Here is a 144179-nt window from a genome sequence, read left to right on the forward strand (position 1 = left end):
GCTGAGGTACAGAAAGCCTTCTTTGCCTCAGTCTTTACCAGCAACACTGACATGGAGTCCCAGGTCCCAGAGACCAACAGGATAATCTGGAGGAAGGAAGATGCGCCATTGGTGGAAGAGCATTATGTCAAGGAGTACTTAAGAAAGCTGAACACATAAGTTCACAGACTGTACACACAAGTACTGAGGGAGCTGGCAGGTATCATCTCAAGGCCACTCTCAATACTATTTGATCAGTCATGGTGATTCAGAGAAGTGTTTGAAGACTGGAGGAAAGCAAATGTCACTCCTGTCTTCAAGGACAGGAATGATGACCCGGTGAACTACAGGTTGGTCAACCTCACCTTGATGGTGATGGAGAAGCTAATCCTGTAAAACATTTCTAGGCACATTAAGGACAAGAATATCATCAGGAGTAGTGACCATGGATTCAACAAGGGGAAGTCATGCTTGACCAACTTGATAAACTACTACGATGAAATGACTGGCCTGGTAGATAAAGGGAAAGCAGTGGATATTGTCTGCCTGGACCTCAGTAAGGCTTTTGACAGTGTTTCCTAGAGAATCCTCATAGACAAGCTGTTGATGTATTGACTGGATGAGCACACAGTAAGGTGGATTGAAAACTGGCTGAATGACCAGGCACAGAGGATGTTTAACATCTTTGTTAATGGCCTGGTTGATAAGGCAGAGTGTACCCTCAGCAAATTTGTAGACACCACCAAACTGGGAGGAATGACTGATATGCCAGAGCGTCATCCTGCCATCCAGAGGGACCTCAGTAGGCTGCAGAAATGCCCTGCACCTGGGGAGGAACAACTCCATGAACCAGTATATGATGGGGACCACCCAGCTGGAAAGCAGCTTAACAGAAAATGACAGAGGGATGCTGGTGGACACCAAGTTCAACATAAGCCAGCAATGTGTCCTTGCCACAAAGAAGGCTAATAGTATCTTGGGGTACATTAGGCAAAGTACTGCCAGCAGGTCGAGGGAGGTGATCCTTACACCCTACTCAGCACTTGTGAGGCCACAGCTGGAGTGCTCTGTCCAGTCTTGGGCTTCCCAGTACAAGAGAGACATGAGCATACTGGAGAGAGTCCAGTGAAGGGCCTCAAAGATGTTTAAGGGACTGGAACATCTCTCACATGGGGAAATCCTGAAAGAGCTGAGACTGTCCAGCCTCAAGAAGAGAAGGCTCAGGGTTGAGCTTGTCAATATTTATAAATACCTGAAGAGAGTGTGCAAAAAGGACAGAGTCAGACTCTTGTCAGTGGTGTGCAGTGACAGGACAACAAGCAATGAGCACAAGCAAACACAGGAGGTTTCATCTAAACTTCAGGAAACACTTTTTTACAGTGAGGGTGACCAAGCACCAGCACAGCTTGCCCAGAGAGGTTGTGGACTCTCCATTCTTGGAGTTATTCAAAAGCCATCTGGACATGGTCCTGAGCAACTGGCTGTAGGTGGCCCTGTCTGAGCAGGGGGCATTGACAAGATGACCTTCAGAGGTCCCTTCCAACCTCAACCATCTGTGATTCTGTGTGAAATACTGAAAGGCAAAAATTAATGAACATACAATAACTGTTAGCTGGGGAACAGAGGATTAAGTCTCTCTCTCTTAAAAGACTGCAGTTTTCTCAGCTATTTTAGTTACTCAGAATGACTCCAGCAATCCCTAAAAACACAGTATGGCTCCAACAGTTTCCGGAAGATTGCCAATATTTGAAATTATACTGTTCCTGCATTGCTGAAATATTGCTATGTTCAGCCTTTCAAGAAATTTTCTGGATGAAGTAAAAGACAAGGATTATCAAGTTATGTATGAAGGCCCTTAGAAATTTACTTGGATGTGAGAACAACTTACTGCATGTGCAGAGTTGGTTTTACCTAACAGTTATTCACCCATCAGTTCATCTGCATTGGAGTTAAAGTTTGCACTTCTAATAATAGCATTCACAAATCTGGATGATCTAGTAAACAGATCATCACAGGACCATCACTGTCCAGGAGCCAGAACAATAAAAATACAGCCAGAATCTTCAGGTAAGGGCAGGTGAAAGTATTTTTCACACACACACATAAGGATATATCAAGTTGAAGAAAGGGAAATCTAGGAACACCACCAGAATACTTCCTGATGTTGCACTGATGCTACTGAGTGGTTCATTAGAAAGAACACTAAGACATTCCAGTTTAAACTAAGTATTGTGGTTATAAGGGATTGTTTGTGCATTTCTTGACTGTATTTGAGCTACAATAATCATCTTTTGAGCCATTTAGAAACTGCAGAAGTTTCTGAAAAAATAAAAAAATTCATAAGGGAACATTTCCATTGCCAAAGAAGAATAATGTATATGTGGGACTGGGACAATTCCTACAGGTCACTAGAAACACACTGTGTAACTGTAGTCCCGCTTCTTCAAATGAAAAGACCAAGGGATGAAGGCTCAACTCCCAGTGGATGTACACATTTGATTCACACTAAAATAATACTTAGGCCTTAAGCTGATTAACTTCAGGCATCAGGATTAGAGGGAAAACCATTTTCACAGTCCACCCATTATGGAGAAATGAAGGTGCACATGAAGTTGTCCACCCATTTCCATTGGCGTCACTGAAATATTTATATTTGGGTTTTCTTGGTCATTTTTGTGTGTCTATACCTATTGAATTACTACCAGGGCACCACAAGGTCAGTGGTTCCTGTGGGCCAGGGCTACCCATGGGGTCCGTCAGGGCCTGGCAGCCCGGGACTGTCCCACTGCCCCAGCCCCAAGCAGAGCAGCAGGGGCTGCCAGGGCAGACCAAGCCCTGGCCATTGGGCACCTCTGTGGGGATGGCAGGCCAGGATGTGAGCTTATGGATAGGCCTGGCTCAGCAGGGCCCATGGCTGGGAAGGGCAGGTCCTGGGCCATGGGTGGGGTAGAGGTAGATCCCAGGGGAAGGGTCAGGGACAGTCAGGGCTGGCTGTGCATAAAACTGACAAAGTTAAATGTCACGGCTAGTAAATGAGCTCACCAGTAATGCCCCAGACATACACTTCTGCAGTGCTAAGAAAAAACAGGTCAGGATCCATAAAAGCACATTCAGTGCACATTAAAGGCTCCCGCAATAGCTTTACTATCCCTAGATTCCCAAACAACATTTGTAGCGCTGCAGCCGTTCCAACAGCAAACTGGACTCAGGACAGTAGGTCCTTCATGCTCATGGGGCGAGGTGCAAAATCAGCATGTCACGCTCATCACAGCCTTGCCATGACAGAGATCTCTTCCTCTGGTGCTGCCTCTGCAGACACAGTAAATCATTTTCCCCAGCTACTGTTTGTGAGAATGAAGCCAAGGGAAAACTTTAAATTGTTACAGGGGTGACAATTCCTGGCAAAGATGAGTTATAGTACAGTAAAAAGAGCCAAGGAACTGGTTTATGTGCCATTCTGAACAGTGATGGATATTCTGCACTAAGTTGCATTTAGGAGCTACAGGGAAAGAAAGCATTTGCCATTTTCTGCTCTTACTCCTTCGTTTGAAAGTCTCTCCAAATTGAAACTTATATATAACATGCATAAGGCAGGTACAGCACCTATGTTGTACTGTATAGGAAATCTTACTTTGCATGCATATTTCTTCCATTAGAATTAGTTGAATATTGATTTTTTTCTACATTAGCATTTCTTATTTTCAGACTGATTTAAAGCTTCAGAAATATTCAAGCTTGTAGCAAAAGAGGACTTGCACAGCTTACTAATGCATTACATTTGCACTAGTAGAGGGGCTCTGGAGACACAAAACAACAGCATACCTATCTTTACCAGACAGTTTTGTGGGCTGGATGTCCCTTTATAGTAGATCTGGCTGTTACAATTCGCTTTCTTAAGCCCGTAGCCTACTTTACTGATGCTTATCATGACAAATTATGCTCACTTAGACCTAGAAGACCCCTTCCCAGTTCTTGCTCTAGAACTGTTTGTCATCAGTTTGACAGTATAGCCTTAATTAAAGTCAGACAGTAAGAATGGCACCCAAACAGAATTAGGTATGAATGGACATGATGAAAGAAAATGCAAAAAACTATGAACTATGAACTATTTCTCCCATCTGGCAGGTAGGAAGCTAAAGTGCAGTGATTCAGTGGCTTTATTCTCAACCATATTTTCTACCAAGCACCTCCTCTCTTGAGCACCATCCAAATCAAGTATTCTAACAACCAGCATAACTTTATTCCTCTGTAGCAAGGCATCTTCTCCTATTTTGATTTACTGTAGAATTATAAAATGCAGTTAAATCTTGGTTACTTGAAATTCAATGATGCAAAATCATTCCTTATTGGAAACAGATTTCTGTTGCCTGAATACATCAGTGAATTACTAAATCCTTGTTTACCTGAAGTTATGAAAATACCTAAGGTTACTCATAATTCTAACATAAGAAACACCTAGCAAAATTTAGAATATCAATAATAAAAATAACTAGCAAATTTTCTCCCTAATCCTCTGAAGCAAAGTCATGGGACTTTGTTACAGGTAACTCCACACTTTGTCACCCACCCACCCATTCTTTGATATGACAGGTGAAAAACTAATGGCTCATATTTAAAAACTTCTTTCTGGCTGGTGCCACCCACCTTACTTTGCACTCAACATCAAGGAGAGGAGTGAGTGGACTTTAAAATTTATCCAGCAGGAAGTGTAAAATGTGAAGAAAAGTCTTCTAGAGACTTCAACTTCTTAAAGTAATTTACTTGTCCTTGAACAAACTGACTGTAAACCCTCACTTGGAGATTACATTACACAGATAAATTACCTTACATCACATGCACCCAGGTTTTTTGTCTGGTATGTGTTTGTGTATTGGTTTTTCTTTTTTAATAAAATCAATCACTTCTATCTGATTTCAGAAAATTGTAGCAACCCACCTGTGCTGTGAAACAGCTGTACAGTCACACAGAGAGGAAGAAAAATGATCAGACAATGTTTTAAGCTACATGCTGGCTCACTTAATTACTATTGATATAAAGAAAAACACGTTAGTTTTGTCACGAAAATCACAACTTTCTCAAGAAATGTTCTATGCTCTTTCATGAGCCTTAAAGAGAAAAGTACAACTGAAAACAAGGCCATAGTAACAATTATTCCCACAAACACCTGTCAGATTTTTGGATGCAAACATGGATTTAAATTTTGCAGCATGAGGTTATTTCCAGTTTTAAAGATTATTTCCTTTTGGGACTCTTTTAAATTTTACGCCTCATCATCTGTAAGTTAGAGCATTGGTTGTTGGTTTTCTTTACCATGTTGCCTTAATTTTAAAGCAGATTAAGTTCATTTCTTTAATTGATCTACTTTAATCAAACCCTTCCTAAATTTACAGCTGTGGAGTCACTGAAAGAAGATTAAAGAGAAAGGCTGTTGGTGGGTTTGTGTGTTGGGATTTTTTTAAAATTTCACTTTCTTGATATTCTGATACAACTGCCCTCCCTTAGGTAGTTGCCTTACAAATATCAGAAAACGAATATTCTTTTTTCTTTTCCTTCAAGGTCTCAAGAAATTGAATCAGCAAGTCCCAAATAGTTAATAACTTTTTGATATCTCTTTCAATCATTTTAAAAAACCCTTACTTGTATCTGACAGCTTTGCCACTGCTATCAAAGAAGGCAGACCTGAGTAACAATTTTTTTTATATATATAAAAAAAAAATTATCCAAAGATAAATTTTACTTTCTATTTCTTTCGTAGTCTGTTGAACACACTTTAACCAGTTGGGTAGGAAACCCCTAGAGATTATTATTTCATTCCCTAACCTCTAGGAAAATATCTTTACTTATCTTTATATTTGTAACATCAGTAAGATTCTTTTGTGAATATGGAATGACCAGTATGACAAAAACACATAGAACAGAGTAGTTTTTGCGACCAAAAGTGCCTGAAACTTCCTCACTCAGTAAGGAGCCATTAGCAACAATAACAACAGTATCGCTCTCAACTAATATTGTAATATTTAAGCATCTTCTCCGAATTAGTCATCTAGACTAACAATATATATAAACTATTCAATGGGGAGAAACAGGCACTCCCAGAACTTGATTCATTTAATTTTTTTCAGATGTCTTTATTTTGGTTTGATGAATCACGCTTTGGAGATATTTATAAAGGCAGACTTTCACACGAGTCTAGACAAGCAGACCCCTTGTTTTCAGAGGATTAGGAGCAGTTGACATGGACTTTACCTTGCTGATTTGAGCAACTCCTTGAAATTTTTCTCATGCATCCAGAATCATTATAGAGCTGAACATTATATGTAAAGGCAGATTGACAGGGTGTGTTTTTCTTTCTCTGTAACAAGTAACATTTTCATCTGCTGAATTTCCTCTCACAGCAGTGACCGAGAACAGAGTTTATATCACCAGTCCCTCTTGTTGACTTCTGTCTGAAATTTTTGTTATGACATTATTTCTAAATGTCTACAAATGTAGGGACCTTACCATGATAGCATAAGCAGTCACTTCAAGCTTAAAATTTTTTAATTTCTGGGATTTTAGGGGTAATTGACAATTACAAAAAGGAAAGTCACAGAATGGTAGACGTTGGAAGGGACCTCTAGAATTCATCACCAACCCCTGTGCTTGAGCAGGGACACCTAGAGCAGGGGCCACAGGAACACGTCTAGGCAGGTTTTGAATACTTCCAGGGAAGGAGACTCCACAGCCTCTCTGGGCAGCCTGTTCCACTGCTCTGTCACCCTCACAGGAAAGAAGTTTTCTCTCATACTGAGGTGGAACTTCCTGTGTTCCAACTTGTGCCCATTGCCCCTTGTCCTGGCATTGGGCACCACTGAAAAGAGTGTGGCCCCATACTCTTGACACCCACCCTTTAGATATTTACAAGCATTGGTAAGATCCCCCCTTAGCTTTCTCTTCTCCAGGCTAAACAAACCCAGGTGTCTCAGCCTTTCCTCATAAGGGAGATGCTCCAGTCCCCTGGTCATCTTTGTAGCTCTCTGCCAGACTCTTTCCAGTAGTTCCCTGTCTTTCTTGAACTGGGGAGCCCAGAACTGGACGCAGCACTCCAGATGTGGCCTCAAGAGGGTGGAGCAGAGGGGGATGATAACCTCCCTCCTCTTGCTGGCCACACTCCTTTTAATGCATGTCAGGATACCGTTGGCCTTCTTGGCCACAAGGGCATATTGCTGGCTCATGGTTAGCTTGGTGTTCACCAGCACTCCCAGGTCCTTCTCAGTGGACCTGCTTTGCAACTGGTCAAAATGCTAAAGATCAGTCTTTAGGGACCAAATAAGTGGTCAACCAAATCATGACACATGCAAAAAATATCAATTTAAGCCTGCTGCTGTTGTTGGCATTATCTCATAAATTTGTGTTTTCATAGATAAAATATTTTTTTTTCTACTGGGGAAGAAATAAAGGAGAGGAAAAACACAAAACAAGGAAGAGAAAGCTAACAGTGGTGTGACACATTATGGCCTCTGCAAGTGGTTATGGTGAAAGAACAGAGATCAGAATCATAACTTTAGGAACCAGAAAGGTGGAATTGTAAAGGTCATTAGAGGTTGCTTAGGGTGAGAAAAAAACCTTGAGAAATAATCAAAGTAGAAAGAAACAGCTGGAGATGGCAAAAAGATGACAATCTTAACATAAAACCATATGTGGGTTCTTTAGAAACGAGTTGGTGGCTGTTACCAAGGCCGGGAGTGAACAAGCAGTAGCAATGGATTTGTGAAGAAAGTAGAAAACATTGAGCTTAGACATTTTATGTGTGGTGAGTCAGAAGAATTTAGCGACAGTCAGAATGTGGGAATGCCCGACTCGATTACTGGCTTCAATAAACCTAGTACAATTGCTGGGGATTGCAGGACTGCACCCATAATCATAGGTTTCGCCATCAGGATTATAGTCTAGAAACTGCTTCTCCAAATTAGCTTGCATTTATGTGGTCGTGTTTGTTTTGGCACTGCAATATGCATGCAGTGTACTACATATTGCTGCCTTTAAGTCTTTTTAACAAATACATTATTCGTGGCTTTTCTGAAACATAATTCTAATTGAGTCTAATTCTTTGTTAAACTGCACACTTCTTTACTACAAGCATATCTAGCTATGAGACTTATCCATGCTATAATTGTGTTGACAAGTTGTAAAAGACAAAGAAATTCTCATTCTGAAATATTTGATTTATACCTTTTATTCCTCTAGGCCTTTCAATCAGCCAATATAAGATTTGTTGTCTATTTTGTAGCTCTTGCATTTCATATTGATGCTCTGAGATGTGTAAAGTTGTTGCATTTTAGAATTCTTACTAAACTAAATTGTATTTCTTGTTGTTTTATTGTAACTTGTGATAAGAATAATATTGGACATTCTACTTATAGCTAATGACCAAAAAAGAAAACAAGTTAAAACCATATATTTAGTACACAACCTGGAGTTCATCTTTAGTCTAAGTCTAATCTGTAGATTAGACCATGTAAATGATGGTACAAATGCTATTAGAGAAGTAAAATATGTATTCAAAACCTGCTAGTATGTTTTTATTTTGTTTCCCCCCAACCATTCTGTTATAAAACATGTTGTTATGGGGTTGTTGGGGTTTTTCTTGTTTTGGTTTGGTTTGGGTTTGTTTTTTTTTTTTAATGGCTAAACTGCATATAACAGCTCATTCCCAGGTAGAATAGTTCTTATTTGTTCTGCTTTCCCATATCTTCACCTTTTCTCCTTCCTTCTCCTGAGATCCTTCTCCTTCCCTGCCTTTGCTCATCACCTTGGAATCTTGTTCTGGTCAATGTTATACTATTTCATTTAGCTAAAATGACTCCCTGGGAAACCAGGTGAGAAGCAGAAATGGAAGCAGCAGATGAAATCCAACCAGAGAGAGCAAGAGTAGGTGATAGCAACAGAAGTGGGACCAGATCATTTTAGTCAAGGTTTGACCAGTTTTGCTTCAGTTGTAGTGTGAGACCATGGCCAGACTGTCCTTGCTGCCTTCTTCCTTGTTTTATAGTGTAAATCCTCAGGACCTTCTGCAACAATATCTTATTGTGCATGAATAATCAAATATTTAGAAAACTGGAATACATGTAACCAAGACATCATTTGGCCAGGGGAGATCTGGTAAAGGACGTCATGTTTCAGTTAATGTTAATTAATATATTCCAAATTATTTATGCAAGCGTTTACACTGAGAGACCGCTAGACGAGAATATCAGTAATGCTGTAATCGGGAATTTAGGAGACTTAGTTACAAGTCACTTCTTTTGTACCATCGAAGGTAAGTGCCTTAACCACAGATATCTCCTTTTTTAAAGATGACAGAAGATTGCAGGTTTGCCCTATTAGAGGAGGAGAATGTAATAAAAATATCAGAAACATTTAGTGAAACAGAAAAAAAGCACCCTATCTTTCTCTATTAGTAACACCGACACTACTCATAGTTTATGCCTCGACATCCCAGGTCTTGTGGGTAAAGTTTTCAAGAGCATTCATACATTCATAAACTAAGACTTAAGCACTGTAAAAATATAAACCCTAAGAGCTGACTGAAAGGGTCTTTAAGTTGTTAATGTTATTTTCAATAACTTTAGAAAGACTGGAATAATTTCAGAAACTGGAAGAAATTTAGTGTTGCGCCAGTAGTTAAAAGGGATAAACAAGATGACCTAAATATATCCTGTCAGCCTGATCTTGACCCTAAGCAAAATAGTAGAACAGCTGATGAAAGATTACATCGATAAATAATAAAATATTATTAGTGCCACTGAAACTAGTCTTCAGGAAAATAGACTCTGACAAATTAACATGATATTTTTTTTCTGGTGGGGTTACAGCTTGAGTTGACAAAGGTAGCAATATTAGTGTATATAATCAAAGCTCAGTCAAACCTTTGACAGTGTATCCCAGGACATTTTTGTTAAAAATATAGGATGCTACAAAGTTAACACAATGAACAGTGCATATATAATCCATTAACTAAGTGACAGATGTCAGAGGAATCATTATCAAGCAGGTGTGCTTTTAGTGTGATCCCATAGGTAATACATTGGTAATATATTTTAACGAGTTTTTATCAATGGCCTGGAAGATAACATAAAAATGTCATTAACAAAGTTTTGCAGTTATCAGGAAGTGTTAGAGCTTGGCAAGTAATAAAGAAGAAATGTTACTAACAAAGGGCAATCTTGATTGCTTGATAAGCTAGCAGCTTGCAAGCAGTATGTATGCGTTTTGATTTGGATAAGCAAAAAATATATATAAAGAGAGATTAAAGAACAAAGGACATAAATGATACTAACAGGAGAGGAGACACTAACACGGGAAACTAATTCTGGGAAGATCCATGGTGGTGATCCTGCTCTGAACTGATCTGAGCTTCACATGCAATCCTGTGTTTCAAAAGCCTAACAAGACCCTTGAATTTAGTAACAAGGGAGTACTAAGCAAGTGCAAAGAGTCAATAACACTTATGTATTTGGCCCAAAGTAAACATTACTGGAATACTCAAGTCAATTCCTATGCCTGCAGTTCAAGAAGGATTGATATTTGGAAAGAGTTCAGAGAAGATTTGTGAGAATAATTAGATTAAAAAGAAAACATGACTCATAGCAAAAAAAATCCAGGCACCCAAATCACTTTATCAAAGATAAAATGAAGGTATGAGGTGATCTTAGCGGACCAAGCTTCCTATTTGAGGAAAAAAACAAAATAAAAAGGGGTTATTCTAAAGGTCATGATCTAGCTACAGTAATATCTAATTCAGGCTAGCCTGATGTCCTGTGTCACAGGTCAAGGTAGTTAACAACACTGGTCCTTTTTGAACATGTAATCTGACTCATGCACAACTACTTATTTCAAACCAAGCAGAATTACAAGTTGGATTTGAATAATGTGATGTAAGGTTATATATGGTTATGTTGTTGAGACAGACTTCTGTAAGGTATTGTATCTTAAAAGATTTGCCTTGACTGACATAGGACCTACCAAGCAGGAATGAAAACTGAACAATTTGTTAGACTATAGGAATAATGAGGCTTAGTAATGGATGACATACCTCAAATATATAGTGCAAATGACTAACTTTTTTAGGAAGCAAAAGACTGTGAAAGAGATACAGTGTTTTTTTCAGTTTTTGATCAAACTGACTTTTTTTTCTAGTTAAGGTCCAATACTTAATTCTTTAAGATAATTAGGAGTGAGAAAAGCAGTTCAGTTAAAGTATTAAATGAATCACCTCTGTCCCAGATTCTAACCAAACATGGATGACCATGTGAAGAATGAGGTCAGGGCAAATGCTCCCATAGTTTAAAGGGAACATATAATTCATATTCTGAGCTCTGCTCTGGAAAAGTAGAGTAAAAACAACAGTCACAGCTGCTGCCAGAACTACAAGTGTGGCTGCATGCAGATATACAGAGGCAGCTTTAGAGAGAAATGCAGCATCACTTCTGCAGCAACAGACAAACAGCTAGTCATATTACCTAATAAGCTGCAATCACTTTGCCAAAGAGGACACATGCCGATGTTCAAAATGTTGCAGTGGACAAAAGGGAACAACAGCAGAAAGGACAGTATCACCATCAACTTGCTCAGTTACAGGTCATTGCTTAACAACTTATCTGTCTTTGCATGCTTTGCTTTATGGTTAGGCAAGCTAAACTCAGTTCTTTCAGCTGCCTGACCTGTATGAGTGGAGAACCAGACAGAGATGTCTGCAGAGGGAAGCGCCACAACCATGAAGAGTTGATGACGGCTCTCGTTCAGGTGGGGAGAGGCAAAAGGAAGAAGCAGCTGATAAGCATTCAAACTTTTGAATTCCTCTCTGGCCTGGAAACAAGACTGGAAATAACTTAAGCAGGATTTCTTAAAAGATTTCCAGAAGCACTTGGTTTTGGCTGGGTCAGTAGTACAGCAAGAATAGCCTTTCTGGTATATTTTGGTATTGCTGTTTCCTGTGTCAGGCACAAACACATCATTGGGTCTTCTCTTCTCTTCTCTTCTCTTCTCTTCTCTTCTCTTCTCTTCTCTTCTCTTCTCTTCTCTTCTCTTCTCTTCTCTTCTCTTCTCTTCTCTTCTCTTCTCTTCTCTTCTCTTCTCTTCTCTTCTCTTCTCTTCTCTTCTCTTCTCTTCTCTCTTTCTCTTTCTCTTCTTGCTTTTCTGCCTTCTTCTCCTCTCTCTCTCTCTGCTTTCAACATTTCCAAACAGTTAGGGCTGTGGTTCAGCTAGAGGTTAGGACAAAAGCTTGGATCAATCCCACTGAGTTGGTTGAAATAGTCACCAAACGCCCTACATGCTTCCTAAAGAAGACTGCTACACACCAAAGCCCAGGACTTTACAAAGAAATAAGAACATTTGGTACAGAAAGGAAATGGGAAGATAACGAATATTATCATTCAGGAAAATATATTTCTCTTTCTCCTTACAACTACTGTATATACAGAGATGCTTATGTATACATATGTGTACATACTCGCAGCCAGATTCTATCCTCAGCTATGCATACACTGTTCCTATTGAAGCACGGAAGCCACACACATGCATCTGAGGGCAAAATGCGGACCCAACAGCTGGATGTTTTAATGTAGCCACATTAATTACAGAGCTTAATGACCACTACATACAACTGCAACTCTGACCGCACTGAGCAGATCAGCCTTGCAGTGCCGTTCCCAGCTCCTGGACTGCAGACAATGGTGTCTGAGAAAAGAGAAACAACACAGTTTTGAAAATTCTCACCTGTTCATTCTTCCCTTGCACACTAGCATTGGTGCCATCCTTCCTTCGCCAAGGACTGATTGTTACATACATGGCCACACACAAAGCCTGCCTGGCAGCCAAAGAGCTCATAAACCAAGCACTGTAATCTACTCTGCTGGCAGTACTTAGTGTTATGGATGCAACTGGGATAGTAGTGTTGCTGACTTGGCAAAACTTTCTTTAGCTGCTTCTGTTAATGTTTCAAGGTTTGGCTGCCACAAGGCCTTCCCAGCTGCCTTCTTTCACTGGCTTCAAAGGCTCAAGTGAATTGAGTACACATAGGCTAGTTCTACTTTGTTCTGGTATGTTCATACACACAGACATAACTGCATTTATTGAGCTTAAAGTGGTCTGTCCATACACATCTTTATCAACAGTCAAGCAAATGAAAATCAATTTCCAACTCATGATAATAAAAATTATTTAAAATTATAAAAATTATGTGATACAATTAAGTACTGGTGAAAAGGATATAATGAAATAAACATGACATAAAATGAATACAAAAAGTACTCTGTATTTCTGGGTGTTGTACAAGGCCTTAGGAAACACTCACCTGAAAAAAGGCAGTGGTTTTTTGGCATAGAAAAGAATCTGACATCATACATTGGATTCTAGCCCCACCTTTCATGTCTTTGACAAAAAACATGCACCTTGGCCTGAAAGTTTAGTGGAAGTACAGCAGGTTGAATTTTGCTCTCTGTGATTCATTAACTACTTGTTTACCTCTCCCTTTGTTTTAATGCAGAAGAAAATGAAAAAAAAAAGAAAAGGTTGATTCTTTGGGTGCATCCCCTTCTTAAAAATAAAGGAAATACAAATTACTCTTTCCCCAAGAGCTAGCACCACTGCACAACAGCTGAAGAGTTACTCTCTAACAGTATGTCACCGATTTTGCTTTTTCTGCCCAATGCTGAATACACCTTTGGAAGGTGGAAGATATGGTGAAAGTGCCTTTAGCATACAAATAATTAGCTTGGCTGATTTCTTTACAGATACAGTTAGGAGTCAGAAAGACTGACTACATTTTACCCACTGGAAATCCTACCCTACAAGGCCAGAAGCGAATAATGCTGCTAACATCAAGAGGAATGAGACAACAAGGGAAAGCACTGTTACCACAAAAATGTACTACATCAGGGGACATCTGCAGTTAATAACAGCTTTTGGGGGTAGTTAGTTCAATTGTGGACTAGTTGATTTTCATTTTCTTCCCTGAAAGTGTTTTATTTATTTATATTTTAAATATTGTTCCTTCTGCATCAAAGATTTGCAAGCTTTTTTGATTTATTGACCTAAGAAATACCAAGTGAATGCACAGACTCCACTACAGGAGACTCTGTGGCCCCAGGTTGCAACTGTAAATTAAAAATAAATTATAGTCTCATAATCTGCTTTAAAATTAAAAAAAAAAATACATACCAGAAACAGTGGTATTCCAGTAAGGAAAGAAGCTGTGTTTTTTTACAGCAAGGAACAATACCCAGTGCAATTAAAGTAACAAAGAGAATAATAAAAGAATGGAGGATAGCTCTGAAGTACTTGCAGCTGAGATATTTCCATTTGCTTGATGTAGACCTTTTATTCCAGATGCTCACTTAGCTCTCACCCTTAGTCTCTGCTCTTTCATGTGTGAGATTCACTCATTCACTCCTGTTCTCTATGCTGTTAATGGAAACTGTCATGCCTTGAACCCATCTCCGCGTAGCTAAGGTTCTCTATTTTCTTTTGCCCCCTTAATATAGCACTCAGCCAGTGATGAGTACACCTAGATTCTTCATCTCGTCACTCCTCCCTCACTGTTCTTTAGACCAGGTATTTCTGCTTGTTGATTTGAAAATACAACAAAAAGAAAAAGAAAAAAACCAAGCAGTCTGCCAGGCAAATGGATTTTACAAACCGCCGTCTTCTTTGCTGATATTAAATATAATATAGATTTATTTAAATAGTGTTACATTTTAAAGATGTAGTTCCTAAAAATTTCTCAGGCATGTCACAGCACAGATTCATTAAATACGTGTTCCTCAAAATTATAATTTTCAGGTTATAAGGACCTTTGTTCTGAGGTTGTAATCTTTAGCATTAAAAGCCTGATAATGAAGTAATGATTTAGCTCTGCAAAAATAACAAGAAGAAATAGTTGCTAGCATTGTAATAAAACATTTTAAAATATTTAAATGATGGCTTTTTTTAAGAAAATGGTATTTTGAAACAATGTATGCAGATAAACTGAATATATATAGAAATACCAAGAAAATTAACTTTAAAAAGAATACCATCAAGCTTTTTAATTTTGTTAGAGGAAGCCAGGTTAAAAATAGCAAAATATTTACGGTTAAATTCTTTTGCTTGCCTTTTTACCTTACTTTTCTCCATGGAATATGCTTCTGTTGCAGTGATTTCACATGTATATAAACATCCTCTGCTGTAGTTTGGATAAGTCTGCTAAAGACATGGCTACATGCGAGCAGGGCAAAGCCATGTAGAAGTGCACATGTTAACTTTAAATGAACCACCTTAGAGTCTTGGGACAAGAGAGTTTCTTTAGCGAGATCAAATGCTGGGATCAAAGTGGGGAAAACCCCACATCACTCTTATCCAGTACATAGAGTAGCTCATTTAGGACCAGTCCCTATAGTGTAGTTTAGCACTGCCTACTCCGAATTTACATTCAGTGGATGTAAGGCTTCAACGAACAACCCTTGAAGGATAACTTCCTATGGCTTGGTCCAAGTCTGCTCTGTTTAATTTTGATTCCGAATGTGTGGAATTTGGACTGCATCAAATATCTTGATGCAGAAGACAGCACATGTCACTTTTAATAGGACAAAAGGGAGGATACAGCCTGCCTTGCAACCTGGTCAAGAAGCTGAAGGAGCAGATGGCAGAGAGATTTGCTGCACTGACTATCTGCTCTAATCTTACTCTCCAATAGTGATGGGTTCATATTATACCACTTTATGATTTCACTACCTCAACTGCTCCTTTTATCTAGAAATTCTGCAGCTAGGCAGACGTTAGGGATTTTCAGTTCAATATTTTTAATATTGTTATTTAAATTAAGTGAAATTTAATTCAGCAATTGAGATAGTCGGGAACAATACAACCAACCCCCTGACATTTTTGAGCAATTGCCAATGTTCTCACCACCTGTTTAGTCACAGATGCAAGTCTGTGTCTAAGATATACCCACAAGTCTACATACATACATACATAAACTATTAATCTTAACTCCAAAAGAAAAATAGTATTTTTCTTTTAAATAATTTTTGTGTGTATGTTGCTACATTTATTCGTAATCTTCATTGATTCACGTACATAAGTATTGATGATCGTACTCAAGCATATGATTAAATCTTGTAGCCATATTGAGGCATGCTGGTCAATTTTTGATTCTCATTCACCATAGAATTGTTAAGGATCCTGAATACACAGGATCCTGTGCACCCCTTTCATCATGAAGCATGCCATGTTTCGGAATACAACTCTATCAAAATACCAAAAAATAGTGCAAGACTTCAACTTCCATAAAATTGCAAGTGAGATTCATCTCAGTGAATATTTAAGCACTGATGCAGCAGGCAGGTTTATCTCAGTTACTCAGCTAGATTCTTTTTATTGTTGTTGGAGAGAAAAAGGCACTACTAAATCACATTTTATCTGACTTACTTTAAATCTGCGAATCAGGATGAGATGAAGTGCTTTCTAGGAGTAGCTGTTTCTTATAGCAGTCTGCGAAAGATGGGAATACCCTGTTAAGTACAGATTTCTACAGAACAGATATGTACGCTAGAGACAATTTGAAAGCTACCGTTCTTGCCTCTGACGTTAAAGGAGTCTTTTGAAATACAGCCCTTCAGAGAGAGCTATACTAGGCTCTTATGTACATACTTTAGGTTGTTAAGTTTAATTACCGATTTTCCCTGTGATTTCCTTCAATTCATCAGACTTACCTCTTGGCCATTTTTTTTCCCCTTGAATAATGCAGATCACGTCCCTCTCTCCTCATGAAAAAAAACCACAGTTATATCTTCATGTGCAAGGACTAAAGGACAGAGAACTAAATATAGTGAATTCCGTGTAGCAGACATGTTCTACTAATATATGTGGGATAAAAAGCAAGATCAATAGATGAATGAACTTCCTGTATCCATTACCCTTCTTCAGGTATAATCTGTTGCTAGTGTAGCATTGACTTGTGATAAGAGTGTCTGCTGCCCAAGTAAGATAGGAGCTGAAAAAGAAAATAAATGAATTTGATTTATGTTCTCAAGGCCAATTGCCAGCCCAAAACATATTATGCCAGTACCCACTGGTATGTGAAATGGCTAATGTTAATTCAACAGAAACCCAGTCCAGAGACCTTTGCCTGTATCTTTTCCAAGCTGCACTTACTAAACCATTCAGATCAAAATAAATAGGAAAATAGATCATAAAGGAATTACAATCCCAAAGGTAGTTGACTGAGGCTCAGACGCTCTTGGCAGCACTACAAATGATGTGCATATGATCAGCAAAAAGCATGGAAAAGATGCAAAGGATAATGACATATTTGGCTATCGTGTTTGTTTTTCTTCTATTTTGTTCATTATATACAAAATTAGAGGTGGAAGCAACAGCCAGAAAACAACAGCTCAATACAAAGTAAAACATAAAGCCTATCTAAATAGCTGGCTGAAATCAACCAGGAACCATAAGAAAAGCAGCAGCAACACAGAATAGAGGCCTGGGTAGGGAAAAAACTCAAAGACCCAACCAACAAATGAACAAACAACAAAGCAAAACAAAGTAAAGCAAATCAAACACTCATCTTTCCATGGCTGTCATAAGGGATGAAAAGATTGAGAAAATAAGTTTTAAAAAAAATCGGTCATACTCAGTGTTTAATTCTTGCATCAGCTTCAAGACAAATTCCTACCAGAATTCTCTGGGAGAATACTGCAGCTTCCCTGGGGTCCTGCTGGTTTCCACCCTCACTTGACTGCTCAGCCACCCTTGCTGTATCATCATCACCTGCCAAACGTGTCGGTAGGCCCTGCTGAGAAGCTGGAGCCAGGTACATGGGATAAGAACAGATGAACCTGGGGCAAGTGTGGGATGTGAATTCCACCTGCTGTGTCATGACTGCTAGATCGTGGCTCTTGATGAAGGTTACAAGACAGCACATCACAGAACCTGAATGCTATATAGCACAATTAGGCAATGGAGATAGCTAGAGATAGGTAGTAAGATGTTGCTTATCTCATTTACTCTACATTACAGTGGATTCAAAGTCCCATAAAATAACCTACAATAGCATCATATAAATTACTGTAGCCTGAAAGAGCAAAGATTCAGCATTTCAGATTACTACAGATACACTGAGACTTACAGAAAGGGTTTCACCTCAACCCTTGCACTACAGCTGCCGCTTTGATTAACAGAAGCTGTCTTCCACTATCAGTCCTATATAAAACTGATGAAAGCATATACGTAATCATTTATGCAGGGTGGAAAATTTACTGGTCCAACTGGGGAGGAGGTCTATCTTTAGTTACTGTGAACGCTCATGAACACCCAGTTGTGGTGCTGATCGCCCCTGGGAGAGGTGGGAAGTCCTGGCCTCTCACTGAGCACTGCTGTGGACAGCTGATCTTGGGGAAGGACTTGTAAGGAAAGCAGCTTTTCCTCAAAATGATTTGAAGGATGAAAATTTTCTCTCTTCAAGTCTCTTCCTCCTATTCATATACCAGTTTGAGTAATCACCCCCAAAACAAGGCTAGCCATAGTAAGCATTTTCAGCACTCTTCTAACCAGAAATTTTTAAGTTGTTGGGAAGAAATAATTTTCTTCCTTAAAAGTAAAACTAACACGAATTCTACAAAATTACTTTCTATTTTTAGAGAAAATATCTTTACAAAGTGGAAAAAATATAAAACCTCAGAGTTTCTGACAAAAAAACTATCTAAAGTTAGTTAAAAAATATTCTATGCCAAACAAAATTTTAAAGGAAATATTTCCACCAGTTCCAACTTACGGTTTTTGTGATCATTTTACACCTTTCTTTACAAGAATGTTTTGTACTCCTTAAATTCACCCAACCTTTTCTGCGGGCTCTGAAGGAGGATTTATTGAGTACAGCCTCATACAGAAAGGTTGATGTCAGTAAGCTTTTCTGGTTTGTGTTTTGATTCTAAGGAGATATCTTGGTAGCTGTGCTTGTGATAGTGTCCCTGAAAACTGCCTTTTGCATCAATGAATTAATAAAAAGCCAAACTCAAACAACGTTTTGCCTTGTTGTGAACCCTTGCAAAATAACAGCCTCAGGAGCTATCAGTCAGATGAGACTGGGAAATATACAGCAGGGTAAGCACCTTGAGGTACCTTTCGCTATCCACCCTCCCACTTTGTCTTCTGATTTTCTCTATTTCAAAGCTTCTCTGTGAGTGCCAATCAACAGGTTAAACAGAGAGTGAAAACAGTGCAGTCATGTTATTCTTAATTCCTGTTGCATTTTAAAGGATTGGGTTTTATCCATCTTCTGTTCATTCATTCAGCTGGACTAGGTGCCTCTGAAATTTCATGCACATCCCTCTGGATCCAATTCCAGCCTGACCCAATGGGGGGGGGGGGGGGGTAAAAAGAGAGATTTGGGTTCTTTATGGCTCTGGCTTTCCACATGACCTTGGACAAGTCAGTGTACAGTTGTCTGATTTAGTTTCCCCACCACTGTAATTTTTAAAGGCTACTTTCCTTTCTCTGGTGTGTTGATATCGCAAATTGAAATTACATTAGTGCCAGAAAACCTGTCACAGGAGTTTGGCAAACTAACAGAAATGGATGAGAGACTGAATCCCTATAAAAATCCCTTAAAATAGCACTGGGGGCTATTCCAGTTTAGGGAAGATTGCACTGCTAGTGTTCGTGACTTCCCTGTTATGCATGTAAGGAGGGAAAATTGCTCTCTAGAACTGACAAAGTCACAAGCTGTAAATTCACTACATAAACAGATGAAATGTTAAAGCATGCTTCTCCTTTCTCAGTATGGATTGCGCTTGTAGCTTTCTTTTATCAGCTCAGCACTCGCCACACACACACAGAATTAAGGTGATTTTTAAAGACTTATAGGTTAAAACCATAAATAAACTGTAGTCAATCAATAGTTGTAATGTATCCCATCTTTTTCTTTTATCAGCCAAGTGTGAAACACAGGCACAGCCACTGAACATTGGTTTAATTGAATCACTGTTGCTTAAATGCTCTCAAGAGGTGATAAATTAAAAAGTATTATGCATGAAAGAAATAGGTTTCTGCAAGCTGGAGAGGCAATATGTCAGGAACCTAGTAACAAATTGTTGGTTATCCATTAACACCAAGTTGCTACCAATAAAAATTGTCTGTGAGTGTTTTAACAAGGAAGGAAGAATAAACAGAAGATTCTATCACAGACATGATTTTGTTTTGCTCTTGTCAAATTAGTGCCAAGTTAACTGGAAAGCTTGTCAAATTTTATCTTGGAAGACAATTATTTCAGTGAATCCAATTAATTTTCTCTTGAATAAGTCTTCCCCAGAAGATTGCTGGTTAGATTTTATGGCTGTTTGCCAAATTTTGAGACCATGACCTTTTGTTTTCTGCAAATTTTATTAAAAAAAAAAGTCAGCTTTTGAAAGGATTGGAATTCAAAATTCAAACTACTTTATTTGTTTACCCAAATCATATGATACTGGTTATGTAAAGTGAATGGATATGGTAAAAGGTTTACAGGCTTACCTCCAAAAATCTTTTTTATATTTTAATGCTTTTTTTTTTTTTCTAAAAGCTTTTGGGCTAAATCCTGACCTGTCTAAAGCTAATTGATTTCAGCAAGGGCAAGATGTCATATTGAATGTCTTGTAAGTAATTTAGAAAGGCAATGGAAAGAAAAAAAAGAGGAAAAGTACTTAGAAAATAACCAAAAAAGGATGTTATCAGGCAAATTTAACAATATTCCCCATTTATGATCTCATACTGCCTTTTCCTCATGTACTGGTTTTTGCTGGAATAGAGTTATTTTTCTCATAGTAGCTTTTAAGTTGCTGTGTTTTAGATTTGTGATGACAACAGTGTTGGTAACACCAGTATGTTTTAGTTACTGCTGAGCAGCGCTTACACAGAGTCAAGGCCTTTTCTGCTTCTCACCCCACCCCACCAGTGAGCGGGCTGGGGGTCCATAAGAAGCTGGGAGAGGACACAGCCGGGGCAGCTGACCCCAGCTGAACCAAGGGATATTCCATGACGTCATGCTCAGCGTAAAAAGCTGGGAGAAGAAGGGGGGATTTTAGGAGGTATGGCATTTGTCTTCCCAAGTAACTGTTACACAGGGCAGAGAGAGCCCTGCTTTCCTGGAGATGGCTGAACACTTGCCCGCTGCTGAGAGGTAGTGAATGAATGCCTTGTTTTGCTTTGCTTGTGCACGCAGCTTTTGCTTTGCCTATTAAACTGTCTTTATCTCAACCCATGAGTTTTCTCACTTTTATCCTTCTGATTCTCTCCCCCATCCCACTGAGGGGAGGGAGCAAGAGGCTGTGGTGCTTAGCTGCCTACTGGGGTTAAACCACAACACCCTCCTGAAATATGAAGCATTAAGACTTTCAGTATATTTGGCCAACAGTCAGGGCAAAGTATGAGAAGGAATTGAGTGCTTATGGAACTGAATGGAAAACCATCCCATGAGCTAACTGTGCTATACTGATATTCTGTAGAAATATTGTACAGGGCAGAACAGGACCCCGGTGGAAAAACTCCATCCCTTGAGTCAGAAATTGATTAACTCCTCAGATTCCAGCTCAAGCCAGCTTAGACTACTTCAGCTGCAGTCTTATCTGGACTCATTCTTAGCAAACTTCATTATTATAAACACCTCCCCCAACCTCCTTTCATCTTTGCTGACATTCTGGGTTCTGTTGGTGGTTTTTTCCCTCTCTACTTTTTCCCCTAGAGTTTTTTCTCATCCATCTCCCCCACTTTTCTCATTTCACGTGTGAGTAAAAGGCTTTGCTATGGAAGCAAAGATCATAGCCACAGCTTTATTAAACATAAAGTGTAATAAAGTATTTTCTTCAGAGGCCTGTTGAATAAGTAAGTGGAAACTAACAGATACAAACACAACCCAAATAGTCCCAAACTGATAGATGCTCAGAGCTATTCCTCCTTCTCCCCTGTCTGCACATGGAGACTGATGCTGTTATAGCTTTTAACACAGATCATGCTGTGGATTCATCCAGCCAAAGATCTAAATTGCACTTGCGGGATGCCAGGACTTGTTTTGCATCACGCAGAGCCATCCACCCAAGGGACCAATGCCTGGCTCCCGATCAAGTGACACAGGGTGGGTTGTGTGCCTGCTGCTCAGAACAACCTCTGCTACAAAACCCTGGCAGCAGCCCTATGGAATAGCTGTAAGCCTGGGTTGCCTCCAGGCTGCATTTGACAACTCTGTGAATTTAAGGCATTACTTCTGGGGCTTTTAAAAATTTATTTCTTTCTTTCTTTCTTTCCAAATATAATGTCCTGAAATGATGTAAGGACTGTGTTACAGCCTGTCAAGCCAATGGTTGTACACCATGATACCAAGGGCATGTGTTGCAAGCCCCGGACCTTGGTTTGAAGGCACGTGAGAAGGTTCTGCAGGGAAGAATGGTGGCCCTACTCTTTCCCCAGCTGACCACTGGAAACAGACTCAGAGTCATCCATAGAAACACATCTGAATTTCATCCCAGAGAAACTGGTTGATTCATTCCCAAAAAAACAGATCAGGCCTGGACAGGAAAACCGAGATGTTAAACAGTGAAGATATTCTCATAACCCTGCAGGCTTCCAGCCCAGAAATCTCATTTTGCTGTGCAAGTTTACCAAAGCTAAGAGTGAATCTTTCTGATATATGAAAGACAGGCTTTTGATGTATCGGAACATCAGAGATTTCTCTTTCATCAAACAAACTGATAATGATGATGTTTCTGAAAACTTGAAGACACTGGTTGGGAAGCACCTTAAAATTTCACTAAAGGAAACTAAATTTGAAAGATTCAAACTTCAGAAAAAAGCAAAGAAAGTAAAATAAAAAATTACTTTTTTTCAATCTGCAGCTATTTCAAAAGGTCATAAATTTTTTTCAGGATTTATTGATAGGGAACAATATTTTTTTGTGGAAAAAAAATTTCTTAATCTCTCTTCCCATTCTGTATCTTAAGAAACACCTTAACTTTTGTTTATTTATCTAGGTGGTAGTATAAAATTATTAGTTTCTAAATTAGTTTCTAGCAGCAAAAATTTTCCCATTCAAACTTACAAAATAAATACCTACATAGTAGAACATTTTATAACAAAACAGTAAATTAAATACAATATTTCTTCATGTTCTTTGGGCTCACCTCTCAGGATTCATAATCACAGTGAATATATTAGGCCTTTGGGGAATGTGTGATTAAAACTGTGCCTGTTTTCACATTTGCGTGCTTAAACAAAGAGTTTATAGTTATAGCTCCATCCAGTTTAATAATGAGATCCTGTTAGCTGTTAGAACCTCATACATAAGTACAACACTTCTCACTGTATGTTAGCGATAAAGTAGTCTCTCTCCATCATGTGTGAGAAGAGAAATGCAAAGCAAAAGCCCACAAGTGATTCTTGTTAACTCAAGATATTTCCCTAGGTCTCTGTCCCAAGAATGCTTTCTTGTCATTAGAGAAACACAGGCACTTCCAAAGGGCCATCTGGACCGTGGGCTCAGCCACCCTCTGCAAGGCAAGGATGGCAATGCTTCCCTTACAGCACTCTTGTCAAGTGTTTCAGGACCAATAGGATGAATTTTCAAAAGACTTAAATTTCCTTTCTCCATTTGTACAATTTCTTGTATCTCTAGGTGGTTCTGTGCTCAGCTGATGAGGGGTTTGAACAACCTTTTCAATTAAGGAAGTATTAACAGGAAACTATGCATTCTGTTGTGAGAAAACGAATTCCTTTTAGGTGATGCTGGCTGCTCAATATGTAAGGACAAAACCCTTCACCAAACACACAAAAGCAAAAACCAAACACCTATTGAGCTAACAAAGAGTAATCCCCCAGTTGCAGAGCAATGCCAGGTGCCCTCTTTGTGAAATCATGATGAGCGTGAGGAAGACAGAAGAAAGAAGCACCTGGGACACAAAGGTGGACCTGAGGGCTGAAATAACGTGGAACTTGCAAATGCTCCGCAGAAAGCTGTGAAGCTGCCTCTGCTTACTGAAGGAATGGCCCTCTTAAGGAATAACCTGCTTTCCCCTGCTTGGCCTTAGCTTCATGTCACAACACAGACAGAGACAGAGAGGCATTTAATAAATACCTGAGCGTGGCAGCGTGGCAACCATTTCCACCTAAGGTTTGTAATTCAGGTGATTATAAACTCAGAAGACAGACCATGTTTCCTTCATATGCATGTCAGTTGAAAGAAGGAGGGAGATAAACATGAAAAACAAGACCACAAGGTTTTGAAGAGACTTTAACTCTGTGAAAATACATTGAGGAAAAATCTTTTCTGCCACACGCAGCTAAGATTCAGATTGATGCATCTCTCAGGCCTTATGTGGTAGGTGCTAGCTTCAGGGCATTTTCAACCATCTACCACTTGTTTTGGGATTCCTTTCACCCAGCTTTCCCACCTAGCAGTTACGTATTCACTCCCTGTGGTCCTGGAGGTTCCTTGTGAAGGGAGAAAGACTGATCAGCCAAATCTCCTCCTGGAAATGCTGGTTCTACGAAGGGCCCAGGGAAGTACCAGTGTTTTTTTCTCACTATTGTCTCTGAGGAAAGGCTGGATGGGTACACAGATGCCTTACTTTTAGGCAACAGAAGCACCATGAGGTAAATTCCAACAATATGCAAGTTTAAGGTAAAAAGTGTCACCCAGTCATACGCTGCCCATACAGAAAGAAAGGTTCCTGTACCCCTGTATAGCCTGCAGCCGAAATGCTTCATTGCATTCTTGAATTCAGATGCAGAAGCTATTGCAGCAACAGTGTTGGACATGGTGGTGGTCTGAATATGGCTTTATTTGCTTCGTTAGTTACTTTCTGGGGAAAGTTTATGTTCTGCTTTTTTCCCTTCACTGCCACCTTCTTTATATATCAGTTCAGGTTTAAGGCTAGAATGTCAAATTGGTACAGTGTAATTAAAATTAATCACGTGTTTTAACTAACATTCAGTGAGAACAGAATGGAGATCAGACAAGCTAAAGTGTCATAGTATGTTCTTGCTTTTCATTAAAGTTCAAGTTTCTGAGAAATGACAGATTTTGAATGATGATCAAATTGATTTATTTCCATTAGACATAAGTGCCAATTAATTGCTGGCTGCATTAATGAGAAATTATATCATTTTAATAGCAAGATTTAAACCCAGTGTTCCATTGCACCGTTACCAGCCTCTCCAGTAGTCCTATACTTAACTGCTAGAAAACTAATGAAATCTTAACGTAAATAGGAATGTTACCATTGACTTCCAACAAGGCCAACTTTCCCCCAGTGTAACATGACCTGACTCTGAACAAGCCATGGGTGAAGGGATTTCTTTTTGTGCTTCTGTTCAACATATATCAATTTTTTCCTTACTCCAACTACATCAGTTCTTGTAGATCTGCAGAATTTGTTAAAGCTGTGTTATAGGTTTGGTGGACTCCACAGGGGGCTTTAATCAGACATAAGTGATACACCCAAATTAATTTATTATGTTCTTCTACTAAGGGGGTTTCCATATTTAACTCAATGTTCAAAATAAAGCTAATTTTTCAAATTATTGCCATTGTTGACTTCCAGTGATGTTTGGTTGAATTTATAAATTTAGAAGAAAGAGATGCCAAAAAAGGATACTAAGTCGATTAAGGAAAAGGCAAGTCATATTTAAAGGGAATACAGTAATTTGGCTTCTTTAGCCCAGCAAAAGAAAGGCTGAGAAGGAATATTCTTGGTCTTTATAAAAACATTGGAGTCTAAATGTTGGATACAGTTCCATCTACCTTCAGCTACTGATAAATGTTATTCCAAAGAGTTAATGCCTGTCCTGAGTGAACCTAGGCTGAAAATCAGACAGAGATTCCTACACCTGTGTGAGCAAGAAGGCCTTTCTAAATGGGTTGAAGGAGGAAAACCCAGATGGCTTCTACGGAGGAGCATTTTCTGCAATAATTATTTGTCACAGTATTGGTAAAATGAATCAAATTCTGACTATCTCTAGTCCTCATGTCCTCCATTCCAGTTATGAGAATTTAAAGTTAGCAGGAAAGGGTACCATGTTAATGATCTCAGCTTCAGCATCAGATGCACCACAGCTTACAATTAAAAATCTGTTTCCTTGTTTGCAGTTTTTATAAACCCATTTGGGCTTTCTGAAGTCAGCTGAACTGTGCTCATTTTTCTTGTTTCCAATGAGGAACAAACATTGTTGTGGCACAGGATTCACTCACCTAACTCTACATGACCAGAAGTTACGATTTAATCGGTTGTCTAAGGCTGTCAGCAGAGGTATGGGCAGCCCTGGACAGCAATGCAGCTCCCCCTCAGATGGGTTTCCAAGACAAGCAGGGAGAAGCATCTCCTGAGATGCTGATTGCTTATCCGCTGAGTCCAGGGGAAACCAAGACTGTTACCAGAAGCTAGAGGCCCAACTTCCCGTCAGCTAAAATGAAGCGGGAAGAACTCAGGCCCTTACTACCACCTGCACAAGTTAAAACCTCCCCCAAAGTCATCAGACTGCACAGCGTGGGCTCTTCACAGTGCACATGAAGATCTGAGTGTCTTTCAGGTGTGTGGGTTGGGTGGTGCTAATAAAAGACAATGAAAGTATTTTTCATAATGATCTATGGCAGAGCAGCTTGATTTAACTGTGTTCAAAAGATCTCAAAATGTGCAGGGTAGACCCTCCTTGTGGCAGTAGGACAAATGTCCAACTTTCTGTTCTCCTTCTGCCCAGCCCAACCTCCAGCCTACAGGGACAGGTGGAGGAAGGAGCCAGTCAGACTCTTTCTGCTGTTTTGTTTGGACTTTCTCAGGGCTTTTTGGTAGCTGATCATCCCTGTTCCTCCCAGTCCATGCATAGATATATAGCCCACTCCTTATAGTCCTAACACACACTTCTCCCTGGTCACTCTCTTTCTCTTTTCCTATATTTTCTGCCTTCCACATTTACTGAGTCTTCCTACAATAAGCTCCTGAAAAAAACCAAACAAGCCACCACACAATGCCACATCCATATTTTAGCCCTTGCCTTCTCTGTGCAAGCTGGAGGTCCAAGGCAGGAGCCTCAGCAAGTGGGAGCTAGTCTAGTGTGTCTTCTCAGCACTGAGACAAAAGAGGGACCAGGAATAGCAGCAGTAACAAAGAGCAACAGCTTTAGCACTTAAGGGAAATTATACTACTTTTGGTCACTTTTTGGACCAATCGGTTTTAAGTTATACAGGACCTGGTTTTTAAGTATGCCATTTTGCAACATGCAGGGTAATAATAATTTTTAAAAGTAGGATGATTTTGAAGTCTGCTGAGAGTAGGATTATGAATTTTCCCTTAAATCAAATCCTTTGATGGATGAGAGGACCTAGCTATGCGTGCTCTGTTTGGGAAATGCTGGCATAAATACTGATAACCATAAAAGAGTAGATAGCAGAAAAAATTAGAATACTTACTGTGTAGTCTTCCAATTAAGTTAGCTGATTTATTCTGCAAATTTTAAAGTCTAATAATCCTTGTCAGTTGACAATGCTGTTGCATATTAGTGAGTAGACTGTGTCTGAAATAAATTTAAGAAGTTAAAATATGATATACATACATTACCATATTTAAGAAATCACTTGTTTCCAAGCAGCTAAAGACAGAAAGTGCATGAAGACATTGTTCAAGCCAAATACTCATTTTTATCTTTAGCAATACCTAATTTTAAAGTCCGCAACAGTGAAAATAAACATTCTTTTAACACCACTTTCATGTGCAGCTCAATGTTAGTCACAGTATCTGTGGATTATAAATATTATTATGTACCATAACTTGGTATTTTGTTCTAAATCATGTTTCTCTAGTGATGATTGAAATAATAGCTAAGAAAGAGGTTCTTAGACTGAACTTATTATTTGGTTGTTAGGCAGTAATTATACCTAGCACTGATCATAAGAAGAGGTGATATTCATAAAATCAGTATTCCCAGAGCCCAGCTTTCCTCTCACATAGTTCAGCAGAACCAGTTCCTCAAACTCTGTCTGAGATACATCCAAATGTTTAGCCATCAGCTATTGTGTAAGAACTCCTGAGCAGTTCTACACTCATGAATTCAAAGGCAGCAGCCAGAAGCTATTTATTTTGGGGGGAAGGATGGTTTAACTCCTTGCCAGGCTCAGCATGTGTTCAGGTGAAGGCCATTTCCTGCAGGGGAGGCAGAAGGATCAGCGTGGCCAGGCTGGCTGGTTGGGGGCTGCCTCGTCAGCATGGACCACCCAATCGGATTAGCTGTATTGCTAAACATGACCTTACCTTTAGGTGGCCTAAGGACAAAAAGGAAAAAGGAAATATCCAAACACCTTGCTTCTCAGAATTGATCCTGCGAGGGAACAGGAAAGCAAAGGTTGTTGGGACAATGCACGTTCCTGTCCTTGCCCGGCGCTGTGACCACCAGCATAGTGCTCCAGCCCACTGCTGTTTTCTCTTAAAGGTAATGAAGGGCAGCTCAGCTCAGCCCTCTGAGAAGTAGAAGCTCATGGTAGGTAACAGAAACAGCTCTTTCATCATTATCTGAAGTGCTACAGTGAGGCCTGGCATGGCTCACCAGGGCCAGCTCGTACCCACAGCAGCAACAGCCTATTTGCTTCAATTTGTGCACATGTTCTTTCTCTAAAACTTTGTTAGCAAGATTATTTTGATTTTAATGAAGGGATTTCTTTTTTTGAATTTGCTTCAACTAGCTGAATTAAACTGTGGAAGTAGCGAACCACCTAGGGAACTCTTTAGGAACAATAAGTACATGTAAGCCTCTACTCTCCACCCTCTATGTACATGTGTGCACGTGCACACACATTCGCACGCGCACGCGCACACTATTTATGACTTTGTTTCCACCTGTGCTGACATGGCTGGGAATTTACAACAGCATTGAAAAAGTTACAAGCAGTGCCTCAGAAATTCCACATTTTACTGAACTGCGTTATTATGGCGCATTTGTCAGGCAGCCAAATGCTATGTCAGCCCTGTAATTGATTTACAGCAACATCTGTAAGAATATTTGAGGAAGACGAGGAAACCGATGTCCATTTTTGAATCCAGTGTTTCAAAGAAACTAATGGCAGTGGGATATTCACAAACAGAAAACACAGAAATAAACATGTTTAAAGGGATATATGATAAATATTACAAAAAGGAGGGAAGAAAAAAAAGTGCATTACTTTTCAGACAGAATAACCACAGCCTTTCCAGACATGTTTTAACTTAGCTATATAAAACACCTGGCCCTAAAAAAGCAGACCTTTTTTATTTTTTTTTTCTCCTGAGGAAAATATGAAGCTTAAACAGGAAGCCCGCATAGGCTCAAAACTCCTTTGTGAAAGACCTCATTAAAAAAAAAAAAAACAAAAACAAAAAGAAAAACCCCACTGAATTTATATAATAGTTACTTTGTAATTGCTATGAACTATATGAACAAATCCCTACTTTTCCATTTAAGAATGTTTTGTGAGGAGAGAAGAGGTCCAACACTACTGAAGAGCTGGAAAGGTTTGGATGGAGGAAAGAGGTAGGAATGCCATTCCCAGATCACTCTCCTCAGCCTCCACACCTGCAATAACTTGCTTTTCTGTTTGCTTATCGAACATCAACTTTGCAAGACAGCAAGCTGCTGAAGAAAGCAGGGAAGACAGCTGATATATTTGGGAATGCTGAATATGATTGCCATCATCCTGCAACATGGTGCTGCTCAGTATTTGCTTTAAAAAAAAACAAACAAAAAAGTTGATCAAACATTAGAGACTATAAGAAGTTTCCTCAGCTGCCTTGCTTGAAAGATGACTGTGTGATGCAGCCTTTTATTTGTATTTCTGTTCAACGGGGGGATGATTTGGGCAGTGCTCACACAGCTTTTGAATCTGAGGTACTGTTTGAGATCTGCTGGAGGAAAGCACGCCCGGGGTGGTAGTAACCCCTGTCACGGCGGCTCCCCTGGCCGCAGCACACACGGCAGCACCTCTGCAGAGTCCACTCGGTGCTTGTTCCAAAGCAAAACCACCTCGCGTTATGCAGAAAGTGCAGGGACCAGCTTCCTACAATTGTCAATGTGTACAGAGACCAGAACATTTCTAATCTTACAGCAAAATATTAAGCCTGACTCTTTACGACTATAGAAACTTGTTGAGTCAGAACAACTAAGAAGAAATCAGGAAGAGAAACATGCTCTGGCAGCAACGGCACTCGATACGCAGAGACCTCACAAGCTTAATTTAGATGGATTTGGGAAGAAGGATGTGCAGAACAAGCAGCAGTTCTGCCCACGCCAGTCTCCACACCTGGTCTTTGTTGCCCTGATAACCCAAAGGGTTCCGCACTCTGTGTTCTGGTTCTGAATAGAAAAAGTGAGACTTTAAAAATAAAAATGAGAATAATTTTGCAACAACAAGTAATTTCAAAGTGAAAAATCAAAGCATTTCCATTTTCTCAAAATTTTTTTGATGTTCTGATTTAAGCAATTTAGTAAAACAAATTCAGTGGCTCAGCGTCACGGAGCTTCTTTTTTATTTCACCTTCTCTTTTTTGTTTTAAACCTACTTTGAGTGCAAACACTATTTCAGATCAAACTGCTAGAGTGTGCTGCTAAGTGAAATAACACAGTTGTTACAAGCTACAGAGCAATAAACAAATGTTTTCAAAATGAGGCACTTAAGAACCTCAGTTTACATTAGAGCATAATTTTGTTCATTAAGTTAATACAGCTTTCTGATTAATCATATTTTCCATCATCGCCATCACTTTGCTACTTTGCTTACTGTGTGGTCACAGTTACATGAAACTTAATTCATCCTAAGTACTATTTTACACATAGGTTTTTGTCCCCTGGCCAAAATCTGAGAACAGATTAACTTTTCCCTGCTTACAGCAAATACCTATGAGGCTGCTGCGAGCACCCCTGACACCTTCCCTTCTTTAGCTTACATGGAAGGCTGTGTAAGCTAATTATGATGGGGGCCTTGTTTCCCCTTTCCTGAGGGAAGGTTAATAGAGAAAGAAGTTTATGCTAATAAAGCGTACGATCAGCATGTGGCAGAAGCCAGGCTCTGGGCAGTTTGGTGCTGTAGCACTGATGCTTTCTAATGCTGTTGGTGTACACACCCGCAGCGGGCAGCAGTGCAAGTACAGTTTATTTTAAGCCAAGCGTAGTTTCAGTTGTAAGACCTGGCTTGTTTACATGCATCTTCTACCACTTACTCAGATAGTAGCTTCTTCATTGCTATGCTAGTGAGCCACAGCTATTAAAAACGACTGAACAAAAGCCTCATCTGTTACAATTATTATACGGTACCAGTGGATCAAATATTCATTGTGTGTGAGCTCTCTGGTTTTTTACTATGCCAGTCAATAGCCTACAATAACTTTCTACGTGCAAAAAGGCAAGTCATGAGCAAAGTCAAGGAACTCCTGATGCCAAATTAAGGACCGAGTTTTTCTGGTTATTTTTAAGAGTTTAGAATCACAATGACATTGAAAAACAGTTTCAAAAACTCCTCTAACATTTCTAAGGAAAATGTATGATCTTCTCAGAGGCAATTCTGGAGGGCTCTTTGTCAGCAATAATTCTGCCATTTGTGGACTGAGCATCAGACAAGTATCTCGCCGTGTATCTCCAGTCTGAATGTACCCTACATCCTGCAGAAAATGGCACAGCTACCCCATCAAGGGCTGATAGAGTGGTAGCTTACTGAACTCCAGAATTGGGCCCACGTGAACCTCATGAGGTTCAACAAAGCCAAGTGCAAGGAGCTGCACCTGGGTAGGGGCAACCCCCAGTATCAATACAGGCTGTGGGATGAAGGGGTTGAGAACAGCCCTGCAGAGCAGGACTTGGGGATGCTGGTGGATGAAAAGCTGGACATGAGCCAACAACGTGTGCTTGCAGCCCAGACAGCCAACCGTATCCTGGGCTGCATCAAAAGAAGCGTGGCCAGCAGGTTGAGGGAGGTGATTCTGCCCTACTCTGTTCTGGTGAGACCCGACCTGGAGTGCTGTGTCCAGCTCTGGAGCCTCAGCACATGGAACCGTTGGAGCGAGTCCAGAGGAGGCCACAATAATGATCCAAGGGCTGGAGCACCTCTGCTGTGAAGACAGGCTGAGAGGGTTGGGGTTGTTCAGCCTGGAGTTGTTCAGCTTGGAGAAGGCTGCAGGGAGACCTCATTGCAGCCTTTCAGTACTTAAAGGAGGCTTATAAGAAAGATGGAGACAGACCTTCTAGTAGAGCCTGTAGCAATAGGACATGGGGTAATGGTTTAAACTAAAAGAGGATAGATTCAGACTAGATATAAGGAAGAAATGTTTTACAATGAGGGTGGTGAAACACTGGCACAGGTTGCCCAGAGCAGTGGCAGATGTCCCATCCCTGGGAACATTCAAGGTCAGGTTGGACGGGGCTCTGAGCAACCTGATCTAGTTGAAGATGTCCCTGCTCACTGCAGGGGGGTTGGACTAGATGACCTTTAAAGGTCCCTCCAACCCAAACTATTCCATGATTTATGAACTGTGTTACAAGGGAGTAAATGTTAAAACCTGCAGAAATTGTTCCCTTGGAGCAGGAGGATTATTCAAAACCACTTTATGATATGACAGGAACTCCTGCCTTTCTCCCTTACATTCACTTCACAGTATTTCTGTAGCTCTGACTACTTGCCTTACACATGGTTTGCCAGCATGGCAGAAGCAGGACAGAATTATATATTGCTGTCAAGGACGGGCACATCAAAGAAAATCAGCATGAAACCCCGCCATTTGTTGATGAACAGAGGGCAGAGCCCTGAATTCTCCGTTACAGCAATACAAAATGGAAGACAGCAGCATAAACAAAACCTAAAGACATCAATATAATTTCCTTCATTAAGAGTATTTTTCAGTAGATTTCTAAAATAAGTAGACTGGACACCAGGATCAGTGCCACAGGTAGTGTCTTTAACTGAATAGGAAGTGATGTGGTTTTGCATCATTTTGCCTCAGAAGAAGCTGAAGCCTCACTGTTCAAGAAGGTATTATTTTAAATGGCTGTATAACCAATACCTGAATTTTTATTATCCAGCAGTGGACTGAAATAATGTCTCGGCTTCTCCATGCACATCTACAAAGGAAGTGCTGACCACAAGTAGGATGCGCATTGCTAAGGCAAATGAGGATGTCTTTAGACCACGCTGCATACAAGTCTTGCAAAGTAAAGGCATCGTAGCATACAAAATCTCAATGCCTGTCTTATATTCAGGGGATCTTATTACCCCAGTCAACCAAGTAAAACCTTCATTTCCAGTGCCATCAGATTTGAAATTTCCAGGGTTTAAAATTAGTCACAACTCCTTTCAGGTCATACAGGTGCTCAGATTGGAAACTCCTGTATTGCATTTATTGGTGAACAGCCCATGGCCAACAGTTAGGCTGAACGGGTATAACAAGAAAGCACTTATTGATGGCTGAGGAAAAGGGATCATGCTGAAGTGCTATCAGTAGTCCACATTCTAGAGTAATTTATGGTTCTGTTCTCTGTTGTGTGGGAAATAAAATCCTGGATTCAAGTCACAAAGCCTAAATTTGTTCTACGAGCAGTAGACTTAAATTACTACCAACTTCACTCTCAGGTCGTGTTGTCCCATGGCATTCCTGAGTCACACTGATCACAGGCATTCTGACACAGTGGACCCCATGGACCACACGACTCTGGGAAACTATGCATTGCACCAGCAATATTTAGTCTTGAACACAAACACAGAATAACAAACGGATCTTGTTTCTCATCTACCAGAAAAGGAGATTTTACATGCGGTAAGACATAACTCCCCAAATGACATGCTCTTTGGTACATAGCTGCTTTTGGTATTTTACAGAACAAATGGTAAGTGGAATTAAATTTAAAAAAAAAAAAAAAAAAGTATTGTGAAGGCCACGGGAATGCATGTATTGTATTATAAATATTTTATATCTGTCTCCTCAATTATACATTTACTGCATATTCATACCAAGAGCTTCCTAAAGCTATGGCTGGCTTGTCTCCCCACGCTTCCCCTCCTCTCCTCCAGCACCCAACCACTACTGACTTACTGCCTTCAACTACACTGTGCTCTCTGAACCAAATGCATTTGTCCTAGCCTGCAACCACAGTGACAGGACAAGCAAAGGAGTAGTGTGGGTTACCAAAGAGGACTCCTAAAGGACACAGGAGCAGCAGTACTGAACTACGAGAGAAAAAGCTGCATGGGAAACAGGAGAGGGCTCTGGTGCCTTTCGGTAAGTGATCGGATATGGACAGATATTGTTTCATTGGAACAACTGAACCCTTATACTTCGGCACAACCACTGTGAGAAGCACTTCTCACCACATGTGAGTGAAAGACACTATGGCTTTTATCCCCTGCTGTAACACTTCCCTAAAATATAATAAAGGAAAGTATCTGGTAAGCTCTTCAGCTGAGTAAAACTAGATGCACGACAACTACATCTAGCTATACGTTGGTTTCCTCCCTTCGCTAAACAGGCTGAGGCTCTCCCCTCCCCTTTACTTTCTTAATACAAGAATTTCACATGGTTGGTAAACTAACGTTCGACTAGCCAGACACCTTCTCCATGACAATACCGCAATACAGACAGTTGGGAAAAAAGGGCGAAGACTTCAGCGAGGCAAAACAATTCTCTGAGACATGTTACATCTGCAACAAGAAGTCTTGCAAGTAGCAAGTAAAATTTCTGCTTACATTTACACTTGAAAAGAAATACAATCCCCAGTTATTGTCCTGGCTTTTAAGGCTGGCAGAACACAAGTGTTTGCAGGATAATCCTTCACAAGCTTAAATGGATCTTGAATCTTAAGTCTTAGTTTTAAGCTCCTTTGAAGCAGTTCAGGGGATAAGACCTAAGTGTTCAAGAGATTCCCCAAGACTGAAATAAAAAATACTTGGTGACAATAATGCGTCCTCAGTTGGAAAAGGAGCAATATTCTTCAGCAAAAAGGTTGGGCCTAACTCTTTGCCACTGTGGCACTGTCAAGAATTTAAGAAAAAATAATTCTCAGTTAAAGCATTTGGTGCTGAAATACTGTAGCATTCCTTAAGGTTTTATGTTTAAAACAGTAACATACAGCCTTCAGTTAAGAAACTACACAGGTATCCCCCAGCGTCATCTCAGATGCACTGTTTAGGTTATTCAGCTATGAAATTATTGCTCCAGTGAGATTCTGGTAAACAGGTAGCTCCATTTATCTAAAATTATTAAAATTATTATTCATGGCCTGCAGAGACTATACCTCATTGTTTGCATGAGTTACTTGGGTAAAACATTTTGTTGTGTAAAGCATTAAGAGGACGCTGCCTTTAAAGAACATTTTACAGCTTTTCAGTGAGCCCATGACAAGATTCCAGTTACTGCTGGTCCTAAAACTGCAAAAAGTCTGTTCTGTCATTCAGCAACACCTGTTTCTCATTCTAAGACTCTGAGATGCAGTGCAAGCTTTATTCAGTCTTGGCCACAATTTATTTCACCATCACATCAAGTTATGATTTAGCTTTCAGCGGTGTAAACACCAAACTACCAGCTCCCCAACGCCTGGATCTTCAGAGGAGAGGAAAAAGAAAAGAAATTAAAAAAAAAAAAAAAGAAAGAATTAAGGAAACACTTGCACACCTTTAAAATATGTTTGGTTACATCTTTGGTCTTAAAAGAGCTATTAAGACATTACAAGTATCTTGCAATTTACAGATTGCCACTGATTTAAGCACAAACAACTCAATAAACATGAAAACTCATGCTGGCAAAAAGAGGACGGGTAAGCTTTCATTCCTATTTCTGGGCATTGAAGACATCAAATAAAATCCTAGCCATTCTTATTTTTAGGATGCTAAATGAAACTTACGGGAAGCATCTAAAATTCAGCCATTGACCCTGAAAGTTTATTTGGGTACAAAGACCTGTGTCCTTGGAAGATTAGGATCTTTATACACTCCAACAGTGAGTCCAAAAAAATGTATTTAAGGAAAATGAAAATAGAATAAAATGACATTGTCACCGTTCCCAGCCTTCCCCTGCTACAGAAAAAAAATTTAAAGCCTGTTTTTCATGATGGACCTTTAACATGGAGCCTTAAGCATAAACATTAATACTGGAACAGAAGCTGTACTTACTGTTCTTAACTTTTTTTTTTTTTGGTATGTTAAAAAGCAATGCCTGGTTATAGACACGAGATATCCTGGCCCCCATCTCTCCTCCCCATAAAAATGCTAGAGTCAGTGGCAGGGGGAAGAAAAAGGAGAGTTATTCAGTGAATCAAATTTAAGATTTCTTGCCTTATTGACTTATAGCATGTGCTTAACTCAGGAAAAATTAATCTCTTTCAAAATGCACTTAATTATAATCGAATACCCATATCAATGTCTGTCACCACATCAGCACATCTGGCAACAATGAAGACATATTAACAATAAGAGTCAGAAAATCTGGCAATATGATCAACTAAAGCACGCAAAATCCATTCTCTACACTTAGACCACCAGTGACTAAGGATGGATTAACTTCCTGTCTCTAATACTGGCGCCTAAATTAAAGGGAAATTGCATCGCAATCTGGGTACCAGGTTTCTGGCTAGAAACAACAAAAAGCCCTTAGCTCAGCTACACCAGGCAGTGAAACCTTTGCTCTAGGTTTAGCCGCGATGTCTGTGATGGCCTACCCTAACAGCTGCTTTTAATTTAGTTTAAAAGAAGTGATTTGGCAACCATGTAAGTTTGCACCTTCAAAGTAGACAGATGTAAAAAGCCAATGTCCTGTAACATTAACCATTCTGGAGTCTCGCTGTTTTAATGCAGTGATGACAGCAGGATTCACAGCTTTTGCAAATAGTAGGCATCTGTACACAGAAAAACAAAACAGAGTGTTTTCACTTAGTTTTAATTACCATTTTATAGTAAGCAATCCTCTTTCTCTGACTTTGTATAGTTAAAGGCACTGGGTTCATTACTGCCAATTCAATCCAGCAAGAATTTACAATTGCTCAACTTGACTGAGCAACTGAATAAAGCACAGCTCTCATCTATAACCAGAAAAGGGCTGCTGAATAACGAACAGAAGCATGAGTTAAACCAAAGAAAACATTATCTTGTACTTGGATTACCTTCTCGTATTGAGCATGGAAGTGGCTGCAGAGGCAAAAAAAGAGGGAGAAAGGGTATGGGAAAGCAAGGACTCGGGCATGCACTGCATATTTGGCAGATGCTTAACACTAAGCCACTTAGCAAAGAGTGATGCTACCAGGCAGACATCCAGTGCCTTTTTTCTCCTTTTACTAAATAGCCTGATATAGATTTGTGCATCTACTGTGCATATCCCTCCACCAGATGCGCGCTCGCTCTTTGCACACAGGCAGGGGCAGGCTGTTGGTACTACAGCCTTCCGTGCATGATAACTGAGAACGTGTGCACGCACAGCTGACAGTAGGAATTCACAAAGTGGACGATTTGCATGCTTACTTTGGTAGAAAGAGCTTCAACCCACCTCAGCAGCCACCAGTAGTTGTGGCAGGACCATACCTGCTGTTAGAAGCTGAATGTATTTAACACAGTAAATCCAGAGATACAAGTTTTAGTCAAATAAAGGTGCAGACATGCAACAGAAGGCACCTGCATATGCAACACTGCTACCCACAAACACAATTCACTCTCTTCATTCTTCATACACTAATGTGGGTCAGAGACCACATGGCAGCATATTTTATTAAAAGTAATGTGCAAATAAGATGCATGATACCTGCAAAGAGCATGGAGTTTCCATTTGTAAAAGGGTACAAGTAACAGTACAAAATTAGAATGCTTACTACTCATTTCAATAAAATGAAGTCTGACATAGAAATACATATGCTGTATTATTTACACCATTAATTTACAAAAGATATTATTTGCATAAAACAAAGCTATAAAATAATTAGAAATATAGTATTTTTATAAGGAATGTTTTCCCTGTATAAAAACGTAGAGCATTTTGGCAATTATGCTTTATTTGAATAAAAATGCATTTATTTGTTCTGAATTCATAGCATCACGTGGTTTCCTTCTTCCCTTCTTCCTTTCCTTATTCCCTTTTTAAATAGAATTCCACACTGAGGTAGTAGTATGTCAAAGTATTTCTTTGGTTCCAGAAATCAATGGCAGGTCCAAAAGGAGCTATGTATCCAAATCACAGGATTGGAAAGTAGAAGTCCTAAAGTTTTCAAAGGGCTGTTTATAAGTATAAATGCTATTTTCTCCTCTGGAAACTGTCCTTTCCTTTCCATCTTCATCTGCCTCTGCATCGAAGTCCAGTGAGGCATGAGGATTATCATGGGAGGTTTTTGGTTGGCAATTTGCTGGCTGTCTACAACTTGAAAAAGAGTCCAGCTGAGGCCTCCATAAAGGCTTTCCAAATGTTCCTGAAAGACAGTAAATGAGTAAGTAAATACAGAAATACTGACGCTAACAGTTTTGTGCCTCACTAAGGGCTGCATGTTAGACTGCAAGCCAAGGATCGACATAAGCAGAAGTTCACCAAAGTGAGATTTTACTGAACTGTTATTTTACCCCTTAAAAGAAAACATCCATGTGATTGCAAGCAAGGGTCAAGATTCTGCCACCTGAGACATTAAGAACATTTCCAAAGTCAATGTATAGCCACACACAACTTCATTACTTTTGTTTTCATGGCTACTCCCATCTCCCATTCCTTGGGGAGGGTGGTGAGGGCAGAGGTGGGCGCACAGACCAAATGGCAAACATAATCACAAGTCACTTTCTGATGCAAAGGTCACAACAGTCTCTGTTTTGTTCTTCAGTGAACAAATGGCACATGAAATCTGCCATGCAGTCACAGAATCACAGAATGGTAGGGGTTGGAAGGGGCGTCTGGAGATCATCTTGTCCAACCCCTCTACTTGAGCAGGAACACCCAGAGCAGGGGGCACAGGAACACGTCCAGGTGGGTTTTGAATGTCTCTAGGGCAGGAAACTCCACCACCTCTCTGGGCAGCCTGTGCCACTGCTCTGCCACCCTCACAGGAAAGTTCAGCAAAAAGAAAAAAACAATTTAAACCCCAACATGTATAGGGTTATGTAACATTCCCCCACTGTGCAATCAGAATGCTAAAACTATCTTTTTCTGGCTAGCATCTCCCATTAATAATAAAGGTACTGCCAGCCAAATTCTCCGTTCACACCTGTTCGTCTCTGCCCACAACTGGCTACAACAAACAAAGCCCAAAGAGAGTTTGGCATTTCAGTTGAATCTTTATTAATAAACTATCTGGATTCACTATCTAGAAAATAATTAGTGTGCCTGTCCCTCTTCACCATTGGGAAGATGTTAGTATCAACACCTCTGAAAGAAGAGCCTTATTTTTTTTCACTGAGGAAAGATATGGCTGTTGCAAGTCAGAGTGTCTGTAAGTGACACTCAAAAGACTTATTTTCAGAGGACCATGTGCCACAGGATGATTTTGAAGAACCCAGTTTTTATTAAGAACTTAACATTATAATCATTAATAAATTTTGCACCCGAAAAGCCACACTTCTAGTTTTCCTTACTTGCTAGAAGCAAAGTTTTCAGGTAAAACTCTACCTAAGAAGTTATCAAAAATGGATTTGGACAATGTCCATATTTGCACCAGTGGTTTGCAGAGCAATTTTGCTCCTAAGACAATATGAAAGGACATCCCTCACAGCACCAAAGCTACAAATGAATTCTGTCTTTTTAAAAAACAAAAAATCCAAGCTGTGAACATTTTGGCTCATGCATCAGCAGTGATGTTAGTGCAAGCTGTTGTTGTCTTTGTGATTGTAAAGGCAAAAGGGGCGTTGAATCTGGAGAAAAAAATGCTGAAGAAGTGAATCCACAACTAAAGACAATAAATCCATCAAGGCTTCTTCCACAGCCACCACCTCCAAGATCTAACCATAGGCTCCTTGAGTGGGGAGTGCCAATGATTATGAAGCCTCCAAGGCAATGATGATGCAACTTGGGTGGGGTAGTAGCTCAGAGAACTGACAAAAAAATAAAAGCAGCTCTGCACAGATATTTAGGACAGAAGGGGGAATATGAGCCCTCAAGGCTGCATTAACTCCTGGGTATACCCACATACAGTAGAACTACTTTCTGCAGGAGACGTGGTAACGCCCTATCTGCACGGTCCCACCACAGCAATAGTGGCAGGCAGCCAGGAGAACGTGTGCAGTCCCAGGGCCTCTGCCAGATGTCATGGCATGCGATGTTTTACAGTCCAAACATCTGGCTTTAGAAGGGGGAAAAATTCAGGGCTTGTACGTCCCTCCCCACCTCCTGAGAACAAAGAGCCCAGTGATGCACATTTCCCCAGGTCCCCTTGCAGAGCCAGCAGACCAAGGCCCTGATCAACCATGCTGACACACCAGCTGGGAGACAATCCATGGTACCAGGGCTGCACTGGGTGCTGAGGTATCATGGGGATGAAAGCAGTATGTGGTTTAACACACATATAAACCCAAACAAACAAACCAACACCCAAAATTTAGGGAGCTTCAAAGGTAAAGCAATGATCTTCTCCTTCCCCCCACCTCTTCCTGCAATCTGGATGAAAATTGTAAACTCTGAATTAAGCTTCAGGAACTGTTTTGTCATACACACCCTGAGAAAAGACGACAAAGGAGGGATAGAGAGGGTATTTTCCCACAGTGCCTTACTTGGAAGGGTAAATAGTTTTGGCTCACTGTGTTATACAATATATCCTCATACACTGAAGTTCAAGTCTCCCCACCTGCCCTGAGCCTTTCTGCCAGCTACATTAACGTAAGAGTCACACCACTGATGAGATTTTTGTGTAAGCGTGACCTATTAAGATCTCCTGATAATCTAAATATGCTCATTACAGAGTTTTACTATAGACACTTTTCTGTTCCTGAACTTCAAACATCTGGAACGTTGTATCTAATGGTCCTTAGAAGCAGGGTTTCCTGAGAAGCAGAAGAGGGCTCACAGGTGCACCCAGATGTGAATCACCTCACTGGACTACCACATCTGACCTGAGGACTCCTCCGATGTATGTCAGTTCTGCTTCTGACTAAGCCCCAAGCTGCTTCCTTTGTAATACAGGATAAGGCCCACCTCCCGGGTAACTCCTGGTAGGATCCAGAGGGCACCCTGACTCCTACTGAGTCAGAGCGCATGACTCCAACTGTCCTCGTGCACTGCAGTGGGGAGAGCGCGAGCCTACGGGTACAGGTCATCTGTGCAAGCCTTTAAAAAGATACTGCAGTACTGCAAGTTACTCAGGGAGGCAGAGGGGGAAGAAAACAAGAAGACAAGAACACATGCAAAACATTAAGGATAACTCTCAGACTGCCTTTCCTCAGCTACATCTTGTCCCTCCTCTCCTCCTTTCTGAAGTATTTATATTCCATATGCTGTATTCTCTCACTAGATTCACAGACATCTGCAAAAATCCCACACAAAACCGCACAAAATTAGTTTTTTCATGACATTAGCTATATAAGCATCTAAACGCTACCGCAGAATTACCTATTGTAGGAATGGGAAAGAAAAAGCTGAGAAATCAGTTTTGCTTAGTATTGGAAGTAGGAAACGAGACAGCAAGGATACCAGCAGCTTGAATAAAAACCAACAGGTAGAACATACCCATGAAAGTGCTGTTACTGACAATAGATGAGGGTTCCAAACTTGTGTTTAAATCAGATGTGTCCAAGTTTAGACTTTTGCTTTTTAGTCCAGTTCCTTCATTTTGAGTATAAATGGAGTTAGTCAATTTGCTACTTGTAGCCTGCATACCAGTAATGCTAACACACTGGTCAAAGGGGTCCTCCAGTGGAGGTGAGTATTGATAGCATTCCTTTTTCTTTAAATATCCAGACTCATAAGGGTCCAGGCATGCTGTTCTTTGGTCAGGGCTGCAATCTGAAGGAAATGAAAAATTGTTTTTAGAGATTCATCATAGCACAAGATAAAATCAGGACTAAAACTCCCCCCGCAACTTACTTGCACTGTATGCTTCAAAGGCTTCAGAGCCATATGTGTTTCCTTTTAAATACAAAGTCCCCGAAGTCCCCAGATAGTGGCACAGGAACGGATCTGCAGCACCCTCCAAGTCTGTTTCACTGCCGTTATCTAGATGGCAAATGCCTTAAAAGTAAAATGGACGTGTCAGCGTATGGTCTTTTCTTAAGCTTCAGCTTATGGTTTCTTGAGCAGGTTTTGTTCTTTTAAGAACCCTGTCTGTTCAACTAAATTTCAGTGTATTTAGAGCTTGCTTAAGTTTAACCTAACCTTTTGATGAGAACTCTAATTCTAGCAAGTGTTCAATTAATTAGCTTGACAGAGAATGTGTCACACTTTGCATCATTACACAGTCCCTGGATAACAGAACAAACCCAATCACAGGGATCAGAACAAGGGACTTCCTTCCTCTAAAGCACTGGAAGCCAGGCTTGTGCTCTGTCACGTAGCCACCTCTCAGAGCAGAGTACTATTGAGAGAGTCCTGTGTGGAAGAATGTGGGGGAGTCACTGGCTGCTTCAGCAGCTCTACTGACTTTCAGCTTAACGGTTCCAGAAAGCTGTGGACGTGGTCTGTAGTTCTTGCTCCACAGGCTTGGAGTGAGAGGCTACTCCTCTCACTACCCTACAACTGCACAACTATCTCACCACTGCTCCATTCCCACCTGCCCCAACCCTGACTGTATCTTGACCCCAACCCCTTCCGAGCCAGGCGCCTTTTCCTCCCTAACCCAGGTATGTTCTGGATTCTCAGGGGACAGATGTATAAACATGAAGTACTGCAGCTTTTAACTTGCAGTCACCTTAAATCCTTTATTGACTCTGACCCTAATGACTTTTCTAACAGGAAAGTTTAACCTGTTATATTATACTAAAGCTACATTGGTATTACCACCCATGGCTACCTTCCATTAAAAGCATCCCTTTCAAGCTGTAACAGAGGAAGACATGCTGTTGCAATTCCTTTTGGATACTTGTTTTGGAAATGCAATCATTGGCATAAATTTACCCTTGAGACTAGAGAAAAACTTCATGATTTAAGCAAAGCTGTAACGTCATTTGGATGGACAGAACCAAGTTTCTGTTATCTCATTGAAGCAATCCCAAGCAATAAATTTCACATCCTCTCTTAAACTTCAGTGAAGACATTTCTTTAGTGTGATTTCTATTAGTTAGAAAGACAGTAGCCAAACTGCAGCTACTCAAGTAGCACGGAAAATCTGCTTAACGTTTTACACCTACCATTACTGTCCCTCTGCTGCAAGAAATACCCTCCCACAGAAGATGTGAGGAACTGATGATGGCTGCCATTTTCAGACGAACCATATCCATCCTGCCTTTCAGCCAGCGTCCCCTGGGATGACAGGTAACTTGGAATGTCAGCAGGCAAATTTGTTTCATCTGTGGGGAAGCAAAACACACACAAAAGCCATCAGCATACTTCAGAGTTTGTAGAAGCATTTTTAAACTTGTCAGCAAAGTGCTGAAGGTAACAAGGAACTCTGACTCTGAGTCAAAGCACACAAATGTTCCTACAATAAGGTCATTGCAAAGCAACCACAAACATTTTTTTTTCCTTTCCAAGGCAAATCTTCAGTTTACACACCTGTATTTGTGATGCTGCAATCTTCATTCCTCCTTCTGGTGTGGTAGATGATGACCACCCACACCAACGAAGTGCCCACCACACAGCAAACCACAGCTATGATCACAATGCCAACTGTGGCCCATCCATCATCATCAAGTGATGGGGCAATGTTTTGAGGAGAATCACAGGTGGGAGTAGGAATTACATTAAGACGGATGTTGCCTCGTTCTGTTCCAAGCGTATTAGACATTTCACAAGTGTATTTCCCAGCATCATCTACATCTGTATCCACAATAATTAGTAACTGATTGCCTGCAGCAAAAAAATGTCTTTCCGTTACCACGAGAGGGCTGTCATCCTTAGTCCAGTTCAGTCGGGGTGGAGGGCTACCACCAGCAATACACTGCAAGACTGCAGTTTCACCTTTTGTTACGGTTCGATCCAGCAAAGGCCGCAAAAATGATGGTGTTTCTGAAAAGAAAGCATAAGCCTTATATTCTAAATGACCTTGCAAGAATGGGAACATGTCCCTTTCCTTTGCAAGAATGGGAGCATGTCCCCTTCCTTCATAGCTCAAGAGGAAAAGCTAAATTAAATGCATCAGTAAGGCCTAATGAAGCTTGCTCTCATTCTCAGAAAAAAACACATTCAAGGAATTTGAACTTAGAACCTATAGTTTACTTGTCAACTGATCAGACGTAGACGCTTGATTACCTTCGCAGGTAAAAAGACCACATCATACATGCTCAAGATTGCAGAGAACTAGATTTAAAATGGTTAACAAAATATCAGGAAATTAAATGCTAAACAAATTCTCCTGTCTCTAAACAAAAATAACAGCCCCCTTTTTTGTCCCCCTGCATATGAGACATTGTGTACACACTGAGAAATGTAACTAACTTTTATTATTTTGCATCATAATAGTGATGGTATGGTGGAGCACATATTTCTAATCTATGTGCCAATACAAATTATTTCAGAGTATTTCTATACAGCACTTTCATAACAATGTTATTTTTGATCAGCTGACAATTTTAAAAGTGTTCAGCAATAGTTTTGTTCAAGGAGATTATGCCACTGAGGATTGCCAATGTCTTACCTAGTACTGTTAAGGTTGCATTAGCTGAAATGCTTCCAGCAGTGTTTTGAGCTGTACAGCTATAAACGCCTGTGTCCTCTATCTTTACATCAACAATAAAGAATACGTCATCTTCAGGCATGACGTGCATGCGCCTCTTGCGTGCCGCAGGAAAATCTGTTCCACCATCTTTCTGCCAAGCAATCTGTGGGACAGGATGCCCAACTGCAGCACATTCCAAACGTGCCATTGCCCCGGCACGAATGGTTAAGTCCATGGGGATCTTTGTAAATGAAGGCAGCACTAAAGAAAAGTTAGTGATACCAAAATGAATAAATGAAACATACTTTTCCTTTTTTGTATAGCATATTCTTAACACCCTTCTTGGACCTGAAAGTTTTCAGAAGCATACAACCTAAATTTATCAGTAGCCAGCGAACAGAAAGGGAGGGAGCTGTGAAGTATGAGATAATCTAGACCAAAATGCCCTAGTGAGACCACATTTGGAGTACTGTGTCCAGTTTTGGGCCTCCCCGTTTAAGAAGGACGTGGAACTGCTTGAGCAAGTCCAGCAGAGAGATACCAAGATGATCAGGGGACTGGAGCATCTCCCTTATGAGGAAAGGCTGAGACACCTGGGTTTGTTGGGCCTGGAGAAGAGAAGACTGAGGGGGGGATCTTATCAATGCTTGTAAATATCTAAAGGGTGGGTGTCAAGAAGATTGGGCACCACTGAAAAGAGTCTGGCCCCATGACAGGACAAGGGACAATGGGCACAACTTGGAACAGGGGAAGTTCCAGACAAACATGAGAAAAAACTTCTTTCCTGTGAGGGTGCCAGAGCAGTGGAACAGGCTGCCCAGGGAGGTTGTGGGGTTTCCTTCCCTGGAGACATTCAAACCATGCCTGGATGCGTCCCTGTGCCCCTGCTCTAGGTGTCCCTGCTCAAGCAGGGGGTTGGAGGAGATGATCTCCAGAGGTCCCTTCCAACCCCTACCAGTCTGATTCTGTGAAAATCTCATTTCTGCTAACAGCCTCCTACATGACCTTTCCATAGTACCTTGAAACAAAGTATAAACTTACCTCCTGTAAAGAAAAGATTAATGTTTTCTAATCTTGTTATATAGTTTTTGTCAGATTTACTATGAATTGGGTCTGTTATTTTTTTCCTATACTATGGTTCAGCACAATGGGGCCAGATGTAAAATTGAATGGTGATCTTGTAACTAAATACATTTTAAGAAATAATCTCAGCTTATTAAGGGATCTTCTAAAAGACACAGATCATGAAAATAGAAAAAACTATGTTTACATATCCTGATTAAAATCATTCTGCTTCAAGTCCTCAAGCAAAAAGTAACATACTTACTGTTTACTGTAAGTTTGGCTTTGACAGAGTAGGATGAACCAAAATGATTTGAAATAACACACTGGTATTTCCCTTCATTGCTGAATTCAACATTGCGTAGTCGAAGGATGGTAGTGTACTCCATCACTTCACCGCCCTGTGCCCGGAGGTGTGCATAATTCTCCATTTCAGCATCTTGCAGTAATTCATTGTCTTTCTTCCATGCAAAAGTCATCGGGGAATCACTGCTGCTGGCTGCCGAACATACAAAACTCAAATTGGAGCCTTTGATTGCTGACTGGGTTTCTGGCTGGACAGTGATCTGTGGTTTAGGAAAATCATCTGCACAGAAGGGAGAAGGGAGAAAAAGGAAAAGGAAAAGTAACACAGAGGAAGAGAAAACAATACACATTATATATATATGTATGTGTGAGGCCTTTTTAGAAAGAGCTTGTAAGCCTTGTTTTATAGGTTTGAGAGAAGAGTCAGATAAGTATTTATAAAATGGATACACAATGCTTTAATTTTAAATTTTGTTAGCCTTAGGTCATTTGAAGATGTCGTATTTATGAGTTTATTGTGCCAAGTCATCTCTTATTGAAGAGAAAGCACATTTAAAAGCAGACTGTGTGTTCAGTTTATTCAACAGCAGCACTAAAGAGGAGAGAACTACTTCCTGACATCCGTAAGAACTATTCTGAATGTCAGTCATGAAGCCTACCCTTAATATTCACAACACCTCAGGCTGCTGTGAGTTTTTCTTTATTGAAAGCACAGTTGTTCTGCCATCAGAAACTGCAAGTTAACGTCAAAGGTTTTCCCCAAACCCACAAAAAACAACCAGGTACAAAAGTCACTATTTCAGCGTTTTGTGGCTGTTTGGTCCATCTTACAAACAGAGCAGTGCTGAAAATCCCTTAAGCAGGGCAGCACAGAAGAATTTTAAGAGACTAGTTTCTGGAGGTCCCTAATACTATTGGAAACTTACCTTAAAAGTGCTATTTTGTGAGTTTACAGAATTAGTTGCCCTCTGAACTATTTACTGTCAATTGTGTGTACATTGCTTGTGCAAAGGGAGTGTGCAACAAAACATTTCGTCTCCCAGAAGCAAAAGCTTTAGCATATTCCCACCTTTCAAAATGTCTCCTACCTCCTGACGAAGACACAAGCCCAAACTTCACAGGCACTGCAGGAAAAGCACTAGGCCTCAGCTACTCTTTACTGCAGGCCCTGCCTGCACTGCAGTCAGGTTTTACCTATAGCCCCTTTGCCCCCTTACATCTCGTCTGTTCGGGAACAACACACCAGACCCAAAGCTTAATTTCCTTGAAGAACCTCCACGCCACATGTTACAAAAGAAAATGATACGTGCAGACAGCCTGAACTTGAGCTGCCCGCAGAACACGTGCAAGTCTGGACCACACTCCAGCGACAGGGCAACACAGATCCCCCGACCTCGGACCGTAAGTATGGGCCTTAAGAACCTCCTGGGCCATTTGGTTTTCATGCTTCATATCCAGGCTTTAAGTCCTCCATGACAAACTATAGCATTTCCAAATTGAGTTGATACTTTCACTGACTTTGCACAGGGATAACTAAGGAAAACATTGTAAATACTTCAGTTTGCCTTGTGAAAGGACAGGAGAACATACTTCATTCTGTTTCAGTTATACTGTCAATGGAATAATAAAATATTTTAAAATCTTAAATATTTGGCAGGAAGGGAGGATGAAAAGGTCACAAATAAGCAGATGCTACAGAATACAGAAAAACACTCTAGGATAAGACTGGCAACATGTTTTGTCAGAACAGGAAAATTTGAGTGTATTTGAATACATGTATTACAGAAACACATGCACATATATATACACACAGACACACACACTCTCTCCAAGAAACGTATTTCTCATTTTATAGAAGCCACTCAACTACTATGTAACAGAAAACAAGCTATTCATCACCTACACAGTACTCTTTCAGCATCACTATGTTAAACTGAATTAATTAATACAGGTCAAAAAAGCATCTATTCTGTTTTTCTTCCAGTTATCTTTAGTACAGAAATCTCTCATGATGTGTTTCAGCTTGAAAGACATGATCTTACAAAGCACAAATTACACAGATCTTCTATTTATTATCTATAAATAAGTAATATTGTATTTATATATTGTTATGTATTTATATATTATATAAATAATAATATATTCTATAATTAACATGTATTTTATTATTTCTGTTCTAGTTTCACAGATATGGAACCCTTGCCTAACACGTGCTTTCCTTGAACAAATTTAGGAGACTCCCTCCTATCTCCTAGCTGTTTTCAAAAATGTAACATGGCATGATTTGGAGGATTTATACACTCATAAATTATACTTAATAGATTTTTTGTTTTCATTTCAGACAGGACTTAACACACTCCTCCTGAAAACTCCATATAAGCAGAAGTGGCCATTATAAACTTACAAGGGACAGTGTGCACACCCAAACACCTAGTGATAGCACACTTTAAAGATTTAATAAACAGTGAAACACTCATTGATTGTATTAAGAGATTCCAGTTACTTCTACATGACAATTACTTTACGTATGAAATGTAACAACTTCTAGTACATCCCTTTTTGCTAATACATCTTAAAGGTTTGAAATTAATTCATTAAAAATGGCATTCAGCAGCTAGAAGATCACGATCCACCATGGTTTAACATATAAGAGATATATTTTAAATCCCTCAATTTAATTTCTTGCCAGAATGAGCTTGTCATAAATAAGAATGTCTACTTCATATATACTCCATTAGCTATCGAGTAATCTTCAATTTCCTGCACTATGTCAACTTCTCCTTTCCAGGAGTAGCTAGATTATGCACCACCTACTCATTATTTAACATTAACACATTAAACATTTGGCTGCTAATAGGAAGGGAGAAAATAACAGTTTTGTACACTATTTTATATTCTGTGCCTGCTTTCCCACCGAAAAAAGGGTATGAGTGGCAACAGTAAAAACTAAGCAGTCATATTTGCTATGAAAGTTATTGAGAAGACAAATATGGTTACTGTTTTGCCTCCAAAGAACATAAAGTTTGAGTTTTCTTTAGTTAGAAAAATAATATACAACAAAAATACATGAAATCCAGTTATCTTTTAATTTCCTGGTATTTTCAAAGCTCCCACTTAATGTATCAGAGTACTCACACATCTTTTCTCTGAATGCTTAGCTTCACTTTGCTTTAAATAGAGAACATAACATACAGGTGATACTGAATGTCACTAAACACACATAGAGAAATTTCAGTTTTAAGGCAGATGCTATCACCTCAAATTCTCAAGTCTTAAAGTAAAAATATTTTACTAGTATTTACTATCTGGCATACTGAAATATAAAATATCAGTAGCATAACTGTGGTAATCGGATGTTTTAAAATACAGTTTACATACAGGGAATAACTTACATCGTCCAAATAGTTTTTAAAGTAGACAACAAGCACATATAAAAAAAAGATCAGAGCTGAGGCCAGTATGACTATTTTACCTTCAAATTTTCTCAGCTCTGGAATAACTACAAGACTGATGAAGTACGAAAATAATTTATGAATAATCAAAACCAAAAAATGCATCTTAAGTTTGCCAAAATACATCTCACTTAAAAATGCCAGTTATCTAAACAATATCTATCCTTTAAATCTGGAGGCATATATATTTACCACCACAAACTATTGAGCCTTCCTTTGCATGCTATGTTATGTACTAAGTAAGCAAGCTGTACATGAAATAAAAGTCAGAAAACCGTCACTCCCCATCTTGTGCAAAGCCACAAGCTTTGAGTATCTACATCACAGTTTGGGACCAGAGAAGGAAATGTTAACAAATATTAAATCCTCTCCATTTTATTAGAGAAATCAAAACATATCAGAGAAACCACAACAAAAATCAACACATTCAGCAAAATATGTTCTATGGAATGAGGAACAGAGGCTATACTCACCACAGACAAACCCATCCAGGCTGACAGCAAAAATACTTTTCCCTTTTAGCAGCTGAGGATGGGCACAACTGGCATTTACAAAGCTCTGAAAGTTGTTCTCTGACATCCACTGTGGTAGCCATTTTAACTGGCAGTCACACAAGAGACTCGACGTGTTTAAGTGCCTAAGAAAAAGCAACCGCATTCAAAGCCTGTTTGCTTGGCTTTTTTGTTTGTAATACAGATTTATATGAGCACACATCAGTAACAAAACTGAATTTTTAGGCTAAATACGTATATCACAAGAGAAAGACAGCAATGTTATTTAGCTCAGATGTGGCGACACCACTGTCATGACTCCTACATTCTACAAAGCAGACATGTTATCTTGAACTTCCAGTTTCTGCTACGAATATGAGTCCAGGCAGTCAGGCATGTTTGAGTTGTCTTTGGTACAGAACTACTGTCAGCAGTAGGACACAAAGAATGGGCACATAGGACAGTCCAGAAGGGAGGCGCTCTGGAAGCTAACATCAAAAAAATTCTGAGACAATTTCATTCCCTTATTTCCATTTCAGTCAGAATTTATCTCGGGGAAGATCTTTAAAAAGAGGATTGGGGAGACGAAGAATAGTTAAGTGTTGAAATTATCAGCTTACCTACCCTATGCAAATAGCTACATTCACAGAGGGGAATAAAAATAAGAAAGCAAAGGGATATTCTGTGAAGCATCTAGAATCAGGAGTTGAAGTAGGAAGAGTTCTCAGTTTCGGCTGAAAACTCAGAACCACCTTTAAAAAAATATATTAAAACCCACAGTCAGTAATAAAATTCTTCCCTTCAAATCTTACCTGTTCTTGGAGAAAAAGCAAAAATAATTTATGGCTCCAGGGAGAGAAACAGCTTTAAAGATAAATGAAGACATACCAATTCTTGATTTTTTTTCTTGAAGAAAAGGAAGAGCGTGTCTCTGCTCTTTTTTCACACTAACACTGCATGGATAAAACCTAAAGATGCCAGCTCACCAGTTCACATTGAGATGAAACAGAGCATCTTTCACTGAAGTTCTAGGGGCATTCTTGTTACCCTTAGGAGGCAGAGAAACCACAGCATTTTTTGCTACCCTGACGCAGAGGGTATCTGTCATATTATTTTCAGATTTACTCTCTAGGGGCCTCAGAATAAAATTACTAGATGGGAATTTATACTAAATAATCTTACTTCTGGGAAAGTACTTTCTACCATCTGTCTACATCGTCCTCAGATATAATGGATGTCTACCAGGTGCTTCAAGAAAAGTAAGGAAAAAAAAAAACCAACAAATCTTGAATAGTTATTTCAGTGAAGTGTTCAGAGTCTGGTATCTTGTAGCATCTCACACCTTCTGGAGCAGTGTTAGCCTGTCATTTCATCACATTTGATCACTCTTCAAATCATTTATATCAATCCCTAATTGTCAACACAGTGCTCCCACTGCTTCTCTTGAGCCAAATCTAGCAATAGCCCTGCTGTTGGCTGAGTGAATTCAGCAAACTAACCAAGCAATACAACCAAGGAAGAGGAAAGCCAGAAAACCTCTGGCTATGGGTAGAAGCATGGCTGCTGCTTTCTAGAGCAGCTGTAGCTATACCAGGATATGGGTAACATCAAACTGAACTTTGAATGAACTAAATATTGTCTAGATAAAAGGAAGAAATATTTTACAGTGTGAACAATAATATGCTGCAACAACCTCCCCAGGGATGTGGTAGAGACCCCAGCACTGGAGATTTTTAAGACAACTGGACAGGGTGCTAGATAATCTCTTCTAGACTTCCTTTTCCATGAAAGGCTGGACCAGATGACCTTTTGAGGTTCCTTCCAACCTGGGCTGTCCTATGATTCTGTGAAATACATAAGGCTCCTCATTACTTTCTCTATGGCACCCAACATGGCGTAATACCATAAGATGAAGTAGAGAGCCAGCTGCTAGGGTGATACTTAATAGGAGTCTGAAGAACACAAGTGAAAATCTCCAGAGAAGCTTCAGGCGGTTTCTACTCATAATGAGAGCAGCATCTTTTTGTTATTCTTTAGTTTGTTGACAGATTGTCCACAGAGCAGCTCAGGACAACAGATCTAACTAGAGAAGGCTGATATGAATAGAGGAGACACAAGATATATGCAAGAGGAAGAATTAGCTGTGCTCAAAACACAAGGAACAGTTACAGCATTTTTTCTGCATTGATCAACAGAAAAAGAGGGTAGAAGGACAAAAAAATCCCCCAAAACTCACTAAAAGAAAACATTCTTCCCAGTGACCGCATCATGACTTCTCTGAAGATCTGCCCCTTTGCTACTACAGGGCAGAAGGACCCAATTACAAGCACTGACAACCAGGTCTTTACAAAAGAATTACAGCACTGCATTTCACTGGTCCACTAAGCTTTACTCAGTGATAGCACTGCTGAGCTTATAGCACATTACATCAAAGTCTCCCTTATCTAATACCTATTAGAGATCATCCAATTTAAAATAAGGACTCTAGATACCAAATGTAGCTGAAAATGAACACCTCTATCCTACACTATCTCACTTATATACAGTCATCACACAAAAAATGGGAAAAAAAGCCCCACCAAAAAAAAAAACCAAACCACTGACATACCCTTTTCATGTGACTTCAGAGAGATTGCAGTGGGAGTTTACCACTGCATCAGGCAATACCTTACAAGGGTCTTATTTATATATTTATATGGAGACATATATAGTTAATAGAGGTGATGTCTTTAGGCAGAAACTTACAATTCTTTGAGTTTCTTCATTTGTGAAAATGCATTTCCTTGAACTGACATAATTGCATTGTTACTTAGATCTCTAAGGAAAAAAAGAAAAATAACATTAGAGGAGGAAAGAGTTATTTATTAAACCAAATGTATTTAAGACTCAAGGAAGAGTTTGCTACCTTAGTGATACACGAAGGACCCCCTAGCTCATAAACTAAAGAGACAGGATTAAGGAGTTTTATAGCATGCTTAATACATAACACTTTCCGCATTAGTTCTTATATTCAGCATAACTCCAAAATAAAAGAACCTTCCCAAGATCACAGTAGCAACCAGGGTAAGTGTATTTCATTCAAAGTTGCAAGTAAAGCTTGTTAGTCCTACTTTTATTTCAATTTTTATCAAAATTCGTTTTTACTAATGTTGAGTGAAATGTGAATTTCTACTACTTACAGGTGTTCAAGTGCATCCAAACCAGAAAATGCTTTCTTTGTAATGGATCTAATTCTGTTTCCTTGAAGTATCCTGAAAAATGTAAGTACATGATGCAAAAAAGATGCAATAACATGGAAGCATTTTTTGAACTGAACAATTGTGGTTTTGGCATTTATTTCTAAACTGTGACTAGTATTCACCATTCAACCTTCCCCAATGCAGCAAAATGTCTCACCTCTAAAAGATATTAATTTATTCCCTTGACTAAACATCTAAATTTTAGAATGATTTTAGAAGACGTTTAATATGTAGAGTTCAGTGATATGGATTATTCTAAATGTGTACACTAAACACCTTTTTATGTCACAGATGTTCATTTGACAATTTCAATGAAATGAAGCCACTTCCATTGGATGCTGCATTACTTTATCAAAGATTATCCCTGTCACTATGCCTTTGTCATATAATGCACTTATTACTTCCTACTATGGGAAATCCTTATTCTTTGAGAAATGTTTCCATAAATAGAAGTAATATTTAAAATATTTCAGATTAGTTTGACTTGACAAATCTGGAACTTCTTTTATAGGAAAGGAACATTTTAAAGAGAACAAATTGGTAAGGGAGAAAAAAAATCATCGCAGGTATATACATTGTTACATGTTGGTCTTGTCCCTTGAATCTAAACTAAGAAATAGGCTTATTCCTTATAAGCTTAAGGAACGATGAGATACAAACACTGCAGCAATACTCACAGCTTCCTAAGTTTATCTAGGCCAGAGAAGGCACCATTCATATCTTCGATAGTCCATGATATTTCATTGTTTTTCAGATCCCTGTTTAAGAGGGGAGGGGAAAAAATCAAACCACAAGAGGTATTAAAAAGAACAAGGTACATAGTTCTTCAAGAGCATGTATTATTTAAAACAATTTCTAAAATAGCTTTCTGGCAGGTTGTTTTTTGTTTGTCTGGGGGTTGGTTTGTTTGTTTAAGAGAAGCTTTTCCCAATTAGCTATTTCATTTCAATTTTTACTGAGAGACTTTGAAGACTGTTACTACTTTTTCCACTGACAATTAAAAAGATCACAAACCCAACAATTTTAAAAATCACTAGAAAACAAACCCACATTCCCCTACAAGGGTATTCAGATACCGGACTATCATAAGAGAAGGAGCATCATAGGAAGGGAAAGCATCAACTGTTTTCCCCTTCGAAACAAAATATACTCATGCCTAAGTTCATAATATTAACACACAGAGACCACACAGAGATTTATTAATACAAGTGAATCATATTTACATACTACAACATCCACAACACTGGCTTGATTATCTGTGAAGCATAAAGAGATTAGAGATTTGTGAAGAGAATGGTGCATCAGCAAAAAATCAATAGGGTAGGGGTAGAGGAGAAAAAAAAAAATCTAGGGGGAAAAGTCTATCACTTAATTCCTAGATACCTTTCAAGCCTCCGACTTCCTCTCTTTATTATCTGTATCTCTCTGTACTTAAAAAACATAGCATACACCCCTCTGAATTACATCTTTGCTAGATGCCCAAAGTGCGAGTATGTGAGCAAACCCCTGAAAGTAAAGTGTTAGCAGCCTTTTCAAAGCCTAGAGGGACAGGCAACCATTTCATTCATCTGGCTAACAGATGAGTCAATGGTACGCAACTGGAAGATTTTAATGGAGCGGAATATATTTAGATTAGTTTACTTTTTTCTTCCCCTTCCATTAAGAAATGCTATTTCAAAAAGATGCCCAAATGCTTAAAGCAATTGCTCAGTCACAACAGGCATCAGCATCTGTATTAATACACAGTTTTAAGCTTTATGGTCTTATTTCTGCCATGAGGGAAAATGTTGATTTGGTTAAGCCACAACTATGATCCAGATCCCTAAAGCTGTGGGTAGCAGTGCTGCTTTGGTTGCTGCTTTCGTACAGCAACATGCCTTTCCCATAATAATGCTACTGAAAGTTCATATTGTAATTACCACCATCCATTGCGCACAGCCTTAACAAAAGAGGAAGTTCTCCCTCTCTCAACTATTCTGAAAAAAAATCCTACTGTAAGAAAAACATGCTGATCTGGGAAAGTTAACAAAAGGTTCTTGTATATTTCATAAGGAAAAGAAAAAACTATAAACATTGAGGGTTTTTCTTAAGGTTTTTGACCTTTAAAAAAGGAGTTTGTCAACTTACAAAGTCTGTAGACTGGAAAGTCCCCGGAAGGCACAATCGGCAATGTAATTTACTTTGTTGTTTCCAATGTACAGTCCAACCAGCACGCTTAAACCAACGAAGCTTGAATCATCTAACCTTGCTAAGTGATTGAACGTCAAATCTCTGCATATTTAAGGAAAAAAATATATATATTTTAACGTTTATGCTGCAGTGTTTATTACTCAGTTCAACCCAGGTGAATTTTCAAGGGGAGTGGAAGTTTTTTCCGTATACCTATCACAAAACCTACTACACCATTTTTGATCACACAGCTTGTGTGTAAGTTACTGCAGAATTAATTTCTTTCATTTGAATACGACTGTGTTACAGTTTTAGTACAACTGCCACAGTGAAATGAACCAGTCACAGCTGGCTTCAACTTCTTTCAACAAAATATAACTGTCTCACATATAAAAAAGTTGTTGTCACCTTGGAAACTTTGTTATGAAAAATTCACAGATTGGTGGTAAGAAGCTCATGCTTTGGCATGTACCCGGCTTTCAAAACTGGAATAGAATAAAAGCTACTCACAGCTCACTGAGTTTTTGGCAAAATTCCCAGGCATCAGGACTGATCCTGCTGATGGCATTTTGGCTGAGATGGAGCTGCTGCAGCATCAGCAAGCCATAAAGCCAGCCTTTGGTTACCTCTGTTAAGTTGTTATGGTCCAGCTGCCTACAAACACACACAAACACATACAAACACAAAAAAGAAAGACATAGGGTTCAGAAACTCAGTGGCATGTGTGCTTTGCCACAGGTCCATACCTGACTTCATGATACTGGCTAGATAGCTGCAGCCTCTATTTACATTTAGAGTTGTATGCACGCATTCAGAATGTGCTGTCCTACACATTCACCAACGACTGCTTGCTGCTTTTCAAACTACACTGGAACAACTTAATTCAAAACATCTTTAAATTTTATCAAACAATCTATGCATTTTTCACAATTCTACTTAACATGTTAGAGCAGAATCCATCAGCATAAAGTTAATACTTACAAGACTTCCATGTTGGTCAATCCCCAGAAGGCACCGTCCATGAGCCTAGCAACCCCGTTTCTCTGCAGTTTTAATGATTTCAAAGCTGGAAGTCCTTGGAAAGTAAGCCCATCTATTTTTTTAATTTTGTTGCGATTCAGTTCCCTGCATCAATAAAATGTACAGTTACAGCAGAGTAAGTATACCTGCATGCCAACAACCTTTCTTCCCTCTCTGGAAACAAACCTTATTTAAATGCTTTTTTTGCACATAAAAAGACAGAGACAGGATGTAATAAAAATCAAACATTTTACTGTAATACAGTATGCTTAACCATGCTAATACTGTTCTGCCTTTCTGATACTGAGGACAAGTGCTTGGAGGTTCCTTGGTTTTCAGATTTAAAGAATCCTTGTAGCCCTAGAATGCCACAGTTAGTCCTGTTCGCAAATTCAAAAGCGAAAGCAAGTTCCTGGTGTTTATCCAGGAGTAGAACTGTTAAGGTTAGCTTGTACTTGCAATCAATAATCAGTCAGAAAGAAAAAATTAAAATGTTTAGTTGTGATAGCTAGGCAAAATTAAATATCCTGGTTGATCCCTCACTTTCTTAACCTGGAGTCAAGCATTCGTTATGCATTCCACCCTCATTCTCCACAACTAGTTATGGATAGGTCCTTCCCTCTTTCTCAAGTGGTCTCGGCACTCACCCTTCTGCCACTACACACACCCCTTGTAGGTCAGAAGCTGGGGACCCATGTGTATCCTGGAAGGGAGTCATGAGGCATAACTAGCTGGAGGTCAAGCTGCAGTGACAGTAGTACTCAATATTTCTATTCTCCTAGTTTCCACAACACTTTCTTGGCCCTGGTCCTTTTTAACTCCAAACCCTGCACCAACCCCAAGCAGCTTTCCAACTTTCTGAGCTATGTGAAAATGGAAGTCTAGCCTCACACACATTGCTCTTAAAGAACAATGTTAACTGTTTTAATAACAGTGAATTTTAAACTAGCTATCATTTGCTAAATTAACAGTTAACTTTATTAGCAGCAACTGAGATATGGTAGACAGGATTAGGCAATACTACGAAAAGGCTTTCGTACAACAGTGAGTGAACATCTGCCGCTTCAAGAAGATCTTCGATCTATCAACCTTCATCCTACCAAATCAAGAAGAATCCTCTCCTTCCAAAACTTGCTTCCCCGTGGGAAGTAAAGGCCAAAATAATTCTGTCTCGATAGTTACACCACAATTATTTTTGAGAGTCTCTGTCTTGGTAGCCTGATATGAACCCTACCTGGTAACATATACCCGACAGAGAACCCTACTTGTCCTCCTGTGTTTAAACACACATAAGCAGTGCAGAGCGTTCAGTAAGAACAGCCTTCAGTTATCTCTCACTCCTCCTCTGAACACTTCTTTCAGGTGGTAACACAAATTTTTTACCTTAATTGCAGATTAGCTGCCTAACATAATTAGATCAGCCTACTAATTGAATTGTGAGCGAGTAGAACTTTCTTAGGTGGGTATATCACCAACTTCCAAAATTTCAGTTGAATCTGAAGATCAGAAATTCTGCTAAGATTGTTAATAAATCCTGAGCTTTGCAGGACTGTTCTCACACTCTTCTACTGAGGCCTGAGTCAAACTCTTCCTGCATTTGTATACAGAAAAGACCCAGTCACTGTTTCCAGATGTGTCAAGAATCCTAACACTTCACTGTTCTTATGACCTTTCACTTTCAAGGTTAACTTAAGAGAGTTCATAATTTTTAACTCTTGACTATCTAATATGGAAAATTATTTGACAGGATTTGACAGGATTTGACAAAGTGCAGTCCTAGCCCATCCTCCTGTCAACTTCCTGCACTCTAAGGTTAAAAAAGAAAATAAATAATTCCCCATCCTGTTCCACATTACGTAACTTTATTATTTCTTAGGTAAACCGTTTATAGACACAGCACTGTGTCAGTGAAGCTGATGGAAGTCTATTTACTCAAGCATATTGCTTATTGTCAGACCTTCTGAAATCAAATTAATTCCCTTCATTTCACTGTGAAAGCACAAAACAAGTAAGAGACTGCTGTAGTGAACTACCTAAGTTTACTTCACTTAGTATTTTTCCAGTGCCTTCTTACAGGAAAACTGCTATTACCCTTTCTCCAGCCTTTTCTTATTTTTCTTTTAATAGGCAAACACGATTTTAAACACAAAGACTGTTCACATCTCAGCAATATGACACGTTTTTTTCAGTACAAAGCTGCAGTTAGTAGGGGTTGTAGTAATGTTTTCTGTGTCTGTCTCACTCTGCCTCTGATTAAATTAAAGGCTAAAGTTCAAGCACTGCCAGTGCTTTGGAAAATCTGAAAACAATTAGTCAATTGTAGGTTGCACTTACAGGTGCTGCAGATGGGAGAGTTTAAACATCTTTTGAGGGATTGCTGAAATTTTGTTCCTGTTCAGTTTCAATACTTGAAGTGTGGTAGACAAATTGTCAAAGGTACCAGGCTCCATGGAGGTTATTCGGTTACTGTTAATGTACCTGTTGAAACAATGTCTAGAAGGTTAAATTTACAGTTATTTAATAAATTCTTATTACCAAGTAGTGAAACACAAAGCTCTTGCGTTGCCTACTCCTCGATAAATGGAATTTCGTTTACCATATTAATTAGAGCTCTTGACAGCTCAGTCTATGGTCAAATAGTATTTCACCACCAACGTTCTGCTCCCTCTGCAGGAGTGTATTATTGGCAGAAGACAGCACGTTGCAACCCCATTACTTTAGTCTCACCCGGTATAGCTCTGGCATTAAGTATTACTGAATAAGGATTAAGGCAGATTCAGAAAATGTCCACCAAACCCCATGTAACTCAAGACTAGCACAACCAGGGAGAACTTAAGTTGATTTTGTTACATAATTATTCCTCTCAAGAAATATATCTGTTTGTTTCACCTCAAAAGCATGACCTTCACTTTTTCTGAACTAAAGCGTCTCACTGCAACAACTCACGTATTCAAGTTCACAGCTTATGTTAAACTCAACAGGTGAAAGTAGGAATAAATATTTAATGTGTGTCTAATTGAAAGAATATTTAGTACCTTAACAAAAAACTGCCAGTCTAAGCTTTCCAACAAGTTTTTTGAAAGTAACCTAAAAGAAAAAAAAAGTAATACTAAGTTTTACTTACAGATACTTGAGCTGTAACGATGGAAATGATGATATTTTTAGCTCCGATATGTTGTTGTTGCTCAAGTCCAAAGTTTCTAGACTCTGAAACGGCTTCAGATGTTCAGACAAGATGTTGGCAATCTTGTTACTGGTCCTGAAATTTAAGGACACTAGTCAAAAGACTGTCATTTCCAGAGTAAACACTTGTTAACTACACAAGACTCTGACGAAAGTTAGTTCTTAATTCCCCCACTTGAAAATAATTTTTAGTTAAGGAAAACCAATGAAGTATGTTCTCTAGACATAACATTCATTTCTAGCCATCCCAAATCACGAATTGGAATGCTCTAAATAAATGTGTTTGTCGACATTTCTTAAAACATATTCCCAGCAAACAAGATGAAAAAAATTGCATTATAATCCAATTACGGCAATTCACAGATTTGAAAACAAGATGTAAAACTCTATGATCATCTATTTCTGAACAGCAGAAATATCTAGTATTTGCATTGAATAGTATGCCATAGTATTGTAATGAAATCAGATTAGAGTTATTTTCTATTTTAACCAAATTAACATCATAGTAGCTAGACACTGGGGTTTTTTTTGAAAACTCCTACAGCATGAAAATCAGACTGAATTTCCATAACAACAGAGCTAGATTAGAGGAGATGGATGACAGTGCACCCCCTGAGAAAGACATTCAATAATTTTGCAATTAGACCTAGTATTTAATCTATAGATTTTTCTAGTGAGTTCTCAAAGAATAAAGTTTGTACCTTTTACAGCTCATTACAGAGGTTCTGGACTCCATGTCTTGTCAAACTTCAGCTAACCATCACACCCAGTTCCACAACAAAAATTCTGCAACTATTTAAAGACATGGGTACCCTTCTTTCACTTCCAATGAAATGTACTTTTTCCAGCGATCGTATTTCATGGTCCTACCCAGCAACCTACCAGTTTTTACCATCCCAGTTGCATAATGTACAGAATCACACACACACACCAGCAACATCAACAGGGTTACTTGTTTGGGACTAATGGTACATAGGGGAAAACAGATCACAACCAATTAAATGAACGTAACCCGAAATGATCCTTGTTACCTCGGGAAGTTCAAGTCAGTTCTGGCTGTGGTACATTCTGTACCTAGTATGATGAATGATCAAAGTTTAGGACCTCTCCCTGGCTCCTAGAGATTGCAGGCAAAGGCAATTTCAGTAAAACTATCAACAAGAATGTTGATTCTGGAAGGTGTTTGCCTTTATTGGAAATACTTGCTCTGGATCAAACAGTAAGCCACAGATTTAGTGGACACATGGACAACTCTCACATATTCAAGTGGTGTGGGGGGGATTACTGCTCAAGACAAAAAAATGTCCTGACTCAAAAAACTGAACCAGAAGTTAGATTAATGGGCCTTCTGACCACATGTGGGAACGCGTAAGTGATCTTGCAGCCCCTCCAACGCTGTGCTTGTATCGTGTTTCATTCCTCAGGCTGTCTGGTAGTGGTACACTGCATTTTTTTAACTCTTAGCTGAAAGTATTTATAATAAATGGAAACAAATTACTTTAATAAAAAACAACAACAAACACCACCACCATGTGTCAGTTCCACTGGCCAAATAACACTGCAAGTAAGATAACAGGTCATAGAGCCTTGCCTTTATGCATTAGTTTGTTTATAAGGTAATTACTAACAAGGTATTAAAACTGCCAATTACTTGAGTGACGAATAAAATTTTCCTTGCAGTAAAAGTGTGCTCCAGCAGAAGTCAGCAATTTCCTGAACTGCACGCCTCCTAAATTGCAGTGTGAAAGTGCTCAGTTATAGAGACGGCTTGCACAGTGCTGTCTTTGTGTCAGCGCTGCTCCATAAAACAGAAATTCCTCACAACTGGCAGGATAATAGTCCCTGTATTACAAAGTTTAGATGGACCTAATGGAACCGAATAAAACTCTTATACAGCCTACAGATTAGCACTTAAACTAACTGGCAAATTACCTGACACAAACCAGGTTACAACAAAACCAACCAAACAAAAAAACCCAGCTTGTTTGTTTCAGGGAACGTTCTTCTTTTTTTGGTGACGGTAAGGTCATATTGTGTGGAGAAAGTAACTTCTTTTGTTCACTGAAACAGAGCTACACATCGAAGTCCTAGTCCATCTCACAGTGCAAATCAAGCCAGCCCCCACTGTACCTTCCTGCCTACTCATATTTGTAGAAGCTACTTAAATGAAAAATATCCAAACCGTTCACTCCTTTTTGCCCCAACCTGCTAGTCCAGTTTTCTCTTCAAAAAAATTTAAGTGCCGTAATTCACACCTAGAAGGGCATTATCCAGCACTGAACATATCCAAATAGTTCTACTTTAAGGCCCAACTTAAAATAAGAAAGTTAAATTCTAATTTGATTTTTCTTCACAATCATCACTTAAGTAAATCGAATAAAAAGAACGTATTGACTTCCTCATAACTGCCAAATCACCATCTAAATTAGTCAAGAAGGATATGTTTGAAAATACAAGTGTCTCTTATTGCCAAGGCAGAACCAAACATCATCCTCTGTGTCAGCACAATGGCGTACAAGTTCATTCACTGGAGGGGACGACAGGGGACGGACAGACCCAAAACACCAAAAAAGCCCCCCCAACTTTCCAATGTTACTACTGTGCGCAGCTCCTTTTGTCTGAGCACACCTCATTAGTTTTATTTCACAGACCCTCATGGGAGATCAGAGCAACAGAGATCCCCTGCAACAGGAGAACCAGCACATCAAGTTCTCACAGAAGCAGACCTGCAGCAATCTGATCGCAATTTCTTCATGTGCAAGGAACAGCAACATTTTGCAGCTTCCTTGGAACTCCTCCTGTTACAGCTATAGAAGCAGGAGCACCAAGGAACACAGATAAAACCACCAAAAATACCTGCATTAATTTAAACATGCCTTTTGCAATTTGAGTGCCTACACCCTGACTTGCAGCAAAAAAAAAAAACAGTAACCACCCACCAGACTGATTTAATTATTTTTACATAAGCCTGTGTGAAAACCACCTTAAGACAGAATATCAGTTTTTCATTAAGCATATGAGAAACCTTAGCTTTCTGTCTCAGCATTCATGACTTTAACCACACCACTAGGCCAAAACATCTATAACAGCCCTATCAACTGTGATCTCAAGATTCACTCTATATAAACAACAGCTACAACGTATCTGACATATCAACTTGTACTTTCCTTGCCTCTGGGGAAATATACAGCAGGACAGCAACTTCCATACCCATTTTGTAAAGGATCTAGTTAATACCATTTAGACGTAACAGTTCTTATGTGCTGGAAAAAAAACCCCAATTTTTAAAGATCAGAGATACTATGACTAAGTTTCTGTTGATAAAGATTGTCAATTTATATGTAAAGTTTTCTAAAGAGAAGTGTCTATGCAAGCTTCATTACTCTGACCCTACAGTGTGGAAGCCCCAACTCTGAAATAGACTAAGGCCTGAAGTCCTATCTTTTGTTTCTATTGAAAAACTCAGCACAAAAGAATATTCTTGCACTTCCTTCTCCAGCGTAACTCTTTTGCCCCGGTAGATCTTGACCCGCTCTTTTTTTAAAACGTCTTAGTCTTATCTTACACCATGATCCTGACAAGGAACATGTAGGAGTCTGGAGGTGGAGCAACCTGGTAAAAAACACGTTGTCCAGAAAGACAGTTTGAGAGAGCTGTGTCTGTGCAGCCTGTTCTTCAAAGTTGTTAGATGTAAAATAACTGTTTTAATATCTTTGTGATTGTGGACTAAGACAGTATCTTCTGTCCCTCAGCCAAGCCATGAGAGGCAGGATATGCTGAATTTACCTCGCACACAGGCAAATTAAATCATAGTAGAGTCTCTTGCTAGAGACTAAGAGGATATATAAAGAGGAAAAAACACTCTGTAAGGGCTAGATGTATCTTTCTGAGCAGTGCTGAAGCTCTGGGGCTCGTACACATTTAGTTTGACCATCTTCTATTTACATGGCTTCCAAATTAGAGCTGGCTTGGAGGCAGCCATGTCAGACCACAGGCAAAGCAGACATGATTGTCCACATCTAATCACGTACTGGGTGGTCTCCATTACATGCCACTAGAGCTCACAGCCTCCTTTTTCACATTTCCTCAAATCTTTGTGGTTGCTTCACCCATTCTTCCCTCTACTCACCCACTGAATTAATTCGATTCCTGGCATATCATCTATTGTTTCTTGCACTTCCCCTCCTGCCCTCCCAGGTCTTTTGGATTTTTGGAGCTCTTGTAAGAAACAATGATGTCGAGATACTGAGTGGAAGAAAATGTAAGAAAAGAGAAAAAAAAATTGATAATAAAGATGAAAGATCAATACTGTAATAGACTTCCTCAGAAAGTGCTGGAAGACTCATGTTTTGTGGCTTTTAGGATAAGGCTGGACAACTTGGAAGAAGCACATACCAGAAGAAAGTCTCAGTAACTCCTACAAGAAAAAGAGAAAAAAGATCTCTTTCTTCAATTTCTACTCATTTGACCAATAAAATTAGCCAGACTGTAATGAACAATTACATCATTTAAAATACTGTAATTACTGTTTCAAGCTGAACACTACGCTTACAAAAATCCCCTGATGTGAATGGGGCTACGTGCTCTTCTCGCCATTAGACACCCAACTGCAGTGAATTAAGAACCTCCATTTTTAAAAAAAAAATCTCTGCAACTGTTAGATACAGAAATACTTCAAGTGAAACTGTTTTTCTCCAAGACGAAGATGCCAGAAATAGAGCCAGCATTCTGGCTCACTTCCAGTCCTACTGGTAGGTCTATGAGCCTGATGCCTCCTTCACACACAGGCTCCTCACGTTCCTTGTGGCAAGCAGTTGTTCTTTCTTTTGCAGGCCTCCTTCACTCCATGATCCATGTCTGTCATTGCTCTTTCAAACCAGATGTCAGCAAATCTTTACTCTTGTGCTTTTTGTGGTATACAGCATAAAGGAGAAAATGAAAACTTAGAATTCTGTTGGCTACTGATACCCCGTCCAGAACTTGAGACTAAAGGTTTATTGATTCTTAAACCAAATATAAACTGGGAAAAGGGGAAGAGAAAGATGCAGGATGAAACAACTCTGGGATCAGAGGTGTTTTCGTCATCAAAGAGAAGACAGAGGCAAATCCAAACTTCCAAACACCTGATACTTCCATAGCAATTCTTTTCTGATTCCAGTCATAGTACCAATATCTAATTAAACAAACATCCCTTCCAAACTCTCCTCTTGATACTCTAGAGTCTGTTTCCCATTACGCTTTCTGGTCTTTCCAAAATAATCACAAGTTACTTAGCACATTATAGCCAACTGAATGTCTAAGTCCATTATTTTAAAGAAGGTAAACAAAAGCAATGCAAGCATAGCTATTTCAGCACAAGCTGACAACAGGAATAATAACCCATTGCAGACTTGGTACACTCTGTTAGTTAATGCTAAAATCTTCAACAGTAAGTATGACCTAGATTAAACCCAGCATAATGCCCTGAAATATTATAAATCATATTTCTAATCTGTGTATGCACTCTAGTGAAAACACCTATCCTCTATTGTTACAGAGCCAACCCTCCTTTTTGGAGGGTGCAGGCACTCCACACTGCACACCCTTCTAGACCTACTCCTAATCTCCACTGTTAGTACAAGCTGAGGGATGATCTCGTGTCCGCTTCTACTTCACTCAAGGCACTGAGTCATTACATTTCACTGCGCTATTGCAAAAGCCACCTATTGCTTCTCTAAGATATAACCCAAGTACTTATGCCTGATCTCTTAACTTCATTCTGCCTTCCCTCATTCTCTGCACTGTGTGCTCTACAAACTGGCGCTTCCTCCTTGGTAAAATTTCCTACCATTCTTTTATTTTGTCACACAGGAACAGTGCTCTCTATTTTTCTGATCCATTATTATTCTCTTTAATTCATCTTTTTCTTTAACACTGTTGATCAGAAAATCATGCCAGTTTTTTTTCCACTGCAAATAGCTCATAAAATTTGCATTCTTTTCCATTCTCATTGCAAAAGCATTCGTCTAGGCTCTCACTACTTTATATTTTTGCTACAACAAACTCTGGGTTTCTACATACTTCTTCCCTTTCCCATCATTCAGCCTAAATTGCTGCCATAAAAATCTAGTTTCCATGTCTGCAAGTCTGACTAAGACAGGTTCCTTTTCAAATTTTTTAATTTACTTCCTCTTAGTCTCCACACCAAATGTCAAAGACTGCAAGAACTAATTCCAGTAACTTTCTTCGCTCTAGCTTTTTGCTCGCAACCTCAGCCCAAGTCACACATGGTTCACCACCACTCTCATTTTTGGGACTTTCTCCAAGTAGCCTTATGCCTGAAGCCCAGTTTGGCATTCCTCTATCCTTTCTTTCAATCCTTCTTCAAAACAAACTCTTCCAGGCAGCATCCAAATCTTAATCCTTCCCATAATAAAGTGGTAGCTGAAGAGATGACAAGGATGTAAAATATTTGACCAACATTTTCTTAATATTGGGAGCCAGACTTCAGTTTAGTACGCTAGCTTTATAAACACACAATACCACTTTCGCTGGCAAGCGTAGAAGGGAAAGGCATCCACTCCTACTGAATGTAAGCTTTCATTTTCAGAAGTTGTGTCTAAACCTCTTTCTTGTGACTGTAGCTTTCTAAGTGCGAACTGAGACAGCGTTCTCCTGGATTTTGCACACAGCTTCCACTCCCAGCCTACTGTGAGATGACAAAGAGGCAGATCTCTCATACCCACCCCTATTCCAAATAATCTTGCAAACAAGGATTATGAAAAACACTTCCACCTTTACAGAAGGCCCTTTACAGGAGTTGTCCTTATTAAGATACTGACACACGGTGCAAACTATCACTCTTATTTCTACATTGCCAACTGGGGCAAACATATAATCTATTTTGCATGTTTCCTTCAAAAAAATTGAATTTTACTTCTCTGAATGACTATTTGAAGCATGGTCCAGGATGCCCATTATTGCAAAACATATTTAAATACACTTTTCCACATTTTAAACAGAAATGGACACACAATACTAAAATACTCTTCCAAATAGTGTAAGGGATTAATCACTTTTCTTCAGCAACTACATTTGTGCACAAAGTTAGATAGGTTTTAGGCTGTATGTTGATTAATCAAAGCTAGGATGCAACAGTGAATGCTCAAATTTTGGAAGACTATCTTTTTGGCCACAGAGGCTTTTTTTTTTTTTTTTTTTTTCAACCAAGAATGAAAATCAGTGACCAGAATATGCTCTGTTATCCCCCCCGCGCCGCCCAGTGAAGAAGGTAAGACTATTTTATTCTTCCTGGTAAGGAGAATGGAAGCAAGCACGAAGCTGCATAAGATACAGATGAATTTACTAATCTTTAGTCACAGGCTCAGCATCTTGTTTAGCAAAGATCTATGAGAAGCCACTTCAACTTAAGAGTTAGTTTACTTAGTTTTAAGAGCTATAAAGAAAAATCCTTTTTCAGATTACATGTTTAAATTAGGTAGCATGAACAATCCCATTCACCCTGAAAGTAATGATGCTGACACTGCAGTATCATAAGCTCCACACGCTGAAGGTTTGTATTACATCGAAATTAGCTCTGCACTGCCTGACAGCACAACGCTTTACTAATCTCTCGAAACAACCACATTGTAACCAAGTCTTTCATCAACGGGATTTTATTCATATAGGAGCAAAGCCTGCTGTCCACTGAAGAAATTTTACTGATGACTGAAATCAGGATTAATGAGCAACTAAGCAAGGTAGCAGGAAGGAGCTAATACAGGAGGACACAGCGCTAAACCTGGGCTCTTCTAATAACTTAATTTTAAAATTACAGAGCTTATTTATGAAGCCTAGTACACACTAAAACTTGCAAATCATCTTCTCCAATAAATTCCCCACTGCAGCTCTGTGGGTTGATAAGCAACAAGTAGAACCTCCCACTGAGAACACACACTAGTCTGGACCTGAAAAAAAACTCTTCTGGACAATTCCTGAATTTTTGTTTGTTTTCCGTGACCAAAATAATAAATTTTTTAAACAAATCATTGTTGATGGCTTAGATTTTTTTGTTGTTGTTGTTGCTTTGGTTTGATTTTTATTGTTTCCTTTGATAAGAATGACTTTGCACTTTTTCAGTGCAGCAATTCATGTTTAACTTTGAGTTGCTTCTCAGAAGTGCTCATTGGACACCAAAGGCCTGAGATGAATAATGAAGTAATTGGAGTCATTTCAGAGTGGCTGATCAGAAAGCTACGTTTAAAGCTGGAAAATTTTGCTTACTGTGAGAACTTTCGACCCCTGCAGTCAATTAAGACTGCCTACTTTCCAGGCCTTTTGACCTGTTTTATCTGCTGACCAAACGTTTTTGTTAATATTTTATTCATTTACCTTTTTAAACATCCAGGACACAAGACGTGTCTTCAAAGCCAATGCATTTAAACGTGACATTTACCAACAGAAAGACATTACAAACCAAAGGCTGTAACACCTAACAAACAAGTGGGCACATTTTGAGAAACCTCCTTAATACTGGCAACGTTTTCCATCATCTCAACTCAAAAGTGAATGGCCATGCAATTCCTTGTTTCAACTGCATTAAAGACTTCCTGAGCAGATAGGCTTGGAGGATGCTCTCAGGGTAGCAGAGGAAAACCTGTACCATGTTGCATACTCTGTAAGCCTCTTATGAAAAAGAGGATTTCACATTCTGAAAAAAGTAAAGCGGGAACCTAACACAAAACATATATTAATGTAAAAACTTTAAAAACATGACTGAATTGTGAATCATCCATGCTCCTTTTATTTCCACATCACAAATTTTGTATTTTCCACTGTGGCTTTAGTAAGACTGAATATTTATTTGTGTTCTAGTGTAACATGATTGGTCTTCACAACATCAGCTACAAGGTTATTTCCATCTAAATCACCTACACCATAAGTACTAGTGGTTTTCAATAAAATCCTTTCCATTCAATAAAATGTAAAATCAGAAATTTATTTTTAAAACTCCATCTTTTAAAGCTAGTCTAACATCAGAATTTCATTATATGTACTAGAGACTTTGGCATGTGCAGCTTTTCTAGTCCCTACAGACAGCACGATGATTACTGTATCCTAGATGTGGGTAATAAGAAACCTGTTTTTTAATATTAATTCTAGTTCTACATATACATTTTGATAAGAACAGTAAAACTTAGTTGGAAAGGCAGGATGCTTTCATACTCAAAGTTGTCCTACCTCTCTGAAGTCACTGCTGCCTTCCATTTTCCACAGTACTCAAGGACACAGTGCACTGATTATGTTGGATGGTGTCTACTATTATGAGGTTTTTTTTTTAATTCTGCAAGTAGTGTGGCATGGGTTTCTGATTGAAACTGTGTATCCTTAAACAAAACCGTAAATGATGTTGCAGCATTTGCATATCAGTGTCTTTCTTCCACACAAAGCACTAATCACACTAAAAGTACTTAATATTTCCTGAAGAGTTTTAAAGAAAAACCCCTACACAAATGGTAACTGGTAGTTAAACACCACATAGGACTTCTGCACAAGGGTATTGCACTTATATTACTTGGTTTCAATCTACTTCTGAATTCAACCTAGGTACAAAACTTTACAGCAATGACAGACGTGAAAGACAATGCTACTTTTCTTCTCCTGTACCAACATCATGGATCCCAGCAGATTTTCAGGATATATAGGACAGGACTGGTACACCTTGGATAATGAATGACAATAGAATGGGAACAAACTTCAGAATCTCTACTTGTTCTCTTAGAATGAGGGCATTAGTGCCTATTTCTCTACCTGACACAAAAGTGATCCACCTATCTAGAAACAATGAAAAATAATCTGTTTATTCTCCCGGAACTGCAGAATTTTCCAATATAAAACTACCACAACTGTTTAAAGCAGTTCTACATTAATTTAACCGGTTTTACAAGCACTTCAGGAATGCAAATAAGGAACCATCTAACATATTTTAGTTTTAGGAATAGATAAATACAGTATTACTGTGTATGGTTCCTCTACATTATATATTTGTGGTAATCTGTTGTTAAATCCAGTATTCTCCCCAAAAGCTTATGTTGTAAAGCACTTAGTGTGACCTGGCCTCCTGGCTAGAGCCACTGTGCTGACTGGAGAGCTGGCAAACAGCTGAACTTCTTTCTGCCTTAATAAACTCCTCTCTTCTTGCCTCCTCTCACAGAGGACAGAGAAAAGGGCTGGGTGGCTAAGCAAAAAGAACACCCTGCAATTTCAACTTCAAATAATTTACTTAAACGGTCAAACATGCTGAAAGATGCAATCAGACCTTTGCAAGTAACATCACTGTAAGACAGGCATGGCCAAGTACATTGGCCAGATGTTTCAAAGGGAACCTAATTTTAGACATCTAAAGGTTACTTCAAAATAGATATCTAGATGGGCTTCAGTAGGAAAGCCATCTGAACTATCTTAGGGAAGACAAATCACTTCAGAGAAGCCTTTTCTTCTCCACTCACCCTGAAGTGGATCTACAATTAGTAACTCATACTTATCATGTCAAACTTTCAAGAATTTGCTCTGTCCAGAACATACTGTATCTGTTAGCATCAGGCAAGCCATCACAGCTTCACAGCCTAAGGCCTCCTGACCAGATTTAGCCCAAAGTACCACCCATTTAGTTCACAGCAGTTTCCAGATTCCCAGGAGGCTCAGAAGCTCTCCTATGCCATGGGACAAGACACATACTCATCACACGAATAAAATCATAAGATGTATCTCCAGCCATGTAATGAGAGTGTGCCTGCATGCACTTGTATACTGCTACACACAGACATAAAGTCTTTCCAAGGTGGTGGGGAGGTTTGCCTGCCTGATACTTTTCTCTCCCATGGTGTTCAACTCTCAACCGGCATCCATAAAAACAAAATGTTGGCGTTGTTGTTTCATGTCACAGACAGACTGTGACCAAAAGACTGGGAACATCTACTACTGCTCTGGGTATGTTTACCCTGTGTAATTCAACAGTATGTAAATATCTAATCTAGGTAAATATCAATTACATAGCTAGAAGTGAGGTAGCGCCAGAAATGGAAACTACACTAACATGATAATCCACCTGTGCTTGTTTATACTGCTCAAAGAATTTAGACATACAGTGTTGTATGGAGATACCTGCACTACTGACATACCAGTAGTGTAACTTCCTTTGCAGGGCAAGATAATTCTTGCAAAACAGGTAAAATTCTAAGGCTCCGCAGCCAAGTGACAAGTACTAAGAAGTGAAAAAAATATTACTGCAGGAAGAGAGTTTCTTCAACAATTAAGATTTTGGCAAGAAAGGAGGGCACCACTTCCACAGCATTGCTTGAAGACTCCTTGGAAAAAACAACTGGCTTTCAACAGACAGTAATGAACCAACGTATATGTGTCCCATAAGAAATGTAATCAAATCAAGTTTTAGAAGACTAGCACCCTCTTTTCTGGTATTATTTGGAAGTCAGAACAAAGACTCAAAGAAACAGTGGTTTGTTTTGGAAAGGCTCCACTCGCTCCTTTCATATAAAAGTTTAAAAACCTGAAGAAACTCATCAGATGTTTCAAGTACAGTTTTTCTTTGAAGAGTGGTTCTAGAAATTAGAATATAATTGTTCCATATGTGTTCTCTTTGCATGACTTAACTATCATATTAACTTAGTTTAATTCAACCCCTCCAATTAACAGAAAAAGTTAATATAGTTTTACTTCTTTAAAAGTATCATTAGATGTAATATTTTTCCATCTATGGTATCACTATATTACATACATTTTTATGCCAGACAACTTTGTTTATTCCTTATTTATATGCTTTTCTGTAAAATGAGATTTAACATCTGTACATAAATAACTTCCAACCTGCAAAATGTTTTAGAGAGAAACCTTTGCAAAAGAAATGAGATGCTTTATTTTTTGAACAATGCAATGCCACCCACTAATTTTATGTACATTCTACGTACAATTCTATGTACATCCATTTTGATATGGAACAAACAATTGTCTTAACTATTACACACTGACATAAGTTAATGTAAAAATGTTTAAATTATTTAATGAATTATTTCTACCATGTTAATCTCAAGGAATCTCTGCTGTGGTCATAGAATAGGTATTAAATCTAAGCTGGAGCACACTTATATTCAGTAATCTCCCAACACCACACAGAAGTAATGGAAATTAGAACAAGAACAAGCTAACACCCAACCAGACCAACTTTAACTGCATTGGTAGTATGATAACAGCTTTTAGAAACACTTTTTTTTTTTCTTTTAAGTGTCATAGATATAGTGCAGAGCACTGATCTAACAAAGGTTTTTCCATGTTTGACCACCTGAGTAAATTAATCAAGTCAGCAACATAAGGATATGGAACAACCAATCCAGCAGTGACTGATTTTCATGTATTCTCTCAAAGGAATACAAAATCTTTGCACAGCTGCAGAAGGTTGATTTTAGGTTCATCTAAACCAGTTAAGTTTCCATGAGAAGGACTAGAGGAGATGTTAAGACAAATTTGCAACTTTATATTAATCAGAAGTAAGGTAGGAAGATATAAACCACTTTATTACGTCAATATTTCCAACCTTGTGGTAAAAAAAAAAAAACCTTAGCAAGGTAAAAAAAAAATAAATATATTCTTTAGATCAATTACTCTATTAGATATTTAAACTACAGAATGGTATGCCAGTGTAAAAATAACACCAGTAGAAGATGTGCTTAATTTCAACAGTTATTTGTCAGACACCATCTGCTTTTTCTTTCATTCTTTTCTGATTCTGATCTGTAAGAAACCACATCAGTATCAAATGTCACTTAGTTCTTATTCAAACAGAGCAGTCCAGACACAGCGGCTGCACCGGCCGACTTAGCTGACCTGGGCCTAGAGTAAAAACAAACCCCTATAAATCACCAGATGTAAGCAATTGAATAGTGATCAATTTAATTAACTGAACAGCTTTCCGAAGTTTACTGTATTGTTTTAACCCTTCAGGCTTCTTCAGGAAGAGTAACTTGCAATTTGTATTCAAGGGCAGGATTTGGCCAGAGGGCTACATATTACTAGCTTTAGACACTTTAGATTCCCATTGATAAAACCCAAATCGCCACATGAAAAACATGCCTTTTCTTTTTTCCAATTAATAGTATGATAGTAAGTGGTTTTGTTAGCAGTTCCTTGAATATTTTAGAGAAATTAGACCACGGAAGGGAAGGGAGGGGAAATCAAACTGAAATACTCAGGAATAGAATTTTCTTTAAAGTCAACTGTTTTGGTTATGGGCCCTATTTGTCTTACAATTGCATACCCATGTTACAGATGCCACATCAAGTAACCTAACTAATTTATTTCAAAACAACGAACATAGGCATAATTGCATGTCACAATTACATGTATTAACTGCAGCCGTGAAAAAAAATTATGCCACATATTAAAATGAGCTCCAAAAGACATTTCAAAGATATTGGCAAATAATCTTCTAAACTAGATACTTGTCCTGAAGCTGCATCTCGAGGGGATTTCCCCACGTTGCCCACTGAAATTAATGGAATCCTGCCATGATTTAACACAAGTGGGACTTCAGCCAAGATGCATAATGTAAGAGTATAACTCTTGTTTTAAAGTCTGCATTGTACAAGTTTGTATAACGTTTACTGATGTTTGTTCAGTGCCTAGCACAACAGGGCTGAGGCTTCTGGGCACTACCACAACATAAATTAATTCTAATGCAGCCTTTGTATCTGAGGGAAGCATGAAAACTACAAGGATTAAGTTCAATTATACACATTTTAAACAACCTGCTAAATAATATGACATAATCAACTTCCTAACCACAAGCTGCTCTATTTCCAATTATTTCACTTTAATCTCTCTAACGCACACATATTTCCACGAACCCTGCAGAGTTAGTTCCACTAACTAGGGACAAGAGTAACATCTACTTACAAAGACAGGAGAGTTATATTTGCAGAGACTGGCCCCAGATCTGGAATGATCTCCAGTTCATTGTTGTTCAACTTCCTATTAATATTAGAAAAGGGAGAGTCAGTTTTGATGTTAATCAGATGTATGTACATTGGATTTGCTAAATTGCTTGACAGTGTCACCCAAAAATTTAAAATTAATTCCAGTTTCACTTAATGTAAAACATCAGAACAGCAAACATCTTTGTTGTTCAACAATCATCCCTAGAGAAATAGCTATACAATTAGCATTCACCAACACTGGTTGGTTTTTTGGAATGGGTTGGGTTTTGGTTGTTTGTTGGTTTTGTGTTTGGTTTTGTTTTTTTTTTACAACAAATTAACTTACACTTCACGAAGACTATGTAGGTGATCCAAGAGACTGGTCTTCATTGAAGATAATTTGTTGTGACTTAAGTCCCTATGAGATTACAAAAATAAACAGTGTGTTAGTTTCGCCATGAAATATTGGGTAAAGCAATACAATTTCAATCCAAAATATGCTATCATTTGTTTCCAAGTACATAAATAGGATTTTTTATATATTACTAAAATCAGAATAGAAACTCATTTGAGTACACAAGGTATAAATAAGTGTACCTTGATCACTCTAGCAGTGTCAAAGAAGTTCCTATACTTCTGAACAATTTAGAACTATTCATTGGGGTGCATGTAAGACCCGCGAAAAACATCTTAAGATATTGACTCATATACACAAACAACAACCCCTCTTCCCCATCCCTTCACAACAAAAGATTTGGCTAAAGCAACCTCTTTGCTTTAGCATATAAAGGAAAATTCATAAACCAAGACTCATGGCAGTCTCGTTCCTTGACTCAATCATATTATTTGTATTGTTTTCTCACTTACTTCTCTAAAGCAACACATAGATTGTAAGTACACAATAAGGACTGTCCCTGAATCTCGGTTCTATTTTCATGCTTTCACACAATTCAGGACTCCGTTCCTACATAACCAAAATTGATGGGGATCTTAAACAAGAGATATCAGAAGAAAACAGACAGAGGAAGGCCTAATTCTATTCTGGGTTTTAAGATGTCTGTATACTAGTCCCATTAATACCACACTTAATCGGACTTGAAGAAGTAGCTCGAGCACTTAACATGTGCCACTCTGTACTGAAGATCCCAAATAGATATTGACGAAGTTTATAAGAAATCTTGTTAATGTCTTTGCAGTGTTTGCTACAAAACAAGCCAGGGTACTAAGAATGTAACACATTTTCTTGACCACTGTCAAGAAATTCTTTTCCCCTACAGACACCATGCATCTTTACCATATGTCCTCTAGAACATTGGACAACACCATAAAACAGAGTTCTAAAACTTTTGCTGTAGCCTCAGAAGTACTGGAAACATCACAGAGATAAAAGAAAGGCCACCTAATAGAAGGCAGATAAGTTAACTACAGAAATTCAAACCTGCATGTCTACAGAGTTCTGCACAAGTGGTACAGATTCACAACTGATCTTGTCACTGTGGCTAGCCCGGTTGAACAGCTCCCCCTTCTCAGTCACTCATCCACCACAACATGCACTTTTCCCCTCCCATGCTGCAACCTGTCACCGCCTCACCTGCACCGATTCAGCCACCTGCAAAGCATTCGCTGGACACTGTAACACTGAGTTTATGCAAGCCAGCAAACAAAACACTGCACTGTTTTTAAGGAGTTCTTAAATTCACTCCAGTGAATTTAATGTCTGCAATGCAGACACAAGAAGAATTGCATCAGCACGCTTCAGTAGTGAGCTGCTGTAGCATCAGGTAAAGGCAAAGAAATTTCTCACAACTCATGACACTTTTCCCCATGCTAATTAAGCACTGAAAACTCATCCAACATGCTTGAAGTCCTCATCAAGCCATGCAGTGTATCTCAAGTTGAATCTATGAGGAAACTCATGGATTACTTACTTTTTCTAGAAGACTCAGTACAGTCACCTACACTGTGCATGCCAAACACAGGCCTGACTGCCATGGACACATCTACTCTCTATGTACAGTTTTGGAAGTGAAGAAACCTGATGATCAGCATCTCCTTGCCGCACACAGACCAGAACTGGTTTAAATTAAGCCAGGTTCAGGATCTGGGCTAGATGTTCTGCTCTGTGACTAAGCCCTGAACAACTGCATATCCACAGAACTCTGGTTTCTCTGCACACACCATTGCTGATCCTTGGACGCAGGCGTAATGCCGCAACCCAGCCAAGCACACAGGCTTCTTCAACAGCACGTGGGGATGGTAAAACCACATTTTAGACTCCCCCAACTGTCTGGTACTTCGTGCAGTCAGCACTTGTTCAATGTTGCCAGGATAATTCCATCGTCCCCTCTGTCCTCTCCCGGAGTCAGCAGTTCAAAAAAAGTAATAATAATAAAAATCAAATGTTAAAAATAATCCCAGGCATATATGGGCATTATGAGGGGTACCACCAGTACTCGGTTACGAGGTGTGCTCTGAGGCAGCCACCTGGATCAGGCCCAGAGGGCTGTGGAGCTGTGGCACCAATGCCTGGCTCATGGCCACGGGCAGGGAGGAGATATGCGCTACGTTTCCCAAGCCAGGACTATGCAGGAGTGTGCACAGGGCAGACCCACAGGTGCAAAAGGCATTTTCCAGCACAAAGAAAGGGGTGTAAGGGCTGTGGGAAGCCACCTAGAGAAGGGGAACACTCTCCACCACCTTCAGATGGCCACAGAGGGGATATTTTCCGAGACTTAGCTCTGGACTCAAGCACCAAATATGTATCCGCGCCTTCTTCCAGGTGTCTAAACCCCTACAGATTTTCCTCTTAAATATGGAAAACCAAGACAGTGTTAACATTTGCAAAAAACCCACAAATGTTAGTTTCATCATTATGATTTTGAGTTCTCCTGTAAATGAGGTTAACCACGCTTCAGTTAGAGGGCTGCATCATTCATTGCTTAAAAATCTAGTGCAAACATTCATCTGACCATAGACTGGAGAAAAATCCCTTTGTTTTTAACACCTGAAGACATTAACTGCATAGATTTTAAATTCTCATACTGCATTCTTAAATGTGAAGACTGGAAAGGTATGCTGTTACAAAGACCTAGACGGGAATCTAACTTGGTCCTTTAAAGCAGACAGAGTAGAGACAATTTTTACCCTTAAACTTAATTCAGTGTTTGGCTTTAGTCTGAAGGGATTATAAGAACTATGCAAATAAACAGCCAAAATTCACTTGTGGCTGAATAGCTAAGTTATGGCTGTTAGTGCCTAATATGTTACTGTTCTTCATGCTGCAGACAAGACTTTGGAATCAGTAATTATTTCAACAAAGAGCTTTCAAAGTTAGTGCTAAAAACCTGCATTTCTTCATTTCATCTAAAAACCCTGCAAAAGGTTTATTTAAAACATGTTTGCCTAAAGGACCCACCAGACAGTAACAGACGTGAGCAGATTTGTTCTGCTGGAGTTATAACATGTTAAAAAAAAAAAAATCTGGCAGTCCTTAAACTATAAAAATCCTGCAATTACAACCACTGCTGTGCATGATCACCATACTGGAGCCAGACACTTTCACTCATAGCTCAAGCTCACATCCATCTGGAGTCTATCAAGGCAACCGTGAGTGTAACAACTTACACTAAGTTTCAAACTATTTTTGTTGTGTGTTTGTTTTTTAAAGACACCCTCAGATTTTCCACGGAGCGCCTACTTTAAAAAAATACATACATACAATTCCTGGTTTACTTAGAGCAGGTTTGTCAAACACAAGCTGCAAATTACCCAAAGCAAACCAACAACATCCCCCCCAACCCCCGTCAACACTGGGGGTAGGTGCCTGTTTCACACAGCTGTATACATGCTTGTCTACCAATTGTTGGATAAAACACGAATTATAAATATTTTATTAAACATTATTTCAGTGCTACTGGCATGAGAAGCTTCACCAAAAAGCCTTGCAAGTTACATTTTTAAGTGAAATCAGAGTGGTTGAAAATGAACCAAGAGTTAAAATATTTGTCTTTTACTAATATTCTAAGAGAAGCTAAGGCCTACAGAAGTTTCTGAAACTTATCAGCACTGGATCTGCAGAATTTTTAAAATATAAAGATCCACCATCCCTGTCACAAAGCTACGAGTACATTTCAGTCCAATGCATTCCTCAACATATCTTAAAACAAGGTTTGAAAATGAATCAGTACTTTTCCTTCACAGAAATGGAACTGACAATGTTAAAACACTGAGATTATTACTATGCATTTTCCATTTCTGAACTTTCCTTGTCTGCTAAAACCACATTACAAGTTGGGAGTAAATCTCCTCTGTGATTACTTTTGCTACTAGAATTTCAAAGAGTGAATGCACTCAGAAAGTTCAGAAACCAGATTTATATTAAGAAATTCCTTATAACAATAAAAAGTATATATACCTGTTCTTCACCTCAGATTTCTAATAAAAGTGATTGAGCATTTAAGTAGAATTGCCTCCACTTGAAAGAGCATGCCATAGTTTTTGAGGCCTTTCAAGAACGCGTTTTATGAAAGAAACTATTTTCTATATTCCATTACGTTTGTATGACCATCTTCTGTAATTCACAAGTCTCTGTGTTAGAAAGCTCAAACGTAACTCTGAACATCAATGTTTGTGTGATAAAAAATTGGAAGGAAGGCCAAATGTATAAAGGGAGAGGGCGAGTGTTTCTTCACACATTTTATAAATATAACTTTTAGACTCTAACTTAATTTACAACACTTAGTCACAATTATCATCTTCTTCCTTAGAGAACCCAGAAACCTGAGCCCCGAGTCAAATTTTAAAATGCAAATCCAGCAACAGCTTCTTAATCAGTCCCACTGGGGCTTATAGAGCTGCTAATTCAGCAGAAATCAGGAGAGCTGAAAAACAAAAAGCCAGGCTGTAGCTGTTTTAAGACACTGATCCAAAGTGACTCATAAATCAGCTTGCTATGTTCAAGTTTTAGTCTGGAAAATATTGAAAAACAGCTGTGAAAACCATACAGCCCTTTTTTCTGGCAATTCTGGTAGAGAAGTAGAGGATTTATAAAATGTAAATACTAAAGATGTAATACAAACACAAGTGAAAACCATCTTTCCGACTTTCCCTCCTGCCTCACCAGCAGTTTTAGCATTCCTCGGTAAACCTGGCGAGGGGTATGGCAGTGCCACCGGGAGTTTGCACGCACGGAGGACACCGGCCAATGCTCAACACTCTTCCTCCCTCCCTCCAGCCGCCTCCAGCGCTGCAACACCAGCTCTAACAATGCCATGTTCTTGCAATCTCGGGACACACATCCTGGAAGTAAATCCAAATTTAACTTCAAAACTATTTGTACACAAAACCATTACAAATGTTTATCAGTTCTCAGCAGACTGTCATCTCCCATGAAGGTAGCATCACAGAAGATGACATTTTGGGCTAAAATCACAGTAAAGCTGGCAGTTATACCCTATCTACACCCCATTTAATGATATCATTTCCATACAAAGCAGTGGCCTCACGCTAGCCACTAAAAATGAAATGGGTGCAACTCAGCATTCAGGCTCATTTTCTTATTTCCCTCCTTGTCCGCTCTGAGGTCACAGAGCCTTCCTACATTAGACACACTCATTTTATTTCACCAGGGGATCTGAACACAAGAGGAATGAAATAGTCAAACAGCGCTTCAGAGAGCCAACTTCATCTAACCCGCTCTCCATTTGGCCGAGTAGACACACAGGCAGAGGAAGGTATAAAGCCTAGCGCAGGCCTCGGCATTCTCAGGCACAATAGCTTTCCCTCTCCTGCTTGGGAGATCTCAGCCTGCATATGTGGAGAACATGCCGTAATCGTTGTTTTCCAAACAGGATTGGAAAGCCTGCAATTAAACTACTAGCCTTCGGCTATACCTGCTATGGACTTCCATGGAAAACACAGTAAACACATACCAATAAAATTCATAAACATCTGTAAATGCACAGTTTGTTGCAACAATAATCCAGGCTATTCAAACCTTTTTTGCCTATGCAAAACTGAAAGGCATTATAACCTTAAACATTGCGCAATCCCAGCTCCAAGTACTGGAGTAGCTGGAGGTAACAGACAACAGCCACACACTCTTCCTTGCTCTCTTATTAAGAGGAGGGGGGAGGAAGAAAGAGCAGGGTACTTCTAAGGCATTTGACACAAACAAAAGAAATATTTACACAAAAGCGGCCAGACCACATGGTTTGGTGACACCTACAAAGATGTACTCCTGTGAGTTTAAGAGCGAGTGACACAGCTGTCCAATGAGTAATCACAGCAGGGTTTCTTACAACAGACCAAAGCTTATTTATACAAGTGGAACTTATTTTCTCACACTTTTAAAGGAATGTGAACTTACATAAGGACAATTTACTCTACCAAGGGAATTCTAATTAGAAAAACCTCCCTTGTGCTAACAAGAAAGCCCTGCAATGTGTTTTATTGTCTCTCAGTAACATAAGTGGAAAAGACAAATTTGGATTACTGCTAATGCAAAATGCTTTTTAAAGCAACTCTAAAAATGAAAGTTCTGCGATTCCCCCCCCTTTTTTTTTTGTTTAGCATGCCGTCACACCTGAACTCTTAACAGTGCTAAACTTAGCTAAGCTAAGAAACTAAGCTATGAAGCTTAGCTTAGTATCAAAAAAGCCTCATGTTTTGTCAGAAAACTTATGTCAGCGTGCTGAAATAGTTCAAAAGAACAGGAGGGATGAAATTTAATAGGAAGCAAAGCCAGTTGTTGAATGTAAAGCAGATCCGGCATTTGATTCGTACACTTCAATCACACAAGCCAAAACGAAAAAAAAAAAAAAAAAAGAAAAAAGAAAAAAAAAGTTTCTTTCCCCTCACACTTTCCTATACCCCTCCTGGAAATATTCATCTCCCAGAGCCATTCCTATGCTCAGTTCCATATGGTGTCAATACAGCCATCCACATTTCATGAGTAAAGCAGCATGACCTCCAGACGAGGCAATTGAACAGAATTAGCCACAACTAATTGAAAGTCTTCCTGTTTACTTTAAAGTCCTTATCTCAATCTCCTTTGGAAATGTAATAGAAAATTAATACGACTAATATAGAAGATCTCTGAGTGACAAGTGATTAAAAACAAATGTGAGAAGTCCCTCAGCTATTTTCAGGCTTTTAGAAAGCTCCCGTAATTTATGGTTTGTCCATAAAAGTTTGTCACTGAAAGTAAATTTTCTGCAGATGGCGTTTCTGTACGCCTTACGGCGGCTCGGTGCATCCGTGCCACCGGACCGAACGGGGCAAGCTCCAGCCGTAATAACACCACCAAACCCAAAAGTAAGGGAGGATGAAGAACCGCACAAATAAAACCGTGACCAGCTTTCCCGACACACAAATCAATATTAACTGGACGACTATTGCACGTTTCCCAAGAAAGCCATCAGAACTTTTTTACGCCCCCTCTCAAAGCACCGCGCAGCGCTCCCGGGCCCGATCGCAGCCCGCCCGCCGCCGCCTCCCGGGGCCGCAGCCCGCCCGGGGGACGCTGTCCCGTCGTCCCGCTGCCGCCCCCCCGACAGCTCGGCCGCCAGCCCCGGCCGCTGCCCCACTCCCGCTCCCGCACCTCCCGCTTCCCCATCGCCACGAAACCCACGCCTGCCCCCACCAAAACCCGCCCGCGGACGGGACCCCGGCCCCCGGGGGCAGAAGATGGCGGACGGGCGCGGCCCGGCGCCCCCAGTCCCCCGCGGTGCCCGCCGCCCCGGTACTTACAGCTGCACCGCCCCCCGCGGCAGCCGCTCGGGCAGCCGGCTCAGCTCCAGGCGGCTACAGGCGACGAGGTGCCCGGCGCAGCGGCAGGGCGCGGGGCAGCGGGCGGCGGCGGCGGCGCGGCCCCCCAGCAGCGGCGGCGGGGGCAGCAGCAGCAGCAGCAGCAGGGCCAGGAGGGCGGCGGGCGCCGCGCGGGGCCGGCGGGGCATGGCGGGCTGGGAGCCGCTGCCGGCGCTCCCGTCACTGGCGCTCCCTGACAGAGCCGGGCACGCCGCGACCTCCCGCCTCTCAGCGCGGGTGGCGGCTCCCGCTCATGCCCCGGAGCCGCCGCCAAGGGGGGAAGGGAGTGGGAGAGGGGCGGGGGGGGGGGGGGGATGTAGAAAAAAAGTAAAGGGAGAAATCGGGGGCGGAGGGGGGGGTAGAACGGGGGGGCGCAGCGCCGCCCGCCGCCAGCCACTCCGCAAACTTTCCGCCACCTCAGCCCGCCTCCGCCCGGCCGGGGGAGCCCCGCCGCGGCCCGCCCCACTGCAGCCCCCTCCCCCTGCCATGTGACACCCGCAACCCCCGCCCGCCCCGGCCCCGCGGGGCCGGGGGGCGCAGGGCGGCGGGACGGATCGCGGGTGGGCTGCGTCGCGACCCGCTACTGCCGGGCCGCGGCGGAGGCCGGGGCACAGCGGGCCCGCTGCCCGCCCCGGTTGTTGCCGGCCTCGCAGCACGGCGCGGGGCACGTGTGGGCCCTTGCTTCGCACCCCGGCCTCTCTGGGGGTGGGAGGGAGCAGGCAGGGGGCCCTGTGTGCCCTCGGGGTCGGGTTCTGGGCGCCCTGAGCATTGCCCACCGCAGGCTGGCTAAGGCGTGAAGGCGAGGGTGCTCAGGCCCTGCCACTGTGGGATTTCCCTTTGCCACTGGTTAGCACGAGTCGGGGCAATCCAGAAGCTGCTCCAGAGGCCCCAACAGGTTCCCAGCCAAGCCTGGGGTCACTGGCATGTAAAAGGTGAGGTGAGGTTAACTCCTGCCTTCCGGGTCCTGCGCGGCTAGTCCAGACACCGTAATTAAGCCCATTATGTTCCCCACAGGATCCCAGCTCCAGAGGTTCAGGGAAGTGGGCAGGGCATACAGATTCCACATCTCTGAGGTAATCTATGTAATTTAAGTAAATACCTATTGTTCAAGTTCCATATGTAAGCCCAGACCCTGCGATGGATTCAATTACTGTAGGCTTCACACACCCCTACTCTGGCAGCAGCAGACGTCAAACTGCTCACAGACACTGCTTTCTCTCCCACCTTTATATCTATACATTTCACCTGAAGGACTATAGACAGCTTAGACACTGGGGACCTGGAGCCTCAAAAGCCTGATAGCTCCGATATCAATATTTTCAAGGCTGAAACTTTGACCCTGTTTTTATTGTTGCCATGTGTATCTCAGGACAGACATTAAATTAAAGAAACTACATTTTAAGTCAAGGGTCATGAATTTGCAAGCCAAGCAGGCAAGTCCTGAGTAACTACAAACATTCACGTGCCACTGTTAACACAACTGTTTCAGGTACATAGTGTGCGCAGAGCTCTGCGGTGTTTTGTCTGCTTGTGCTCTGTTGACCACTGGTGCTTCTGAAGGAAATTACTACAGGAAAACAAACAAAACACTGCAGGAACACACGTTTTTTTCTGTGTGTAAAAGCAAGCAAGCAAGCAAACGAACGAGCAAAATACAGAATAAAAATTAATTAGTATATATTTACAAGTTACTCTCATTTATTTGTTGTAAATGAAAGCTGTCTTGGCAGCATTGGTGTATCATAGTTCTTCACTTTCTTTGCAGCCTTTTTCCTTTCAAAAACATTAGGTTGAAAGCCTGCGAAACACTGAGCTGTTCTAAATATCCGGTATCCAATGCTAAATTAAGTTTTTTGAAACTATCCATTATTCGCCTGTACCTGTTCCCACTGAGGTAGGTGGGAAAGCTTCCTTCTGTTTCAAAAGTGCCAGCATTTATTGTAGCTGTCCACTATACTAAGATACAAAGGCACTTGAACGTGTTGTGTTCATATTTAGGCAAAATATGCTGTACGTGCTACTTTTGCAAAGTAATCAAAAATTCAAGAGGAAGACCTTCATGTTTATGATGCTCCAGAGAATTATTGAGCACCTTACTAAAATTAAAATGGATTTAAAGTAACTAAGCCTTCTACTACGGTTCCCAGAGTATACCTCAAAGGGCCTCTTACTTGGGGAAAGTGAGCTTGTCTTATCTTGAGTGTTGGCAAGGGCAGTGATTCACTGGTAAGTGGCAACAGACTAATTAAGCTGTCAGTTTTAACATCCAAGGGAAATAAGAATCAGAAACAAAGCATTCTGAACTTATTTTATCATAGCAGTCAATAATATACACAGTGCATATGTAAACTATGGTACAAGAGAGAATCTGAGAAAAGAAAGCAGAAAAAAAAAAGATGAAAATGTCAAAAAGGGCGAGAACTTCTGTTTTTGTAATTTTGAAAACCACTCATGCAGTCATGGAATCCTGTGCCCTTAGAAAAACCTAATGCATATTTAGTGCTAATATATGAAGCTGTTTTAAATTAAGCAAGGTAAATCAATTCAGAAAATTAATCCATTTGTCTTTGCAGCTTCTTTTATCAGAATACTCAATAAAACATTTTAGAACTGATTATATTATGAATTCTAAAATGCTTATGTGCTGTACTTCAGAGCCCATGACAGAAAGTCTTTCTTCCCACAGGGCTATTTGCTCTCTTCAAGAACTCTCAGGGACCAATTCTGCACCTGGTACAAATGCTGCAAGAGCTGGCAGCCCCGAGTCCCAGGGCTCTCTTCATCATTAGTCTTAGGCTGAGAGTGCACCATGACTGTACCTAAGCAAATACAGATGTCTCCTTCACAGGTTTGGCTGGACTGTGTCTGCCCTAAATAAACTTATATCAAAATGAGGGGTCTCACATTCTTCTACCCTGTTATCTCCACATGTAGCAAGGGATTTCTGCTGACCCTTGTTTGGCATCAGTATTAGCGTAAATGCATATTCAATGGGATTAAGGAACAGATTTGACTGAAACCCCATCAAAAATAATAACAACCCTACCACTTTAGTTCTGATTTGGAATAATTCCCTCCTCTGGTTTTCCATGTAGCTGCACAAGGAAGAGGTCTTATTCATTGTGGTTGTGCAAAGACAGGCCCTTTCCATGGAAGCCTGAATATAGGTCAGCCTGAGGGGGTGATGTTGAGGAGGGGGAAGCACAGCTGCAGAGAAGAGTTCTTGTAAAACTAGACCCTCAAGCTCTGTGGCTTATGAGATTAGGTTCCTTCACGAGACTACCGAGCATAGTAGTCTGGGTGAGTTGTTAGTGGAGGAAAGGAGGTTGCATAGTGAACTGTAGACCCTTCACTGGGATGTTATGGGTTGACTCTAATGGTGTTTTTTGCACTCCCTGATTATTTTAAATCAGATAAACATGGCTTTACAGATTCAAGTCCAAACATATGTTGTTTAAAATATGTGTTCACTTCAGGCAAAAGACACACCCAGAAGCTAAGTATGATGTTTTTACATATTATTAACGCATTGAATCAGGCACTGCTTTCAAGAAACCTACCTCCAGAAAAGGTCAACCTCAAATCAGGTTCATTTTAGCAGATGACTAAAAGTAATCTACTTCTTGCTAAATTAAGCAAAACTCAATTAAGATACTGTACATTTTTTCTTCTGAGTTAAATTTAGAACATATTTTGTAACATTAGTGACTTGTAACAGTTTGATTAATCTAAATTCAGTTTTTAGTCAGTTTTCAAAGAACTCTCAAGTCACTACAAGAGGCAATTGCATATAGTTCTATGTAGTTCTGTAGAGTTAAATCTGCAGTATTTATGTCAGAAGGTCAAAAGGAGTGAACAGGTACATCTACTAAATGATTATATCCATTAAGGAGGCCACCCTGGGAATTAAAAGTCTCCCCATGTACTCCTGGGTCACCAGGTAATCTAAGTCTGTGTCTAGTATTCATTTCAGATTTTCTACTTTTCATGGGTGGTAGATAAAGTGATTTAGGTAGTGTTCAGCAGCCAAAAGCAGAAGCAAAGGAGGACAACATTGCTATGCTCTGACACATCTCAGTTCTGATAGAGATAGAAATCAGTGGCCCATCTATCTACTTCCCTAGCAGTAAATGGCCCTGTAGGAGTATTGGCAAAATTAATGTCTTGTCTATTTATTCCTAAATCTTCCCAGTTCCAGTTTATTTCTAGTCAAAGAAGATGTTTAGGACTATCTGGGAGAAGGAAATGAAGAGTTCATTCTCTCAGGATTATCACTCCCTATTGCACATTCCCCAATTCAATCCGCTAAAAAAAGAAAAAAATCTTAAGGCTAACAAAACTGTTTTCTAAAGCCGCAGCTGGAGAGAGATGAACCAGTAAGAACATCCTGCTTGAAAAACAAAAGTGAAGCAGGACATGCTTTTTGTGGAGACTGCTTGCATATGCAAAATAGCTTGCAATAGGCAATAGAAGGTTTTGCCTCAGGCGCCTGTCTGGAAGTTACTAGAGTCCCACGAAAGCTCCCTCTTGGATGCAGAATACCCTTTTGACTTCTTTCCTTTGCATGTGTAAATAGGAATCTCATCCAATATCACAGAATATTTTTCACAGAAATGACTAGAAATGCAAAGGTTTCCCACCCTCCTTTTCGTCTGCCCACTGGGTATAGCAACTGGTATTGCTTTTAGTTTATAATAGCACTAAGACTTCTTGACCACTTATTTCAATTTCTGGGATTAACCATTGTAATTTCACTTGCATTTGAGGGAAACAGTAAAATGTTTATAAATAATTTCCTAGTAATTGTGAATCTCCTACTAGTGTGTCATAAGTCCATGGTGAATATCCCAAGGTACATAGAGAAATTTATTTTTGGTAGTAATTATACTTGACTTTATGTGATCCAACACTGAAACCATGAAAACCAAATTATGCATAATTTGAATGCTCTGATTACAACCAGAAAAACCATATGAACTCTTTCTGAAAACTTTGCCTAGGGCAGAAAATGTTCAGCTTTTATAGAATTCATCCAAACAGTGAGTGTTTGCCTCCATTACAAATAAACTTAAACATCCTAAGGCAATCCACATTAGTGACGATTGTTAATGTCTTCAAGTCATGTCCTGCATGGGGCTAAGTGGGAAGTTAAGTGCATGATTGGAAGGACAATTAAACAATCAACATCTACAGTGATGTAACTTCAAAGAGGAAAAAAAGAAGAGTTAGTTTTATGTCATTAAGGAACACTCAGGTTAAAATGTTGTCAATTTGAATAAAAATAAGTAGATGTAATTTCAGGATGGTGTTGCTGTAATAAAACACCTGCCAGGTCTGTCCTACTCGTTGTTTTAGTTTGTTGGGGTTTCTAAAATAATCTTTTAAAATAAGTAAACAGTTTGTGGTAAGAAAGATCAAGAAGTGGCCAAAAAGGGAATCTGAAAGAGGTGCTGTGTTGAGTCTAGCGGTGACTCTCCCAGAAAGTAACATCTCCAGGTCTCCCCTCCTCCCCTTCCTTGGGGTGGGGGATTACTGCACCTGAAACATGAACACATTTTCTTCTGCCAGAGGAGAGGCATGGGTTCTTGATGGCTGTATTTGCTTAAATCATCATGGGCAGACTTGGTAAGGTGTCAGTGCTATGTGCCCCCCTCCACCATGTTAAGTATTCACCACGGGTAGGTGTGTAACTCTCATTGAAGTCAACAGCTAAAAGAATCTCACAGTGAAATCAGTGGGAGTTAAGGCCTAAATCTTTGAAGAGTTTAGGTCTGATTATCTGTTCCAGGGGGGAAACAAGCTGCAGCTGGGACTCATCTTGTGTAATTTTAGCAATTTGGAAGTTTGGTATCTGTTCTAAAGCAGTTGTCTTGGCTTCTTCTGTAGTTAGTGGAGAAAGACACATCCAGAGAGTGATTACTACCTTTCTAAAATAAGCAATCAAGGCATTTGGAATGAATCAGCCTCTGGAGGTTTTTCTCCTTCTCTGTTGACTAGAAAGAGACTTATGACTAGTTTAGACTAGACCCGGAATTTTTAGATGATTCCCACTCTGTGCCTTCATACACATGAAATAGCTAAATAGATAAATATGTATACATATTTCTCAAACTTTTCCAATTATAGGTACCTTAAATGTTGTTGTTACAGTAATAAGCAACATTTCTCACAAATATGAATTGTAGTTTTTAATTTTTTTATACTCCTCTAATAGTTTGCTTTGTTGTCTGCTGATGTAGCAAGCTGTATTAAGGGTTTAACAGGTTAAATCTTATAAGGTTTAGTAAAACAAAGGGGAAGTGCTATTCTTAAGTCAAGTATCATGTACAAATACAAAGCGAGGACCCTGTGGAAGAAGACCCAGTAGTGCATCACAAGCTAAATAAATCTGTGTCAACAATGAAACGTCAAAGAAGGCATTTTGGGGTGTATCAGTTAGCGTTTCGTCTGTGAGAGAAAGAAATAATGTCCTGTTGAGGGCTGAGATGAAGTACTGTATCCCATTTGGGGGTCAGATACAAAAGGAGAGGAGTGGCTAGGAATGGAGTGGGGAGGAGAGGGCTACAGAAAGCTGGTAACAGGCTCAGAAGGGCACAGTTTACAGCTCTCACAAAATGAATACCCAGTGCTGCAGCGCAGCAAGCAGTGCTTGAGGTTTTGCACAAAGGAATCCCACTGCCATCCTTGGGAAACCAGGGAGTCATAGCAGACTACTGTCATCTGGACTTGCTCCCCCCTTTCTGCTGTCTGCTGCCTGTTGCTTTCTCAATTATTATATAAAACAAAGTAAGCAAGCACTGTCCCAGTAAGAAGTTGGCCAAACACACATTGCACCACTTCCACAGCTGCCTGAGTGGTAGCTTGCAATAGTCACATTTCCCAATAAAGTCTGACTTTCTGAGCCGGAGCATCAAAGAGCAGGCCGGATCAGACAGCAGCAGACACAGCCTGCTGATCTGGATGGGCCGGGTGCCAGCTATAGCCCAGCGGGAGATGCAGCGAACACCAGACCTGTACACCAGCTGGCCAGGTTGGTGAACAACGGTCTGCAACGCGCCCTTTGTATTGATCTTGTCAGTACGGAATTGGGACAAACTGCAAGGGATACTGGTACAAATCCTGTTCATGGCTCTGATGCTTTTTGGAAATCTTATACAAGCAAAACTTTCTGTGGCCTCTTTCACATCTCTCACATGCAGGCAACGTGGTTTGGGATGCAGATGTCACCTTTCAAATAGCCCCATTAGCTGCCAGCTAACGCTAGAGGCTGAGGTTGTCCATTTCCTAATGGCATAGGCACATCTGCTCTTGGCCCTCAGTGACTTTCTCAAGTGTGTTTTCTGCTAGGGTAAGCTAAGAGAACCATCAGCACATGTTTCCATGAATGTTGTCTGTTGTGAAGTTTTTCCTTTGTTGTTTTCTTTCCCAGGTCTGCAGCTCAGTCATCTCCTCTCAGTCACTGCTCCCCCTCTCAGGCCCCTCTACGCTCTTCAGTCTATCAAAGGAAATATTTAGCAGCGCAGTGAGTTGCACGTGTTGAATCTTGAAATACTTTTCTCATTGTGTGCTGTCATCTCCAAACAAGAAACTTATGGTTCAGGGACTCTCCTTGCATTTGTGGTCTCTATTGCTGTTGCAGCTTATGGAGAGGAAATAAATAGGAGAAAAGGGTGCGATGCTTTAGCATTGCTACAAGGCAAATAGCTCAGTGTACAGTTCTCTTTGGAGAGAACTGTTTGGAGAACTTTGGAGAGTACTGCTGACCTTAGCAGTAGAAAAAGCAACCTTCTAGAAACACGCCAACAGTAGCGTCGGCATCCTACCACATCCTAGGTGGATAAGACACAGTGCCACGATGTGGGTTATTAGGTGCCTTGGCCCACATGTACAGTGTCAAAATCAAAGCAGTATTACCACATACATGATCAGGCTGGGCACCAGTCTGGCAGCAGTGATTAAGAAACCATGGCTTTCACTGAATTGCAGACACTCGATAATTGAGTTATCCTTTGAGTGATTTATGATCAGAAGAGTTTCCATAAGGTTGGCTAAGCTACTTCTACAGTATGAATTTCCCAAGTTTGTGAAAAAGAAAAAAAAAAATCAAAACCCAAACAAAAAAGCTAGAAGCTAAAGTAAACAGGAAGAGGTCTGCTGATCATTTTAAATTTTGGGAAAATTACATCTTGTTTTAATCATAATGAAAAAAAATCCACCACTAATACACCATGTTATCCACACTAATATTTTTCATTCTGATTTCTTGTTGGAAAAAGAGTACTAATGATAAACACAGAATTACTTTCCTAGAATTTTGATAAAATCATACACACACTCACCGAGTACCACATGTGAGTAATATTTCAGTTATCCCTCTGATGTCACTGAGATGGAATTAAAAGTGCTGAAATTTTCAGTGATGGATATTTCACCGCAGCTGTGAGCAATGTGTTCCTCAGAGACTGTGATTCTCCCAGGGCGATGTTAAACCCTTGGACTTGCGTCTTATTAGTAAAATAATGCAATTTAAAAATAGTATCAAAAGAGATTTAGCCAAGAAACTTAGCCTTGTGTATATTTCAGTTTGTGTATAAATTAATCTCTTAGATTATAAATAAATGTGCTTTTTACACATATATATGGCTGTGTGTCATAAAAATAAACCGTAAAGTATGTTTAAAAAATCAACAAGAAAAGGGCATTCAGAGTTAAAACTAAAACCATAATCTCTTACATGGCTTTTGAATGTATGTCATTGTCTGAAAAATAGCAACAGTTAAATATGAAGTGCTAGGATTTTTTTTTTAATTTTTTAAGCATCGCTGCCTGAGTTCCTTTGCATTTCAAGTCTCTTAAACTTACTCTAATGCTTTCCAAATACTTAATTCTCTAATTTACTTTCTTAAAAACGGATGTTTTTAAATTAGGTATATATTTAATTATAAATGTTTTAGAGCAATTCACACAATGAATAATTCTACCAAAGAAGCTACTGCTGACTACTTTGCAAGTGCAAACAACACCCTTTGTTTTTGTCATTATTTAGTGGCACACACTGATCTCCAGGGCTGTAATAGACTATTGTAAAAAGCCCTGATTCGGAGGAACACTGGAGCTTGTATTTAAGAAGGTTCGGACACGAAAGGGAAAGCCTGGTGGGGTGGATGGTGAGAACCCTCCCTGATCAGGACCCCTTCATGAACTGCAAGCATTTGGTAACCCAAAGTAGCTCAAAGCTGTCTATAGCACTTCAGCAAATCAGATGTGCCTGAATAGGCTTTAGCCTGTAGCCTGAGTACCTTTCCATACCCATGGACAACTTCTCAAGTGGACAGGGTGAGGAAGTGCAGTGGAAACAGAGCACCCCTGCGAACAGTTCCTCACACCATTTTCTCAAGCAGCAGTGGCTTCAGATTTTCCCATCCAGCGCGCTGCCTGCTCAGACCTGCCCAAACCACCATTTCCACGGTGTGAGCACAGCTGCTTCTGGTGCCTTACAGGAAGCCAGATCATTATTTTTTTGTTGGAGTTATTTTTAACCTGGGTATTTTCATTCACTTGGTTTGTCATTTGGCCCAGCAGATGATGCCAGGTGCCATGATATGGACCAGGGAACGAGTAGCAAGGCATTAGGGGTCCTGGGTGCAGCTTAAGCTGTTGTTACCAATGAAAACAACATATCAAAAAAATAATTGTGGCTTGAAGAATCTCATTTAATGTGGTGGTAAATCCAGGTTTTGAGCACTGCGCCTGAGATTAGAAACAGCACAGTGTCTTGAAATTACAAAACCTGATTCTGCCTCTTCAGATGAATTCAGGTTTTTTTCCACAGGGATCTTTGTGCTTGAAACTATGCTTGCTCAAATGTTGCCTCTCTCCACTGGTTTAACTTTATGCTGGATCAGATGCAATCTATCTGTAGCTCAAACAAAACTAGTGTGATGTACTAATGATAGCATTAAACCTCATACTGTCCAGTTTATCAGAATGTAATTGCATATTCACACCTGATCTGGCTCCACTTTCATTTATCCCAGTAATGCACAGGTCTGGTATTAATGATCATGGAACCTGCAGTACAAGAAAAACAAGCCCATTTTCATAAGCCCGTCAGACGACACACATTCATATTGCCAGTAAAAAATGTATAGGGGCTCAAAAACTGAAAAATAGTTGGAAGCAAACCAGACAGCGTGCATCAGTGCTTCTGCTTATGTTCTTCCATTTCTAGTGCTGTAGAAGCTTGTCTAAAGCCACAAAGTTTGCATGTGTGCTACAGTTCTATAATGCACATTTTTATCCTGCTTTCTGATTTTGAATTATGTGCAGTTAATGCTCAGACCCCCATTTTTTTATCGTACACGTAAATTCATATATACACACAAAGATATATACACATACACACATAAATATTTTATATGTACTTTAACTTTCTGCGCACGTGATATTTAACTTCATGTACTGCATCCACTTTTGTCAGGAGGTGTAGGGTAGGTTCCAAGCACAACTTTACAGCCTTCAACTGAGACTATCTGTGGCAGCCTCAGGCTCAACAGCCTGGCAGGAAAACCTGCAAATCCTGCTGCACCCCACAGGTGTCTGTGACTTGCAGTGCAGATAGAAACATCAGCTGTGCTGAAGCATTAGAAGTTCCCAAATAAGGAACATTTGCTTCAGCCTTTCAAACTCACCAAATTGTTATGCAACTGCAATTTTAAGTCTCTTTGACGCTAAACTTGGAATATGTGTTATTGTCACGCATACAGTAAATAAGCATCAGGTAAGGGGGATAACTGGAGCTCAGGGGAGTTCTGTTGCATGCCTTTAATGAGGCTGGCATTTCTCCCCATGAAAGAAAAAGCTGGGCATTTCTCCCCATCAGAAAGATGCTGTTCTCTCCCATAGTTAGTAGTACATGCAGTGCTAATTCAAAGTGTCTAACAGTGACCTTAAACACAGTCCTACAGCTGCTATGGATTTGGTGAGTTATTCCAGGAACGTATGTGGTCCATTCTGAGAAATGAAGTAGAGCACTCAATACACTGCATCACGAAATCTGATTTGTTTGGGTTTTTTATTTGATCTGACACAGATTGGGTTTTCAGCTGGAAACTTCAGGGAAGACCAACAAATGGTCTGGAGAGACATTGGAGAAAGATGTCCTGTAGGATGCCAAGGCTTGTATTCCTTGTTTTCATTTGTGGTCTGAAAGAATAGGCAAAGCCTTTTATGTATATTTATAATTGGTAAAGAGTGTAAACACAACAGAGGACAGCAAGTAATAAATGAAACCTGGAGATACTAGAAATAGAGATGAGATTATTTAGGCCTCTGTTCTCCAAACAGTTACACGCATGCTTAATTTTAGGAGTGTGAGTGGTCTTTTAATTCCAACAGACTACTCCCATATCTAAAGACACACAAAAGCATGAGAGTGGCGGTTATGTTTTCTGAAGGACATTAATCATACCAAAGGTTAAATCAATACATTTAGTGAATTGTACTCTGAAATTTAAATTGCAATGGAGGAGAATACTTAGAAGGCAAGAAAATTAACACAAAAGCAGGTGTACAAGTGAAAGATCAGGGAAGTACACTTCTTTGCTTACCACGCAGCACACACAAAAGACTCAATCCCATTTCACCCAACGGGACATTTGGTATTTTCCTTTCATTAAATTCGTATGAAGACGTGGGTGTGACAAGCCACTTAAAAGTTAAGAAGCCTTTGCAAATAATTACATTTATTTGTAAGAAAGAGGCAGCGTATTCCTATGTTATGTTGAATAATAATTATAAATGGACTTTTAAAAAGGTATTTGTCTGCTGTTTATTTGCTTTTTGAGGTTGCCTTCAACCGAGAGATCACAAGAAGCTTTCAGGAGCCATTTCCAACGCATGGTATTAATTAGAGCTCAAAAGAGCAGGCGTATTAGCGCTGACTTTCGCAAAGGGCGAGGCAATTTGAGGTGCTGAACGCCCTCGGTAACGTGCCGTGTAGGGCACAGGGAGCTGGCGGGGTTCTGAGGGTCCCAGCCCAAGCACAGGGCGGCTCTCACGACCCGCGGGGACGTGGTTGGGGCGCAGGCTCCCAGCTGCGGCCTCATGGAAGCCATGGGATTGCTCCTGGGAGAATAAGAGAGCCCCTAAATAAAGCGTTCAGCCAGGCAGCGCAGGTGGGCAATGAACGTGTTTCTTTTCCTTTCTGAAAATAATAATTATCGTTATAATTATATTTGTGCAACTGCACGCACTTCAGGTATTAATCACTTTTGATTTTGCAAATACCATTATCATATACCAGCAAGTAAAGACATTCCCTTTACTTGGAACGACTTACTCAAGGATTTAAAAGCTGATTAATCAGCATATTAAAGGGCACTAATCCTTCTAGAATGTCCCTTGGTAATTACTTTTTCAGACCATCGCTGACAGCTTCAAGTCTGTTTATTCCTCTGAGCTCCTCAGCACACCAAAAAGCTTTTAGTATGGCGAAATGTTCGCACCTTTTCGAGTCAGCTTAAAGAGGTAATAAAGATGTGTTTTAACTAAACAAATGAGAGACCTGTTGTGAAGTCTCAAGATGTTTATTGCCTAAAAAAAAGTCTTTTAACACTGCTCTTTAGATGTTACTTCAATTCTAAATTAATTTAGGATAACTATAAAATATTGAAAGGAAATAGAATGAGGAAATTAGACCCAGAATAATTTTGAAGTCAATAGGATGATTATCACTGTTAGGAATTTTAAAAATTGTGAACTTGTAAGAAACTTTTTTCTCCTTAAGGAATAGACTAAAACGGAATAAAACCAAATGCATTTATGCACTGAAGGGAGGCATGATAAAACCAATTGCACTTGAGGACTGCAAGGCTTGACCCTAATTAGGTTTAAAGGGAACCTTAAGTAAGAGTTATTGAGGGAAAAGATTGTTCTTATGAAAAACAATCCTATCTCTCATTGTGCTGGTGGGAAATTGCCAAGGAATGTATTGATCAAGCGTTTTACTTTGCACCATTCTAACACTAAAGGGGGAGGACCTTGTTTAGGGCAACAGGGTTTTGCATTTAAATAATAAGAAAAGAGCACACAGGCTTTTGTTAATAAAGTCTATTATTTAAAAAACCCCACCAACTCAAATGCAATGATGGGTACCTGTAAGGAACTGGTAGTGTTTCAATTCAAGCTAGTTTATTTCTTTGTGATCAAATATCCTATTGATCTGACAGATGATGGTGCCTGGAAAACAGATCATAAACCCCTGAGTCTGGAGGATGAATTGTGAACAGGCAGATGCCCATTTGCTTCTTGCAGGTCTTGTGAATGCTCAGACTTTTGAAAGGTTGGAACTCATGGCAGGACTAAGACCCATGTGCTTTAGAACCAATGATTTCATAGGAAACTTGTCAAAGCTGAACAAAATAGATGTAATTCCTCCATCAAATGTATTTTAAGCCTTCTTAATGAAATAAGCAAGAAAAGTAACTTCCTTTCCTGCTTCTGAGTTGAAATTCAGTAACTGAAGTACTAGGACATATTTTTTTCAGACTGAATGAGACCCATTCCCCATTGCCTGCAGAATAAATGTGGTAATTTTCAAGCCAAGGCAAGGTACAGGTATAAAACAGCTTAAAAAAGGACTTAATAATGAATGCAGGGTAGTCTATTGCCTCTCCAAAATAAATGCATAATAAAATAATAAGTAATAAATATGTAGTAATTACCTCATACCTATGTAAAATGAATCAGGTATTTCCATGCAGTGACTGATGGCGCTGCCTGGGAATCACATAGTCTGTGAAGGTGTGAGTTCATTTCTGGAATAATTTTGTTAGATTTCAATAACAACAGAAGGTTGTGCTTTGTTTGCGTTTAGACATAGGTAGGTATTTTGTGATTCTTTGATTCAGAGGACTGAGGAAAGCTAGGGTCCTGTTTAGAGCCTGTTCTTCACTGTGCCCAGTGTATTCCCTGCAGCGTGGCCACACAAGCAGGCTGCTACATACTAAGACCCCTGGCAGTTCTGGGTTGCAACCAGGTACTGTGGATGTGAAGTTATCTGTGCCTCAGGCCTTGAAGCAGGCATTAACTCTTCCTTGGATTTCCAAGTGGAAATATGTGGGGTCAGCACGGGAAGCTCCTGCGGCTACCATAGGGGCTCCCTGTCCTTCTGCTTTCCATCTCTAAAACTTTGTGTTATCCAAAGGCAGGAGCTTCCACAGAGTGCAGAGACATAAGGTCATAGAGATACTATAGATATCCATAGATATCTTACCTCCAATAGGTAAGAGACAATAGGTCTCTGTTGTCTCCCTTACATAAGCAGAAAAGACTATCTTAGCGTCAGGCAAAATGGATGTTACAAGTTTAACAAAATTTTGCATACAGAAAAGTAAAATCTGTATTTGCAAAATAATTTTGAAAGGGAACTACTGATGTCCTCTTCCTCCCTCCCTCCCTTGCTCTCCCAAAAATCTAAAAAGAAATATAAAGCACCTATTTAAGAGTGATTTATAGTATGAAGTCACTCTCGGAAAAAAACCAAAGAGTTTATCTCTGCTTTAATATAAGCAAGGACACTGTTCGACATATATTGTCTAGATTATGGACCTGGTCATTTCAGTTTCCATTCAGTCACTTAAGAATCGCCTCAGTATAGAGTTCTAGTATATAAGTCAAAACTCAGTTTCCAACTCTGCCATTGACTTCAAATACACCTTTGAATAAGTGACTTAGGCCCACAGAAGCAGTCAGGTACCATAAATTAAAATGACATTCCTAATCCTAAAACTACTGTTATCAAAATCCTGCCTAGGTTTTGATTGCTGGAGTTCCCCAGTGCACACTGCCAGAGCAGTATGCTAAGAACAGTTCCTTATTTTGTAAGTAAGTAGTTAATTTACCAAGCAAGGATTCAGAGATTCTTAAAGAATATAGTTACTTGTAGACAAACATCTGCAGCCAACATCTGAAAAACTTCTGATGGCTTTCTTAACCATTTCCCTCTATCTGTCAGCACTCTTTTCATTGATTTCCTCACTTGGTTGTGTAAATCTGCTTCAATGTAATGTAAATCCTAATACATATATAAATAATTTACTCTGTTTTAATAAAGGATGATCTCACACTCTTTGTTTTCTCTTTCAGATGAAGAAGGAAAAGTGTCAGCTGCCTCCAACATGACCATCACAACTGTCTGGAGAACTTCATAGACAGACCCAGAGAAAATCCTCTCATAACACTAACGTGGAGTGTGAGGTCTGAATGGGTGATGTTTCCAAGATGCTGTTTTTGGAGAATGCACATCTTAATACCTATCCTTTTTCAGAGGAAATATAAAAATCTGCATTGCGTGCTTATCCTCACTGAGTTAGTACGCGCTCAGCATATACTTATTGAACAGTTTTGCCTGAAGGGAATCTCTCTCCACAGTTTAAGAAGCAGCTAATGAACAGTTCCGGGCCTTATCCCTCCCTTTGAGTTGTACATAAAAGTTCCTTTAGTAACTACTGTGTGTTCTCTGTGAAAGCCTTTCTTGACTTGCTGGGGCCAGACATTATGTATGGCAGTATGCAGGTTTTCTGGGAAGCCATCCTTTCCCTTCATGCGATCGTGGTTTTACTAGTCTTTTCGATGTGCTTGTTTGGATTCTATTTAATGTAGCCTCCAGATTGCTTCTGATGTTTGCTATTATCTGATGTTGTTTCCAAGTCTTGCAGAAAAATCGGGAGTGTTGAGTGTCACTGATCACTGAGATTCCTGTTAAGTTCGGATCCTGGCCTTGGCCTAACTACGTATGAGAAGACTGATCACTGGTAGCTCTTCATTGCTTGCCTTGCCTACTGCACAGCAATCTGCGACACTTCTCCCATTTTTCCACTGGGAAAAAAGCTTTTGCATTTTCCCAGTCCTTGAGGGCTGTACCCAGATCTGCTGACCTCAGTACCTTGGCCTTGGATCTTTGGAACATTATCACCCCCTATCATTTACTGCTTTTTTTTGTTCTGTCATTCATTCTTCTTCTAGAGTGTGAAATAAAAACATTGTTCTTTGATGCATCCTTTTCTGAGGTCCCTCTTTGTATGGTTGATAACTACTGTGACACTCTAGGATGTCTTGCAACTCTGTCTTCATTTGCTTTCAAAGCACCTATTAGATGATAATTTGTGCTTAAGTTCCCAATTGACACTGACTGATTTGTGTTCTACCGCGGGGCATGGAGGCCTGTTGTCTCAACAAGTCAGGTTTGCTACACATCTTTCAAAGATCAAAAAGAGAGTCTCTGCCAGGATTTGTGTGTAAGCTGAGAATCAGTGCACACAAGTAGAAATGATGATAGGGAAGTGCAAAGAAGCAATAAGAAACTCTTGGTCAGCATGGTGTTAGTGGTCTCAACAAAATCAGAGCAACCAGTTGACAGGCTTTATAAGCATCACAGACATTTTTGCCTGTGACCTTAGTTTTGCCCTCCATTCAGCCCCCTTCCTAGAAAACAAAGTACTAATCTCTTGCTATCTTGTAGTTTCTGTAACTTTTAATAATGAAAAGATCTATTACAGATCTCCTGGTTCTGTTGGTTGCTGGACTATGAATATTTTTTCATAGATCTATGTATGCTACTGATTTAGTATTTCTGCTTGTGAAGTAGCTGTTCCCCCAGCTCATCTCAGCCACAGCTCTTTCTCCACATGTGATGAATGCATTGGTGTCAGTTTCCAAATCCTCAGGAACTACTGCTTTATCCCTGCCTTTTTAAACAAAACTCTATCTTGTAGCTTTGTCTGTAATAGGGACTGAGTTCCTGAGGCGTTTGCTCCTTGAGACATGGCTCGCTCTGGAGTACGGACTTTTCTACTGTCTGCCATTCTCAACACTCACAAAAAAGAAACAAAGGTATTGCATTTTGAATATATTTTCTGTTTTGTAGAGCTAGAAGGATACTTGTCTCCAGAAGGCATACTTTGATGTGTATCTCTGTCATTAGTAATGCTGTGAGGGAGTTGTTCCTTACCCTTGCAGCATAACGCCAGTGTTTCAGTAGTGTGAATTGTTTTTAGTCTTGCAGCATGCAGTGTTTTCTTTGTGATGGTTACTGGTGATGAGACCATGCATCCCACTAACTCATCTGTTTCCAGAGAGTATGGCCTCGGGTTTTCATGCTGTGCTAATGCTGCTCCGGGCTGTGCAGTTCTAGCTGCCCTGTAGGGGTTGTGCAGGTCAGGACTAACAGTTTGCTTATGTTCTGTTCTTGCATTCTGTCTGCTTTTACACTGCATAATTAATTGCCTGAAGGATATATTGATTTCTCATAGGTAATTTCAGTATCTGAAAAGATACAACACCACAGTCTGTTTTCATTTTTTCTTCTGGGCACTGCACTCATGGCTTTCCATGTCTCACTGTCTGACTGGAATCTGAACATAATTTTCCCCCAGTTTGCTTTCAGCCTGATGTCTCTACCTTATCACCTGCGTAGACATCTGCTGAAGCTTGATGCCACGATCATGGGCTGCATCTTTCCAGACCTCTCTTGTCCAGTAATGAGAATGTTCCCAGCTGCTGTCTCAATTTATGGGAGTCCCCTTGATGCCTGCTTCAGTTTATAGTGAACACCTTCCGGGGTTGGGATGATGCCCATTGGCATCCATACCAAGTGCTACCTGCCAAAAAGTGTGGGAAAGGTTGTCAGGTGGTGGGGTGGCTCATCTGGCCTGACAAACAAGAGCCCATTCTTGATGAGAGCTGGTTGGGAATTTTCCAGTGAAAGTTGCTTTATTGGAAAATATAGAAACTGGTATGTATCGACCAGGTGGCATGTCTGGTCAAAACCGAAGGCCGAGAGACCTACCACAGAATGGTCTGGCCAGTAATGCAGCGATGTAGAAGAATATCATTCATACCCATGCTTTGCACAACTAGTTCTTTGCGCAACCCCGTGGATGTCTTAACCACAGGATCACCAAGCACTCAGTCACACCTCTCAGCCCCTCATGGTACACTGCTCAAGTTTCTGTAAGCAGTTCAGGAATTAAACCCAGGGCTCTTATACCGTAGTTACCTCCTGCAGCTACTTGGCTGCTCTGCTGTCTTCTTTATGCTTGTTTTGATCAAAGACTCCATGCTGAAAATCTCCCCTTTAAGAGCATTTTGATAAAACTTCATTTTTGTCTCTCAAGAAAGATCAGAAACTGTATGATATTTTCTGGAAAATAATGTAAATATCTAAAGATCTAAAAGTCACAGCTGAAATATATCAGTGCCCTTATCATTGGATGCACTGCTGCTTTCTAAACTCTTATTATGGCATTAAGATATAATTTTAGTATAGATTTTTTTTTGTCTTTGTTTTGCTTTCCACAATATGGAATTGTACCATCCTAGCCAAGACATTTGCAGTCAGACTGACTCTGTCTTGCATTCCTTTATCCTTGCTTCTTCACTAGGAATAACTTCAAACTGGAAACTGAGGAAGAAAAGTTTGCTCCTTGATTAAAACAGTTTATGTTATTTTCACAGATAGAGCAAGAAATTGTCTCATTCTATAACAGTAATATTGTTAATGCCATCACTTCCAGATTGATTCATAATACTCTATTCTTACATAAATGCTGTATTTATAAGAAATTCTTTCTCTGTCATCTTCTAGCATATGAACTGCTGCTGAAGAAGCTCAAGAAAACCAAACACAGTGAAATTTTTGAATCATTGTGTAAAATATTTTCTAATTCCAGAGGAAAGTGGCGGAAGTGCCTTTACTGTGGTATATGAAACTGTAACATACAGCAGCAACGATTCCATTTTCCACACAGGATACGCTTCCAGGATTTTGCTCTCTTGAGGGGTAGCTGCAGTTCTCAGATGGAACTGGCAATTTAAGATTTTTTATATTTTTCTGGTTTTTTTGTTTCACTTAGTGTAAAATTACTTATTCCAGAAAAGAAAATGTTGTCTCTTTTTCTCTGTGGAAAACATAACACTTCACATTTTCTTTAAGTTTGGGAACACTGAGCTATTATTTGAACTTGTTTAATAAATGGGAATTTCTGATACTGGCAGAGAATAACTGTGGAAATATCTTTCTCTCTGCAGTAATCTTTAAGGATTTAAATTGCCCAAGATACTCAATACTTTTGAAGTACTGTTAGCATTTTTACTATTCAGATTTCTATGTGTGTGAATACGAGAAAATGAAGGAATGCCTTTTTCGGGTTTGTTCCTTTGCAGAATTTCAGTGCCTCCTTGCTTCAGCTCTGTTCTTTTAGCTCTGTTTGCCCATGTAACTTAAAACCAAAATGGAAGTGAATCATCTGAAAGAAAGGTATTTGCTTAACAGCTAGTGGCTCCAGCTAAAGAAATCTGCAGTGTCCCATTGCTCTCACACACAGGGTGAGGCAGCCCGGGTTTGACTGCAAAGCTTATAAAGCATCGGGTATTTCTTGTTTAAAGTAGTTACTTTTTTGGGTCTTCTGCTGTGATTTTGGTAATGTTTTAGTTGCTTTAGCCTTTGTTTTCCTAACGAAATGAAGTTCAGAGGACTGAGCAGTCCTGCATGTTTGTCTGTCAGATCATCCCCTATCATTTTTGAAGCTACTATCAGTTTTAACTGAGACAGGAGACCAGCAGCTAATATGCCACTAAGTTTCCAGAAAATAGACAGAGAAAGAGGAGAGGGACCATTCTGAATGGAATGAGGAAATGGGTTGAAGGAGCAGTTTACTTGTAGTGATATGAAAGAACTCATGTAGGGCAATGCTGTTAGACACTGTAGATAGCATCCTCATCATCTGAGGTGGAAAATGTGGCATTTGCCTTCCTCAGTTTACAATATGCTCATTGTGTCAGACTCTCACTACAATCAACAGGGAAAAATAAGCACTCATGGAGCTAGACTCCATCGATTTTGTTGACTATATCTCCACTAATCATAAGGAGTGCGCTTTCGCCCCCACTTCCCCTGCATTAGTTCACATTGCAGATGTATTCCAGGAATGGACTCAGGAGGCCCCAATTGTTTAATGGGCAGTCTGGTCCACAGGACCAGACTAGAAGTCCAAAATAAACCCCTCTGAAATAAATACAGCACCAGCTTGCATCTACTGGTGTGCACTACTTGCTCATGTAGTGTGAATGTATAAGACAGGTTTTACTTTAATAAATTATTGCAAAGGCATCCTTTTTGTGCTCTCTTTGCAGCTAGTTCATGTCAATTTATTAGCAAGGTGTAATAGTGCTCTGCTGTGTTTATTCTACCTAGCATCAGGCAAAACTCTCAGTGTTGGGGTATTTCCCTGTTTTCCCTTGCTCTGCTGCAATTGCTAGAGCAAGAGAGGGTATGTTAAAGCTGTTCAATTAAAAACACACATTCCTGTGTCTAAATGAATTAAATGGTAACAAATTTGAGGTCAATTTATTATAACTTTCCACTATTGCTACTGTAACAGAATAAAACCAAATTATTCTACTGTCAACAGTCTTTGGTTATGGTGTGGAAGAAACTTTTCCACCATAAAAAGTCTGAGATTTGTTATCATCTTCATTGAAAAAGAGACCTTGGCGGGTTTCGCAGAGCTGATTTTGACTGTTTAAAGTGTCTAGCTTGGGTGTGATTCAAAACTACACACTGAAAATAAAAGCCTAAATTTGTTACAGCTAATATATCTTAGAAGAGTTATTTAAATCACTTATATTAAACTCCGTTCTGATACAATGAACATGTGATGGGGAAGGACTGCCTGGCTCATACAGCCCATTCCCTTGTACACAGAAGAACATAGATTTATAGTCCCTGGTTTCCATAATTTTCATAGTGTTGAATGTTTAGGCCCTTGAGAAAATGGTGACCTGAACATTCTCTTCTTTCTATGAAAGAGATGCAGGTGAATGTTCTCTCTTTATGTATCCACAAGTCTTGTATGATCAAGGCATGGGTCACCAAAGCTTTTCTTGTTAGCTACCACCACTGGCAGCATGATGTCAGGTATATCACACGTAGCAGGGGCAGCTCTGCATGCTGTACCTGCATGTATGCTGACTTCAACATGTGCGGGTCATGGATCATGTCCATACTACAGCCTGATTTGTGCTGTGCAGTGGGAAACACCCTACACTCAGGTTATCTAGTGCAATTTGGAATGACTCCACACATTTCAAAAGAGGAAAAGAGTTGCCAATGCAATTTAGAGCAAAATCTGTGTTTTTTGCCCTTGGAGTAATTACAGAATGGGTTGTGTTTACAAACTGTTTTTTGGAAAAGTGTTGCGTTAAAGGTTAAGTTACATACAGTGTGAGTAATGTTCTGCATATACCAAATACCCCTGTGGGCTAGTTAAGGAAAACTAGTCAGCAATTCAAGCAACATGTTATTTTGACATAGAAGATCCACTGGTAGGAATGACAGAGAGGTAAATAGCTACCCAATTAATTTTTATCATTATAAGGCTTTTATGTTTCTCCTGATTAAAATGGGGAAGGTTTAATCACTGGCCTTGAAAAGTAATTAGAATGTAGAATGAAAAAGAATTTAGGGAGAAAATTATGAAAAGAAAGTATTGCTATTATCTGTTCTGAAATCTTCATATATTTCTCTATTATTTTCCAGTTTTCATTACTACTTTTTCCCTGGAGTAAGTTCACTTGGCTGTATATGTACCTCTGATGAGCTATATTGCTCTCATTGATACAATAGAAGGTCAGAAATATTGAAGACCAAATTAATTATTTAGACTGTTAGCTTCACTTGTCCATTTATGTGGCAGTCTCACCACAGGCACATTGTATGGTTACAAGTAAACAAACAAGCTCCTCTCTAGGTCAAAGCATGTGTTCAGTTAAGGTTGCATTTAAAAATAAATGATGTGTTAATCTTTTGTAGCTTTTGATTTAATGTGGTTTTAGTCAATTAATAGCTTCAACAGTAAAAAGGATATAAATATATGTGTCAAAACTGGTTAATGAGAAGCCATGAATACGTTTAGAAACTGGCTTTGGAAACATGGAGTACCTTGAAATTGTGTTGCTCATGTCATTTTCTCTGAAAATGAAAGCTTAAAAATCCCAAAACATAGTAGTTCCTCCTGCCTGAATAAAAAAGACTTAATCTTCATCTCTGAACATCCTCCGTTTGGTACAACCCTAAGAAAATGGTCTGTCAAACTGTTCCTGTATTCTCCATCTCAGGAGGTGGTACAACCGTGACGAGATCCAGCTCTGTCACTGAAATTGTTTCTGGACTCTCTGCATTGTACACTGGAAGAAAAGACTTAAAACATCCAAAAAAGTGTTGAAAAGGTAACATAAAATAATTCTTCCCATATTCTGTATTGTCTTTCAATCTTAATTTCTAGTTTGTAATATACCATATTTCTCCTGCTCTTGTCCCTCCTAAAATCCATCTCCCCCTGTCAGCATGGCCCTGTCTCCCTGCATGTCATTACCATGCTTCTTTACTTATTTTCTATCGAGAAAATAACATTGTGGTTAGCTTCTGAAGGGTAGAACCTCTTAAGACATCCTCTGTATGCATTTCAGTCTGGATGCTGCTTGTGGGCTCCTTTGCATTCTTTTAGGTTTCAGCTACTGCACTGTTTTCTTTCAGCATATTGAAAGATAATGTCTGATTCCAGCCCTCTTCACTCAGGGGAAAATTTTAAGAAGTGGAGTTTCCTAGTTACTCTAGATCCAATGTCAGAGAAGCACTTAAGTCACAAACTCTTCAAGACCCAAATATCCAATTTGCAGGCAGTTAATGGAATGCCAAGTGAGGGTAAAACAGGCTACATTTATCCTTTTGATTAGTGTGCACTGACATGAGAAAGATCATTCACTTTATCAGATGGATTATCACAACATCTAGCACTTCTCATTTCAATGTGTACAGAAGTACCTGGATTTTTAAAGATTTCCCACATGTCAAAGATCTTACTGACAATAATGAGAGCAGGTAGGCACTGACCTATCTTGATAACTTTTTCTTTTCCTTTCAAAGCTTTAAGATTTTGCAAATCTAAATTCAGATCTTCCAGTAAAGCATATTTGTCCATATGGCTATCGGCTTCTCTCCTTGTAAAGTGGCAAAAATATTTAAAATATTATTTGCAGTATTTTGAAGGGAAATAGAACGTGTAAAGCAGCGTTTCAATGCTCAGTGTTTTAGGTGTTTGGAATTATTTCCAGGACCAAAACCGCTTACTTAGAGGTGCAATCCCAGGTTCATATCAGAGTCTAGACTCCACGTCAAATATTCTGAGTACTTGGAGAATATTGAAAAGACTTTCTTGTTCTTTGTAGTAACATACATTTACATTTCTTTCCCAAGCAATGCAACAATGATATTTTAAAGGAAAAACAACCCGAGATTCACTAATATTAAAAATGAACATGAAATATGAACTGGCAAAGTCTGTTAAACAGATGATAGAGCAACCATAAATTTTACTTAAAATACTAGACTCCTGTGTTTAATTCATGGAAACATTAATTACAGTGGCAAACTGCTCCTGACAGGCAACGTATAACAAGTCTTCAAATAATAAAACACACCTAATTTCATCTCAACCCCTCTTCTATAAACAAATGCATGAGTGTGTCTCCAGAAGTACACGGTCTCATCTACATGGAAACCTAAATATTTAAAATTAGAATCTGTATTGAGAGGGAGGGTTACTATGGAGGGACTTGATCTACAGCTGCTGTTTAATACCAGCCAACTTAAATCTTGTGCCAAAAATGTCTAGTGTTTGTTTTCTTTTGTGAAGAAGCAGATGATTGTCCAGATGATATCCAGATGATTAAAAGGAAGCTGAATCTGTATCCTATCAAAGCCCCTCTGAAGCTTATCCATAATTTCTCCTTTCTCTCCACTTCTTTCATGTGCAAAAAGTTGCAAAAGTTTCAGACAAACCAGAGTCTAGCCATTAAACAAAAAAGAATACAGTAGTGTACCAAAACTAAATCTCTACAGTATGTTGCTAGGTGATCACTAGCCAATACAGTAAATATCTTCCTTGCAATGACAATCATCCTGTGTTTTGTCCTACTTCATAAATGACCCCAGAAACAGTGGTTGATATAAATATCTTTATGGTCTAGGCCAATATTTGTAATACTTCACCATTAACTATATAATAGTGCATTTGTAGTAAATTTGTTTGCCAGAGAAATCTTTTTTATGAGGCCTGTTTTCAAAGACCAAAACCTACAAGTCTTGTTATGCCAAAGACAAGAGATTTCTGCAGTAGAGAACAGATTTTTTAAAAATTGCTTTAAAGTTATTTTTAGGGACCATGACACTAATTTAGTACTTTAGAATACCCCATGCATACCTTCTGTGCAGAGTAAGCACGTCAGTTGTATTTTTATTCTATAAGTTTTAACAAATTGCACTTTAAAGTTCTGTGTAACTTGAAGGAGACACTAATTTTGTCCAAGTTTAGTCTTCTTCAGTGTAACTACCCTGTGCTGCCTTTATCGAAATAGGCAATTTTAGATCATGGTTCATCTCACCTTCTATAGGCACCATTGATTATACAGACAAGATTCAAATTATTATGAAGGGAGCTTAAGTTTATAGATGTCCCATAAACTCCTCAGTGTGAGCAAATGATAGGTTTTAATGCACACTGCATCCTGTATTCTATCACCTAAATTCACAAAAGGAATAGAAAAAAATTCCTCACAAAATTTTATGGGCTTCTCTCACATGCGTAAAGGCTGAGAGAGCTGGGACTGTTCAGCCTGGAGAAGAGAAGGATTAGGGGGGTCTCATCAATATCTGAAGGGAGGGTACGAAGAAGAGGGGTTCTTTTCAGTGGTGCCCAGTGACAGGACAAGAGACAATTGGGCACAAATCAAAACCAGGAGATTTTCTCTGAGCATCAGGAAATACTTTTTTACTGTGAGAATGACAGAGCACTGACAGAGGTTGCCCGGCAAGGTTGTGGGGTCTCCATCCTTGGAGACATGGTCCTGTACAACTGGCTCTAGGTGGCCCTGCTTCACCTGGAGGGTTGGACCAGGTGAGTTTCAGAGGTCCCTTCCAACCTCAACCATTCTGCGGTACTACATCTGGATTCTGTTAATCATATTTAAATAAAGATGTTGCTAATTACAGGCTATTTAAATAATATGTAGGATTTTTGAGGGTGCAGTTTTGCTTTATAGAAAATCCTGTTATCCCTGAACGTATGTTGCTTCTGCTTCTCTTGCATAATCACTGGTGTTTTGGCTGATTTGAGTGAGATGTTTGTCACTTAAATGAACCGGTTCAGCTTTCTGGGTCAGGATTATGTTAAACCTGTGGAAAAAAAGAATCATTTTCTTCTTGTTTAGCTTCTTGAACTGGCTCATGTGCATCACTTAAATGTCAGCACTGTAAGGGAATTCACAGCCAATGGCAGAAAGTGGTTCCTTTCCTTTTGCTATTGACAATAATGTCAAACTTCATCCTAAGAAAAGGAACAGCTTAAGGAGCAACTGTATAATTTTTCAGTGCATCCGGCTAGATTCTGTGTGGTCAACAGTGCTGATGGCAGCGTATGCATCTAGCAAATGGGTGTCACCATTTTACTGTACCCACTGGTAAAAGACCATGAGGTATTTGTGATCAGTACTGTCTTGTCTTAATGTCTCAATCCAGACCCATGTACTCCAAATCTCAGCCCAGGTTTGCTGGAATCTTCTTAGAAACCTCATTTAGGTAACTTCATTCATTACCTTCTCTAAAAATAATGCGTCTGGCTTTGCATGTTTTCAGCATGAGATCAAGTGAAACTCAACGGTTGTGACTTCGTTTTGCTTAGGACTCCTGGGTGCGTATGGGTCTGCAAGCGGGAGCTGGGGCTGGCGGCACAGGGAGCTGCACAGAGCGGAACGGGACTGAACGGAACAGGCAAATGAACCAAATAGGCAGCTCCAGTCTTGCAAAGGGAAACTGCAACTTCACAGGCAATTTAGCTAGTACAATTTATTCTAATTTATTACAGTAAACTACATATTAGCAAACATTAACAAATCAGGGGCAGATTTATGACAGGGAAAGCTACTGTGCTAATGAGTGGCCCCCTCATTAGCATTGCCTGGAGCAGCATATGCTCTCTCTCAGCCTTTCCTTCCCACCTTTTCCCATTACCATCACAGCAGAAACAAGCCTTTCATATCCTGTAATCTGACTGGGAAGAGCCTTCTTTGGAAGGTAAGGAAGGGAACCGGCAGATGGCTTTTTATATGAACTGCAACACTTTTTTTTTTTTTTATTTTTTTTATTTGGTAATTTAGTTGAAGAAGCACAGGAGTTACTGGGTACTGGGCACGTCTCAAAATTTGGGTCCCAGTTGTTGTTACTGTTTCAGTTGATATAGCTTTTATGCTGCTAACTGACCACGACTATCAACTTTTCTACTGTTTTATTCCTCCATATACAAAATACAATTCCTAACACTTACCTATCACAGCAAAAATTTTTATTTTTTAAGATATTTCCATTATAATGGGTTTTTTTCGTTAGTATGTATCAAGGATTTGCATTTTCAGCATTATTGTATCTGGCTTAAAGTGGGAGGAAGGGTCTGTAGTTTTCGCTGATAACTGTAAAGCATTTGAGGTCTTGGACTGGCAGGTGCTATCAAAGCGTAAAATATGATCAGCATACCTTTAGATCAATGAAAGACCCAGAATATCACAATTCAGAGAGCAAACAAACCTAATTGTTTACTCTCCTCTCTGCTGCAGTCTGTAAGTGCAGACTTAAAATTAATATAGTATACTTTGGCCACCCAGCTGAAAACCACAAAAATCCATATAAAACACCTTCCAAATTCCTCAACCCCAGATTGTACTAGTTTAAGAAAACTCTTTCTTTGATATCGTTTCTCCCTTTAAATGCTTGGTCTTTTATTAAGTATGTAGCAATTTGGAAAGATTGGAGTAATTTTTCTTTCACAGATTCATAATCCAGCTGTTGATAAAACTGCTCCTAAATGTCTCTGATGGTAGGCTCTGCATTTCCCCCACCCTCTTCCCCGGAACAACTCTAAAGAAAACTTTCCATAGTTTTCCAGTATCAGCAAGCTGTCTAAAGACAATGCTCTGACTTTTTTGTAACCTCTGAGAACATGATTAAGTCCTGGTTTATAACAATCATTTAATTGATTGTTGGTCGTTTCGTCAGGCAGTCTGGATTTCACTGTACAGACATGTGCAAGGTTCCTAATTTTTTTTTTTCTGTTCAAGACAATTTACATTTGCAATGTAACACTTCATTGAAGACAGGGAAAAGGAGAGCAATGCAAACGCCCAGATTTTCCAAACTGCTCTGGCTGCTTTGAATCACCCCATAAAACTTCCAGATCCCTCTTCCTTGGGGAAAAGTGCAGGTGGTGGTGGGTTGCAGGAGTTGCTCTTGAGCTAAGCTTCCCCCGGCCACCAGCAGAGAGGGTGCAGAGGGGCGGGAGGAGGTGTTGCTGGGGGTGTGGGTGTCTGGCTGCTGCCCGCCTGCCATTACCCCATGTGGGTCTTGGCAGCTGGTGAGAGACAGGGCTGCTCAGAGTGGCGCTTGGGGAAAACAGCCAGGGCCTGCCAGAGTGGAGACCTTCAGTTTTCCTTGAACTACTCTGTAACATTTTCAGAACTGAGGAATTTCTGAGAATAACAGAAAGAGAAGGGGGAAGAAAAAAAAAGGACTAGAAATGGAGTGAAACCCCTGAGCATCATTAATTCACTGGTGAAGGGGAGGGGGAAGGGAAAACACAGGAATATAAAGTTTTTAAAGTTTGACATTTTGAAATGTCCAGTTCGGAAAACCTTGAATTATCTGAAAAGTTGTTGATATTTGTTTGCAATTTTCTTGTAAAATAATAACTAGATACTTAATTACTATTCCTTGTATGCTCCACTAATCCTCTCAGGACGGATAAAGCTTTGGTGAGGGTAATTTTTTCCCCCCCATACATAAATTAATATATTTTAAGACCAGAAGGGACTGTTCATCTGACCTCATGCATAACAAAGGCAACTGATTTGCTGTATATTAATTCCTGATTCAAGTCAGATAGCTCTGATTCAGCTGCAGCATACCACAGAGAAATCTTCCAACTTCAAACCGTTACCCCTTGTTTATACATCAGGGAGCTCCATTATCCTTTTCAGTGTCACTATCACTTTGGGAAGTCTAATCCACCAGGGACTCAGAGATACAGTAGAAGTCCCCTCCTCCTGGTTCTCCTCCCCCAGTCTTGGGAGAACGGTCTTTAGTCTGTGATTAAGTACATGACTTTACTTTTGATCATGACAAATGTCATATCATTGCCTAAGCAACCAAAATAAAACGATGTCAGTAAACCATCCATTGCATAATTTTTTTCACCACTCCTCTCACATTTGTGCCAAAAGCAAGCTACGGTCATATTTATTGTTTGTTGTTTTTTTTCTTTTGTTTTGGTTTTTTTTTTTCTTTTTTTCTCCTTTAATTCAATGACTAAAATGTAAATTAAAATTAAGGTCAAAGATTATCCCTGTGGGACTTTACTCAACATTTACCCCATGGTTATAGTTGCATTTCAAGACCTGCTGGTTTCTAATTCATTTACTATGTGCCCTGTTGACTTTACAGCATTCTAGTTTATTTTTCGTAATATTGTGTAGTGTCCTGCCAAAAGATATATTTACATTGTTACCTTTATCAAATCTATAATTTCGCTTGCTATTAAATAATTAATTGCCATTGCAGACAAAGTGCCTCTTGGCATTTTTTCTGTATAGAGTAGGAAAGCAGTGGTGACAGCCAGGAGCTGTGACAAGGGAGAAACCCAGGAAGGATACAAAGCAGAGGATCCGACTGAGGACAGTATGGGCAATGAAGGGCTTTAAAAGGAACTCTTTAAACAGAGGGCCAAGGTAACAGCCTGGCCCCCTGGGAAGCGCAAGAGTGTGGAGGCAGCAACTCCACCTGACAGGCAGGGATGAACATCTGCAGACATTAGTATCTGCGAGTAATTCCTATGAATCAAAAAGAGATGTCTCTGTGAGTCCTCACTTTTCTCTCCTGTGTTCTGTCTGGCCTACTCTAATGACTCTATAATAAATGTACTACAGCAGAACCGTAAAGATTTCTTCAGTTTCACATTTTCTGTAAGTTATCACATCTACCATGTGATGGGATTATATAGTTGCTTATTTTTTACATGGACAGAATATTCAAGTCGTACACTCAGTTTGTGTTCTTGGAACAGCAGATGTATCAGTTTCTCCAGTAATGCATTCCTCTTCCAGCCTAGAAAAGCATAAGAAATCAAGAATGTCATTTATGTTGTATCACAATCAACACGCCCTGATTTCATGAATGATTGATAATAGTCTCAATAAGACAGCCTGATGCTTTTTGGAAAATTACATTTTGCAAAATCCCTACTAACAGTAACTAAACAAAGATCATCCACACAAATACTTTTATTAAGTAGTAACTCTGATATAAATCTTCTGTATTTAACCACTAACCTCAAATGAATACAGCACACTGGAAAAAATCTAACTATTTTCTTTGAGTGAGTTACTTTTACTGGCTTCACTAATGCCTTTCAATATATATTCTCTGCTCAGTTTACCCACAAGAACTTTTGGCAGATTTATTTTTTTCTGTGAATATAGGAATGATCATAAGCCACAGCAGCAAGGAACTGAAGTTTGTGTCCCTTTGATTTGCTCCGTCTAGAAGGGAACAGATCCAGTAGCAGACCAGCCTAAGGCACTTTCCAAGTTGTGCACATTAGAAACTACACCAGAGCACTGGAGTAATGCACTAGCTTCCCTAATCATAGGAAAGGTCCTAGGATGTGTTTTTGTAGAGAGAGAGAGAAAGAAAAAGATGAAGGAGATGAGCTGCTATCCTACCACTGTGAGAAGCCTGCTGAGAAAATAAGGGATTTTCTGAACAAATAGACCAAAACTCCAAAGCATTTACAAAAAAACCCCTCAGCTACATAGAATAAGGAAAAGCACATTCATTCTACCAGTGCACAGTCAATATTATAAGCTTTAAGACTATGCAAATGTGTTGGTTTTTTTTTCACTCAATATATGCCCTATTTTTTAAGGGAGGAAGAGGGTGTTGTTCTTCCAAGTTGGAATTAGTGAAATAGTATGTCTCTCCACACATACACACACATGTGAAAGTCAAATCATGCAGGTATTTCACACAGTGCTCTCCAAGTCTTAACTCCTGGGAGCAAAGGCCTGGGCTCCTATTCTGAGAAGATCCTCAGAGTCAGCATGTGGTTGGTGCCATGCCAGACATGCTGTGTCAGGCAGTCATGGTATCCACGCATGGCAAGACAGACTCTTTGGACCTTCTCTGCCTATAGGTAGTGACTATGAGTGTGTGCACCAGATGTATATTAAGTGCAATCTCGTTGAGTGTACATATCCATAAAGATGTCTCTAGCATCCCTAAGCTCCAGTAGGTTTTATAATTAATTTCTGTTTTGCTTACACTCTGTTGTATTTCCTTTCCATTCCCTTGCTGGGCAAATAAGATTTTCTTTTCATGATTACAGAGTCTCTGCTTTACCGGGCGACCCAGCAGTACAAATAGGATACAGATTAGGTATGGGCAAATGATCACATCTATGATGAATTACCCAGAGCGTACAACAAACAAATCATGTTGACTTTCTGCTTCTGTGCTGGCTTTCTGGCAGCTGCAGGTGCTGCAAGGTGCTACCTGATCTGGCACAAAGTTAGAGTGGGGTGACAGACAATACCTGATTCTGCATAAAGCTGACAGCACAAAAAGAACCCTGGGATTTTTTTTTTTAAAAACAAATTTGCAGTGAATTGAGCTCAGGCTATATTAGGGGATTTTTTTTTACTCTGTCGCCAAGATATTTTTAGAACAAGGTACTAAAATCCCTAATCTGGATTTACTGTATCATCAAACAACAGCCTGAGTTTAATGGGAAGAGAGGTTGTTGAGACAATGTATTCCAAGTCAATAGTGTAAAGTCATTTGGAAAGCATGATTCTCATATCAGTTTTTCTGTTGTGCTTAGTGGCTCTCGAGAGTCAACTGGAAAAGCAGAAAATTGATGGTTGTGGCTTCCTGATTCAAAAAGCAGCCTACTATTTATTCAGCATGATTTAAGGCTACCTGCTTTTAAAATATGTTGTTCACAAACAATGTCCAAGCGTGACTTTATACCTAGAAATCACTGAATCACTGTGCCACATCCTGCTGCCTTGAACTGCCTTCTGTGTTGGAGGACATTACATCAAAAAAGCACTGCCAATTCATGTCATCTGGCTTTATCTTGTCCCTCCCTATCTCTCACAAAGTGAAATCTGGCAAACTTCATCATGTTAATTGCCATGAATTATATTATCTCTGTCTTGATTCTTTAAAATACTAGTGTTTCAAACACTATTTTTGATATCCACTAGAAGAGGACAGAGCTCAGTTGATGAAAGCAGGTAGTTATAAATGAGGCACCACAACACTTGACTGTTCTGAGTCCAAAGTTTAGAGTGAAATCCAAAAGTCTCAGTTAATTTCTTGTCCTTCCTGTACAGGCCTGGGGAAACAGATACTTCACATGGAACCCCAAATCCTGTAGACTGTGCAGAGACCTGTGCAGGGTCACTGGAGAAGTCAGGTATATATATTAAGCTGACATACTCTGAGGTGCTTGATGCATGTCTGCCAAAAAGTGCTTCTGCCTATTTGAGATCTGCCATTTGCTCCCTTTCCCCTGCAGTGGAAAACTGAAACCATTCCCTTAAGGAATGGAGCAGGGTTCACTCTTTTCTTCTGAAAGTTATTGACTGGACAAGGCCCTTCTTACATAATAGCCTGGGGATTATAGTGGTTGCAAAGGAAGCACTTAACTAATTTTGCTTCTCAGCCTGAAAGAATTACATGCATATCTGCTACCTCCCAGGGAAATGTGAGCTCCTTTAGCCACACACTAGCAGAGGATGATGAGGGGAGCAGCAACAAGGCACACAAAGTGCTCACCGACCCTTCTGTTGGAGCTGGACCATGCAATTTCACAAGTCAGTGAGCCACGCAAACCTGGCTTTAGAGTCCAGTGGTTAGTCACTCATACGGAAAAGAGGCATCCTGCGTTTTGACTCTTCTATTTTATACTAAATAACAAGATTTGGACTGTCTGTATGAGGATTTGTGCATCCACCCCTGCCTCCCCACTTCCCAGCCACAGTCCTGATGGCTGAGATGTTCACAGGTCGGTGCCAGCACCAATGCTACAGCTTCATTTCCACTGCAGGTATGTGCTTGTTGCATGGAGTCCTGTATCCAAGCAGGAGCCATGACTCTGCAGCTAAACTTATGCTGCAGACCTTCAAGGACTCTCAAAGATACCCAGCCACAAAACAGTTTCATCTAGAGTAGCATAGTCCTACTTTCTCCCTCTCCTATGATCAAGGATGCTCGTCTTGTGAATGTCCCCCCTCAAGTACATTAGTCACCCGACTTCTCTAGAGGATGCTGCTGCAGCAGGTTCTGGGATCCAGAGCTTTGTATTTACACACCCTGTTCTTCCCTGATATTTCTTTAAGTGCGTAAGTTCTTTATGTGCTTGGATACAGGTCTGGAAAACACTCTCTGTGAAATGCAATGGTAATAATGAGTATGTTCATATTTATATTAAGTATAAAATATAAATATAAAAGCAAGTAAAAGGATTCCCTCTAATTTTTTTGCCATTTACATAGCATAGACGATGCCTGTGACACAGTAAAAAAACTCAAGGTTATCCCTGTCTGAAGAGATATCTAAAGTGGTCAAGTGTAATACAGACCTTACATTAGTGGGAGGAGATGGCTTCAGTCAGACATAATAGGCAAAACAAAAGAAATGGGATTCTGATGACATTGGTGTTTCAGGATTAATTTAATTTTGGCATTCTGAAAGCATCCTACCCATGTTTCAAGCCGGTGGCTTCTACCTAATTAAGGAATTATTTTTTATAAACTTTAGAAATACGGTAGCAATGGTCTCAGTTGTTCTGTGTCATTTCAATGGATCAGAGTTTTACTTTAGCAGAATTATGTCTCAGAAGCATGACTGGTTTGCCTGTGAGTAATTCCTGCCAGCAGTTCCTAGTAGATGAGGGAAAGGCTGTGGATGTTATCTTCCTGGACTTTAGTAAGGCCTTTGATACTGTCTCCCACAGCATCCTCCTAGGGATCCTCTTGGCTCATGGCTTGGATGGGTGTACTCTTCGCTGGGTAAAAACTGACTGGACGGCCGAGTCCAGAGAGTTGTGGTGAACGGAGCTAAATCCAGTTGGTGGCTCATCAGGAGCAGGGTTCCCCAGGGCTCAGTTTTGGGGCCAGTCTTGTTTAATATCTTTATCAATGATCTCAATGAGGGGATCGAGTGCATCCTCAGTAAGTTTGTAGACAACACCAAGTTGGGTGGGAGTGTTGATCTGCTTGAGGGTAGGAAGGTTCTACAGATGGACATGGACAGGCTGGATTGATGGGCCAAGGTCAATTGTATGAGGTTTAACAAGGCCAAGTGCCGAGTCCTGCACTTTGGTCACAACAACCCCATGCAATGCTACAGGCTTGGGGCAGAGTGGCTGGAGAGCTGCCCGGCAGAGAAGGACCTGGGGCTGTTGTTTGACAGCCAGCTGACCATGAGCCATCAGTGTGCCCAGGCAGCTAAGAAGGCGACAGCATCCTGGCTTGTATCAGCCATAGTGTGGCCAGCAGGAGTAGGGAAGTGATCGTGCCTCTGTACTCAACACTGGTGAGGCTGCACCTTGAATATTGTGTTCAGTTTTGGGCCCCTCACTATAAGAAGGACATTGAGGTGCTGGAGCGTATCCAGAGAAGGGCAATGAAACTGTTGAAGGGTCTGGAGAGCAAGTCTATGAGGAGAGGTTGAGGGAACTGTTGTTGTTTAGCCTGGGGAAGAGGAGACCTTATCGCTCTCTACAACTACCTGAAAGGAGGTTGTAGCAAGGTGGGTGTTGGTCTCTTCTCCCAAGCTACTAACAATAGAACAAGAGGAAATGGCTTCAAGCTTTGTCAGGGGAAGTTTAGATTAGATGTTAGGAAAAATTTCTTTACTGCAAGAGTGGTCAGGCATTGGAACAGGCTGCCCAGAGGGGTGGTGGAGTCACCATTCCTGGAGTTATTTAGAAGATGTGTAGATGTGGCACTTCGGGGCATGGTTTAGGAGGCATGGTAGTGTTGAGCTGATGGTTGGACTTGATGATCCTAGAGGTCTTTTCCAACCTTTATGATTCTATGATTCTATGATTCTATGCTTTTATGATTCCTCTGTTCTCATCTCACTTTTGCCATTAACTTAGGTTGTAGGCCTGAGTTCGCCATGTAAGTTTAATTGCTGATCTCACTGGAATTGGAGCTCTGCCATGGAATTCAGTGGAGATAATTTAGGGCTTTAGCTATTTCATCTCCTTTCTTCCATATTACCAAGAACCGATGAAAAATGATTGTGCCTGATGCTAACACAGTGGTCAGGGCAGAACTGGTACTATGCAGCTGTATCTTGAAATATGTAGGTTTTTTATATTAAACTGTCACTGCCTAGTGAACAAAAGCAGTGCTGAAAGTGGGGTCTGGTTGCCCAGCCCTGCCACTCCAAACTGAGATTGTGGACACATGAGTTGCAGCAGGAACACCTCCTATCTACTCTTCTTCTAGACCTGGCACTGCTGTCTGCTCAGTGACTTAACTTTCCCAGGGGATGGGATGTTCTCCAGGTTGCTTGGTACCTAGCCACTGGTGTGCTGGAGATGCATGTTTACTCCCTTGGGCTAAATTGAGAACTAAATTTTAGTTCTGCACTTCCTGGGTGAATACTCTAGCAACTGAACAATTATGCACCCAGGGCTGCCATAGCATCAGATGTGGTTAGTTGTAGTCCTGGCCACAATTAACATTTCAGTCTTCTCCAGGGACTTTTAACTGAGTTCAAGTACCAATCCAACGAACCCATTAAATGAGAGGTGTAGGTAGGAGATAAGAATCCATTTTTGCACTTCTGTATATGTGGTAGACTAAAGGTAAATACCTCAGTAGTTTTCCAGCTAAGAAGGGAGGCGCCTAATGAATTTATGTAGCTATACATGAGACAATCCTGGAAAGTAGGACAGACTGTATTTCCCTCTGAGACTGTGGCAAAGTTTGGGCACCCATTTCACGTTTTAGACAGAACTTGTTCAGACTGGATCTGACTAAGCAAATCAGTGGAAAAATTAACAATATTGTATTTTCTTCCCAAGGTTTACAAATGTATGTTAGCTGTAATAATATGTTCTCTTACAATATTGTTCCTTCTTCAGATTTCTGCTACGGTTTAGGTCTTCATGCATGTTGGGTTTAGTCCACTGGCTGCATCACTTGCTTCCTCACCAAGGAGCAGATACTAGTGGGTAGTGAGACAGCAACTTTCATCCAGTGGTCCTCAGCCTTCAAGTGTTCTATAATATCTATATTAAATAGTAATAATTTGTGTCAGATGGGAGGCCTTGGAAACCCAGAGACTTCAAAAGCAATTATTGAGATGTCTTGGATGCTAGAATTGCAAATGCTAAAAAAAAAAAAACCAAACCAACAAAAAAAGAGAGAGTTATCTTTCCAGTGCTGTGCTATGTGTTATACACCCAGTTCACTGGAGAGAGAGATTAATGCAAATTCCCCAGACAGGTAAACAAGTCTGGGAAAGCACCACCCTCTGGGAAAGTTGCCCTCGTTCACAAAGCCAGATAAACACAGGCATTTTTTAAAGAGACAGGACCCCAGCCTGGAGAGGAATGGAGAAGACACGCAGAGACTGACTAGAACAGTTTCCTGAGTTTGTGTTTATAGCTACTTGCACACCTAACAGTGAGCTGAAGATATGTGCAGACTGTTGACTGTCTTATGGCTTGTTTTCTCTGCATCTCTTGTCCTAAAATAAGAGATAGTCTCCAGCATGAAAGCTGCTTGGTAGCCAATCCACTATGTCGAGGTCCCTGGGAGAGAACAAGAGTCATTCTGCTGAACTTGGTCAGACCTGCTAGATTATAAACAAAAAGAGCTGCAAGAGTTTAGAGTGAGAACCTGATCTGAACAGAAACAGACATTTTAACATGCAGCAGAGAATAAGAAGTCTGGAGAAGACTGCCAGGAACTACAGTTTAACCAGATGCACTAAGAACTGCTAGAAGGTGTTGCTCAACACCCTAATACAAGTCTACTCTTTCTCTGTTTGCCCTTCTGCAATTCATATTAGATCAATTAGAAGTCTTTTCTGGGGTCATAAAGTATTTTCCTACCTAGTTTGGAATGCATTTTATTCCTTACAATGTGTTCAGTTGAAGCATCGGTATCTCTGTAAAGAAATATTGTGAGGTTATAAGGTAGTGGCTATGTTCCCTATACAGTAATATCAGCAGCTCCGATCCAATCCACGTGGCCTTTACAGTTTTGCATAAGATAATTCTCTCTCTTACATGAAGGACCTAGGTAAAGCCTATTGACTCTAAACCCACTGATCGGTATAGTATACTGTTACTAGATCTTCTGCACCATAAGAATATAAATGAAGTCACAGGGACTATTATTTTCAGCCAGTCATCTTTTTTTTTTTTAATGGGGCATAGATAACTTTACAAGGTAACAAATCTTTTCAAAAACCCTTACAAAGTTTCTTCTGTGAACTCATAGGATCAGCTTCTTCAACACCAACCATGAAGTCTTACGGCAGTACCTTGTTGAATAGACTCTAACTGTCCTTACTGATTTCAGCTGATTCAAATGTTGCTGCGTGCAGTGCTTTACTAGTTGGAGCACGAGATTCCAGGGTTCATGAAGAAGTCTTGTAGTGGTGGTAGGTGCTAGGAAAAGTCCAGCCCACAGTGGGCACTCAGCTGTAGGGCTTGGATACAAGACTGGGTTGAGGTTTCTCTCCACAGCTGTCAGCGTGAAAGGTATTAGCCTGCCCCAGAAAGTAAGCAGTTGTCACTCAAATTATAGGAAAGGGGGTTTCATTTTGTGTGATTTTTCTTTGCTATTAAGTCTTGGTTAGGTAGAAAGTGGAATAGAGGTTATTTAGTATAATCTCTTCAAGTCTGACTCTTCTGATGGAAAACTAACATTGAAATACTGTAGTCTCCTCGCCTATCCAGACTTCATGAGAATGAATCCATATGGGGTGGCCTCTTTACAGATCTGATAAATCTGGTGGTATGACTGAAGCAATAATTCTAGTAAACCACCTATCTTAACGTTACTCCTTGGTTAATAAGAGCAGTGTACAGAATGTGCTCAACAAAGTAATCAGCTCAGTAACCGGTGGCAAAGCTCCCAGATAAGAAAAAAAGCTATGCTAATTTTTTGTGGGAAAACATTGTACCATTTGAGGCACACTGTAGTTCTGCCCACACTTAGTAATAAGAAAGCAATGTAGTAAAATGTTATGATAATAGTTGCTCAGAACTAACAGTGAAATATAAGCACCTGCATATTCCAGTTCCCTGTCTTTAAATCAAAAAGCCCATCCCTTCCTAAAGAGTTAACAATGTTTGGCCTCACAGCAATCAATGAAAATTTTGTCACTGACTTGTAAAGGGCCCCACGGAGAGCCTTCGCAGGCATGTCTTTCCTTTCAGCAGTGCCATCTGGCTCCTCCAGACCAAAAAAACTGAAGAACATCAAAAGATTCTGAGAATAGCGTTTAAAAGGTTTAAGAGGCCTTATTACAGCTTGTATTTCCTATAGCTCAGTTTGTCTTTTCTTCTTACACTGTTATCAAAGACCACCCATATTTGACCACCCAATTCAGAGGTCAGTCTCTTGTAAGAGTATTTCAGGATTTGTATGCAATTAAAAGCAATGCCCGCCTTCCCTTTTGTGTGGCATATAGCCACAATTTTCATTATTGTTGCCTGCAAACAGTTATATGATGCTTCGCATCTTCAAAACATTCAGCATTATTTAAAGCATTGTGGACATATGTGTGACAGAAAAACTAAAGGGAGAATTATGACACCTGCATTGGAATCACTAGAAGTATTCCAGCTGCCTTCAGTGGAAAGAAATTTAGCTGAATGTGGCCTGGATTAGAAGTTCAAGAGAAGATGTTCAAATTTGAGGGATTTCTTGTGATTTCAAAGTTTGGTTTTATTGTCAGGAGGAAATACTTTTTTATGGGATTCTCACAGAACCTCAAAGATTCGACACAATACAAGTAAGCACATAATGTTAGAGCAACCAGTCAGAATGAAGTACCTTGTCTCTCCCTGGGGTGAATGCCTCAGGAAAAGGCATCATGCTGAGATAATTCCTCTGCCTTTTCTTCCAGCCTTCTGCAGTCCATAGATTACCTGAACTACCAGTTATATCTTTGTCATTTAAGGCCATGGATGATGCATTGTTTTCCTACAATTTTTTGTTAACCATTCTAGATTTTGGCTTCTATACCATTATTCAAAGTGAATTCTATGACTTAATTAGTTACACACAGTGAATGCACACCTCTTTGCTTTAAACTAGTGTCTGATAACTTCATTTGTTGCCCCTTAGTTTTGTGTATAATATCCTGTTCATCTTCTGCCACTTACGACTTCTAGCATAATCCTTTGAGTCTTCTCTCTTCCAAATGTACAAGTTTTAGTCTACTTAACCTCTAGTGATATGGAAGGAAATCTACACTTTTTATTATAATTGTTGCCTCTATACCTGTTCTTATGCCACTGTATTCTTTTGACATGTCATCAGAACAGCACATAATAATCAAAATTATGACCTATCATAGATTCATAATACTAGCATAACAATGTAACAATGATTTCGCTTTTGTCCTCTATTCTAAGATTTTCTCTGTTTATCTTTGTAACTTATTCAGTAACTCTAAATTCTCTTTCTATAGAAGTAATATTTAGTTTAGAGCCCACTGCCGTATAGATCTAGTTAGGACTGCTTTTGTTTATGATCCTGCATTTATAAGCACTACATTTCCCCTGACAGTTGATTACCCAGCCAGTAAGTAACATGAATATTCATTTTTAAAACCTTGAATTACCAGCAAATGTCATTGCCTTACAATCTTCTCCATTTTCTAGATCATTTGTTATTATATTAAACACCACAAGACTTAGCACAGATCCCGGTGATCTCCTTTTCCTATAAAATCAGCTCATTATTTCTGCTCTTTTTTCCTCTACTTTGATCAGATCTGAAGTTCTGAGGGGGTCTTCTGTGCTACAATGCCAGCTTAGTTTCTTGGAGACAAATGCTGTAAAATTGTTTGAAAATCTACACTCACTACATGACTTGGATTTCCCACATCTGTCCACTCTTGAGCACCTTTCAAAACCTCTGGTAAATTTGTGAGGTATGACTTCCTTGTGCAAAAGTAGTGTCCGATCTTCTCTATTATAAAATATTTATCACTTCTTGATGGATGATGGGATATTTTTATTACAAGCTTCTACCAGTTTTCCTAATAGGAATGTAAGATTTCCTAGCCTACAGTTCCTTACGTCCCTTTTTGAACGTTTTTAAAAATCTTTGTCACATTGGTCATCTCGCATTACTCCGTTATTGAAACCATTTCAAATGTTAGCTCATCCTATTTGATCAAAGGATGCCAGCTCCCTTTGCAAAAACATGGATGTATCTTTAAGTGTGCTGTGTAATTCAAAACAGGATGCAGATTTCTAGATCTCCTCTGTGTAGTAAAAACAATGACAAAGCTGTGCTTTATTTAGAACAGTTACCTTGTCCCACTGATCAGCCACTGAGCAATTTTTCCTTCATGAATGAAGCAACAAGGTATTAGTAATACAGACAGCCATTAGAGTCACATCCTTGCAATCTGTAGAGTGAGGCAAGCTGAGAACCCAGCTGAATTGATGACTTCACCTCTGTTTACTTCAATGGACAGAAATTAAGGACTCACATAATTGTACCAGCAGTTGGATACCTGCATATTCACAGATTATTGAAGTTTGCTAAATGTCCAGTCTTCAGCCAGGCAAGATTTTTATTTGCTATGTTTATTGCCAGTGATTACTGTTTCATCTCTGAGTAAGACCTGAAGAGGTTTGGTTCACTGATTCTCATGAAGAGCAAACTAATTTCAGGATCACAGTGTTAGGATTAGGATTTGGATTTATAGGACCGGAAGCCTTGGACATCTCTGACCGAAATTCTATATATGTTTACAACAGCTTGGGGTTTTTTTGTGGCTGCATTTTTAAGTTTCAGAGTTTCCCCTCCTCTCCCTAACCCCACCAATTTTTTTTATTTTAGAAAGCACTAGCCCCAGTGGCCACTATAATCTTCTGCCTTATTAAAGTGTGTATGCTCCCATCAGCTTCTTAGGAAAATGTAACTGCATAAACAGATTTCTCTGGCCAAAACAGCCCAGAAAGTCTACAGTGTAGAGTGCTGCCATCGGGAAAAGAGGGTTTGGAACTGAGAATGTTTTTGCTGGGCTGATGGAAACTTGGCACACTGCATGATAACTTAAAGTTAATGAATGCTGGTGGAAAACAGGCCCCAAACTCCTGGCAGTAGAAAGTAAGCCAGGACTGGAGGTTTAGTAAACAAGCTACTCACACACAAGCCCAGCTCCGAAGGGTGGGATTAGTGGTGGTCACTGCAACTTCAAGTGCTGGCCGTGAAGGGGGAAAGGACCAAGGCAGAGAGGAGCTGTGCAGTCAGTGCTGCGGGATGGGCTGCACCAGTGAGGTCTCCCAGATCTCTCCTTACCCCCGCCCTCCCCAAAACCATGCGCTAGAGGGTAGCTGTTGTACAACCACCATCCTCAAAGGTGGTGAAGTCATGCTTTAGGACAGAGGCTACTGTTTGGATTTTATCCTTGACGCACAAAATAGATTCAGGTATCTGAGTGCCTTTCAAGTTTGCAAAGTCTAAAATACATAGCCTCAAAGTGCCTACTTGGCTGTCACTTAACTCTGAAGAGGGTGATTATTATAAGTACTGAAGTTTCTATCACTTAAATTTCTTCCATGTCTAAGCTGGAGTTGCCAAAACATCATCACGTGAGCATCTTTAGCTTAGGTTTCAAACATATTTGAGGTATATAAATTAGACATCGTTCTGCGTGGCTGGCTGGCGGGGCATAATCCAGTCAGCAGACTCAGATCAAATCCTAATTTCTGCTCTTCATTTAAAGTGAGACCAGACACTATAATACCCCTTTTACTTTTGTGGTTACAGCATTATCCTGCAGTTCATTTCCTTCTCTGCTTGAGTGCTTATCTCAGCAAGCGGACGATGAGGTGTTCATTCTGACAGAGAGCTGTGTCAAACAGCCTCTGTCTGGAGGCATGTTTTGGGATAGTCAGTAGGAAGAGACTTGTGTTTCAGTTAAACAATGAGTGCGTACTGGAGAGGTGGAGAGGGCCTGGGCTCTTGATATTTCCCATCCTGCATGAATATGCCAAACTCTAGATTACAAGAGTTTCACTAGATGGTAAGGATTTCTATATCCTGCTTTAGATTTCATTGCAGAAGGAAGGACAAAGTATCCTGCTCTGAAGTGCTCAGTAATCTGAACACTGGGCATCCAGAGCATGTGGATGCAAATTCCTCTGTGCAGAAAAAGTATTAAAACTCAGTCTCCTCATTCTAAGGTGAGAGCTTGTAATCATTACAAGAGAAATAATACATTCCTCCTACTGTGTTTTGTGAGAAGGGGGTTGGTTTAGGGACCTGCAATCAAGGACAGATTCTTTCTGCTGGGTCCAGGGGTGCCAGTTCTGGTTCAGAGCAGCTGTTCATCCCTATCCTTCTTCAGTCTGTTAACACATGCACACCCTAATTCGCTTTAGGCACAACAAAGGAGATCAGCTCAAACAGTGCAGATTGTTGGCATGATCCTGGCTGAATTTGCTTGGGGTGGGGTAGGGAGTTGCCCTACAGACTGAGTCAGTCACAGGTGGGCTGGGGCAGGAATATCCAGCTGGGGAAAAGAGAAAACATCTGCTCCTACCCTAACTTTAGGAGGGAGTTCAAAGCTAAAAATACCTCAGGCAGGAGGTTCTTCCTTTTATTCCAGAACTCCATACTGAAATCTCTGGCACAATGGTTTTAAAAGCTCTGGATGCACCTAAATCAGTCTTTGGGACAGTCTGCTACATCATGATGTCTTTCTCCAAGTATGTCCTGTTTCTTTCTCACTTGGAGTCCAGTTCTGGCCTCCTTGAAACTATTGCCAAGATGCCCCTTAATGTGGCAGGAAAAAGATTAGAGAATGCAGGGACAGGCACTCTGCAGTCAGTCACCTCTGCTGTCCTGGAATGCCTCCAGATGGGCTAAGGAAGTCTCTGTCCTCAGCAACCTCTGCTGCTCCCAGAACCTGGCTTCCTCCTTAAACCTCACCTCCTCTCCCTCATGTTCCTTCTTGCTTACTTTTGCTTGTCATCTCCCTTTTACCAGCCCTGGTCTTTGGCTGATCCTGCACTGGGCCATTTTCTGCAGATTTAGGAGTTTCAACAAGTTCTGTCAGGGCCAGAGGAGCCTGGGAAAGGGACGACAGAGGAAAGGGGAGGGTTTGGGATGTATCAGGACTACAGCAGCCAGCAGTTTGCCAGTTAAGGAACTGCAGCCCAGATCCACTGCCACAACTGCTTGTGTAATTGCTCCTTAACCCAGTTCAGTCAGACAGACATCAGTTTCAACAGATTAAATGCCACATAACTCGGATTGTTTTGACCAAACTGGGTTAGAAATGAATTGCCTTAACACTTCATCCTGGCAGATCTGAAGGATGTAATGAAAAGAGGAGGTGGAGCTTGGGGTAAAATGAGCAATAAGTGCCTACAAATTATGACCTGGCTTAACTTTGGCCAGAAGGGAAAGTGCAATGTCAGTTCCGTGTGCCAGCAAGGTCAATGCTGGCATGACACTACATCTCACTAATATTAAGTAATTTCAGAAGAAGGTATCATCCTGGAGTAAATTCTAAGGGTTTATTTTGGGGCTTGTAAGCTCCAGATTACAGATTTCCTGATAACAATTTTTGGCATATTTAGCAGGGGTCACCTGATATATATGTATTTTATAGAGATAAAGCAGCTTTTCCAGATTCCTACTGTCATTTCACCTTCATATATTTTTCTCTACCCTGTGCTAAGAAGGAAAGACATTACTGATATGAATTGTATAAAAGTCAGAGAGGAAGAAAGAAAAAAGAAAATTATTCACAAAAATTTATCTTAGGTGCCAACAGTGGGAAAGTAGGATTGTAGTTTTCTATGTGGTCTGATAGAGTCACAGGCTGTGATTTTCCCAGATAGTAAAATTAGCATCTATATTGCTAGGACAAAGCTCCAGATTATCTCTGTTAAGAAGACAAAAGGAAAGGTAAATAGGAGCTTTAAATATGGGTATGCTTATTTCCTTCAGACTTGAGTCATCAAAAGAAAGTTAAATTTAATTTCATTTGGGAGGTTAGACCAATTACTGTGTGGCAGAAGAAAGAGATAACACATGCTTCAGACTTTGGTTTCATTTGACTGGAAAGTGACTATACAACCATGTGAACAGATTTTTAAATCATTTAATATCTTTTGTATGCTGAATAAGTGGAAGTTGGCAAAAAGGCAGCTTCCCTCTTCATATCAGCTGCAGAAATAGAAATGTATTTATAGTATCAGTGGCGCTAATTTCTTTAGATTTAGAGAAGACTGTATTACATGTATACCTCTGAAAGCTTTCTGATAGGGTACAGATAGAATTAATTCTCAAATTAATGAAATAATCTTACTGGTAAAAGCATGGAATTTTCTTTAACTTGATCTTTTTTAAATGTTAGTTGGATGAACTTTGTTTTAATCAGGGTTGAATTTAAGTCTTATAATATTATCCACCAAATATATTTTAACTTAAAATACATATTCCCTATTAATATCACAGAGAGGTTTAAGTTAGATTTCACCTTGCATCTGTGTAACACAAACAATTAAAATAGCTTGATTTTTTCCTCTATAACTTTATTGTTAATTCTCTGCTAAGGGTAAGGCAGGCTATATATAATTTAAAGTTGTCCTTTATTATAATTATTTACAATATTATTTTTTGTAGAGGTAAATATGTATGCCAATAATGATCATCATCATAAGCCTCTGACGTACAATGATTGTTAATCTCCTGTACCTTTAGCTTGCCACAGTTCATTGCCACTATCATTGATATTGATGGCTTTATTTTTTCTAGACACTAAGTGAGCAATTCATCAAGAGCACAACAAAGGCTGGAATTGAAAGATAAAACATCCAGGTTGGTAACTCATGGAGCACCTCACACCTGAAAATGTGCTCAAACACAGAAAAGCCACGGGCTGATTTGCTACCTGGATGTGCCAGGACAGTTAGTAGTGGGAGTGTCAATGTGTACAAGGGTGCAGGTGCCTTGAAGTGCTTGCTGTCAACCCACACACTCACGCTATTATATACTTCAGTAAAAAATGTGAGCTGGCAAAAGATCTGAGAAAGAAAAAAAAAAAAAGACCTATTGACCAATGTAAAATACTTTCCAAATTCACTTTTATGTAATACATTTCTAAATACCAGTAAATACCCTAAGTACCAGTACTTAAGGGGTAGTTACAAAGAAGATGGAGACTCTCTTTTTACATGGAGTCCCATGGAGAGGACAAGGGGGAATGGACACAAGTTGCTCTTGGCGAGATTCCGATTGGACACCAGAGGAAAGTTTTTCACAGTGAGGACAGTCACCCATTGGAATAATCTCCCCAGGGAAGTGGTTGACTCGGCCACATTGGACACCTTCAAGAGTCGGCTGGACAGGGTGCTGGGCCATCTTGTCTAGACTGTGCTCTTCCGAGAAAGGTTGGACTAGATGATCCCTGAGGTCCCTTCCAACCTGGGATTCTGTGATTCTGTGATCTCAAATACATTTACAAACTTTTTAAACAAGCATATCGAGACTGAGAAGTATTCAGCTGTCTAAAGATGCACACAACCACCCAGAGCAACTTAGAGAACTAACTTGGGCCCAGACTTCCCAGCATATTCACATCAGATGATGGTCTTGAAATGTGATCATGCATTTTTTAAAAGTAGGAGCCTAACAAGATTGGGTGTGGTGTCCAAGCTCATGATATGGTCAATGGACAGTATTAGCAAGACCACAGAAATCTCTCTTGCCACTGACTGTAAAATGCCCCTATATGCATTTTTAGCGTCTGCTTGCTGGAGCAAGCTGATGGGAAAGGGTTTAGTACTGAAAATCCCATTATTTATGCTCACCTCACACTTTTCAAATACTAAATTCATATGTAAGTCTACCTCTAAGTACAGCGATGCTGATTCTGTAACTGAAAATTTTGAGACTAAAAGTACTGCTCTTCCATTAAGAAAACCAAGAATGAAACTTAAGGAAGTCAGAGCAACTTCAAAGGCTTCCATGCACAAGAAAATAACCACACTTTGCCTTAATTAGCCTAACTGGCAATTAGATGAAACAATCCTGAAACGAGGGAATAATATTTTGCCGATGTTTGAGATAAGAGGATGAATACCCGGCATGGTATTTTGATTCTGATTGTTAATAATCAGTATTGCTATTACACTGGCCTAGCCAGTAGCCAGGTCACTTCACAGAAGCATGAAAATGGAACCCCTATGAGGAACTGACAGTCTAATTTCCAGACTATATTTTAGGTATTTGCTATTTGTATCTTTAAACATGACAAAATGCAAACCCTAGAGTTATCAGTTTTCCCCATTAGCAGCTAAGGTAAAAGTTGAACAGCTCAGTGAGAGGATTAGTGGAACTTACATTTGAGCTCACTTTCTGTTTTTCCAATTCTGTCCTTCATAGTCTTTGAGCATCTCCTATTATTGTGAAATCAGTTTTATTTCTTAAAAACATAAATGCAAACCACTAGGTAGGACAGGAGGAGGATATGTACTTTTCTAGCATTTTAACACAGTAACGATGCTTTCCTCAATGTAATTGCATGTCCAGTTTACTGCATGTCCTGAATTTTTGAATGTGCTTGTACTTCTCTCCAAATTCTTTCTTTTAAAGACTGTAAGCAACGCTTCAGAGATGAGTTTCATTCCTTTTCAGGTCAGGCCAACACAGCAGCAGCCAGACCAGGGATCTTGAATTGCAAATATTCTCTAACCAAATTTTCCCCACTAGTAAGTTGTCACTTAGGAGTTTGGCTGCTTTTATTCTTTTTTCTCTCTCAAGAAGAAATTTGTCTTGCTGAAAACTTATACCTTCCCAGAGGGATATGTTCTGCCCTTGGATGAATGTGTGCAACTGTCAGAAGAGATATTTTTTTTTTCTGCAAGAAGCTTTGAATTTTGCATAATCATTTTAAAAAAAGAAGTGTTTTGTTTTGTTTTGTTCTCTGTAGCATTATCAGGCCTATGACAAAAAAAAACCCCAAAACAAACAAACCAAAAAACCTGAAACCCAAGAAGCCCCAAAAACAATCCTGGAGAACTTTGTCTCATTTGAATCTGAAAACTTAACTCACTAGCTGTGTACATGACTTGAGACTCTTGAGCTTGGATCACTTGCAGAAACCTAATTTTCCTTGGAAAAAAAAAGGTGGGCTGTTCCACCTACTAACTGGATTGCTTTGAAAAAAACCTGCATAAATATGTATGAGTTAAGGGGATAAAAAGATAAAAGAGAATTTACTGTTCTCACTAATTTCATTCCAGGTTACAGATGTCTCACAAGGCCTGTATTATGTACTAAAGTAAATACAATGATGGAGCAGTATTTCAATAGTGGAATGTGACATCCTGTAGTCATGAGTATCACTTCTTTTTTTAGATATGAAACTGTAACTCAACCATTTGCTACTTTAATCTCTGTTTTTCTTTTTTTTATTTATTTTTTTTAATTTTTTTTTTTAACACTCCCCCTCCCCCCCGACTGTATGTGAGGTGCTGGTTTCCTTGCTGTAACCAGAATTTGTCTGACTGCATTCATATCCTTTATTCCTTCTTTGCCTTCTCAGTGTATTTATAATTAGGGAGCTGGTTAAAAAGCCTGTCTTCGCTTATAAAAGCCATGGGTTAAATTCCATTTTGGGAACTCTGGGCCAGCACACGACAGAGACAACACTGGTTATGGCTGGACCACATGTGCTTTTCCACAGTTTACTGTTCCCAGTGCTCACCACATCCTCTGTCAAAATGATCCATGTTGTCTAAAAGTCCCTATATAACCTGCTGAAATTAACCTAGCTCTTCCTGACTGGAGTGGGATAAAAATCAGGGCTAGAAAGGGTGGATGTACAAGAATGTCCTGCAGTAAGGAAGAGATAGTTATGAGCAGCTGAAATGAGGCAGATGGAGGCAGAAGACAGCGAACCTGCCATCAAAGTGATTTGAAGAAAAAAAAAATTAATGTGATGCAAAGTTCAGTAGCTGTCCCTGCAGTGAAATGCTGCACTGAGTGAAGCTTCTTTTTCTATCCTGTGATCAGGCCAGTGCTGGGATTGATGTCTTGATCTATTTCTGCAGTATATCTGCTGGCAATGAGCTGGCAGGATGTAGCTGTTTTATATTTGTTCCTAAGGCAAAGCATCATGTTGGCATTCAAAACTCCTCTGCTTTAGAGCAATGAGCAGACTGTAGCCAGGCTACTCCAGAAGAAGGGCTGGTTACTTCAGCGATCACTTTTTTTATTAACAGGAGATGATTCAAATGTGATCAGGGATGCAACTTAAACTCTGAAACATAATCCACTGCTACTTAAGCATTTACAGCATGGAGAATGGGACGTTTTTTGTATTCTAGCATGGTAGCCAAGTGAACCTATCATCTGGAATAATGAATCACTCCACATAGAGTCACTCCATCTTTGGTCTCAAAGACCTAAGGAGTCTGTAATGACCAGAATGCCTAAATTGTGATTGCTTTTCATAAGCAGCTTATTCCTCATTCATTAGATAGTTAATAAAAGTCTCATTCTTTTCTAACATACCCATTGTCCTTCTCCTTAAAAATAGGAAATATAGGCTGTTGACATTGCGTTGCTTACCCTCATCCTGAAGTATACCTTTCTACAATATCATTTCAGAGTATTGTGTATTCCTCGTGTAACAATAATATGAAAATAACAAAAAATGCCTGCAAAAGATCAACAGAAAATCAAGCAGCAACCTAAAAAGCAAACAGGTAAATGATCAGTTCAGGTGTGCTGGCGCGCCAGGACACTTTTTGTGTCTGTGCATGCATATGCCTATACACAGATAACCACAGTGTGGGTGGCTGACAGTTCTACCAAGCGTCTTTAGATGATTTCTTCCATTTTGGACTTGATGCCAACTGGATAGAGAAGACCTTCAAAGCAACCTACTTACCTTACTGATGTCCTTATGACAATCATTATAAGGTATCTTAACTCCTTTCACACTTCTGTATTCAGCAGCTGGGGGTACAGAGAAAGGCTGAAGCCCAGCCAATGGCAATTTCTTTCTTCAGAAAAAACCCAAACTATTAAAACTCAGTTTAAGATTATGTGGAAGCCTATCAGCATTTGTCACTGTGGGGACTTTGTGTCACAATCTGATGATAATAATTGCAGAAAGCTGTGAAGTCCAGTCGCTTAGGGGCAAATCCAATATATTTTGTACCATCATTTTAATAGTTCTGCTGAGCTGATCACCTAGTCAAAACTGTGCTGCAGTTGTGGGAACTAAACCCATTATTACATAATTTCATAGGAATTTAAAGTAAGCCTGAATCTAGCAAGGGCTTGTCTGGACATGAAGGAGGAAGAAATCACACATCTCCAAACAAGAAGACTGAGAGTTTGGTTTGTTTTTTTTTTTCCCCCTCACACAATTCTGAATTTGCATTTCTCCAACCCCCTCCCCCCTACCAGTTAGTTAAGGAAAATGGTAACAGTGTGTCAGACCTATGGAGAGTTACCTTCCTCTGCAAGCTTCAGTTACTGCTAGGAGCTAATCAGCAATTCTGTCTCCAGCATTTCTGAATTCCATATGATAAATCCAGAAAAATCAGTACTTACATTCATCTGTTAAATTTAGAATGTAAAACAGGACTGAAAGTTGCCGTCAGTGGTCATTCATCTAAGTTACTTTTAGTACTGAATGCAGTTAGAAGATACATATTATATAGCCCTTCAGGTTAATTATAATAGGAATTTGCCATTGCTGATGTATACTGAGATATCATTTTCATCTGGACTATAATGGCTAAATCCACTTGATAAGGGAAAGAAATAATATATTTGCTTTGTTTACTATGCAATCGATAAGCAGAAAAGTACGTGTTTGACAAATACTCCTTTTCTGCACTTGGAGGAAAAGACAGATTATATATTTCTTCCATATGATATTTATCAGTTTAAAAAAATTTCTGTCTGTACCTAGATACATTATTAAACAGGTCCTATTATAGCTTTTTATCTACAAATTGGAGTGTTACAGATAATTTGGATCTTAGATCTTTTAAAGTCATACTTATCATCTGCTTGTGTAATTTTCTAATAAGTCTGAGAAACCATGAACATTTTCAGAAATTGCAATAAAATTACTGTCTCTGATGAAAGTTTTAAAAGGAGATTCTGTAAGTAAAAGGATTATTCTGTATATGTTTTCTTAATTCTTAAATAAGCAGCGAGGCATCTGACAGGGTAAATAATATGCTCAGTGCTGAATAAAGCTTAGTAGACAATCAAGAGTGTCAAGAGGGTCTTTTAATTTGATCCTGTCAAAATAACTTAATCTGCTTGTTTTAATGAGATTATATTTTTGATCAAAATCACTGTTACAATGTATTATACTTCTGTAATATATCACTTGGTATCACATAGTATCATGTTTCAGTCAAAACATCTGAATGACAAAAGATAGATACAAGGTATGGATTAAAACAGTACGTGCAACATGAAGTTGTTCTTTGTCAGTCTCTACTGAAGCAAGATCCTTCAGGAGTCACAGCTTGGCCTTATATGACTCAGTTCTTACTAGATGCTTGCCTAGGCCTGGATTCACTTGTACAGTGTGAGCTCAGGCAAAATGTTATGGTACAATCCCGTGGATGCAAGCTAAATCCAAGTAAAATCAAATTAGATCTGGAGACACAATAGTTAAGAATGAGGACAGTTAGTCACGGGAATCAGTTCCCCAAGTGCACAGTGGCTCTTGAACCAATAGTTTGAAATCAATACTCAGTATTTTTCTAAAATAAATGTGGTAGTTCAGCTAAGTCATCTAGTGGAAATTGGTCCAAAGAGCTATGCAGGAGGAAAGACACATTTTATTAATCTTCTAGTGACAGTTTATCCACTAGTGGCATCTATATGTTGGGTTCTGTGCTTGTGTCAGTCTCACAGTTTGTTTGAAACATCTATTATTTTTAGATAACACTTTCCAGACCTTTTTTCCTTAAAGTAGTCTTTCTTTTCTTTAATTTTAAAACATTCAGCTACTTCCAAGAGAAGGCATTGAAAAAATAATATTTTCTATAGTATAACTTTTTCTGCAATTATTAATTATCTGAGATACTGAAAAAAATGAGCACAGAACAGACATTGATGGCAAAGACTGAGAGTTGGTTTCAATTTGGCTATGTCATGAGCATTGCAAATATTTCTTTGTAAGGCAGAATCCTGTGAGAATAGCTTTTTACCCCTTGTTGGCAAAAGAAATTTGTGTTGCACACTGCTAATTTTTATTGTAGATGACTGCTGTTGATACTTGCTATAAAAAACCCAAATATTGGTGAAATTAATGGCAAGATTTCCAAAACAAAAAATACATTGGACAAAGGCTGATGCAAAATTGTTCATCTTTGAAAGTATCCTCTGAACCACTGAACAAAATAATGAACAATATACAAGATAGGTGTTTGTGCACTTATGAATTCACATCTGCTTAGAAGTAGAAGTGACAATTCTCAGGTTGGTCCATTGACTTCCTGCAAAAAAATATTTTTAATATAATGAAAAATAATATTGTCTTCACTTGTGAAATGTGCAAACATTTGCTGACTGGTTACACCATTCTAAAGCATGGATTTTTTTTTTCTCTGGAAAAGCCAAAACCAAAAGTGCTATTTCAAACAATCAGACATAAACCATAATAACAGAACATTAAAGTTTTACTGCTAAGTTTTCAAAAATCAAGACACAGGTAGTCAAGTATGCCTATTAAGTCTTAATTTTGGCCCCTTGTGAATATGCATTATTAAGCATTTTTTAATGTTCTTACAGTGTACCATACCTTGCATATGAATTTTTGTTTTCTGGAAGTAATTTAAAATGAGTAAACCAAAGCTCTGAAAAGCTGTTTACTAAGTAATGCCACATTCTAATTGTAAAATTGGGTATCTTAATTATGCCACTAGAGTATACGCATGTAATTAGGCAATATGGGTATTTAATTTTGTGTTGATTATCATGTGCAATTACAAACTGTATAATCTTAGGAAATTGTGGCCAAGATTGGCACCTGAGCATTTTGAAAGTTCTCCGTCTTACATTGTGTTTTTTTGTAAACGTGCCCTAGAACGTAAAGTGTGTTAATATGCTAATGTCTTACCTCAGATCATGTACTCCATAAACAGTGGTATGCAGTGGGCAGCATGGAGATAGGCTCTGGTTCCTTCTCATGTTAGGCAGCAACTATTCACAATCCAATGCTGAAATTTGCATTGCTTAGGATTACCTGCTGTATCCTGAACACATCCTGACTCCATTTAGGCTATCTTACACATTTCTATATAGTAAACTTGCTATCATATTCATTGTCTTGATCTTTGAATGTGAGCCCCTCTTAAAAAGTTAGCCCAAGAAGTGGTGGTACAAATATCAAGCTGTACACCAGCATTTGTTGAAAATTTAGCACTCAAACTAGCGCTGAAAATATCATAAATGAAGATATCTTAAGACCTACATGACAGCCAAGAGCCTACCCTGCTTTCCCAGTTCATATGAAATTAGAGAAGGCAGATATCTATCTGACATTGGCTAAAGCACCTGGTTTAGGCTCTGGTGGCTTAGGTATGAGACACATTTTAAGAGCCTATACCATTCACATAGGCCTTTATCGAGCCCTGTGTAGGTGCAGTCCAAGCAGCTACTAGTGCAGTGTCCACAGAGCTCTGTGTAGTGCAGGTGTGCCTACAAGACAGTGCAGCAACTTCCAGGGAGCAGTTAAAGGATGACCTGTGGTTGCGGCACCAGGAGGCATCTGTGTAAATGGATGACACCACTCAAATTTCCTTTCACCTACCGGTTGCACCTCAGGGTCCGCCTGGCAACAGCATTCAACCTGCTAGAGGAAGGACATACCTGAAAATTTGCTAGATTAATTTGCATTCATATAGATAGATTCTTGGCATAATTTAGCACCCGCCTAATACTAGACTGCAGGATAATTTTAGAAATTTATATATTTTTTGACAATGATAATTTTGGATAGAAGATGGATCGCTTTCCTCCTCAAATGGGGCATTGATCTGGGTACATCTGGCAGCTGAAACCAAGTGGCAAGGAACATGAAGTGAGGTGCCTACAAGACAAATAATCTTAGAAAGTAAGCAGGCACAACGGTTGCCTAGGAATTAGGTGTGCTCTGGATGAGCTGTATCCCATCTGAACAGAGAGGGTGCGTAAGTGGTGTCTGCATTTTTCTGCAGCCCTTGATGCCCGCTACTGTTTGGCATGGAAGGAGGAGTGACTAACTTTGTTTCTTGATAAATACATAAGAGATTAGTCCAAACAATTATCAGCATTTTTAGTTAAAGCATCACTTAACTTTTGACCAAAAAAAGAGGCAGTATCAATACCTGTGGTTTGTTGACCATAGTTTGAGAACAACTTTACTTAGAATCACAGAATCATAGAATCATTAAGGTTGGAAAAGACCCTTAAGATCATGAAGTCCAACCGCTAACCTATCACTGCCAAGTCCACCACTAAACCATATCCTCAAGCACCACATCTACCCTTCTTTTAAATACCTCCACGGATGGAGACTCAGCCATCCCTCTGGGCAGCCTGTTCCAATGCCTGACAACCCTTTCGGTGAAGAAGTTTTTCCTAATATCCAACCTAAACTTCCCCTGGTGCAGCTTGAAGCCATTTCCTCTCGTCCTATTGTTTGTTACTAGGGAGAAGAGTCCGACCCCCACCTCGCTACAACGTCCTTTCAGGTAGTTGTAGAGAGTGATAAGCTCTCCCCTCAGCCTTGTCTTCTCCAGGCTAAACAACCCCAGCTCCCTCAGCCGCTCCTCATAAGACTTGTGCTCTAGACCCTTCACCAACTTTGTTGCCCTTCTCTGGACATGCTCCATCACCTCGATGTCCTTCTGGTAGTGAGGGGCCCAAAACTGAACACAGTACTCGAGGTGCGGCCTCACCAGTGCTGAGTACAGGGGCGCCATCACCTCCCTACTCCTGTTGGCCACACTATTCCTGATACAAGCCAGGATGCCATTGGCCTTCTTGGCCACCTGGGCACACTGCTGGCTCATGTTCAGGTGACTGTCAACCAACACCCCCAGGTCCTTCTTTGCCGGGCAGCTCTCCAGCCACTCCTCCCCAAGCCTGTAGCGTTGCATGGGGTTGTTGTGACCAAGTGCAGGACCTGGCACTTAGCCTTGTTGAATCTCATACCATTGGCTCCAGCCCAGTGATCCAGCCTGTCCAGATCTCTCCATACAGCCTTCCTACCCTCAAGTAGGTCAACACTTCCACCCAGCTTGGTGTCATCTGCTTATGCCTGAAGAGGCCATATTGTCTATGTTCTTGGTTACAGGGAAAGCAATTTTCCTGCAAGGAATTTAATACCATGTAATTGTTCCTATTTGCTACTCAGTCTTCATCTGTTTTGCTGTTAATTAGCAGATCACACTTTTTTTAAGATACCATATCACTTTTAGTTTAGCTTATGAGCTTCACCTAGGGGGTGCCATCTCCTGTGATGATATCAACCAAGGCACGGACAGGCAAGCAAACATATGATTTACCACACTCATGATACCAGCTAAGAACAACAATAAAAAAGAGAGAATTTCTGTTAGTGTCTCAAGCTCCACTTGTAAGTGCCACAGCCTTCAGTTTGGGGACCACCAAATGAAATACTTTAGTGTGATGGCATGTCAAAAAAAGGAGAATGACTATTTACAACAGAAGAATGGGGACCTGCATGTGGTACTATTGTCATTCGGGACTGCAGCACAGCACAAAACAGTCTGACATTGAACTGTTCTTTTTAAAATAGGCCTCACACACTGTAAGCAACCAGGCTGAATGTAGAGTGTTTTCACACTCTCTCATGAATTTCTAATTGGTGGCTAACGACGGATTGTTACCTGCACATAATGAAGTTATTTTCCGTAGGGTTATAGTATGAGCAGACATCTGGTAGTGTACATGTATAAGTGAAATGGAGCCACAAAAATTAGTGTGTTAAGTTATAGTATTCTTTCAGGTCAACAAATTCCCTTTCCTAAAGATAATTTTGGTTTAATTCAATTTTGAACAAAAAACAAAAATAAGTCCAGTTGGAAACAAGCTGTTTGGAATATGGCTTTTGTTTACACTATGTGTAAGCAGTGCAAATTATCTTTAAAGGTAATGAATATTCTATTTGCATCCACTTTAAGTCTGCTTTATACTGCTGGACTGGTATAACGGGGCCTCTGGGAATCTTTGAAGAAATTGTCAAAGTTGTTAAGGGAAAATATGTTGTATTCACATCGGTTTTCATAAGATATGAAGCCAAACTTAACAGGCATTATCTTTAGTCTTTTCTTCCCTGAGGTAAAATACAGGAAGTACAACCTGAACAGAAATCAAAAGCAAAATGGATTTGGAATCAAAATGTCACCAAAGCAGTTGGTCAGAGCATTGTTGCAAACCTCTGTGTGAAAGTGTGTTTGCTTTTTTTTTTTGCCCTAAATGGTTACCTGAAAAGAACAGGCAACTAAATGCAGAACATATGTGTCATATGTCTGGTGTGATACTATAATGACATGTTCTAATGGTTATGGACCATGTACCTGAAGGCATTTTTTCTGATTACATGATTTCTTTCAATCTTAAAATAAAAGTTTCTAGTGGATCAAGAGGCAAAATATTTATTTCAGAAAGCCTCGACTAGAAAATGAAAATGTTTTAAAACACATTTCTCCCTTTTCCTCCAATGAAAATGAGAAGCAATTAAGTCTGCCTTCTGAAAAAACAATATAACTACCAAATCACTCAGATTTGATTTATGTGGTAAGGTAAGTAAAAAATTGAATGCTTTTTGGAACTTGTTAGATTTTTTTTTAAAGAAAAAAAGAGACACCTTTGAAAAGCAAACATTTTATTTCAGATTTTTCATTGCTGCAAAGTATCAAGTGTATTAAAATGACCCCCCTTTTGAATTCTTTTCATTTCTTCCCACAGAAATCTGTAAGCCATCAAAGAGATATAGCACTGAATCAGAGCCTCCGTTCAGAATTAAGAAGTACAGTATAAGAGATACCATAATTTGAGCTGCTGGGTAAAACCGAAATAATTTCCACCAATGAAAATAAAAAATGCTATCTTTTTGAGGTAGATGTGTCAGGCAAAGTGTCAGATAAAGTACTTCTTTGGTTATTATTTTGCACTTAGCTAAGATGCACTAGAGGGTTTTTTGTACCGGTACCTAAAGGGTAGTTACAAAGAAGATGGAGACTCCCCTTTTACAAGGAGTCCCATGGAGAGGACAAGGGGGAATGGACACAAGTTGCTCTTGGCGAGATTCCGATTGGACACCAGAGGAAAGTTTTTCACACTGAGGACAGTCAACCATTGGAATAATCTCCCCAGGGGAGTGGTTGACTTGGCCACATTGGACACCTTCAAGAGTCGGCTGGACAGGGTGCTGGGCCATCTTGTCTAGACTGTGCTCTTCCGAGAAAGGTTGGACTAGATGATCCCTGAGGTCCCTTCCAACCTGGGATTCTGTGATTCTGTGATTTTTAAATGAATTTAACATTCTCTTTTTCTTAATTGGTGTGTATAATTTGTGAACATTATTAAATAGTTGCTCATATGCCCACCTCAGGTGACTGCATTTCAGCAAAATATGAAGTGTTTATTAAGTAAACAGTATATTAGTTATTTTACAGTCCTTGAGGACAAAATGTATACTGTGCTCCAAGTAAGTTTATGAATAATATATAGTATGAAAATAAGGTAATACTTATCTTGGTTAAAAGAACTGTAGAACCTAAGATATTGTAACAATTTACATAGATTACTAGTATGTCTTTTAACACCTACATTTTTAAAGTATTTGCATGTTTAAACCACTTCCTCCTGTTCCCATAACCTCCCATCATTTTGTTGCTGTTACTGTGCAATGCTGAAAAAAACCAACCCCAAACAACCTGCTTCTGAATTATGGAACTTAATTTCCAACTAAAATCATGTCAGGTCATGTCAGACAGTGAGGAGAGACAGCAAGAGATACTTCTTTCCCTGTTAAATGTTAGGCTATCCATATATTTTTGTTTATGTATATATAAATGCAAAATATATATTCTAACATATTCTGCCACAAAAGGGGAAGTTTAATGGACTTGTAATGATTTGATCATGGAATGCCAATGAAATACCCAGCAACATATGTAAAGTAGCCCTGTGAATGCTAAGTACCAAGTATTTAGAGAAGTCCAGTGAAATTGAAAAGAACTGAGAACTGATCCCACCAATGGTAAGAATTCCCGTTCAAGCCCCATTTAAAATAAAACCAAAACCTCTTTGCAGACGTGATTCTGACTTAGAAACGAGCTACCTGAGCATAAGATTAAAATAAATGCCTCATCTTGTATACCCATATACAACTAACATGACCTAACATGTTAGAAAATAATAAATGCAGTTTGGTAAGTCATTTTGTAAGAGCACAGATCTGGATTTTCAGATGCTCACTTTGTATTTTACTTGGCTCAGACAGCTCTGCTTTAAAGTCTTGTGCCATGATGGAATGATAATTGGGCGTTGATGAAAAACATCAATCATCATTGTATTGTGATTCGAGTTATATTTGTTTTAAAGTTGAGCGGTAAGATGTTGTGAAATAAACCATATGAGTTTGGTTATTGCACTTTAAAAGCTCCTTCATTTCCAGTCCAAGTGTGAATCACTCCTTAAATCAATAGAGCTTATTGAAACTCTAGGATTACCTGAAAGAGTTTTGAAGAGTTTGTCAGTAAAGAAAAAAATATTCTGACTCTTCTAGTACATATCTCTTTGTGTTCCATATCCTCCCTAATACTTCTGAACTCTTACTATAGTTATTTTTCCACCATTCCTGCTGGGACAAGCCAGTCTGATTTTGAAGTTTTGTTTAGCCAAGTCATTCAGTGTTGTGTTATCAGGAATTTAAATGATTCATCTGCAAAGAAATGAAAATAAAGGCAAAATTTCCCAAATTTTCATTGATCTCAGGCTTATTTATGCCAGTTACTTCAGATCATTGGAAAGAGGTTAATCTTTGCCCAGGGTTGAAAATAAGTATCTAATTGCATAAAAGAGATTATATAAAGCTGAAACTGCTTTATATATGAAAATGTTTTGATTGTTACTTCCATGATAACCTGCCATTAACATCACAGGTGGTTGGTTGATCACAAGGACAGGTCTGAGGCTTGTTATTTTCATGACCCAGAAAGCCCAGAGCAAACATGAGTCTTACAAATGATGTAATCAATATGCAGTGCAAGTAGTGTGGCAGCGTACACCTTCATAGAGGAATACGATGATGCCATAGAGACCTTAATCCATGGAGATACATTTGATCTGAGTGCTCCTCATGCTCTTTTCCTCCTTTGACGCTGAGACCATGAGGAGCACCGGCTGAAAATTCCTAGATTTTTTTTTCTTCCTGTTAATATATGTAGGCATCAGAGCAAGAATCTTACGCTAATATGAAGTTCTTTCACTCCAGTGTACCGAAGCAGAACAGTGGCATTCTCTGTTCCTGCTTTTTCTCATCCAACATGTTAAATCTTCTGAGTCTTTTAGTGGTAAATACCTAGTGAGCAAGAGTTTCTGACATTAGAATGGGAGTTCTGAGGTCAACAAGGTCATATATACGTGATGATTTTAGGCAGACTTTTGTCAGAAGGCATAAGAAGGTTCAGAGCTGAGGGAATTTGTTTCATGGAGAAGTTAAGTGTGAAGAGGAGGGATTATCACCTTACTTGGGCTTTTGTTCTTTGGCGTTTCTACACTATAGAAACTAGGCTGATGTGTGAAAGTGAGTCAGAAAGTTTATGACTAGGGAGCTTGGCTGATCAAGGCCAAATGAAGGAGAGTTCAGTAACGTGGCAAATTAGCTGGGGAAGTGTGTTGCAACTGATACAACAAAAATACATTTGAAGATGCTGAGAAAGGAATAGCAGTAAAAGAGTTATACAGAAGGAATAGTTTCCTTCTTACTTTTTACTGTAAAATGTCTGTGATCTTCACTCTCCTTTTTCTTCTCCTTGTCATCCACCTTCCCTTGTTCTCACCAAAACACTTCTCTTTAACCTCCTCCTCTGATTACAGTGTCCTGTTTTTCCACTCTGAAAGTATGATCAACATGCCTGGGAATGCGTGGTGCAGACTGTTGGCTACAGCCCCTCACTTATTTTGGCTACAGAAACTACTGTTAATTCTTACATTCCTCTGCCTCTTCCCCCCAATGAACGCAAACTACTTTGAAAATTATGAAATTAATTAATGATGCCACAAGACTTCTGCCTAATTTTCTTTTATTAAGGGTTTAGACTAATTTCAGCTTGGGCTAGAGGCTGAAGTTATCTGTCAGGGTCACATAAGTCAGAGCTTTTAGGTTTTAGCTTTCAGCTTTTAGAAGCCAAGAATCACCTGCTTTGAGGGGGGGAAAACCCACAAACAAACAAAAAAACCCTCCTTGTACCATGTTGTCAGTTTTGCTTTCATGGACAAACAAGTGAAAAAGAGGATCAGCCTCTGGTATTCATATATTACTTCAATTTTCCTCAACTGTGTCTGTCCTTGCCTGCATGCATGAGAGGGGCTGCAGACAGTGCTGTGTTCTCGGTCCTTTAGAAATTAATCAAATGTTGAATATGCAAGCAAAGTTCTGAATACTGTCAACAGCAAGTGCCTAAGACCCTCAGAATGATTAGAGTTAACAGGCTGTTCTCAGTCCCTTCAGACCAGCTTTTCAGAAGAGCTCAGTTCTTGCATAACCTTAACTAAGGATAAGATTTTGAACAGTGCTGAGAAACAAGAAACTGATTGACCAGGATGTCAAAGATACTTGCCAAGGTCTAAACTTTTCATATAATGACCACTTAATCTGATCCTAAACACTGGTTGAGCTTATCTTGATTCTATGATTATAAGTATTATAAGTTTCATAAATATGTTGACTTCCAAGATTTCTCAGACAAGAGGGGGAAATTTGTTCATTAAGAATAAATCTTGACTTTGAACACTAGGCTTACTTCCGTGTCTTGGCATGAACTGAAATTTTAACTTGAAAATAATTTCTTAGCTATTCTCTAGAGGCATAAGTGTATAGTTTCTATGCCTAGACATGCTAAACCTTGGCAATTCTGTTTTTATTTATCTGGACTGGGTATTATTGTATTCGTTTAGGTCATATTATCCTGCTTGTATATTGCATGTATTTTGTTTTTTTAAGCGGTATATTAAACGGGGCTAGCAGAGACATGATTTCTATTACTTCCTTCACATGAAAGAGGAATGCAGGGAGACCTAACCAAACTCACCAACTGTGGCTTGTTGCAGTGACATTACAGATCATGGTAACGACCTCTAGAAGAGTTTGCTCTGTTTTAACCAATAATCATTATAACCTTATTATGCTTACCTTTTAATGCTATAAATGGTAAAGGATTAGTCACCTTTAATTACTCTGAAGCATAATTTAAAAGGATTTTAGGATAGAAATTAAGTCCAAAAAATGGTTCTAAAAATATCATTCAGGTTTATGGAGTTCTGCTCTTTTTACAAAGTCCGAGCAAATGACATCTCTGTGCTTTCCAAAATATAATAAAACAAACTAAAATATCCACAGATTTTTCCCATATCCTCTTAAGCAATCTTCATTTCCTTGAAAAATAACCTCATAGTGAAAAGCTGAGCCTCAAAAGGCAAAGAGGGGAGGGGAAAGAAGTCTGTGTTTAAGAAACATTTGCTTCTGTGTATTCAGGCCTGCATTAAGTCCTTGGCCTGTCTACCTATCTGTAAACACAGTCAAAATGCCCCAAGGTATTAAAACCCAATGTGTCAGCAAATACTAGGAGTCAGGTGTTTAGTGCTCGGGATGTGTGGATGCTTGAGATTTTGCCAGACACCACTGAACAGCTTTCATCCATGCATGGTTTATAATGTGACAAAATATGCTGAATAAGAACAATGGTGGAAACAACACAATAAATAGGCTCTTTCTCAGCTGGGCTTCAGTCTGATGTCATTATTATTGCCCAGAGCAGCAAAGTGATCTCAAAGTGCCTTTCTTATCACTGTGAATGGTTCACCCTGCATAAACTGTCATCATTGATCTTACAGTTGGGTTTTGAGAATTTACACTGTAGGGGTCGTATGCAATTTTTGTACTTCCCTTAACTAAGTATGCAAGGAAATCTTTCCAGCAGCTGTAAACCTTCTCACAGTTCTTCATCATCTCCAACTTTCCAAGCAGTCTTCACTATCCCAGACTCTTTGGAGTTTATTGCTCTCACCCCCCATACACATGCCTACTATTGCAAGGGTTCTGAAAACATCTTTCTCCACTTCCTCTCTTAGCTGTAAAGACCAGCTGTCTGCAATCAAATGACCATGCCTGGGGCTACTTTGAGCATCCTGGAAGGAAAGATGGGAAGTGAAACTTTTGTGAACAAGTGGCAAGAAAACTTTTAACAACTAATGTGTGAATGAAGTTATAGGGATGCTAAGTGCAAACCATTGTCATTCTAAAGGATTTATACACTCCTTGAGATAAAAATCACTGTGTATGTCCCTTTTTCTTGCAGTCTTCCCTTGGTATCTCCTGTTAGCTGAAGCATCAGAAAAAGGAAATAAAAAAGACATCTATCTGAAAATACTGTAAGTTTTCCCAAGGATCAGGGGAAAGGCCACACTACTGAGAATGAAAATGGATATGGCAGACAGCTAAATACAAAGTAGGATGAAAGAGAGGCTTATAGATTCATGGGGAGCAACATCAGTCAGACCATTTTTGATAGACCATAGGAGCACAACTAACCTTTGCTGGACACAACATTGCAAGTTAGATGTAATTTAGGTATGATTTAGTACATTCATTCTTCTGAAAAGTTTGTTTATACAACTTGTTTGTACATCTAAGTTGCACAGATTTTTGGAAACATTTTTTGTAATGGGAGGGAGCTCTTGTGCATGGACCCTCTTTTGCTCATTTGAAAGCAGTGTGTTCGTTCAGCATACACCTTTGAAGAGTAGTTGACACATCCTCGCCTGCCAATTCTGCTGTAACAGTGTTACTGCTGGAAAAAGAAAAGAGTGGAACTGGAAACCAGGAACAGTAACACCTTAAACCACAGAAAATAGAGTCACTCACCATCGCCTGTCAAAGCCCTAACATATGTGAAGAATGGCAGTGGAAGTAAATATAACCCAGCACGGATAATGCAGGGAGCTCTATTCCACCTCTGTGTGCTGTCTTCAGGCAAAAATGTATATCAGCTGGAGGCACCTGAGAAGAAACCACTGAGAATAATCAGAGGTGTAGAAAACAGCAGTTTTCCCGAAATGTGTAGAAAACTTGGACAAAGGAAGAGTTTTCTAGCTCTACAAAATCAGGAGCGAGCCATGTGTATATTTGAAAATTTTTAAGCATAGCTGCAAGAATGAAGGAACTGCATACCTGCATAGGCATAGAGAGGTAGTGGGCTTACATTTTAGCAAGACCTACCTAGAATAAAGGCAGAGGGATGGGGATGGGGACACTTTATCCTGTGGTAGATTGTCTAGAGCTGTTGTGAACTCTTCATCACTGTAGATCCTTGGAGACTGACTACATCACGTTCTGCTGAGGATATTTTATGTATAGTTCATCCCTAAGGTTAGATCAATCTTATGAAACTTACCTGTGGCGAAAGATGTAAGTACTCTACCTGACTTGGTTACATCACACTTAAGTATGTTTTTTTTGTTTTGTTTTTTATTTATGTGTTTGTTTGGGTGTGGGTTTGTGTTTTTTTTTTTGTTTGGTTTTGTGTTGGTTTTTTTTTTAGTGCCCTCTGGCAATTGTAAAACTGGCAGGGAAAATAAAATAAGAAAAATAATTAGTGTAGCCAGTGCATCTGCAATTTTTTCCTAATGTTTACTTTGAAGGGCTTTGCTAAAGTCCAAAAAAAGACTGAAGTGAAGCTAGACTGACATAGAAATTTCAATCTCTTCCCACTAGTGGATGAACAGTTTTGAGGATACTAGTATTCAGAAATCAGAATTAGGTGATAAGTTGATGCTTGTGTGATATAATGTTTCCATCTGGAGTCATTCACAGAATAAGAGGAAACCATTTACACTGTCCTGTACTGCTTCTTCAACCTACCATATAGTAGGTAGACTTGCATTCATAAATCATAGAATAGTTTGGGTTGGAAGGGACCTTTAAAGGTCATCTAGTCCAACCCTCCTACAGCGAGCAGGGACATCTTCGGTTAGATCATGTTGCTCAGAGTCCCATCCAACCTGACCTTAAATGTGTCCAGGGGTGGGGCATCT

General features: G+C 39.7%; 1 protein-coding gene across 3 annotated transcripts; it reads right to left on the reverse strand.

Annotated features, from left to right (window-relative positions):
• Positions 1 to 36734: 36734 nt before the first annotated feature.
• Positions 36735 to 81723, reverse strand: LRIG3 (leucine rich repeats and immunoglobulin like domains 3). Of its 3 annotated transcripts, XM_064448472.1 has the most exons (20): positions 81354 to 81723; positions 73951 to 74022; positions 73585 to 73659; positions 59582 to 59716; positions 58792 to 58935; positions 56419 to 56562; positions 55948 to 56091; positions 55396 to 55539; positions 53946 to 54026; positions 53209 to 53280; positions 52775 to 52846; positions 50012 to 50175; positions 46046 to 46366; positions 44698 to 44979; positions 44022 to 44069; positions 43617 to 43910; positions 43253 to 43411; positions 41994 to 42137; positions 41637 to 41912; positions 36735 to 38406 (listed from the first exon to the last, which is right to left on the reverse strand). In XM_064448472.1, the coding sequence occupies exons 1-20, from the start codon at positions 81557 to 81559 to the stop codon at positions 38162 to 38164; spliced, it is 3222 nt and encodes a 1073-aa protein (XP_064304542.1). In that variant the 5' UTR covers positions 81560 to 81723; the 3' UTR covers positions 36735 to 38161. The 3 variants fall into 3 exon arrangements, with proteins under 3 accessions (XP_064304542.1, XP_064304552.1, XP_064304533.1); XM_064448463.1 differs by having other exon boundaries at positions 36736 to 38406; positions 43617 to 44069; XM_064448482.1 differs by lacking the exon at positions 58792 to 58935 and having other exon boundaries at positions 43617 to 44069.
• Positions 81724 to 144179: the final 62456 nt, after the last annotated feature.

The sequence above is a fragment of the Phalacrocorax carbo genome, chromosome 1 (assembly GCF_963921805.1).
Source record: "Phalacrocorax carbo chromosome 1, bPhaCar2.1, whole genome shotgun sequence".
Taxonomy (NCBI): Eukaryota; Metazoa; Chordata; class Aves; order Suliformes; family Phalacrocoracidae; genus Phalacrocorax; species Phalacrocorax carbo.

Coding starts and splice junctions, on each gene's coding strand:
- LRIG3 (XM_064448463.1), bottom strand. CDS start 81,559: ATGCCCCGCCGGCCCCGCGCGGCGCCCGCCGCCCTCCTGGCCCTGCTG. Junction 58,936..59,581: donor TCGTTACAGCTCAAGTATCT/GTAAGTAAAACT, acceptor TTGTTTCAACAG/GTACATTAACAGTAACCGAA. Junction 56,092..56,418: donor TTGACCAACATGGAAGTCTT/GTAAGTATTAAC, acceptor GTGTGTTTGTAG/GCAGCTGGACCATAACAACT.